The 140,907-nt window shown below is 47.5% G+C and overlaps 5 protein-coding genes, 2 long non-coding RNA genes and 1 other non-coding gene across 12 annotated transcripts in view; 3 read left to right on the plus strand and 5 right to left on the minus strand.

Annotated features, from left to right (window-relative positions):
- The first annotated feature begins 577 nt into the window (after positions 1-577).
- On the plus strand, positions 578-33,523 carry OTUD3 (OTU deubiquitinase 3). The gene is made up of 8 exons (XM_043909024.1): positions 578-932; positions 8,437-8,585; positions 13,594-13,706; positions 19,475-19,597; positions 25,016-25,147; positions 25,828-25,924; positions 27,471-27,655; positions 28,519-33,523. Exons 1-8 carry the CDS (start codon positions 712-714, stop codon positions 28,693-28,695), a joined length of 1,197 nt encoding a protein of 398 aa, XP_043764959.1. The 5' UTR covers positions 578-711; the 3' UTR covers positions 28,696-33,523.
- Positions 33,524-37,521: 3,998 nt separating this feature from the next.
- Positions 37,522-43,564, minus strand: PLA2G2E (phospholipase A2 group IIE). 2 transcript variants are annotated; one of them, XM_043909026.1, is made up of 4 exons: positions 43,039-43,564; positions 41,559-41,697; positions 41,276-41,382; positions 37,522-39,448 (listed from the first exon to the last, which is right to left on the minus strand). In XM_043909026.1, exons 2-4 carry the CDS (start codon positions 41,657-41,659, stop codon positions 39,306-39,308), a joined length of 351 nt encoding a protein of 116 aa, XP_043764961.1. In that variant the 5' UTR covers positions 41,660-41,697; positions 43,039-43,564; the 3' UTR covers positions 37,522-39,305. The 2 variants fall into 2 exon arrangements, with proteins under 2 accessions (XP_043764961.1, XP_043764960.1); XM_043909025.1 differs by lacking the exon at positions 43,039-43,564 and adding an exon at positions 42,616-42,849.
- A 4-nt stretch (positions 43,565-43,568) lies between these two features.
- LOC122698273 lies at positions 43,569-68,443 on the plus strand. Of its 3 annotated transcripts, none has more exons than XR_006342303.1 (5): positions 43,712-44,134; positions 51,509-51,718; positions 58,483-58,533; positions 66,424-66,540; positions 67,637-68,443. It is a non-coding gene; the product is annotated as an uncharacterized LOC122698273 (long non-coding RNA). The 3 variants fall into 3 exon arrangements; XR_006342305.1 differs by lacking the exon at positions 43,712-44,134 and adding an exon at positions 47,393-48,251; XR_006342304.1 differs by lacking the exon at positions 58,483-58,533 and having other exon boundaries at positions 43,569-44,134.
- Positions 68,444-72,172: 3,729 nt separating this feature from the next.
- Positions 72,173-78,618, plus strand: LOC122698274. Its single transcript, XR_006342306.1, has 3 exons — positions 72,173-72,366; positions 75,403-75,481; positions 76,581-78,618. It is a non-coding gene; the product is annotated as an uncharacterized LOC122698274 (long non-coding RNA).
- A 9,161-nt stretch (positions 78,619-87,779) lies between these two features.
- On the minus strand, positions 87,780-94,669 carry LOC122698275 (phospholipase A2, membrane associated-like). Of its 2 annotated transcripts, none has more exons than XM_043909028.1 (5): positions 94,559-94,669; positions 92,293-92,342; positions 91,964-92,108; positions 90,550-90,656; positions 87,780-88,256 (listed from the first exon to the last, which is right to left on the minus strand). In XM_043909028.1, the coding sequence occupies exons 2-5, from the start codon at positions 92,330-92,332 to the stop codon at positions 88,114-88,116; spliced, it is 435 nt and encodes a 144-aa protein (XP_043764963.1). In that variant the 5' UTR covers positions 92,333-92,342; positions 94,559-94,669; the 3' UTR covers positions 87,780-88,113. The 2 variants fall into 2 exon arrangements, with proteins under 2 accessions (XP_043764963.1, XP_043764964.1); XM_043909029.1 differs by lacking the exon at positions 94,559-94,669 and adding an exon at positions 92,729-92,747.
- Positions 94,670-115,923: 21,254 nt separating this feature from the next.
- LOC122699043 lies at positions 115,924-116,030 on the minus strand. The gene has a single exon (XR_006342530.1). It is a non-coding gene; the product is annotated as a U6 spliceosomal RNA (small nuclear RNA).
- Positions 116,031-117,430: 1,400 nt separating this feature from the next.
- LOC122698276 (phospholipase A2, membrane associated-like) lies at positions 117,431-123,027 on the minus strand. The gene is made up of 5 exons (XM_043909030.1): positions 122,930-123,027; positions 120,734-120,783; positions 120,405-120,549; positions 120,041-120,147; positions 117,431-117,905 (listed from the first exon to the last, which is right to left on the minus strand). The coding sequence occupies exons 2-5, from the start codon at positions 120,771-120,773 to the stop codon at positions 117,763-117,765; spliced, it is 435 nt and encodes a 144-aa protein (XP_043764965.1). The 5' UTR covers positions 120,774-120,783; positions 122,930-123,027; the 3' UTR covers positions 117,431-117,762.
- Positions 123,028-139,720: 16,693 nt separating this feature from the next.
- LOC122698277 (phospholipase A2, membrane associated-like) overlaps positions 139,721-140,907 on the minus strand; it is a 4,978-nt gene continuing 3,791 nt past the window's right edge. Inside the window, exon 5 of the mRNA XM_043909031.1 lies at positions 139,721-140,198. Coding sequence (XP_043764966.1) covers positions 140,056-140,198 — 143 coding nt within the window. The 3' untranslated portion in view covers positions 139,721-140,055. The remainder of the gene's footprint in view (positions 140,199-140,907) is intronic.

The raw sequence follows: 140,907 nt of genomic DNA on the forward strand, positions 1-140,907 counted from the left end.
CAGGACTGATCTCCTTTAGGATGGACTGGTTGGATCTCCTTGCAGTCCAAGGGACTCTCAAGAGTCTTCTCCAACACCACAGTTCAAAAGCATCAATTATTCGGCGCTCAGCTTTAAGATAGTAAAGAATCTGCCTGCTATGTGGGAGACCCAGGTTCCCTCCCTGGGTTGGGAAGATCCCCCTGGAGAAGGGAATGGCAACCCACTCCAGTACTCTTGCCTGGAGAATCTCATGGACGGAGGAGCCGGGTAGACTACAGTCCGTGGAGTCGCAGAGTCGGACACGACTGAGCGACTTAATTATTTATTGTTCCTTATGGGCTTTGGAACCAAGGCTCGCTCTGACCTTCCCCCATTCTGTTCTCTCCGGTTCCAGCGGCGCCGCACTTGGAGGACCGCTCACCGCTAGGCGGCGGAGCGGCGCCAACAGACATGGGTGCCCCTCTAGCTCTCCCCAGCGAGCTCTCTATGGCGCTTGTCAGCCCGGTCAGGCCGGGGGGGGGGGGGGGGGCGGGGTCCCGTCACGTGACCGAGGTGCCTCTCCCTCCCCGCCCCGCCCCCCTCCCTCAAGCCCGCGCAGGCGCGGTGGTCGCGTCGCCGTCGCCGGGCTCCGTAGCCCGCGCCGCTTCGCCTGCTTTGGCCCCTGAGGCGGCCGCCCCAGCGGTCCTGCGGCTCTTTCTCCTGCGGCTGCGGGCCGCGGGGGCCGAGGCCATGTCCCGGAAGCAGGCCGCCAAGGGCCGGCCGGGCAGCGGCAGCCGCAAAGCCGAGGCCGAGCGCAAGCGGGACGAGCGGGCGGCGCGCCGGGCCCTGGCCAAGGAGCGGCGGAACCGGCCGGAGTCCGGCGGCGGCGGGGGCTGCGAGGAGGAGTTCGTCAGCTTCGCCAACCAGCTGCAGGCCCTGGGGCTGAAGCTGCGGGAGGTGCCGGGGGACGGGTGAGGCGGGCCCGGGAGCGCGGGGTCGGGGGGCGGCGCCGCGGGTCGCGCCGGGGCTTGGCGACCGTCTCCGTGCGTCGGCGGAGCGCGGGATGAGCGCGAGCCCACCAGGCGCCTTCTCTCGAGAAGCTCGAGGCGTCCCCAGTGGTCCTCGTTGTGGCGAACTGTATGGGGTCCTGACAGAGAATAGTGGAGCAGGTCTTCCTTAGATCGGTGCCCGGGAAGCCCTCCCCGCCCCGCCAAAAAAAGGTGACTCTTAAGCCGAGACCTGAGGGAATGAGATGGAGCCAGTCATCCCCCACCCCCAAAAGGTGACTTTTAAGCCAAGACCTGGAGGAATGAGATGGGAGCCAGTCACCCCCCCCCCCCCCGCCAAAAAAAAAGGTGACTTTTAGGCCGAGACCTGAGGGAATGAGATGGAGCCCGCCAGTCAGAGAGCAGGGCCGTGCGAAGAGCTGTCACAATGACGGTCAGACAGACGCAAGGAGGTGTAAGCCCCACTTGACAGGACGCTGGGAATCCTTTGAGCCGTTACTGTTGGGTATTGCCCTCCTGCCACACTCGGCAAATTAGGTCTGCGAGGGCCTGTTGTTTGCTAAGTTGAAGGCAGCTTTTCTTAATTCTTCCTTGCATGGACTTCAGTTTCTCCTCTGTAAGCAGTGGCGCTTACCCAGGGTTGCTTGAGGGGTTTAGACAGGAATCTAAGTCCAACTTTGTAGGTCCAGCTTTTTTAAAAGAACTTGGGGTAAACGGGGTAGTAGGAGGGAGAGAATGGATGATGGGAAGGAAAAATGACCCCAGTAAGAGGGATATGTGTGTGTGGAGGAAAGAAGAAAAAGGGTAGGGAGAGGGGAGGAGATCAGTTAGCATCCGCATTGTGGGGGTAGGTAAAAGGGAGTCTGGTTGCTGGAGTGTGGCACTGTGTAAGAGGCAGTATTAATAACAGCCTGGCTATTGTTTCTTCCTTCATTTGGGGGCTCAGCTAGGCCAAGAGGCAAGAATAAGATGAAGCTAAAGACCATACAGAATTGCCTTAGCCTTAAGCGTGGAAGAGGGGCAGGAAAATGTTTTTTGGATTACATTATGTCTCACCTTATTAATCAAGACTGTTTATGACCTGGCCTTAAGTTACCTTTCCCAGTTTTCCTACATATGTGCAGTGTTTTAGGCAGATTGGATTTAGAGCTTGATTGCAATTTATTCGCCACCCCCTAACACAGTGCCTGGTACATTAAAGGCATTCAGTGCGTTTTTGTTGAATAAATGATGATAAGAGTATCATAGAGGAAGGCCACCTAGGCCCTTAGCAGGTCCCCTCAAAGAGGTGTTTTATTACTGGAGTCGCTACAGTTAAAAGGTTGCTTTGCTGGGTCTTGCTTTTAGCCTAATACCTTGATTTTTGTCAAATATAGTTTATTAGATAAACTATTAAAGAAATTAAATGAGTGGACATTAGCCACTCATAAGCACAAGACATTGGTATATAAACTGAAGTACCAGTTGAATTTGGTGGGACTGAGCTGGAGTCTGACTCTTCCTTATGAATGGTTGGATTGCTTGTGTCCGCTATGCTGGGGATGGTATTCCCACTGTCAGTGTGTCCAGGACACCGACATCCTCAGCAGAAGCTTGCTTATGAGCAGGAGTTGTAAAATCTTGAGGGAGTTTTCATAGTGCTATGGGAAACTTGGGGAGTACTACTTCTGCTCCCCTGCCCCTGAAGAGAGCATATTTCTTTAGTTAATTCGGCAAACATTGGTTGAAGAAGATGCTGGGAGTACATTGCCTAGTAAGAGAGAAACAGGACAGCAGGTCTCAAACATTCTGGTCTTAAGATCCCTTTATACTCTTAAAAATGAATGAGGACTCCAAAGAGCTTTGGCTCAATATTTACTATATGAGAAAGTAAAGTAAAAACATGCTACAAAAACACAGTATATTAGCTTTCAGAGTGATAACATCAGATATCATATATCAAGTAGCCTCTAGAAAACTCCACTGTACACTTGTGAGAGAATTAAGAGTGAAAAGGATAACTAACATATTAGTTTTGGAGTCTGAACTCTGAAAAGGTCTCAGAGACATCCTCCCTTCCCCAACTGGGCCATACTTTAAGAATGAATGGTATAAATAATTAAAATACAAGTTAATATATTCTTTACAGTGACTGATTATAGCGTACTATTGAGAAGGAAGTGGCCTACACTCCCTGAAGTGGCCAGGGAAACTGCGTTCATTCAACACATGTTCATCGAAACCTACTCTGTGTTAGATGCCTCAGAGAAGGTCATTCTCAGACTGGGTCATGAAGGGCCAATAAAAATATGCCAAGAGAGCATCCCAGACTGAGGAGTAACATGTGTAAAGGCACAGGAGCACTTTATTTTTGAGAGATCTGCAAATTGTTGAGTATGACAAGGCTGGGGGCCAGCTTGACTGCAGTGCTCATGTCTGTCCCTTCTGACGTCCCTGTTCTTTGGGCAGTGTTAGGTAAAATGATAATGGTAATTCCTCCTCTGTGGGCTCCATGAAGTGAACCCCTTTTCACTCACAAGTTCTTCCCATGGATGCCATGCAGTGGGCTGTTTAGTCCTCTTTAGTATTTTATCACTTTTGGATATGGTGAAGACAGGCTTATCACTGTGCAGTGGATGGTGCTTCCTGTGTATGTTACGGGTTAGCAGATATCAATGGATTATTTTGTGTGTTGATATTTCTTGAGTACTCTTGGTGAAATATGAAGTTAGGTAATGAAAAAATAATCAAGTCTCCACTCTTCTGACTTTCCATCCTGGTCTGATAAGAATATTGAATAGCCTGAGATAGTATCTCGCTATATAAGTGTATTCATTGTTGGCAGTGTGGCATTTGTAGCATACTGGAACCTTTGAGTGCTTGGGCATAAACCAGCTGGTATTCCGCAATGTAGCCTTCATGTGAGCTGGATCAGTGTAGCATGGGTTAATCAGGGAGCTGCTTATGGGGTGGTGTAATGCTTCATGGGCCACCTTCATATTTATTGTGTTGTCCGGAGGGTGGACCCACATAAATTGGATTCAGTTTCAAAACAGGAAATATTTTAACCTTGATGTGGTCCTTAAAAACATGATTGAATGTAGCATAAATAGAATCTCTAATTGGACTAGGCAGTACAATACTAACATTTCTCTGAACTATATCTGGTTGTATCTTCCTAAATGTAGCCTCAAATTACAGGACTAACTAGTAATGTTTAATATTAAAGCATTAAAGAATCATTAATTTTAGCTACTTATTTCTGTCTTGGACAAGTTGTTTTATTTTTAAAGTTTTACCTGGTTTTTTAAATTGTAGGATTTTAGGGACAGAAGGGTATCCACAATATCCGTTAGTTCCTGCATCACCTGTACAACAGCCTCATCTTTTGGGTCTTGCTCAGTGGTTTCCACCTTGGTGGCACAACAGAATCACTTGGGGAACTTTGGAAAAAATACAGTGAATGGACTCTGCCCCAGATCAGCCACGCCAGAATTTCAGGCAGTGGGGTCTGGTTGTGGATAATTGGGGGGAAAAAAGTCCACATGTGATTGTAAAGTGCAGTTTAATTGTGAACTGCTGATTTAGAGTCTAGATCCTAGTGTTGCTCAAACTTTAGCATAAAACAGAATCACCTGGAGGGCTAATTAAATCCTTGGAGAGACTAGATTGCTGGGTCCCAACCCCAGAGAGTTTGACTCAGCAGGCCTGGGGTGGAGGGCTCGGAATTTTCATTTGAACAAGTTCTCAGGCGGTGCTCAAGTTGCTAGTCAGAGATCACACTTTGAGAATCAGTGATTGAGCCCATCGCTGCCTGATTGAAATCAGAACCACATGTATAATTTGAAAATTTTTCAGTAGCCATATTAAAAAAGTAAAATGAAATGGATGAAATTAATTTTAGTACATATGGCAAGTTACTCTACCTAAAAGATCATTTCAACATATAGTAAGTGTAACAAATTTTAATGAGATACTTTACATTTTAAAAATACTGTTCAAAATCCAGTATTCTACACTTACAGCACACACGCATTTGGATTAACCACATTTCAAGTGCTTAGTAACCACCTGTGGATAGTGGCAACCATATTGTATAGCACGTAAGTGGACAGTTCCTGAGGCTTGACAATCGAAATGTACAGAATCCTTAGTCTGTGCAGTCTGTCTGTATAAAACTAACACAAAGTTGCCTTCTGTTTGTCTTTGTCTCTGTAGCTTCCTTGTTTTGGTTTTAGTTTTATTGTACAAGGATAACATCCCTTTCACCATGATGGACTGTTGGAGGCCGCTGTCATGTCCCCTGGAGCCTTCTTCAGGCTGAAGGTCACTAGGTTTAAAGCCACATCACCTCACTTGAACATACCTTAAAATGTACTGATCAGAATTATATCTAGTACTCTAGCAGTGGTCTGACCTCAAAAGTGAAAGTCACTCAGTTGTGTCGAACTTTTTGCGACCCCCATGGACTATACAGTCCATGAAATTCTTCAGGTCAGAATACTGAAGTGGGTAGCCATTCCGTTTTCCAAGGCACCTTCCCAACCCAGGGATCGAACCCAGGTCTCCCACGTTGGAACCCAGGTCTCCCGCATTGCAGGCAGATTCTTTACCAGCTGAGCCACCACGGAAGCCCAAGAATACTGGGGTGGGTAGACTATCCCTTCTCCAGCGGATCTTCCTGACCCAGGAGTCGGACCAGGGTTTCTGGCATTGGAGGTGGATTCTTTACCAGCTGAGCTACAAGGGAACAAAACCTGACCCGCCGCCCATTTTTCTGTATATTGTACTAGTACTGCACCCTTTTTGTGTGTTAAGTCGCTTCAGTCATGTCTAACTCTTCGAACCTATAGACTGTAGCCCACCAGGCTCTCCTGTCCATGGGATTCTCCAGGCAAGAATACTGGAGTGGGTTGCCATTTCCTCCTCCAGGGGCTCTTCACAACTCAGGAATGGAACCCATGTCTCTTATGTCTCCTGTGTTGGCAGACGGGTTCTTCACCACTAGTGCCACTTGGGAAGCCCAACTGCACCCTAAGAGCCCATTAATTATTTTCATGTCTATGTTGTAATATTGTCTCATGCTAAATTATTGAGCATCCAAAGCCCTTGGATGCTACTTCTATAATTGATGACTTTTGTATGTGTATCTGTAGGGATAGCGACGTGGTTCTGAAGTGGGGAGGACAACGGCCGGAAATATTTTTGGCTGTCACAACTGGCGTGGAGAGCCGTGGTAGTGGTGCACTGGCATCTAGTCGTTAGAGGTCAGAGGTGCTGCTGAGCATCTTCCAGAGTGTGGGGCAAAGGCTTGTCCAGAAAATCAGCAGTGTGAGGGCGGAGCAGCACTGCTCTAGTGTAGTAGGTGAGGGCGTGGGCCCAGAAAACAGCTGGGGTCTCCTGAAGGCCCTTCGGCCAGTGGCCGCCCTGTTCTCATGAGGATGGTGAGTGCTCTTCCTGGGTTCCCTAAGAGAACCCAGGTCATTTGTAGTGTTTGTTCACATTTCCTGTGTCATTGCCTTGAAACTGTTAGAAAAGGAAGTGATTCATCTATCTTGATTTTTCATTTTGACTATTTTTAGTGAGCTCAAGGAAATTTTTTTAAATATAGAAAAGTATATTTAATATTTTAAGTAAGTTTGACACTTACTCCTAACTCCACTACCCAGGGATAACGTCACTAACATTTTGGTGCCTGGCATTGAATCCTGGATGCACCACCTACTGATTTTGTGACCTTCGGCACCTTACCGTAGGGGAATAGTCACTGTGCCTGTCTCATAGAGCTAACTGTAAGGACTAAATGCTTTTGACACACGTAAAGTGTTTGGAACAGCCCCGGCACGTTGTCAGAGCTGCTTAAGTGATGGTTTCAGTGCTTTTCCCTGCATACATTTGTATGTGTTTCTGCATCTGTGTACATAGTATGCAGATGAACATGGTTGAGCTTATGCAGTGTACACAGCTTTATACCTACTTTTTTGACTTGTGTGTGGAATATTTGCCCCTGTTACTGAAAGTTCTTAGAAAACATGTTACTTTCTGTAGAACACCATGAATTTTGAGATATCACATGTAAAATAACTTCGTATGTAATTTTTTGCCAAATCGTACCTCTTAAATGGAATTTAGGAGTAAACTAGTGGTAGCAGTTGGTAAAGGTTTAAGAAAAGTTTGAGAGAGAAGCTTTAAAATTGAGAACATCTTATCCACTGGCTTCCTTTTTTCCCCCTGTGGTTGAAAAAGACCACCATTGTTAGATTTTAGCAACACACCTCTCATTCTAGTGTGTAGAAAGAACTGTTAGGTTCCAGTCCCTTCTAGAATGTTGCCCCAGATAGATGCAGTTTCTTGGATTCTTTTGTTTATAGAATCTGTTGCCTTTTAAATCTCCCTTCTTCCCTGCCCTCCCGCCCCCCCCCCCCCCAAATCCTTATACGTTTGAAGAGATTCCTGCCTCTCCAACTTTCTGTTGAAAACTCACTTTTCTAAGTTGAAAATAAAAAAAACTCCGTCACCAAGCACTTAGGTCTAAAGTCCTTTGAGAAGTGATGAGTTTATATTTTGGAATTAGAATGTCATAGATTTTCATTTGGAAGAGTAAACAGCTTGATGTGAAAGTGGGCAGCTGTTTGGCTTCAGAACATCCTTGCCTTAGTTTTGAGGATACCAGATTGTGTTTCAGTCTCTGTGGATCAGGGCTCTGTGTTTGTGATGTAGTTTGGAATTTTAGAAGCCGTTAAGGGGTGTGAAAGTAAACTCTTAAAATTTATTACCAGCACTTTAGGAAGAAAACAAAAGGAAAACTAGGAGAATTTTCATTTGGCAGAAGTGGAAGCAGCACTGTGGCTCCTTGAGTGTGAGGAGAGGTGCTGAGGAGGGAGAGTGTCCCTGTGGGCTGTCCCAGCGCTTTCCTTCCCACGCCTTTCTCAACCGCGTCCTCAGGACTCGAAACAGGATGTGAAGTTTGGTCGCTTCTATTGGGAGCTTGGCACATTGCTATGTTTTTGATACTTGTTAGGTGAATGGTTAGTTAGCTGGGAAGCCATAGTGGAAGGGCTTTCAGAAAAGAGGTCGTAGATACGATTTAGCATTTTGGAAGGAGGTCTGGGTGTCATAGATTGCCCTTGGGTGTGGAGTGGCCCATTGTGTCTGGACCCTGTCTTCACGTGGTTAGTAAATCACCAACTCCACTTGTTGAAGCAGTGGAGGCTCAGAGAAGTTCAGTATCTTTCCTGAGTCAGCCAGCTCATAAATGCGGAATAGGATTCTTGTCTGTTGCCTCTCAAAAAGGTAATGTGGTTGAATATCTTCCCTAGTGCTCTCCTGCCCCCGGTATCTGGGAAGAATCCTGGACAGTCAAGAGAGTTGAAGCTTTATCTCTTTTCTGTGTGAAAGGTTTCCTTGGATGGCCTGCCATGAAGCATCACTGTTTTGGATGAACTAAGTTCATTTCTAAAAGGTCTTGACCAGCATTTTGTTTTGACAGCAATTGCCTGTTCAGAGCCCTTGGGGACCAGTTGGAAGGACACTCGCGGAACCATCTCCGGCACCGACAGGAGACGGTGGAGTACATGGTGAAGCAGCGGGAGGACTTTGAGCCCTTTGTGGAGGACGACGTTCCCTTTGAGAAGCACGGTAGGCTCCCGTGGGTGCCGGAGCCTCCAGGAGTGATGCAGCGGGCAGTTAGGTCTGGCAGCATCCCTGACCCCCCCAGCTAGGGCTGAATTACATAAAGTATGGCATGTTTTATTCAAAAAATACTTGTTTGTCTGCTCTGTAACAGGCAGCATGCCTAGGCAGTTAGGAATCAGTAGGTTTAGATGTGGGTGCCATTAATAAAAATGATGATGTTAATTAACTCGAAAAGTGACTTTTTATTTGGGGTGGAGGGGATGGGAGAAGGGGGGAAGCAGGTTATAAAACACTGTGTTTAAGATTGATCCTATTTTTTAAAAAAATTTTATTTATTTTTGGCTGTGCCTTATCTTCACTGCTGCACACGGGCTTTCTTTGGTTTCAGTGAGGGGGCCACTCTTCCCTGCAGTGCGTGGCTTTCTCATTGCAGGGGCTTCTCTTGTCGAGGAGCATGGGCTCTGGACGCACAGGCCTCAGTGGTCGCAGGCTCGGTGGTTGCGACTCGAGGGCTCTGGATTGCAGGCTTGGTAGTTGTGGTGCATGGGCTTCATTGCCCTGCTGTGTGTGGAATCTTCCCAGAGTGGGAGTTGAACCTCTGTCCCCTGCATTGGCAGGTGGATTCCCATCTGCTGCGCCACCCGTGCAGTCCAAGATTGACCCTGTTTTTAAAAGGTGTATGTATACAAAACAAATTAGGAAAAGTCTGTTGTTGTTGGTCAGTCGCTAAGTCATGTCCGACTCTTTGCGACATCGTGGAGTGCAGTACGCCAGGCTTCCCTGTCTTTTCCCCGAGTTTACTCAGACTCATGTCCATTGAGTTGGTGATGCCATCCAGCCATCTGTCATCCCCTTCTCCTTCTGCTTTCAGTCTGTCTCAGCATCAGGGTCTTTTCCAGTGAGTTGGCTCTTCGTATCAGGTGGCCAAAGTATTGGAGCGTCAGTATCAGTCCTTCCAATGTATACTTGGGGTTGATTTCCTTTAGGTTTGACTGATTTGATTTTGTAGTCCAAGGGACTCTGAAGAGTCTTCTCAAATACCACAGTTTGAAAGCCTCAATTCTTTGGTGCTCAGCCTTCTTCATGGTCCAACTCTCACATCCATACATGACTACTGGAAAAACCATAGCTTTGACTTTATGGACCTTTGTTGGCAAAGGGATGTCTCTGCTTTTTAATATGCTATCCACATTTGTCATAGCTTTTCTTCTAGGAAGCAGGTGTCTTTGAATTTCATGGCTGCAGTCACCATCTGCAGTGATTTTGAAGTCTAGGAGTCCCCTTTCCCCACTTCTGTTTGCCTCAAAATGATGGGACCGGTTGCCATGATCTTAGGTTTTTGAATGTTGAGTTTTAAGCTTCGTTTTTCACTCTCCTCTTTCACCCTCATCAAGAGGCTCTTTAGTTCCTGTTTGCTTTCTGCCATTAGAGTGATATCATCTGCAAGTCTGGAAAGATTCTAACAGTTTATGGTTGTTAGTTATGGTTTATAACTCTTGGCTCCAGTTATTTTTCAGAAACCACTCACTGTCTTTTGATAGCTTCTATTAAGAGGAGATAATAGTACCTAATTTATAGGGGGTTTTGGTAAAGAGTAAATTAGATTATACAATTAAAATAAGTTTTTAGTAAGTGCCAGCCATCTTGGGATCCTGGGACTATGAGTATTCAAATTACCTTCTGTAGATTTTCTGATTTTTAAGTGATCATGAATTACTTTTATAATCAGAAAAACCAGTACGGTCGTTTTAATTTCTCCCCCAAACCCAAACACAATCTGATTTCTTTGAGGCAGTCAGGGATTTATATTAGTACCTTAATAGGCTCACATCTAGTAAGAAAATATTTATGAGTTTTAAGCTTTGATTCTGACAATTATTTACTGAGTCTGCTGTGCTAGGTGCTAATATATTTATGTTTTACGAATAGCATTTTCATCACAGGGCTCACAGTCTTACCTGTCTCAGGAAAGAGAATCATTCTGTGTTTTGGAGCACTGACTCTGGGAACCAGTCCAGAGTGGGTGGGGGGAGAGACTGAGAAGAGGCCGAGGTGGAGGGCTCTGCACGTTGGTAGATGAAGGGATGAGCACCTTTCCACCAGGGCTGTCCTGGGGATGATGAGTGGGTCCAGACCAGCCCCCAGCTTGGTAGTGTAATTGATAGGCCTCATTGGAGGGGGCGGGGGCGGGGCTGGTGGTGGTAGAGACAAAGGTGATTTTGAAGTTCTGCTTGGGGAATGGCTAGGGTAGCTGTGCTTTAATAAATTAAAAGGCAGCAGGAGGAACACATTTGAGCCAGAAGCTTTTCTCATTCATCACTGGGAAAGCACTCATTTATTAGGCACAAGCAGCAAGAGAGACCCAGCAGCGAAACTCCATTGAGTGGTTTATTCTAGTCATTGAGTTCTCACGGTCCTCTTCCTGGATCATTTTTTGTCTGGCAGGCACCAATTAATTAGATGTCACCGGTTTATAGATTAAATATGGATATATGGAGCAAGTTTTGTTGTTTAATGATATATAAAATGAGTTGGGTCATTGATTCAATAAACATTGTATGTGAAGAGAATCTTTAGTTTGTGACTTGAAATTCCGCTTTGAGCCTCTTCAGTGAAGACCTTGTGGTAGATGTGGGGTGTGGCAGGGCCTTAGATGTACAGGTGCTGTGCCATGGTTTGAGTATCATGTGGACAGTGGCTCTGGTTGCCACAGCAGAAAGAAAAAGAAACCTGGAAGTCTGTACATTCTCCTTGTGTGTCAGTGGAAGCCTAGCCTTGTTATATTTCCTGCTCTTATAGCTGTGTGTTTTTAATGTCTACCTTGTTACACTGTGAGATTCTTGAGGGCCGGGACTGTGTCTGTTCCCCACTGTGGCAGTGGCTGGCACATAGTCGACACTCATATTTGTTGATGGAATAATTGAATGGCTCACTTAACTCTTTAGGACCTGGTTATCCTTGTGTCTGGTCATGTCTTTCCTTTGGTCTGTGGCTTTGGAGAATCAGCATCATCTTTTCCCTAACTAAACAGATACCCACCAGAAGCCTGAATGTTCTTCATGCTTTCTCATACTACTCACTTGTGAAGTCTTGTCACTTTTCCTTCAATGTATTTTTCCTCACTTCTACCTCAGAGAGTCAGGCCTCTTTGACCATTTGCCTGGATTTCTCCAGTACTCTTTGAATTGGTCTCATTGCCTCCTGACCCCTTCACTTTGCTTTCCATGTGGAAGCCAGAGAGGTGATCCAAACATATATCAAATAGGTCTTCCCCTGTCTAACACTGGTAGGCAGCTCCCCATTGACCTCAAGAATGTTCCGACTCTTTAGCCTTTATGATCTGTGATTTTCTTGTTTCCCTGCCCTCTTGCCATTTCCCAGTATATTTTTGTGCTCCCCAACCCTGCCATCTCAGCATTCTAAGTTCCTGCCAGTACTGTGCAGTCTGTAAACTCATCGTGTTCTCTTTCTCGCTTCTGCTTGGAACATCATCCATTCCTCTTCTGTTTGTCTTTTACCTGCCCTTTGGGAAGCAGTGTAGTTGTCTCAGCTGAGAAGCTTATCTGGTATACCTCCCCTCCCCTCCCCACTGTTCAGACTGCCTTATGTTCCCCACCTGGAGTTAGCCAAGCTGCAAGGTTTGAGGACACAGTCTTACTTAAGACTCCCCTGACTTCTGACACCAGCTGAAAATTTGTGGTTTCTCAGAACCATTCTCAGGTTTGATAATTTGCTAGAAGGACTCACAGAGCTCACTGAAGTCTGTTATACTCACAGTTATATAGGAAAGGATCCAGGTCAAATTAACCAAAGGGTAGAATCATTGGAGAAGACTCTTGAGAGTCCCTTGGACTGCAAGGAGATCCAACCAGTTCACCCTAGAGGAGATCAGTTCTGGGTGTTCATTAGAAGGACTGATGTTGAAGCTGAGACTCCAATACTTTGGCCACCTGATGCGAAGAGCTGACTCATTGGAAAAGACCCTGATGCTGGGAGGGATTGAGGGCAGGAGGAGAAGGGGACGACAGAGGATGTGATGGTTGGATGGCATCACCGACTCGATGGACATGAGTTTGGGTGAACTCCAGGAGTTGGTGATGGACAGGGAGGCCTGCGTGCTGCGGTTCATGGGAGAGAGTTGGACACGACTGAGTGACTGAACTGAGAATCTTAAAAGGTTACACAGTACACAGTATTGTCAACCAGGGAACCGCACCCAAACATCAGTGTCCAGACTTTTTATTAGGCTTTCTTCATGTAGATTTTGTTGATTGATTGCCTAAGTGGTTGAAGTCATTCTCTAGTCCCTGAGGTCTTTCTAGTGTGACTTGACCAGAGAGGTCCACCAAAAGTCACCTCGTGCATAGACTTAGCATAAACAGTCAGATGTGGTCAGTCAGAGGGGCCACTGTGAACAACAGAGACACCCCTATCACTTGGGAAATGCCAGGGTTTTAGAGGTTCTTTCCCAGGAGCAAAGGTCAGACTTCTCTTTGTGTAAGGCCAGATGCTTTACTACGCGCGTGCGTTTCTTTCCTGAAGCACCTGCATATCAGCAGTGTCTGTTTTCTTGTTGTTTGTCCCCCGCTGGTTGTAAACTCCTTGAGGGCAAATTGTGGCAGGCTGTATAATGGAGTGGCCAGGAGCCAAGATCTTGGAGTCAGGATGCCTGGGATAAAACTCAGCTCTGTTGTGTACTGACTTGTGACCTTGGACACAGTTACAGACTGCCCTGTGCTTTAGTTTCCTCGTCTGCAAGATGGTGTGCATGATAGTACCTCTTTCACTTCTTTCAGAGGGCTATTTTGAGGGTTAAAAGTGATCTATGAGATAGAGAACGAACTATGGACATGTACAGACTGCTAGACTCTGACAAAGCTATTGGACTTTTCCAGGCATATACCCTGATTTCTCATTTTTGGAACTAAATAAATACCAAAGCATGTTTGCATTTGGGTTTTTCCATTATAAAGACTTTGTTTTTCTTTCTCTGCTATTTCCTTCCACACAGTGGCCAGTTTGGCAAAGCCTGGAACATTTGCTGGCAATGATGCAATTGTAGCCTTTGCAAGAAATCATCAGTTGAATGTGGTGATTCATCAACTTAATGCCCCTTTGTGGCAGGTAGGTCATCTGTTGAGGAATTTATGTTAAGCCTTTATTTAAAAATTAGCTTTGGGGATATCCTAAGATAATGGAGCTTGACTGATGATATTGAACTATGCAGGGTAACTTGGACTGTGAACCTCAGCAAGCTTGTCGTGGCTTGGAATTAAACCCTGCATTACAAATGGAGTCTGAAGTAGGATTCAGAGACTTAAAATGTCAACAGTTAGTTACTTGGGTGATTTGGGGCAGAGAGCCTAATGTGGAAATAGCAAAGATAATTTTGTAAAAATCTCTAAATGAGAATTCACAGGATTTGCATACAGATTCTAGTTTGAATATACCTGTTCCATGTGTATGTTTTTGTTTTTTAGATGGAGAGAAACAAAGACCAAATTGACTATAATAAACTGTTGCTAAAAAAGAACTTTTGAACAACAAAATTTCATGGCCTAGGGCGTCAAGCTCTATGTCTGTGCTCTCCCCAGCTATCCCTAGCATTCTGATGATGTTTCTGCAGCAAGTAAGATTTCACAACAGGTGTTCAGTTTATGCTGTGGGATGGCAGAGCACGATGTTGAGCTGCTTAGTCCTCCCTTCCCCTCCTCATACCCCTTTGCCCTTACCTTTGTTATTCTAAGTTACCTTTGGTGTTCTAAATTAACCTGATCTCCCAAACAGTCCATCAAACCAAACATTCTGTAGCATGGAAGGTCAAAGGTTGGGATGCAAATGTCCACAGACCACCCCTTGCTTGCCCTCCTTGCACTTTTCATCTTGTGGCTCAGCTCCCAGACACTGGACGTGTGGTTCCTATCAGACCTCCTCACTTCCCTTCTCTACTACTTCCCCATTTCTAGCTTTTTTTAAATTATAAAGTAAAACATAATGATTACAGAATAATTTGAAAATTCAGAAAAGCCCAGAAAGGCAAATAAAAATCACCTAGTCACACTCCCTAGAGATAATTGCTGTTAAAATTTTAGCATGTATCCGTGTTATTCACACACACTCTTAAATATAAAAACATTTGTATGTAACTGGGAAGAGACATATCCCAGTGTCACATTTTAAGAACTGGTTCAGTGGTAAAGAATATGCCTGCAACGAGGGAGCTGCAGGAGACTCTGGTTCTATCCCTCGTTCGGGAAGATCCGCTGGAGGAGGAAATGGCAGCACACTCCAGTACTCTTGCCTGGGAGATCCCATGGACAGAGGAGCCTGATGGCTGCAGTCCATGGAGTTGGAAAGAGTCAGACACGACTGAGCGACTGAGCATGCAAACACACATAGATGCATCCGTATGTGCATGCCTACGCACACTATATCCCCATATATCGTATCATTACAGAGGTAACATGACCTTTTTTTCCTCATTGTTTTCCTGTGAAAAGTGAAAGTTTTAATTGCTCAGTCATGGCTGACTCTTTGGGACCCCATGGATTGTAGCCCATCAGGCTCCTCTGTCCAAGGGATTCTCCAGGCAAGAATAGTGGAGTGGGTTGCCGTTTCCTTCTCCAAGGGCACTTCCCAACCCAGGGATCAAACTGGTGTCTCCTGCATTGCAGGCAAATTGTTTTTTGTCTGAGCCACCAGGGAACCCCATTTTCCTGTACCATCTGCATATATATTCCTTTGTAAATTGCTCAATCCTTTGCTTAGCTTTTGCTTTTTAAAGTAAAGTCAGTTACAGAGATATAATTTACATATATCAAAATTCACCCTTCTTTGGTGTATAGTTTGTGTTTGGACGTAGTCATGTAAATGCTGCCGCTACCTCAGTGCAGTGCAGTTCAGGTCAGTCACTCAGTCGTGTCCGACTCTTTGCGACCCCATGAACCACAGCACGCCAGGCCTCCCTGTCAATCACCAACTCCCGGAGTTCACCCGAACTCATGTCCATTGAGTCGGTGATGCCATCCAACCATCTCCTCCTGTGTCGTCCCCTTCTCCTTCTGCCCTCAATCTTTCCCAGCATCAGGGTCTTTTCAGATGGGTCAGATCTTTGCATCAGGTGGCCAAAATATTGGAGTTTGAGCTTCAACATCAGTCCTTCCAATGAACACCCAGAACTGATCTCCTCTAGGGTGGACTGGTTGGATCTCCTTGCAGTCCAAGGGACTCTCAAGAGTCTTCTCCAACACCACAGTTCAAAAGCATCAATTCTTCTGCTCTCAGATTTCTTTATGGTTCAACTCTCACATCCATACATGACTACTGGAAAAACCATAGCTTTGACTAGTCATACCTTTGTTGACAAAGTAACATCTCTGCTTTTTAGTATGCTGTCTAGGTTGGTCATAATTTTCCTTCCAAGGAGTAAGCGTCTTTTAATTTCATGGCTGCAATCACCATTTGCAGTGATTTTGAAGCCCCCCAAAATAAAGTCTGACACTGTTTCCCCATCTATTTGCCATGGAGTGATGGGACCAGATGCCGTGATCTTAGTTTTCTGAACACTGAGCTTTAAGCCAATTTTTTCACTCTTCTCTTTCACTTTCATCAAGAGGCTCTTTAGTTCTTCGTCACTTTCTGCCTTAAGGGTGGTGTCATCTGCATATCTGAGGTCATTAATATTTCTCCCGGCAATCTTGATTCCAGCTTATACTTCTTCCAGCCCAGTGTTTCTCATGATGTACTCTGCATATAAGTTAATAAGCAGGGTGACAATATACAGCCTTGACTTACTCCTTTTCCTGTTTGGAACCAGTCTGTTATTCCATGTCCAGTTCTAACTGTTGCTTCCTGACCTGCATACAGGTTTCTCAAGAGGCAGGTCAGGTGGTCTGGTATTCCCATCTCTTGAAGAATTTTCCACAGTTTATTGTGATCCACACAGTCAAAGGCTTTGGCATAGTCAATAAAGCAGAGATAGATGTGTTTCTGGAAGTCTCTTGCTTTTTCGATGATCCAGTGGATGTTGGCAATTTTGTCTTTGGTTCCTCTGCCTTTTCTAAAATCAGCCTGAACATACGGGAAGTTCACGGTTCACATATTACTGAAGCCTGACTTGGAGAATTTTGAGCATTACTTTACTAGCATGTGAGATGAGTGCAATTGTGTGGTAGTTCGGGCATTCTTTGGCATTGCCTTTCTTTGGTATTGGAATGAAAACTGACCTTTTCCAGTCCTGTGGCCACTGCTGAGTGGCCAAATTTGCTGACATAGTGAGTGCAGCACTTCTATAGCATCATCTTTTAGGATTTGAAATAGCTCAACTGGAATTCCATCACCTCCACTAGCTCTGTTTGTAGTGATGCTTCCTAAGGCCCACTTGACTTCACATTCCAGGATGTCTGGCTACCTACATGTAGACTATTTCCACTACCCCAGAAAGTTACCTCGTGCCTCTTTGTAGTCACTAGTCCCATCTCCTCTTCCCCAGATTCTTGTAACCACTAATCTCATTTGTCTCTTGTAGTTTTGCCTTTGGGTTTTCCCTGGTAGCTCAGCTGGTAAGGAATCCGCCTGTAATTCAGGAGACCCTGGTTTGATTCCTGGGTCTGGAAGATCCCCTGGAGAAGGGATAGGCTACCCACTCCAGTTTTCTTGGGCTTCCCCGGTGGCTTGGACAGTAAAGAATCCACCTGCAATGCAGGCGTCCTGGGCTTGGTCCCTGGGTTGGGAAGATCCGCTGGAGGAGGGCATGGCAGCCCACTCCAGTATTCTTGCCTGGAGAATCCCCAGGAGAGAGGAACCTGGTGGGCTGTAGTCCGTGGTGTTGCACAGCACAGTTTTGCCTTTTCAGAATGTCACATAAACGGAAATATGTCACCTTTTGTGTCTGGCGTAACGTCCTTCTAACAGCTGCACTACAGCAGGGTAGATTAGCTATTCCCTAGACAGGTGAGGACTCTTTACAGGGACACGGTGAGCCGGAGGAAACAATATCTGCGTGTGCTGTTTGTTCTCTGGGGTAGTGTCATCACGTGTCCTCCGAGGAGAGCTATCATATGTTTACTGAGGCGCTCTCTTCCTCAGGATGTCTTTGAGGCAGGAAGACTGGTTACCTCCTTCATTGTCCCAGTTTTTTGTCCTTAAATCTTTACTGCTTAGCAGAAGTCATCAAAATCATTTGAATATACAGCATAATGATCCTGTTCTTGAAGCAGTATACTCTGTGCCAACTTAGTAACTATAGCTTGCCTATTCCTCCATTAATAACTTTTTTAAAGTTTCTTAATTTTCTAGGTAGTTGTGGAAGATATTCTTCATAGTTAGACTTTTTTTTTTCTCAAATCCAGTTATTTCTCTAGTGTCCCCTTTTATGAATTGCTTAATATTCAAAGTATGTGTTTTCAAACTAAATACATTTTCTGTATACTGGAACTATCCACTAGGTTTCCCCCATCACCCCTTACCCCAGTGAAGCATCTTATAAAATTTGAGAGTTAAAACTGAATTGATTGCTACTGTCAAGAGTAGGAGCTCTTAATAATGAGGTGGTTTATACTGAGAGCCTACTATTTTTTTTTTTTTTGGCTGCAGATGGAGTATATACTTATGTAAACCATATAGACATGTGTAAGGTAGAAAGTGAAAGTCCTCTGTGATCTCGTCGCCTTGAGCAGCACAGTTAACAATTTGGCGACTGGTGCTCAAGTTATTTTTTCCTTTGGATAAGCATACATAGTGTGTTGCTATTATTTAAATATGTAAGTGCTGTAGGAATGATGTCACTCACAGATTCTGATTGGCTAATTTCCTCTCCAGTAGTCTTCCTGGGAGATGAGCAGTGCTCTATTTTGTATGTGTCAAAACCAGACTCTCTGCACTTTGAGACCTAGATACTCTACCTGGGAAAACTTCTGTGATTCTGACTTCTAGACCTGTGTGGTTCCTGTTTGTTCCAAGGTTTTGCTATGTTTTTAGACCACAGATGCTATTTAATAATAATTTCTTAACTGCCTATGACTTTGCTCAAAAATAAGGAGGTACTGATATTTGGGGGATTTAACAGACAGTCTCTGCTTTCTAAAGGACAGCGTGGGGACTACCGCAGAGTTTCTGTGGAGGTGGTGGTTTGGGGGCGTTGCCCAGGCTCCATTTCAGGGCGTGTGTGTTGCATGACTCCCAGGAGCACTCTTCTGGTCGGGTTGTGCTCCAGGGGCACATTCACACGGACCACCTCATGAGCAGCACTTCTGGGTGTGCAGTGCAGTGGTGCTGCTCGGCTGTACATAGTTTTGTTTTGAAATTGATACAGATGGGACATTTGTGTGTTTCTCAATATGTGTTTGATGAAAAATGCTGTTTTTGTTTTAAGGACAGGGTGGATTTTCTGTGAAGCCTAAGTATCAGTTCCTTCAATTTTATGGCCCCCTTCCAAGGTCTTGGGAGGGGTGATAGCAATTTTATATTTTTAATTTTATATTTTTTTTTCCTCAAAGAGAGCCCCTAGTTGTCTGAGATGCAAGGCTCTCAAATCTGCATCTGCCTCTGGGCCTGCCTTCTGAAAGGAACCTGAGCATTTGAGGGGCTGAGGTGTCCTGATGCTCCTGAAACTTACACTTACTTAACTTCATGGTAAATTTGCCCCTGGTTTTTGGACATGCCTTTTCAAATGGCTTTATTTCCATTTAGTTGCATATTAAGTACATGGAATCATACACACATGAGTGGGAGAAAGATAATTAAAAAATTGCTTAGGAGTATCACAGTGATACTCCCAGTTGCTTTTATAGAGAGCCTGTTGACCGGGCGTCCTGGGGAGGCAGGTGGCCTTTCTCTTCCGACGTGGACACTGTGCAGATCCTCGCTGGCATCTCCTCTCCCTCTGCCTGCAGATCCGCGGTACGGATAAAAGCAACGGGCGGGAGCTGCACATCGCCTACCGGTACGGCGAGCACTACGACAGCGTGCGCAGGATCAACGACAACTCGGAGGCGCCGGCACGCCTGCAGACGGAGGTGAGCCAGGCCGCCGGCCTCTGTGCTCTCGGCCCTGCAGGGGCCGGTCGGGAGCTCCATGCCCTGGAGCCCAGCACCAGTCGCATTTTAAGAGAAAGTTGCCTTTAAGAATCTGTGGGCTTGTTTTTTTTTTTAAACTGTTCATTTGGGTGAGGGCAGTGGATGAAATTGTCATTCTTCTGCTTTCCCTCACAGTGATGGCTGTGATTGCATGAATATAATTTATATAAACAGTTAAAATTACTTCCATGTTTTAAAATTAATTCATGCTTCATATCTAAAATTTGGAAACTATAGAAAAAGTAAAGAAGAAAATAAAACATACACAGAATCAACAGTTTTGTTACTTTTTTCGTATTTGTATAGCTTTTCCCCGTTATTTCATATGTCTCTCCTCACATGATTAGACACTTTCTTTGTAATTAAAAAAATAAAGTGAAAGTCACTCTGTCACCCCTGTGTGCCCCTCTGGTAAGCAGTGGTGCAGCCAGTGTCAGCGTGCCATAAAATGACCTGGAGATGCGCAGGTGCCGGTCAGTCATGGGGTGGGTGTGGGTGGGTGTGGGTGGCGCGTCCTGCGTGCCATGACATTCCCTAGAGACGCACATTACCAGTCAGTCATGTGGTGTGTGGGTGTGTGTGGGTGTGGGTGGGTGTGGGTGTGTGTGGGTGTGGGTGTGTGGGGGTGTGGGTGGGTGTAGGTGGGTGTAGGTGGGTGTGGGGGTGTGGGTGTGTGTGGGTGTGTGTGGGTGTGGGTGTGTGTGGGTGTGGGTGTGTGTGTGTGTGTGGGTGTGGGGGTGTGTGGGTGTGGGGGTGTGTGTGTGGGGGGGTGGGTGTGGGTGTGTGTGTGTGGGTGTGTGTGGGTGGGTGTGGGTGTGTGTGGGTGTGTGTGGGTGTGTGTGGGTGTGTGTGGGTGTGTGTGTGTGGGTGTGTGTGGGTGTGTATGGGTGTGGGTGTGTGTGGGTGTGTGTGGGGGGGTGTGGGTGTGTGTGGGTGGGTGTGGGGGTGTGGGTGTGTGTGGGTGTGTGTGTGTGTGTGTGGGTGTGTGTGTGGGTGGGTGTGTGTGGGTGGGTGTGTGTGGGTGTGGGTGTGTATGGGTGTGGGTGTGTGTGGGTGTGTGTGGGTGTGGGTGTGTGTGGGTGTGTGTGGGTGTGTGTGGGTGTGTGTGGGTGGGTGTGTGGGTGTGTGTGGGTGGGTGTGGGTGTGTATGGGTGTGGGTGTGTGTGGGTGGGTGTGGGTGTGTGTGGGTGGGTGTGGGTGTGTGTGGCGCATCCTGCCTTTGCCGGACACGTTCTCCTCACCCACAGTTGTAGCGTCCTCTGCGTACTGTTCTGGACTCTGCACGTTTCAAATGGAACGTGTCTCAGAGTAATTCACAGCAGGACATAAGAAACCTACGGCTCCATAGCTGTGTAGTGTGTGCATGCATTATAAGGTGCTTAAATAGGCCCTTCGATGGACTTTTAGATGGCTTTCAAACTTGGTTTTTACAAACAACATACAGTGCCTTATATGCATGTCTTATCACACATGCGCGGGTGTATTTGTGGAATAAATTCCTAGAAGATTCTTACTACATCAGAGGATGTGTGCATTTATAACTTGGTCGGTATTGCCAAGTTGTTCTCTGTAGAAGTCTTACCAGTTTACACTCCCACTTGCAATGTGTCTCTTCTGTACCTTTGCCAGTGCAGTGTGTTATCAAGTTTTTAAATCTGTGTCACTTAGGGGAAAAGAAATCTTAACATAGTTTTAATTTCTATTTTTTTATTAATGAGCTTATACATCTTTTCTTGTGTTTAAAACCTGTTTGTCCTTCGTTGTGTGTGAACTGTATGCATGTTTTTTATTTTTTTTTCTGATCAGTCTTCTTAGTGATTTTTGGGAAATCCTCTATATACTAGGAAAATTAGCCTCTATTTGTGGTGTGAGTTGCAGAATTTTTTTCAGTCTGTTATCTGTCTTTTTATTCTCTCATATTGTCTTTGCTATGAAGGAATTTTAGATTTTTATGTGGTTAAATTTATCTCATTTTCAAGACATCGGGTAAATGTCTTCTGGGTTTTGGGTCATAATTAGGAAGTTCTTTCCCATTCTGAGTTTAAAAAGAATTCTCGCATAGTTTATTTTAGTACTTCTGAATGTTCATTTTTTGAAAGAAAATTAGGTCATGTCTCTAGTTGGTACTTATATTGATATACAGATGTGAATGTATGGATTCAACTATATTTTTCTTTGTGGTTACTTACTTGAACGCAAACTGTTTATTTTTATAATTATACATCTTTTTCTCCATTGATTTAGCTTGCTGCTTTTTTCATATACTAAATTCCCATATGTAGTTGGGTCTATTTCTAGACATCGATTCTGTTCCACTGTTTTTTTCTGTTCATATGTTCATGTGTTCATAATTAAGAAAGTATATTTTAAAATCTAGTAGAATTTTCCACCCATCATTACTTTCTTTTTTTATGGTTGCCTGTATATTTTTGCTTTTTTGTTTTACATATGAATGTTAGAATAAGTTTGTCTAGCTAAAAAGTCCTGGTAATATTTCCTTTTATTGTAATCTCATTAAATTAATAAACAAGCAGAAATTGACATATGTATGATGTTGAATCTTCTTAGCTGGGAACCTGATAAGCTTTTTATTTGTTTCATTGACTTTTTTTGGTTATCTGCAGGAGCGTTTTTTTTTTTATATGGCTCTTTCCCATTTTTTGCTGACTTTATTGTTAGATGTTTTATGTTTACTGTTCCTCTTGTAAGGAAAGGGCCTTTTGTTCCCTTTACATTTGTATTTATGAAATTTGGTAACAGAATTTTAGTTATGTATATACCCAGCTATCCTACAGAGTTTTCTTTCTTTTTAATTGAGGTAAAGTTCACATAATGTAAAATTCACCATTTTCAAGTGTACAATTCAGTGGCACTGAATACACCCACAAAGCTGAGTAAACACTTCCTCTATCCAGTTCCAGATAATTTTCAGCACCCCAAAAGAAAGCCTGGAGCCCATTAAGCAGTTACTGCCCGTTCCTTTTCAGCCCCAGCCAGTACCAGTCTACTTTCTGTCTCTGTGGATTTACTTTTTCAGGACATTTTTTATAAATGGAATCACACACTGTGTGGCTTTTTATGTCTGGCTTTCCTTAGCGTGATGTTTTTTAGGTTCATCCATGTCATAGCACATATTACTTAGTTCCTTTTCAGGGTTGAATAGTACTCTATTTTATTGATATACCACATTTTGTTTATCCTTTTATCTGTTGAGGGTCATTGGGTGTTTCTGTTCTTTGGCTGTTGTGAATAGTGCTGCTCTGATTATTTGGGTATAGTATTTGTTTGAGTACTTGTTCTCAACGTTTTGGGTGTACAGTTGACCTGTGAACAAGGGGTTGGGGTACCAGTGATGCACAGCTGAAAATCTGAGTGTAATTTATAGTTCACTTGCAAATCTGAGCTTCTGTATCTATAGTTCTGCATCCTTAGGTTTGACCAATCGTGAATTATGTAGTACTACAGTATTTACTACTGGAAACATCTGTATAAGTGGGCCTGTGAAGTTCAGATCTGTCAACTGTATATAGGAGTGAAATTGCTGGGTTATGTGGTAATTCTGTCTGTAACTTTTTGAGAAACTACCACACTGTTTTCCGCAGCGTGTAGCTGTACCATTTTACTTTCCCACCAGCGGTGTATTGAGGGCTTCACTTTCTCTCCATCCTCACGAGCACTTGTTATTTTTCCTTCTTTCTTTTTAAAATTACGGCCAACCTACAAGATGTGAAGTGGCATCTTGTAGTTTTGATTTTCATCCTGTAATGATCAATGATGTTTGGCATCTTTTCATGTGCTTGTTTGCCATTTGTTTATCTTTGAAGAGATGTCTATTCAGGTCCTTTGCACCGGTTTTAATTGAACTTTTTGTGATTTGGTTGTTGAGTTCTAAGAAGCTCTTTATATATTCTGGGCACTAGATTCTTGTATGACTTTCCAGGATTCTTTTTGTTTGAAGTAGTATTTCTTTGTTCTCTCTCTCTTTTTAAGGTGTAGAATTATCTGCAAATAATGATAACTTTTCTTCTTCCTTTTCAGTTTTATACTTGTAGTTTTTCTTTATTGGGGGGCTAATTGCACTGTTGTTCTCCAAGACACTGTTAAATAATCATGGTGGTAGTGAAAATCCTTGTTGTGTTCCTTACTTGAGTGGGAATGAAACTCCGTTTGTGGGTAATTTAACTACACCCACACTAAGAAACCTGTAGTTGTTTCCAGTTATTCACCACCCTTCGTGGCAGTGGGATGAGCACTTTTACATAAATCCTTTCTATCCGTGACATTATTTCCTTTGGATAAATTTCAAAGAATCCTGATACACATAGCCAAACTATTAGGGTAAAATTTTAGAATAGGTTTTACTTTTTATTACACATTCTAGGGAATATACTGCACATTGCTGGCTTCTACTTGCCCTTTTATAGGCAGAAAGCAAAAGTGTCCTTGCTTATGTTCCACTTGCTGCATTAATAGCAAGCAGAGGGAGAAAGTGATTGGAAGCCATGGACGGATGACTTTAGCTTTTCTGAAGTGGGCTTAGGTCATAATAAAGTCCAGTGGACACCAAGTGAGCGGCTCTTGGTGGCTTTGAAATTGGGACCACAGGTTCCCGTGAGTGTGGTGGTAGCACGGGAAGTTGGCGGAGTCATGCTCACCGGTGATGGTCTGGTGTGGACAGGGGCTCCAGCACACCACAGCTTGCTGGTGAGATGATAGGGCCTAGGGAGCCAGGTGGGAGTCATCTGTGTGTCTCTTCACGGTGAGCTGTTCTGCTGAAAAAGCTCATTGAGTGCTCATGTAGAAGATTGATTCTGTTACTAGGTTCACAGCTCTAGAATCCAGCTGAGACAGGTGTGTGCTGTCCAAGTCAACAGTCATTGCCAAAATGTTGGTCTCTAATGCCATTTTTACTGAACAGTTTATCCCATATCTTGGGCCTTCTTTTAAAAAAAAAAATTTATTTGCGCCAGGTCTTCGTTGTGGCATGTGGGATGTTTGATTTTCACTGCGCCTTGCAGGATCTTCAGTTGTGGCTGTGAACTCTTGAGCTGTGGCATGTGGGATCTAGTTCCCTGACCAGGGGTCAGACCTGGGCCTGCTGCATTTAGATTACGGGGTCTTAGCCCCAGGACCAATAGGGAAATTCCTGGGCCTTTCTTCTTAGTATTTCAAGTTGTGGCCTGGAATCTCAGTGTGTGAATGAAATTTAGCTTAGTGCTTGCTGTTCCTTTAGGATTGTTTCTGAATGTTTTTTCATATATTTGAATGTTTTGAGATGATAGAGTGTTTTCCTGTGTTCAGGATTCTGAACATAGTTTGCTAGAGTTCCATGATTATCACTCTTTCTGTGTCTTTTAGTTTCAGATGCTTCATCAAGACGAATCAAATAAAAGAGAGAAAAGCAAGGCACAGGGCGTGGACTTTGAAGATGGCCTTCGAGATGCAGTGGAAGATGCTGTCCAGAAAGTTTGCGGCGCAACCGGCTGCTCCGTGAGTGCTCGTCGCGCGGCGGCCGCGGCTCAGCGGCGGCCCCCAGCCTTTATGACACCAGGAAGTGGTTTCATGGAAGACAGTTTTTCCACAGATCGCGGGGGCCTGGGGGGTGGTGGTTTGGGGATGATTCAAGTTCATTACATTTATTGTGCACTTTATTTCTAATCTAAGGCCACCGCCGATCTGATAAGAGGGACCAGTCTGTGGCCTGGAGGTTGGGGACCCTAGGTTTATAGACAGGCATTGTTGAAAACCCATCTGTACAGGTTTAACTTTTTGAGAAACTGCCACACTGTTTTGTGGCCCACTCTAGCATGCCAACACCGATGAACCAAAGTAGGCCCATGATATATGTAGTTTGATTTAGTTATGTCGTGTAACTTACTGAGAGCTGTTTATTCATTTCTGTCTTGTTTTCTCCACTTTACCCAGTATTGTTCAAAATCCGAAGAAAGTATGTCTATTTATTATTTTCTGACTAGTGCAGTTTTGTACGAATTCACTTTATTAAACTGTTATTTCAGGTGTTCACCTTGCTGAGAATATTAAGACATTTTCTAGATGGAAAGTCTTGAAACCTTGCCTCAATTACATCGTTTTGCGTGTCAAATTGTTGATGTAGAGATGGACAAGAAAGTACACCCAGATTCTGATGTGTTCCTTTGTTTCCTTCATAGGATTTTAATTTGATTGTTCAGAACCTGGAAGCTGAAAATTACAATATTGAATCTGCGATAATTGCCATGCTGCAGATGAACCAGGGGAGAAGAAATAGTAAGTCTGTGATTGATATTCTTAAGCTTTCAAGATGATTATGTTGGTGATTTTTCAAATATTTAATTTTAATAATTTTATTAATAATTGGAGAATAATTGCCTTACAATGTTGGACTTGTTTCTGCTGCAGAACAGCGTGCATAAACTATTAAGTACCCATACATCCTTCCCTTGTGGGGCCTCCCCCCAGTCCCAGCCCTCTAGGTCATAGGTCACCCTAGACCGCTGCCGGGCTCGCTGCGCCCCACGGCAGCTCCGCGCTGGCCGTCCCCTCCACGCAGGGCGGCGTCTGTGCGTCCCTGTTATCTCCATGTGTCCCGCCCGCTCCTTTCCACAAGTCCTTCTCTAGGTCTGTGTCTCTGTTCCTACCCTGTAAATAGCTTCATCAGTGCCATTTTTCTAGATTCCACGTATGTGCATTAATAGATGGTATCAAATTTTCATTTTTAATCAAGTGGCAGGCAGTTAACTCTTGTCATTTATTCATATCGCAGTTGTTTATTGAGCACCATGTGTATGCGGGTGGTTTTCACTGGTGCTAGCTCTGCCTCAGGGAGTGTGTGGTCTGGTGGGGAGGGCACGGTGAGTAAACTGGCATAATCGTGAGTGATGACGTTGGGGTACAGGGGGCTAGGGGTGCACGGGAAGGCCACCTAGCCAGTTTTGGAGGAGTGGACAGTGTCAAGGAAGACTTATCCTTTTAGAAAGAAGATTCCAGTATAATACCAAAGTGATAACTGAAATGGAATGGAGAGAAAAATTACCTTTCTAATGGAAATACTTACATTACTAGTGTCAATGAACTGGTGATAATTCAGAATTTTTCTTTGCTTAAACTGAGTTTAATTCTGTGATTCAGAGGAAGGAAAAGAAATGTTAACATCTGTTTTTCCAAGTTATTTATTTTGAATGGCTTCAGTACTCATTGCCGGACATTTTACGCCAGATGCTGTTCCTGGCGTTACATTAGTAGCTTTCTGATTGGGCATTTTATTATCCTCCTTATATGTTTGTTGTACCTTCTTAGAAAGCTGATCCGTGTGATTTTAAAGCAGCGCTATGTAGAGTCTGTGCTATTGCCTATGGTATATACTTGACAGGTGGCTAAGTGAGACTGAGGAACTAAATCTAAAATTTTATTTAACTTTATTTTTAATTTAAACAACCACATGTGGCTAGTAGCCACTGTATTGGAGAGCACAGCTTTAGAGCTTATTTCCTTTCTGTTTTAGGGGTACAAATGAAAGATTTCCCCCTAAAAATTCATGTTGAAAAGTGGTTTAATCTGATAAAGCACTCAGCTGGTAGGAACCTGATGAGAAGACTGGTCAACGGGTTATTTTAAAATTTATCTTCCAGATTTTACCAATAATTTTTTCCTTATGTTCCCCACTGTATTGACTTGATACTGGAATTTTGCCTCAAGGAAACTTGCTCTCTGAATGACAGTGATGTAGGGAGCCAGGTACTTTGAGTCTTTAACACTTGTCACGCTGTGTAGCTGTCTTAGGCTTTCAGTTTAACAAACGGTGTTTCTTTGGAAGATGCAGAGGAGGACCCTGAGTCCAGTGGCGGCGTGCTGACGCAGCGTGCTCCCTCATGGGCAGAGGGAGGCAGTGGCGGCAGACCCTTCGGGACTCAGGGTGTGGGTGAAGGCGGGACTGAGGACAGGAGGGTGCAGGCCGGCCCTGCTGAGGAAAACAACGCGAACAAAAACCAGCTCCCGAAGGTAGGCCTGACGGGGCGGCCAGGGTGAGTGGTGAGGGAGGGAGGGAGCGGGTGAGTCAGGTCGCTCAGCCGGGCCTCTAACTTGGCAGCAGTGGCAGGAGCTTGGAGCTCGTGTTCCTATGTGATTTTATTTTGATTTTATAAAGTGGTTATTGTAGGAGATACGGGGAGTGCATGGGGGTATATCATGACGCGAAATGAAGACCCCACTTGTCCTGTTTGGACTTTCCAGTGACGCATGGAAGGAGGTATGCTCTGAGTTCCTGCTCTGTACACAGATCGGCTCCTTCTCCTGCCTGTCACAGCGTGTGGGTGGCTTTCTTGGCTGATCATGTGCTTGCATCCCATTTGTTGTAAATGCCACCACCTTCAGTGAATACCTTGTGTGTAAATCTTTGTATTTGCATGATTTGCTTGGCTAGAGTCCCAGAAGAAGAATTAACAGGTTAAAGGGCATAGATAAGTGCATCTTTTTAAGATCTTCTGGTAAGTTGTCAGATGCTTCTAAGAAAGGTTGTACTTCTCCCTTCCCAGCCCAGCACTGGTATATGACACCGTGACATTTACTGAATTTGGGACTTCTTGTTAAGATTTTTACCAGGAAATTCTGAGCTCAGAATGTAAGGTAATGTAAAAAGTCACAGGCAGAGGCTAAGATGCAGTAAGCTTGGAAGGATTCTCTTAGGATTCCCTGGGGCATTACGCACAGAAAGGCCTCCTGTGGCATTTTTGAGCATTGTCTCCATCTGGCCTAGGGTTAATGTTTCTTTAGGTCGTTTTGAATTACTTCAGGAGGAGAATGGAATTGACTTTATTTGCGAGCCTAGCACGGGGGTATACTCACGTGGCAGTCTCCTCTTTCAGGTCACGAACAAACAGAGGCGGGAGCAGCAGCGACTGGAGAGGAAGAAGCGACAGGAGGAGAGGCAGCGCCACAGGGCCCTGGAGGGCAGGGGCAGCCGCAGGGACAGCGGCAGGAGCGAGGCGGACGCCGGCGCCCAGGTCACCTTGGTGAAGACCTTCGCGGCTCTCAGCATCTGACTGGCCTCCTGGGAGTTGTCAGGAGCGAATGGAAAGTGGAGGGCTGTGTGCCAGGCTTTCCAGTGAGGCCGTCCTTTTACAGAACAAAACTCAACCCACAGAATCACTCACCGAGTTAGTCTCCTTCAAGCTGCCTTTTTTTTGTTCAGAGTTTTGTCCAGTGATGTGTTTTATTTAATGAAAGTACAGTGAAGCCATTCATGTTCTGTGATTAAAATATCGAGTTTTAGGGGTGGATAGTTAGGTTAAAAAAAAAAACAAAACAGAAAAACTTTTAAGTGTGGTTTTATTTGCCCTGAAGATTTAGAGTTTGGTGACCCTGGGATCTTTCCTTAACACTTGGGGTGAGTTTGCTGTAATTGTTCATGAAGTAGTTTAGATTAATTGCTAGAAATTCAGAGGACAAGTTTCCTTTGTTTCTGTTTCATTTTCAAACAGACATTAATTTGCAGGATAGTTTATAAATGATCTCCAACTCAGGTACATGTTTAGAATTAACTTTCTTCTACTCCAGGTTAATCAGAGAATAATTCAGGAAGTGTTTTTCCAAAGTAATGTGATAGGGAGGTTGTGGCCTGTATGCAGGTTGGCAATTAAACAACCACATTTCTCTTCCTGATCATGATGTTCAGATGGGTTTGCAGGTACTGCTGGTTCATTTGTACTCAAGCCATATGATAAATAGGCCTGACTGTTAATTAGGCCTGGGCCTTGCTGGAAAATTGGTAGTGTGGCTGAGTGTTTGATACTTGTTTCTTGACGGTAAGAAGATGCTGTATGACTGCTTACGATACAGGTCTGGGATTCTGAAAGCATGCAGTCCAGAATCTGTAGTTGTGAAGGGAAAGATCGCCAGAGTCTGAGGTTTTGCACAGGAGCAGTCTGAAGAGTTCTTTTTGTTTTGTACGGAGAGAGTGTCTGGAAGACCTGCTAAGGTTTTTCATGTTCACATTTTAAGTGAGTTGACTGTCTTTTCTTCCTTGCTATCCTAGATTTAGAGAGATTCCTTCAGAGGAAAAGTAACTTGAGCTGTTTTTTAGTTTCTTAGTATTGTGAAACTAAGTCCCATAAAATGCTGCACTTTCTTCTTCTAGTTAAGCCCCGTTTGGGATTTTGCTCTTGGAAAAACTCTCCAGCACCCTCTGGAAGTCATCAGGGACTTAGCGTAGACCAGCTGGGCTGAGAAAGCACTTGGGCTGAGGCCCTGCAGTGGCTCCACGGTGCTGAAATAGTCAGGTTTGGGCAGTGGGAGGCATCATCCCTCAAACAGTTAGATGGATGTGAACTTTAACCCTTGAAGTGGCCAATCTTGGACCGTTTTTGCCTTTTGAAGACCTAATATTTGGAGAAATAATATTTGCTGAACTGAAACGTAAGCTACTGGTTTTCTCCTCCATCTGAGATTTCAAAATGACAAGAGTTCCAAGGCAAAGGGAAGCTGATAAGAAAGTTTGACATGTGTAGACATAGCATTGTGTGGGCGGCCCTTGGCTTTAGCAGGTTGTCTTTATCAGCAAGTAATTTGCTTTCTTTGGTTTTGATAATGTATTTTAATTTTTTGTTTGTTGGACTTTGGTAACTTTTTGTGGTTGGAGCCTCAGTAGTCTCTTGGAGGTGCTCCCAGGACATCCTGGTACAGTACTTCATAACATGTAGCAGGCTTAGAAACGGCATAGCATTTTTTCTTTGCACACTGCAGAGTCCTGAGTTAGAGCTTCTGGCGCTCAGTACAAGGAAGTCAGCCATCTCTGTTGCCTCGCCGACTCCAAGGGAGTGCGGTCCAGTGCTTTAGGCTCTGTTCTCCTGGGTTTCCACTGTGGCTGAGCATTTCTGAGTGAGTGAGCACTGTTTCTTGAATGTTTGTATTGTGAGGATTCAGGAGACCAGATCCTCTCACACAGTGAAGATTGTGTTACCAGGAATCCAGCAGAATTAGGAGTCAGAAATAGCGGAGGGAGACCTATCGTCAGAAGTAGTAGGATTGCTTTATTTACATGGTTAAAGAAGCTGGCCTTGGGCTCTATTGGGTTTTAGAAGTTGCTAAAGAGTTACTATAGAATATTGGGCGCATTTATTTATGAATTACCGAATTCTGAGGATAGGCTTCACCTTTTCTTGGGTAAATGGTTTTAAAAACTAATCTAGTGGCTTCAGTAGTTTACTTACATTACTATTTCACAGTTTTCCAGTTATAATTGGCCTGTGTTGAGTATGTTAATTATTTGGGATGGGGTACATGTATCCAACTTTGGTGATATCTTCTAGCTAAGGGTTTAAATTTAAACTTCCCTGCCTCTGTCCCACCAAAGTATGAGGTAGATGGAATCCATGTGATAGTTGGCTGCCTCGATAGGCTCTGGAGAACCACATTATTGGCAGCCAAGTAGGGGCTTGGCGTGTTTATTAGTCCTAGGATGACTGGTCAGTGGTGGTTACCTGGTGCGGTTACTCAGGTGCACTGCATTGTGAGAAGTGAAGTTTTCTTAACCTCTGTGGCTGTTAGATGTTTGTTCTGTGGGGTTATCTTGGTAGCTTTGGTCAGGAGAAAGGGGATGGGGTGGTGGTCCATAGCTGCTTACTTGTCTTATAAGCTGTACATAAAAGTTTTATGAATTTTTTTAAAAAAAGATTTTTTTAAAGGTCAAAATAAAATTTTAGTGGCAACAGCTTTGTACTAGAGGTAGATGTATTAAAACAGCATAGAACCATAACTTCTAAATTAATATAGTTGCCACCAGGAGATGTTAGAAGTTGTGTATGTATATTTAATTTTTCAGTAATAGCATATGCTTTTAGGAGTGAAGTCTGGTCGAAGAGTTGTGGCAGAAAGAAGAGTCTGAAGGGTCGAGCTTGTCTGTAGTTCCCCCTATAAGCTCTGGACGCACTTCCACACCCCGTGTGATTCCGAGGGCTCTGGGAGCTCCGCTGTGGGGCACCTGGGGCCGGGCTTCGCGGGGGTGGTTTCTGACGCGCCGCCTCCTCACCCGGGGAGCTCTGCCGGTGGGAGATGCCGAGAGGCGGGGGTCAGGTGGGCTTGGCACAGGGCTGCGCTTGCCTCGCAGGGAGTCCCTGTCGCGAGTGTGCAGTTTCTCTCATTCTGAGAAACTCTCTAGACTGCCTGGGTTTTACTGGGTCCACATGGAACGCTGTCGGTTTACCTCTGTGAGACGTTCAGCTCAGAGCGTGCAGTCGGCTGAAGGAAAGTCGGATTCCTGGTCGGGGCTGACTCACGCTCTCCCTGGCCAGGAGGCTCGGTGTGGGCGGGGTGACAGCGGCGCTTGTTGGTTTTGGGGCCGTGGCCCTCTCTGACCCCCACCTGGGGTAGGCACGTAGCTCTTCACCTTTTTACCTCAAGGCTCTGTCTATCTATGGCAAACCTTTACACTCAGAGTCTGATGCAGTTTTTTTGTTTTTGTTTGTTTGTTTGTTTTGACATTTTCATCATTCACTGTTTGGTTCATCTCAGCTTTCAGAACAAGCGTTGCTCAAACTCGGGGCCTTCCGACGGTGGTTCTGAGGTGATTTGATGATGGCACTTTCTACAAGGCGTGTCTTTCTGACTCTAAAACAAATTGTATGTTTCCACTGATGTTGTTAAGTTGAAGATCTCGATTGTAAATGATAGCAGATCTTCTGCCATCTCCTACGAGAGAGGGGATGGGCAGTTGGTCTGCAGCAGAGACGCTGAGCAGCGGTCATGGAGTGCGTGCACAGTACTGAACTCAGAAGGCGCCCCCAGAACCCAGGCCCGGGCAGGAGCTGGGCCTGGTCACTGCCTGTCCCCATGTGTCCAGGGTAACATGCCCTGTGAAAACCTCAGGCTCTTACCCATTTCCTCTGAGGGATCACCTTCTAGAGTCCTGCTCTCGTAGTTCAGACTACTTTGTAACTCGATTAAAATGTTTAGCATCCTTGCAAAGGTACTTGAGAAGGAGCTGATTCCAGTGAGGAATGACTTCTGTGAAAGCATGAACGTCTGTGGTGACCTCGGTGTAAGCAGGGCGTCCCCCGGTCCAGAGCAGCTTGTGCTCACTGAGCCGCAGCGCTGGGCGGTCGTGACCGCTGGTGAAAGCTCAGCAGCCCGCCCTCCCCTTCCCATCTCGGCATCCACTGGGACACCGTTGCCAGCCGTCCGTGATGGGGGTGTGAGTGCGGCCCCAGACCTCGGCCTGCGCTCCGATCCCCGACAGGTCCCTCGGCCACAGCGGAGGAGTGCGGCTGCGGGTTCCTCCCATGGTTCATCTTCGTGGGGGAAACGGCCCTTGGCCTCCCCGGAGCCACCCTTCCAGCCTCCAGCCATGCTGAGCTCAGTCAGGAGAAGGGTAGAGCCAGGAGACTGACTGCAAACCTCTGTGCTCCTCGTGCTGACGGGGAAGCGCTGCTGGGCGTGAGTCCCCTTTATGAGGGAGGGCAGGCGGGTCTGTGAACACTGGAGCCCCTGTGGCTCAGCCACCTTCTCTTTTTCTCCTGATTGCACTACACTTGCTCTCGCTGCAGGCCGGAGATACCCAAGACCTCTGTGGGGTCATGACCCAGAGACTGAGCAAGTCTCGCCTTATCCGTGGAGCTCGACAGGGAAACGTGACCATTGTCTGATGTCCGTAGTTCATTTCTTCCTTCTTTCCTCGCGTTGTGTTACTCTGAACCGTTTTGGTTTTTATTTACCAAAGTACTGTACTTGGCTATTCGCAGTGTCTCCAGAACCAAATGTTTTCTTTTTTGTCTGTTTTTAATCTTCAATACTTGGTGCAATAGAAGCTGCGGAGATGTGCCACTTTATCTATGAGATGGGGTTTTGTATACCAATAAATTCTGGTTTAAAGACAGAGCTTCCAGTTGTCTTTGTCACTGTCTGACCGCCGTTTGCACGAGGCGGAGGGCCTGCCGGTCCTTCTTGGAGACTTTACAGGAAGCTGGGCCTGTTCCACACGCGGACAGTTGTTCAGGATCTCACTGATCTCAAGCAGCTGATTGCAGCTTCCGCCCGGGTGAGTGTGGCCGCACACACTGGCCGGGCCCTCCTCCGCTTACTGCTGGGTGTCTGAGAACGTCTCTCGTAGTTAGCCGTTGTCTAAATACAGAGCAGCTGTGTTTTGGCTGCCCCGAGGGTTTCTGCAGGACTCTGGGGCTGGGTTTGACCCCGTTCCAGGAGGGATCGCCTTCCCCCAGACACACGTGGGTGGCATGACCGCACAGGCTTACCTGGAAGGGGTGCTCGGGAAGGGGAGGGGGCTGCGGCCGCAGAGCGCCGGAGGGCCGGGCCCCTAGGCGAGACTGTCGGGGCCAGTCCTGAGGTCGAGGTTGCCGCCGTCTCGCCAGCCGCACTGCGGCCTCGTGGTTTTGGCCTCTAGGTTCCCGCCTGATCTTGTTCTGTGTGCTCGTCAAGCAGCCTGTGAATGGGCCCCACGGTACCTTGATGCCGAAAGGGGTCCGGTCCCACCCTGGGTGGATGGGGACTTCTCCAGCCGCTGGCGAGGCCATCCCTTCCCTCCCTCCCGGTCACTGTCCTCCCCGTGTGATGTTTGCCTCATTCCGTGACCTGGAGACCTTGGGGTGCACAGATGCTATCCAGTTCCTGAGCCTGTGAGGCCCAGACTCCGGACCCTGTTCACTCAGCTGAGAATCTCTGAAAGATCCACCAGGACCGGAATGCTGCCCTGGTGCAGGGTCTGTCCCCTCTCCCAGGTGGAGAACGTCTATGGCCTCCTTGGTACTGTTCCTCAGTGGTTCTGCTGGGGCCGTGGGCCGCCTGCTGGGCTGCATGGTGGTCCTGGGGCTGCCTGCCTGGGTCTTGGTGACCTGTGAGGTCGGGTGAGTCTGCAAGGGCGGAAGTGTCCTCAGGCCTCAGAGGGGACAATTAAAGGAATATGGTATGTTGTTTAGGTTTTCCTCCAGGCTACAACCTTGCTTACTCTGGGTGAGTGATAATTTATGGTCCCAGACTGAGATGCCATAAGGGGAAAGTGGCTGTTCCCGTATCCCCTCTTGGTAACTGGTCATGGTTGTCTAGGAGAAAGCAGGGTTGAAAAACCCAGGATTAAAGTTACCTTTCCCCAGATGGGCAGAAAGTGCGTGTCCCCCTTGAGGTAGAACCAAAATTTGTCGTAAATGCTCTGCTTCAGTATGGGTTTAGCTGGACTGCTGGACAGAGTGCGCCCTCAGACCGCAGTGACGCAGTGATTTAGAACTTTCTGTGTTAAATAGGATCTAGGCCAGTCCTGCTGATTGGTGGATTCTGGTTTGGCAGCAGAAAAACTTTTCCATCTTGGAGAAACTTGTCTGAAATTCCCTAGGTAGAGGGACCTAGCTATATCAAGATACTCAGCTTTCATTCAATTTATTCACCAATCAAAGCATCCAGGAATTTATCACTTACTGAACCTGTGCTGTATTGGAATCTTTACTTCTGGGCATTGAATCAGACATGGACCTTGTCCTCGAAAACCTTTCAGCCCAGCAGTGAAATTGGACACATAACTATGACCCAAGAGAAGACAGGCCTTAACAGGAAGTACTGATAGGAAGAGGCTGTGAGTTCAGAAGGGAAACCAAGGAAGGCTCCGTGGAGGAAGTGTCATTTAGATGAGGCATGAAAAGGGAAATAGGTGTAAATGGGGAGTGAGGTTTTTGGGACCGAAGGGCCAGCATAATCAAACCCCTCGAGTGAGAGAGTGGGATTTCCCATGTGTTAGGGACAGAGTTTACTAAGGATGGACGATTCATTTGGAGACAGACTGGGGACTCCTTTCTTCAAATGCTTGTCACATGTCGTTTGCCACCAGAAGACTATTGCTGCACTTGCTGAATGAATTCCAAACATCAGGCATTCCTGATCCCTCCTGACCACATCTACAGTGTTCCAAGTCTGCTTCCGTGTACACTTATGACCTTGGCGCACATCACAGGTAGCAGCCCTCCAGGGAAACGCTGCACGCCATCTCTAGCCAATTGCCAGTTGCCTCATTGCCTCTATAGGACATACGTTCAGGGCACAAAAGGTTAACGATTTCCAAACACATGTCCATTGAAGATAAACGAGTCTCCGAGTAGTGAGCCATGGGGCTCTTCAAGTAAATCAGTACAGTATTTATCATGTGTATGATGCCACGTCTGTAAAATCACCATGATCATGTATCTGTGGATTCAGTGGAACAGATGGATTCAGTAGGGGGGACAAAAATGCAAAGTGACCTAGCGCAGATGGAGCTCTCTGAGGCTCCAGGCACTTTGAGTAAGTTGTCTCATTTAAACCCTAAAACCACCCAGTGAGGCTGATGGTCCCATCCCCATCTTACACAGGAGGGGATAAATGATGGGTCCAAGATCACAGATTTGAATTCAGGGCAGTCTGCACCATGTAGGAACCCAAAATGAGAGCCCAAGTAACTGGGGTAAGTATCCCTAGGAAAGGTAAGAACACATTGCTTGGTCCTTCAGAGGAGGGCGAGATCTCCTCCAAGTGGAAAAACATCATGGAAGAGGTAGCATCTGAGATGTGCCTCTCAGCACGTGGATGTGAACGTGCCGATGAGTCTGTGAAGAGGGAGGCTTCTAGGTTGAAGGAAGCTATTGCAGAACTGCAAAGGGAGGTGGGCCTGGCCTGGCAGTGGTGAGGAGCATAGAGAAATACATGTGGCGGGATAAAGGCCTGGAAAAGCTCATGAAACCAAGCTTGAATGCCAGGGGTCGGTGGACAATGGGGAGCCATAGATGGTTCAGGGCAGGAGAGTGATGGGATGGAAATCAAACTCTGGGAAACGAAGCTGGTGTTGGTGGACGATGGAGAATGAAGGGCTGAGGAACATTTGGTTCTGAGAGCCCGCTTTTGGCTCCATTACAACACTCAACTAGGGTAGCATGGCTGGTGGTATCTGTCTGGCGGTTGGCCACACCAGACTTGTCTGTCTCCAGCATTCAGCGAGGGGCCAGGAGCATCGTTTGTATGAAAGTGTATTGAGGGAAAGGATGAAATTTAATACAGTATTCAGTTCTCCAGCAGTCTCTCCAAAGACTACAAAGAACCCTAAGGAAGCAGACAAATGTCCATGAAATCATAATTGGACTTTTAACTTGGAAATTCCAATGTGATTTGACTTCTAACCACTTATTCAGCAAGTTATTTAATTGAACACTTGGTTCATAGCTTATGCTAGGGGCTAGGTAGGAACAAAAGCAAAACTCACCCAAGTCCTATCATCAAAATTGGAGAGGCAAGCTATGAAACATTGAGGTAACAGAGCTTTCAGCCTTGATTTAGTCCCATGCCTCATTCATTCATTCACTCATTCAATGAACTGAGAAACAGCATTTTTTTTTTTTTTTATAACAGTGCCTGGTGAATGCCAAGTGCTTGATAAATGTTTGGAATTGTTACTATGACTGTCATTCACTTACGGGATTCTTTATAAGGTGCTAGGCATTATTTTGTGTACATTCATACATGGTGATTTATTAAAACCTTGCTATAACCAGCCTGCCTGGGACGTGTCACTGTTCCATTTGACAAGTGTGGAAGCCGGGGAAGTGGCCGTCTATCAGTGCTTTTTGATTTCAGGGTGCATATGCACCACCTGGGGGTCTTGTGAACCAGCAGGTCTGGGACCAGGTCCACGATTCTGCATTTCTCACACGCTTCCTGCGCAGTGAGGTCTTGAGTGACACGCTGCTGCTCCCTGGCAGGGCAGAAGGCTCTACCTGGAACCTGCAACAACATCAAATTCAGGGTTCTGCTTTCCTCTGTTCAGTCCTCTCCACCAAGTCTACAGCTGGAAATCGAGTGTGTGGACTATAGAGACGCACAAACAGGAGTTAGACGGAATCACTGACTCATTCACCAAACATTTATTGATTCCTGGGAAGACAGGCTGCACCGAGGCTTGCTCTCAAGCTTTAATTTTCACCCTGTCCGATGGTTAAACAACTGTCGCGTCCCCAGGTCCTTGCAGCCATGCCTCACGCCCAGAACACCACCTTGTCTTCATCTCTCCCGAGTCAGATCCTTCTTCCTGTGTTTCTCGTGTGTGCAACGGCACCATCATTCTGAGATGTCTTTAAGGACTTGTTATTTCTCAGCTTGTTTATTATTGAAGATATGAGAGGACTGATTTCACTAGCCCTGAAACACCCTTTGCCCTCCTGACAAAGGGAAATCCAGGTTTAAACCAAATTTGTTTCCTCCCGGCAGCCTGAACGAAATGGGCACCAGAGGGCGCCTCCGGACCACGCTTCCTAACAAACGCGGTCCTCTCTTCCCCACCTGTCCCCGTGGCACTTGAAGACCTCATCTCCTGGTGATTTTTCACCCAGGATTTGAGTCAGTCACAGCAGCAAATCACGCATCTGCCCCTCTCTTGTTTGTGTGGCCGGCAGAGAACTTCTTCACCTTTTAAAATTTATGATGATCATCCTTTCGATGGCATCAGGCTCTTTCCTGCCCTCAGAGCCCTGGACGTTGTACACAGGCCAAGAAATGGAGAGAGGGAGTGTGCGTTGATTCCCTGAGCACCGTGAGCTGCGCCTCTGCGGTGCGTCTCCACGTGCTTTATCTCGCTGAATAGGCTCATCCCAACCCTGGGAGATTTTCTCAGCATATTACAGACAGTGGAGTGTCATGTCTGTATTTAGGAGTAGAATCTGCTGAAGCCTATTTCTTGCCAGGTAGGCTGCATTCCAGTTTGATGGGAATCCTTTGGTGCATTAAATTCGCTCCAAAGTCAGCCTCAGGATGCTGGATGTAGGATGTAGACATCTTGCCTCTTCCCCTCCCCGTATCAGGAGCCGGGCCTGGCGTGGGTATCCGCACAGCTGACCTTCCCTGGGCACTCTGGGTTGTCCGTGATGACAGTCAGAGGGGCAGTGACTGGTATCGACTCATGAAGAAGAAGGCCCACTGGCTTGGGGGTGAGGACACCCCTCTTCCCTCTCTGACCTCCTGGTGCCCCTCTGCCGAGGGAGGGCTTTGGATAAGATTATTTGAGAGCCCCTTTTCACTCTAAGCCAGAATTCTAATGGGAGGGATTTGAAGCCTGATGACATGGTGGGGACAATATTTTTAGGTTGGTATTTTGCGTGCTTTTCACATTATGCCATATGGCCAGAAATATTCCTGCTAGAGACTGCCATTATTATCTTGGATAAGACGATAAGACGTTAGAAAAAAAGAGAATCACAAAAACTCACTGTAACGGAAAATTGCAAGGACAGGGTGTTGGAACTGCATGCAGGGGCCGCCCGAGCCAGACCCGCGCCGCGTCCCGTGCTTAGCACGCTGCTGGTTGCTCAAGACACAGAGGAGTGAGTGGAACCGGAGACTGATGAAGCCCTAGGACAAATCCGAGGGCCGGTGTCAGAATCCTGGGCAAACGTTATTCACATATTCAGAAGAGGGCCTGATAGCCCAGGGGATGGGTTGTAGAATCTTCTGGGTGTCCCAGGCCCCGCCCCCGGTGTGGCTCTTCTTGAGGGCGCTGTGGCCAGGGAGGCCAGGGACGGTCCAGGGCTGAGTCTGGGGCCTCTCAGGGAAGGATGGGCTTCTGGGAAAGGAGTTTTCCGGCGGGAGAGCCTTTGGTGCTAACCCTCCGGAGGCCTTGGGCGGGAGGCAGAGCGCGCCTTTAGCAGGGCGGGGTGGGCCCGGTACACAGCCTGTTGGGGTAATGGGCGTATTTGCGGTCGTAGGTGCCCAGGTTGCGGCGAAAGCAGAGCGCGGCCTTCTTGTCACACTCGCAGGTCCGTCGCTGGCAGCTGGTTCTGCCGGCTGGATGGGACGAGGGCAGTCAGGGCCCGGGAACCTTGGGCCCGCCACTCCCAGCCATGTGCAGGGGAGCGCGCTGGGGTCCACGTTCTCCACCCGGAAGCCCATGCTCACCGGGGGCATGCTCCAGGGTTGGGTGAGAGATCGGGCAGGGTGCCGAGGCCCCGCTGGGGCCAGGGACGCTGGAAGCCTGGAGATTTGTCCTTGCTGTTCCTCCCTCTCCCAAACCCACTGCACTGCCCCAAGCCCCTTCCCCACGGGGAGGCCACCTGGTTCGCTGTTCCTTGCCCCAGCCCAGGGCGGGCTGTGTTTCTGGGCGACCCCTTCTCCCACGCAATGGACGGTGCCGCCAGCCATCAGCCAGAGAGAAAACTAGTGAAAGGCAACAGCTCGTCCCGGGTGGCCTGGGCGTGCCCCAGAGGGCCTGGAGCTGGGGCCTGCACCTGCCTCCCTCAGCAGGGATGGAGCCCCTTTTTCCAGCATTTATCTCAGGGCCCACACCCAGCCTGGGGAGTGGGGCTGACACCAGCTCGGTGGGCTCCAGGGGCCTCAAAGCCTCCTCTTGCCTCCACCGCCTCTGTCTGCCCTTAGGCACTCCGGCTGCTTTTTGTCCCCGCGAAGATGTCCCCCCGCTCAGACATATCCGGCTTCCTCAGGGTCCCTCGCAAAGGTCAGCCTCATTTCCCCCCCAGGTTCTGCTCTCAGCTGCTCGTTCAGCAGAACTCAGATTTGTCGAGGGCTTAAGAGCTATGTCAGCTCCCCTGGGGCTTCTTACCAGGAGCTGGGCTAGGCTGGGCCAGGGGGAGGTAGGTCTCCCTTTTACAGATGAAGAAGCAGAAGCTTTTGAGGGTTTCTGTCCCTTGCCCAGAGTCGCACGGTGGGGAGGGGACTCCCAGAACCTGTGTCCCTGTTCATCTGACCCCTCCCTTCACTCACCCTCCAATGCTGTCCCTGACAGGCGGCTTCCCAGCCTCGTATGAACTCCCAGTGACGGGGAGCTCATTACCTGACAAAGCCGCTTTGCTGAGTGGGTGGCGGTGGGAACAGGAAACTCGGAGCCCAGCCTGCCTCCGTGGCTCTGGTTTCGTCCCTCCCCACCCCCAGACAGGCCCCAGAGATCTGAGTCTTCTTTGACCCTCCCACCCCCGCTGAGCTGTGCCCCACCGCCCTGGGCCTGCCCCCCGCCTTCCAGGCTGCTCCTGGCTTTGCAGCAGGAAGAAGGTTTGGCTCTCCGGTGTGAGTTCCCTCCATGGGGCTGGGCTGCGTGGAGCCCTTCGCTACACTCTGATTCGGGTCCGGCTCTTTCTCCAGGCCGGGAGCGGAGGAGAACGCTAACTGGTCCAAGTGGGCGTGGGGCCTGGCAAAGAAGCACCTCGGTGCAGTGGGTCAGCCTTTGGGAGTGGGGTCTGCGGTCCCACGTCCGAGTTCCAGCCTCTGCGTCTGGGGCTCTGCCCTCGAGGCCCTGTCCTGGGGACCTGCCCCTAGCGGCCTCCCAGACCCGGGGGAGGGCTGTCTGGGTGCAGCTCCTCTGGGGCGGGCTCAGCGCTGTCCCTCTGCTCCTCCCCTCAGAGGCTGGAGCTGGGGGGTCACCTCTGAATGGGGGGATGTTCCTGGGGTTCCAGGGCAGCAGCTGATGGGTCCCGGGCTCTCCAGCCTGGGTGCCACGGGAGCGTCTGGGCGCAGGGACACGCCTCTCCCTAACGCTGTGACGACGGAAGACCTGCTTCTCCTGCCCAGGTCAGGCTCAAGGGTCTACATCAGGAGAGGGGTTCCTGGCGGAGTCCCTCTCCTCCCCCGCGGCCTGGGGGACCCCCAGGTCTGCTGACTCACCGCAGAAGATGCTGAGCCTGGTGGCGGAGAAGAGGTACCTCTCCATTTTGGGTTCGCAGCCCAGCTTCTCCAGGCGTCCGTAGCAGCAGTCATGGGCGTAGCAGCACCTGGGAAGGTCGTGCTCGGCCTGAAGGGGCCTGTGAGCCCAGCTGGGCTGGGCCGGGGGCCGCCTGGGGGGCTCAGGGCCCAGTGGGGCTCAGAAGGGCGGGGGGTCAAGTCTCAGCTCCCTAGGCGCCCCCAGCTCCACCCAGGATGCTCCCCACCGGCTGGGCCGCTTGCTCACCAGTCTGTCTTGTCCACCGGCCAGCCGGAGCCGCCGACGCCGCAGTAGCAGCCGTAGTCATTGTACTGCAGTGCGGGCCTCCCGGTCACCCTCTCGATCATCACCCCGAACTGGACCAGGTTCCCGCCAGCCAGGGCCGCTGCGGGGACGGAGCGGGGAGGGCATCAGCTCCCTCGGGGCCCCACCCTCTGCGGCCAGCTGCAGTCCCCACACATCTGAGTGCAGGCATCTCTCTGATCGTCTCAGGAACCGCCACCTCCCCAAGCACCTCACTCCCGATGAGGACAGTGCTCATCAGTAATATGACAGGGACGACAGAGGATGAGGTGGTTGGATGGCATCACAGACTCAATGGACAAACTCAACTGAGCAAACTCCAGGAGTTGGTGATGAGCAGGGAGGCCTGGTGTGCCGCAGTCCACAGGATCGCAAAGAGTCGGACACGACGAGCGACTGAGCGACAGCGCTAATCAGTAGCGATGTCCCTGTGACGTCTTTGCACCTTGATCTCCTGGTCCTCACCCACATCGTGTCCCCACCTGACCTCCCACCCCCGCTTTCCTTCCACCGTCTCCCAGCAACCCCCCCACTCACCCTCTAGGCTCCCATCCCGGTTTCCTGATCCTCTCCCCAGGTGTCAGCCCCCGCCCCCACCCCCGCCCCTCAGGAGCACTCTGTCCCCATCAAGTCCCATCAGATGTCGCTGGATAAGCTTCCTGACCACCCAGACTTCCCCGAGTTCCTCTGGGTCCCGCTGCTGCAGCCGTGGGGGCCCGCCCACCCAGGCAGTTTAAAGGCAAAAAGGGAAACTCGGGTGAGGGGTGGAGCGCGGCAGCAGGAGCTGTCTGGGGCCCCTGCCAGCCCTTCTCCCCTGCTCCCCCCCAGGCCATCCAGGCTGCAGCCGTGCCCCCTGGCCCCCTCTCCACTGGCCAGTTCTTCCTGGGCCAGCACCGGCCTCAGGGTGACTGATGACACCCTCCCTGGGGCCTGGCTCCGGAGCCCCCAGGAGTGTTCCCAGCCGGGGCAGAGCGGGAGTGCTGGCAGGAAGGTCACTTACCCAGGAGGCACAGGAAGGTCAGAAGAGGGGGCCACTTCATCCTGGGGGTGGGGAGGGGAGCAGGGGGCAGAGAAGCTGGACTTCGGGAGAGATGGAAGCCAACAGGGGCCCTCTGATCTCCAGGCACCTCCCCGATTAGTTAAATACCCGGGTCCTGTCCACTCCCCATCATTAACCCCTGAGCACCCAGTGATGCAACGAAGCTTCCAGCTCTGACACTCTGGCCAAGTCCCCGGGGAGGGGCCAGGCTGGGGCCCGCGGCTCTGCTTCCAGAGCCAGGCGGTGGGGCCAGCCTCTGGGCCTTCTCCTCCCCGCCCTTCCCATCACCACCCTCTTCCCCAGAATCCCTGAGCTCGCCCCCGCCACGGAGCTGGGAGCCTGGGCCGTGCCAGGGGCTTTTCCTTCATGGGGTGTTTTTCTCACCCTCATTTTACCGACGCCGCTCCCGAGGCTCGGAGAGGCTGAGCTCAGATGTCCTGGGAGCCCCAAGGGCGAGCCTGTCCCGTGTTCACACCGCTGGCTACTTCAGCTTGGCTCTGACTCCCCGCCCTGCCCCTCAACCAGCCCCCATGGGACCCAGACCGTGAGGGCAGCTTGGCTAAATGACAAGGCTCTGGGCATCTGGGGGCCCTGAGTCCAAGAACCTAGAGTCCGAAGGCTGGGAGCTGAGCCAGCTGGGCTCGGGGGTTTATCCTTGTTGTTCTTTCTTAGGCGTGCTCCTGCTTGTTTGACGGGCAGCAAAAATCCTCCCAGTTGTGAACTCTGTCTCCCCAAAACCCTTGAGCGGTGGTGTAGCGTGGCTCCCGTAGAAACAGGCTCGGTCTGAGTCAGCTGGAAAACCCACATTCCAGCAGGGACTGGAAGCTTCCATCCTTTTGATGTCATCTTAGGGCCCGCATGGGGGAGACAGCAGCTTCCTACTCTGGCTGGGCTCCGAGAGAGGCTGCTGTCGCTGGAGTCAGGACAGCCCATGGAGGCTGGGCTTCAGGGCGTGGCTGGAGGTCAGCAGGACAGAGGAGGGGACCCGGCTCTGCTGTGATCAGAAATGTCAGGGTCCCACCGACCCCCAACTCACCATGGCCTCGTTTGCTGGCTGGAGTCCACTCAGGCGGAACTGGATGCAAGATGCTGGGACCTGGCCTGCGACTTCCCCCTGCCTTCCGTGTTCCTGGTCTGCTGGGATAACCAGCTCAGCTACTTCCGTCAATGTCCAGGGCCTGGGAGCTGCTTGGTCTGTGCCCCTGGAGTCCTGATTCTACCATTTGTTACATTTCCTTGTGTGGAATCTCGGTTTTCCTGTCCCTATTATGGGGAAAGAAGCCATCTCCTTCATGGGAAAGAAGGAACGCTCACAGCCAGCTCAGCAGTCCCCGCACCCGTGTCTTTACTCTGCGGCAGGACCACGCCAAGCTCTTCTCCAGCGGGATCTCCAGGAACCTTCAAACAGCCTCATAACTCGGTCACGGTGATCATTCCCATTTTACAGAGGAGCAAACTGAGACACACGCCTAAGGAGCTGGTGAGCCAGAACGGGGGCCCAGACAGTTCAAAGGGCTTACAGGAGGCAATACCAACAGTAGGCAGGCTGCCGGGCACCCGTGATATCTTTGAAAAAAGTGAAAGTGTTAATTGCTCAGTCCTGTCCAACTCCTTCGTGGCCCCATGGACTGCAGCCCGCCAGCCCCCTCTGTCTACGGGATTCTCCAGGCAAGAATAATAGAACGCATTGCCATTTCCTTCTCCAGGGGCTCTTCCCCACCTAGGGACTGAAGCCGGCTCTCCTGCATTGCAGGCAGATTCTTTACCATCTGAACCACCAGGGAAAGAGGCCCTCAAAATCTTCTCCATCCTTTAAAGTCAGAGTGACTATAATCTAGCTTGGGTTATATTTAGCTTCATACCGTTGTAGTCACAGCATTTGCTTTCCAATTTTTTTTTTTTAATGAGGAGAGGGTCCATGACAGGGAGAGTGGCCAAGGGTCCACAGTAAAAATCATCCTGTAGCCTCGAGCTGAGCCACCGGCTGTAGGGCCTCCCCTTCGGGAGCTGACTGGGGGTCTGGCTTCAGCATCCTTTCCAGGGGAGGAGGCTGGGCCTAGCCTGCAAATGGGGAGGACTTCCAACTCAAATTTCCTGGCCCAACTCAATATTCCCTATCCCGTCAGGGATAGAGTCCCTGGGGAGGTGTCACCTTGGGGCGGGGTGGGGCGGGCTGGTGGCAGGGATCTCAGGCAGTGATTTGGGATTAAAGGTTTTCTGACCCTGGACAGTAAAGCTGGGTAAACTCTGACATACATTCTGCTTGGCCCTGCTTCCGGCCCCTCCCGTTTCCTGCTCAGGACTCCTGGAACCCTTTCCACGCCGGGCTGTGCTCACCCACTGGGAGAAGACTTGGGGGGAAGGAGCCAGAGGGGCGGGTCCCCCTGGCCAGGGTCACCCAGCCATGCTGAGTCACCGTCTCCGGGGGAGGGGGCGTCCCCTTCTCACTTTTGCCTTCTGATTTTAACGAGGGCACTCCTGGCAGCCCCGGGCTCCCGGCCTGGGTCATTATATCCCAAACAGTGACTCACAGGGGAGCTACCTCCTAAATAACTGAAAATTAGCTTTGATTCCTGGGGAAGGGTTGACCCACAGCCCTTCCTCCAGCAGCGTCAAGGGTGTTTCCCAGGAAGGAAGGGCCGGGTTTCTGAGACAGTCCCTTTATTGAGCCATTTTGAGTCCTGGCCCGGCCAGGATGGGGCCCCTGTGAGCTCTGCCAGGGTGCACCTGTGGCAGAGACCTGAGGACTGTGGGGCCAGAGCCAGGCAGGGAAATCCAGGCAGGCTTCCAGGAGGAGGTGTCCCCAGCCGACGTTTGAAGTAGGGACGTTTGGGAGGAGAATTCTAGGGATTCAGGAAATGTGGTTGGTTTTATGGTTTTCTCACCTGTAGCACAATGTGGTTGAAAGCTCTGGATCTCTGCCTCATCAAGACAGGGGCTTGAGTGTCCACCTAAGCTCCACCACTTACAGACTGTGTGACCTTGGCCGGTTCCATCACCAGCTAAGCTCAGTTTCCTCATCTGTGTTGTTCAGTCACCAAGTCGTGTCCAACTCTTTCGTGACCCCACGGACTGCAGCACGCCAGGCTCCTCTGTTTTTCACTATCTTCCGGGGTTTGCTCAGAGTTTTCATGTCCACTGAGTCAGTGATACTATCTAACCATCCCGTCTTCTGCTGCATCATCTCTAATGGGGGATAATTAGGCCTACTTTTCAGAGTTTGGGACCAGATGAAAAGGAAATGAAATGTGGAAAGCTCTTTGCAGGGTGCCATGCCCATGGGAGGAATTCACAAACACTGGGTCCCTCCTTAACCTGCTCACAGAGGAGGCAGCTGCTGGCCCAGGAGCTCAAAGCCCTCCTCCCCGCTGGAGGCCAGCGCGCAGCTGGGTCGGGTCTGTCTGCATTTCAGTGCGGTTATTGCCCCCACTTGCCAGATTCTAACTTACATGATGGAGAAACAGGAAACAGAGCCCCGTCTCTTGGCAATGGCGTCTTCCTCTTGGCGTAAAGCTGTCCCTGTAGTGAGAAGTCACCATCCTCCTCCTTCTCAACATCATCATCGTCACCCTCATCACGACAAAAAAAGGCAAAACAACCACCGTTTATTAAGTTCCTACAGAGTTGCAAGCACTTTGCGGAGAGCTCGTCATCTGTTCAATCTCATGACTTCCAGGCTTACCCAGGAGCCTGAATCATCCTACAGCCTCTCCCAGCGAAGTGCGATCCCCTTCATCTGAAAGAATTCATTGGTCTTCGGTCAATAAACTAGACTGAGGATCTTCTAGGTGCTGGGGCTCCACGGGAGAGCAAAGCCAGACCCAGTCTCTGCCCCCATGGAGCTGGCAGTCCAGCAGGGAGACTGACAATAGTCATTGTGTACTGAATGGAAACTTTCAAATAGGAATAAGTAGTCTGATCGAATGTTCCTTGGGTTTATGAGAGCATTTAGTGGGGATGTCTGATCTGGGCAGGGCTTCCCTGTGGAAGAAATGATTTAGCAGGAATCTCAAGATGTTAATAAGGAAGTGGGGAGAGTTTAAATGGAAGGATAGTCTGTGCAAAAGTCCTGTGGTCTGAAGGACTTGGTGCCTGGGAGGGGCTGAAAGAAGCCTGGGGAGTTGGGCTGGTGGTGCGTGGGTCTTGAAGGGCATGATTCACTGGGGAGCTGATCCCGGGACCGTGACCTCCCGTTCACCTCACAGCCAGCCTTTGACTTGAGTCTGCTGGAAAAGTGGCCTAGAGCTTGCCTGATGCAGGAGACGGCCTGCGGTCCCCCATGAGAATAAGGCCCCTCTCTGCAAGACCTCAGCCTGGAAAACCCCATGGACGGAGGAGCCTGCTGGGCTACAATCCATGAGGTCGCAAAGAGTGGGACACGACTGAGCAACTTCACTTTCTTTCTGAAAGACCCGGTGATATTTTCATCCCAACGAGGAGCCGCCCTCCAGTGGGAACAGGCTTTGTACAACTGCCATCACAGAGTTGGGTCCTCCCATTTATGATGGAGGGTAAAGAACAAGAATCCTTGGCCTGGGCCTGTTGTCTATAAGGTCGCCAGGATCCTTGTAAAGCGGCTCTGCTGAGCCTTGCTGAGCTCTGTCCAGGGAACGGTGGAGTGCCAGGTTTGAAGGGTTTGAAACAAATGACTTGCTCCTATGTTTGGACAAGATGACTCTGGCTGCTGAGAGGTGAATGAATGGGAGAGACAGCAGCAAGGAAGAGAAGCAGGCAGGAGAGCGGGGTACCGTGGACTCCAGGGCGGGCCCCGCTTCAGGGGATGGGGTGGGGGCAGGACACCTGGGACAGCGCAGGTGGGTGGCAGAGCGGAGGAGGGAGGGTGATGAATGCGCCGGGCACCACCCGTTGCTGGACAGGTGCAGGGTCACGGGAGGGAGAGGAAGCCGAGAGTCTCCACCCCAGACAGCTTCAGTGCCCCCGCTGGTCCAAGGGAGAGGGGGAGCAGGGACACCCCCACAGGTACGGGCCGGGGCGCTGCATAAGCTCCTGGGTGATGCTGGCACCGGTCGGGGGGCATGTCTGTAAGTGCCTGTGCTTGGTGGTGGGGGGCGGGTGGGGACATGCAAGCCTGCCCACTGGGAGGGGCCCCTTTGCTGCAGGTACCATAGCGTCCGGGTCAGATGATGCTGCGGGCTTCGTGGTCAGGCCGCCTGGTGTTACTAACTGGGTATTCTCGGGCAAATGACCTCACTTCCCACATTCTGTTTCCTCATCTGCACAGTAGGGACATCAGTAGCATCCGTCTCATAGCATTGTTAGGAGAGTTAATGAAATAGTACCTGCAGGGGCTTCCCTGGTGGCCCAGTGGTTAAGAATCCGCCCAGCAATGCAAGGGTCACAGGTTCGATCTGTGGTCCGGGAAGATCCCACTAAGCCCGGGAGTCCCAACTCCTGAGCCCACGTGCTGCAAATGCTGAAGCCGCATGCGCAAAGCCATCGAAACGAGAAGCCCTCACCCCGCGTGGAGAGTAGCCCCGCTCGCTGCAACCGGAGAAAGCCTGCGCAGTGACTGAGACCCAGCGCAGCCAAGAAAAACAAACACAAGCCTGCCAAGTGCTTGGAAGAGGAGCCTGCAGGTACAGCACGAATACTGTTGCTGTTAGCAGCAGGAATACTCGTGAACACAGATTTGGGGGCCTCCCTGGCAAAGCCCCTTCCTGCCTGGACTCCCCTTCTTTCCTTGAGGCCTCAAAACCCTGTCCTGGTTGGTAGTGGTCAGTCTTACTCCTAAAACTTTAACATTTTTCGGGGCTGATGAGTCCTCATACTGTGTGTCTAAATATTTAAAAGTTATCCATCAAGCCAACAGACTGGGAAATAAAGCACGTTCTACCTTTCCATCTAGATATACTTTCCCAGCAATAAATTGAAGAAAATATGGAAGGCCACAGTTTTTATAAAACTGAAAATCAGAAATATGTTCAAATCAATTGAGTTTGGTTATTCTCATGTGCTCTGTTGATGGGCTGGTGATGTTTGAATGACTTATAAAGACAGACACACTTCACAAATTATTACATATTTATTCCATAAAATATGTTTCTCTTGCTTTCATTTCAGCAAAATCAACTATGCTATACTCAAAATGTTCTCTAATTTGTGTTCCTCTGACAGTAATGATCTAAAAAAATTTTTAAAGATGTAATTATATTCAAAGTGTATGAAATCTAACTACATTTCCTAAAAAAGTAAATCTAAAGACAAAAAAAATATCAGATATGCAGGTGATATCACCCTTATGGCAGAAAGTGAAGAGGAACTAAAGAGCCTCTTAATGAAGGTGAAAGAGGAGAGTGAAAGCCTGGCTTAAAACTCAACATTCAGAAAACTAAGATCTTGGCATCTGGTCCCATCTGCTGCTGCTGCTAAGTCTCTTCAGTCGTGTCCGACTCTGTGCGACCCCATAGACAGCAGCCCACCAGGCTCCCCCGTCCCTGGGATTCTCCAGGCAAGAACACTGGAGTGGGTTGCCATTTCCTTCTCCAATGCATGAAAGTGAAAAGTGAAAGTGAAGTCACTCAGTCGTGTCCAACTCTTAGCGACCCCATGGACCGCAGCCCACCAGGATCCTCTGTCCATGGGATTCTCCAGGCAAGAGACCTGGAGTGGGTCTGGTCCCAGCACTTCATGGCAAATAGATGGGGAAACAATGGAAATAGTGACAGATTTTATTTTCTTGGGCTCCAAAATCACTGCAGATGGTGACTACAGCCATGGAACTAAAAAAGACACTTGCTCCTTGGAAGAAAAGCTATGACAAACTCAGACAGCATATTAAAATGCAGAGACATTGCTGCCAAAGATCTGTATAGTCGAAGCTATGGTTTTTCCAGTGGTCATGTATGGATGTGAGAGTTGGACCATAAAGAAGGCTGAGCACCGAAGAACTGATGCTTTTGAACTGTGGTGTTGGAGAAGACTCTTGAGAGTCCCTTGGACTGCAAGGAGATCCAACCAGTCCATCCTGAAGGAGATCAGTCCTGGGTGTTCATTGGAAGGACTGATAATGAAGCTGAAGTCCAATACTTTGGCCACCTGATGGGAAGAGACGACTCATTGGAAAAGACCCTGATTCTGGGAAAGATTGAGGGCAGAAGGAGAAGCGAGCAGCAGAGGATGAGATGGTGGGACAGCATCACCGACTCAATGGATATGAATTTGAGTAAACTCTGGGAGATGGTGAAGGACAGAGGAGCCTGGCATGCTGCAGTCCTTGGGGTCACAAAGAGTCAGACATGACTTAGCAACTGAACAACAACAACTTTTTAAAAAGGCTTTTCCTCCAAAGTACTCTAAATTCTCTATGAAATTTAAAATGCAAAATATCAATGATAGCACATGATCTACAAAATTTTAAATGAAATTATTTGAATAAGTTGACTTTGTGAAAGTTTTTGGTGAAAATTTAGTCACACATGCCAAATATTTTAATAAGAATAATACCATCCCCAATTCTAATGTTCAATGTCATTCAGCTGCTGATATAAGAAGTGGCTCTCATGACACAGTGATACGTCCTGTTGTTCAGCTGTGTCCGACTCTTTGCGACCCCATGGACTGCAGTAAGCCAGGCTTCCCTGTCCACTTCACTGTCTCTTGGAGTTTGCTCAGACTCATGTCCATTGAGTCAGTGATGTTACCCAACAATCACCTCCATTTTTATAAATGTACAAGTAATGTGTATTGTTTGATCTCATCAAATGGTCCTTGGAGGATAGTTTACTAGTTCACGAGCACCTCCAGACCTGTGGTTTGAAAATGAACAGACACAGGCAAAGGGTATTTGGAACTCATGGGAGGTGGTACTTTGTTAGGCAAGAACTTCCCTGGTGGTCCAGTGGTTAAGATTCTGTGCTTCCAACACAGGGGGTGTGGATTCGATCCCTTGTCTGGGAGGATCCCACATGCTGCGGGGCAACTAAGCCTGCATGCCTAGAGCCCATGCTCTGCAATGAAGAGCAGCCCCTGGTCGCTACAACTAGAGAAAGCCCATGGGCAGCAACGAAGACCCAGTGCAGCCAAAAATTGACAAAAAAAAAAAAAAATGAAGAACTAGTGCTTCCATCCCCTCTGAGAGGAGAGTCTGATGAGGTCGTGGCCTCCCTGGGAAGAAGCGTCCACTGATGACCTGGCTACCGCACTGCCCACAGGCAGAGGATGCTCGCTGGGGCCTGAACGACGCTGGATGTGAGGAGGATGCTGAGGGCTGGGAATGTCCTGCCCCAGGGCTGGGTGCTTGCCAGGGTGCAGAGACACTCCTGGGCCTTCCACACATTTAGTGTGTGTGTCTGTGTGTTCCTCTGCCAGTGGGCATGCACGCATGTATGCACGTGTCCGTGTGCGTCTACGTGTCTCTCTGTGTGTCTGTTTGTGTACATGAGTTTATGTGCATGTGATTATGTGTGTGTGTGTGTGACATGTGGAGTCCTCTAGAGCGTGGGGCCCTGGGCAGGGCCTCCTTGGCCTGCCTGTCCGGGTAGCCAGGGCCGATTGTGAAGCCATCTCAGGTCAGCACCTCCTATGTCGTTCCAGGGGCTTTACCTCTGACCTTCGCCACAGCCCTGTGGCGTGGGTCTCAGTCTTTCTGTTTCACAGACAGGGAACTTACACTCAGTATCCTGGCAAGGTAGTCATCAGCCAAGGCTACCCCATTCACAGGCAGCTCTGACACTGTTGCTCCATGCTGCCTCCCCATGGTGAGTTCAGGGACAGGGCTGACGTCCCTTGCTCACTCAGTTGCCCCCAGGCTCAGGGTCTCGTGAGTCGGTGGGAGTGGATGCACTGAAGCTGACCTCAGCCGCCTCCTCTGACCCTTTGTGCTTTGATCTTCCAGAGTCTGCTGCTCGGCCCCCCTGGGAGGTACCCAGGTACCCAAAATCCAACACTGGGGGCTTCTTGGTTTGTGATCTGGAGTGCCTGGAACTCTGCAAACTTCCTCACTCCTGGAATCCGTCACTGGATGTCACCACTGCGCTGGCGCTCAGGAATGCTACTCCTTCGGACCTTAAGAAGCTGAATCACAGGCTGGAGGGAAGAATCCCAGGTAGGGAGGTGAGAAACGAGACTTTGGGTTCTGCCACCAACCCACCGCTCTTCCTGAGATTCCATGTATTCTAATTTTTTATCTATTTTTGGTTTCTTTCTGGCCACACCTCAGTGCTCACAGGATCTTAGTTCCCTGGCCAGTGGTTGAACCCAGGCCCACGGTGTGAAAGCACTGAGTCCTAACCATTGGACCTCCAGGGAATCCCTAGTTTGTTCCATTTTCTTGCAGTTCTAAACCACACCTGTGCCCTGCCATGGTCCTGGACCTGGTGGGACTCTTAGCAAGGAAAATCCCGGATGTGAAAGATATCAGTTTCCAGTTGTCTATTGCTGGTGACTAGCCATCCCAAAACACCGTGGTGTAAAGCAACAGCGATTTCCTCTTTCTTATATTTCTGGGGATTGATTCTGTGGTTCCTCTGCTGGTTTCTCCTGGACCTGCTCATGGGGCTGTTATCAGCTGGAGGGTCCTCTGGGTGGGGAGGTCTAAGATGGCCTCACCCCAGATCTGGTAGTTGGTACCCGCCATCAGCTGGGACACCTCGACTCTCTTTCTGCATCGGGATGAGAGATGCGGCAACTCATCCTTCACTTGGCTTGACCGGCTTCCTTCTGCGGGAGTCTTGGTGTTCCCAGGGGGCAAAGGCAGAAGCTGGTCTCCCTCTTGAGGATCCTGTCCTGAAACCCACCCATGGCAGCCCTTCTGCCACATTCTACTGGTCGATGCAAGTCCCAGAGCCAGTCTAGATGCAAGGAGTGGAGACACAGATTCCACCTCTGAGTGGGAGGACCAGCAGTCACATTACCAAGGAGCCTATGCCCCAGGACAGGGGGAAGACAGGGAAAGTGTGAAAATGTGAGTCGCTCCGTTGTGTCTGACCCTTTATGTCCCCATGGACCGTAACCCACCAGGCTCTTTGGTTCATGGGATTCTCCAGGCAAGAACTTCAGATTGGGTTGCCATTCCCTTCTCCAGAGGATCTTCCCAACCCAGGGATTGAACCCAGGTCTCCTGCACTGCAAGCAGTTTCTATATGGGGTGACCTGATCATTTGTAGCTATTTTGTAACAATTGATTGAGCTTCCCAGATGGCTAAGCAAGTAAAGAATCTGCCTGCAGTGCAGGGGACACAGGAGATGCAGGTTCAATTCCTGGGTTGGGAAGATCCCCTGAAGGATGAAATGGCAGCCCACTCCAGCATTCTTGCCTGGAGAATCCTATGGACAGAGGAGCCTGGCGGCTACAGTCCATGGGGTCTCAAGAGTCCGACATGACTTAGCGACTAAACGACCGCTGCCAAGAAGTTAAATGGATGCTGCAGAAACACACAGCCGGCTGCTTTCAGTACTATGTTTCCATGGGTATTTCTAGAACCACATAGAGTAAATTCAGAAATCCTATTTAATTGGAAGTGGGTAGAGAGAAGGGTGCATTATCGTGTGGTTGGGGGAAAATACTAAATCCAAACTGATTCAATAAAATTGTGGAGCTGAAACTACTCCCAGAGAAAAATCCAGAAGAACCCCAACTGGATTTGGGTAATTCTGGAGATTTCTGCCCTAAGCCCTAGAGTCTTAATGTAAAGATATAAATTTTGCTGTTCTAATTTGTTGGGAAGATGCACAAGTTATATCCAGGAAGTCAGCATCCTAAGGATCGGCCAGGTGCCTCCCTGTTAGCCAGAAGACAGGGCAATTCGACGCCCTTAGACAAAGAGAAATGACAACCTTAGGAAGAAGAACTGGAAAGGTAAGACGCAGGAACAAAGAGCACATCTCAGAGACAAAGCAGAGCGGCTCCGATGTGCTCAGCAGGTCTTAAAACCCAGATGAAGATGCTGCCAGAAGTCAGAGAGAAGCTGCCAGGGCAGCAGAACACTCCCCGTGTTGCCTGGAGATACTCAACATAGGTGCAAATGAATGGTTCCCACGTCCTTACAAAGAGAGAGAAGGAATCCAACACATTCAGTTTAGCAAACGTTTAGGTTCTAACACTGTTGATTGCCATGATGAAAAGAGTCCTGCTGATCCCAGGGGACAGATAAGCAAATGTGTGAGCGGCTGTAACAGACTGTGGATGGAGCAGAGAGAGTCACAGAAGACGGAACAATTCATTCTGCCAGCCTGGCCTTTAAGGAGAGCTGCAGAGAGGGGCTGGCCACTGAGCTGGGGCCTCAAAGAGTGAGCAGGGCTCTGCTGGGAGAGCCCCGAGGAGGGAAATACGGTAGGAGCTGTGGGTACAGAGGCCCAGAGGCTGGGGAGTCCTGTGGACATCTTCGCTTTTCTCTGCTCAGAATCCCCTCTCCTCTCCTTTTTCTTTCTCTCATTCAACACGCGCCTGGTGGAACTGTCAATCACAATGAGGCTCCACCCCCAAAGGCAAGTGCGTGACACAAGCCAGCCAATCAGACCCTCTCCTGAGACGCTGTATCTTCCGCGGAAGAGTGCACTGGCTTACAGCTGATGGAGCAGAGCCATGCCGTCCTTAGTGTCCTATAGAGATCATTCATGAGGTCTTGCTACCTTACCAGGCGTCTTGTGTGTGTGTGTTTACATGACTGGGTGTGTGTATTTATAATACTTTGGCCACCTGATGCGAAGAACCGACTCATAGGAAAAGACTCTGATGCTGGAAAAGATTGACGGCAGGAGGAGAAGGGGACGACATGGTTGGAAGGCATCACTGACTCAACAGACATGAGTCTGAGTAGACTCCGGGAGTTGGTGATGGACAGGGAGGCCTGGCGTGCTGCGGTTCATGGGATCACAAAGAGTCGGACACGACTGAGCGACTGAATTAAGCTGGGTGTAGTGGGGGAGGGTTTGTGTTAACATCTCTCCACTTTGCAATAAACACTTTTTGCTTTGAAAAGCCGTCTCCCCTCCATTCCAAATGACCCTGTATAATTGTTTGTCATGGTGTTCTGCATTTTATACCACTAGAGTGGACTTATGACCCAAGATGTCCAAACACAGGGATATTTCCAGGAATAGGCACCCAAACTGGACCAATCAGAATCTTTCCTTAGATTTGATTTATGGGTTTCCCCTTTCTCTGGGACCTTGAGCTATAAAGACCAGGCAGTGACCATGTTCCTTGACTACATGGGAGAAGGTATGTGTAGAATTAAGCCAGTATGCTTGATGGTGGCTGGTGGAGGAAGTGGGGAGAGACAGACAGAGAGAGAGCGATTGAGAGAGACAGAGAGAGACAGAGAGAGTTGTGCTGAGATTCTTGCATCCAACAGTCTTTGATTTCCACTCTGAACCTTCAAAATATGTGAGTCAACCAATTCTCTTTAAGACTTACGCTACTTTGACTTCAGTTTCTGTCATTTGAAACTGAGAAGCATCTAGATTAACCCAGAAAGTTTCCATGGGTAGCAGAAATCTGGTCCTACCTGTACTCAGGAGACACTAGGATGAGTATCTGGGTGGAACATGGAGGTGAGGTTGAACACCAGGTGCAGAGGTTAGAAACCTCAAGAAAGGTCTGTGGGCTCAACCATGGCTTGGAGAGAGAAAAGCCTCAGCTCTTCATATGGGCCAAGTGGCCGCTAGGAAGCACAGCCATGGTGTACCAAGATTCTTTCCCAGATGCCCTGGCCTGAATAAATCCTGAGGACTATGGGACAAATCCAAGGGAGGGGGAAGAGATTCCTCCAAAACGTGACTTAAATTGCCCACCAGCCTGGGTCAGGTGAGCCACATGGGTCTGATTTGGAAAGTTAAAGCAATATGGACTTGAGCGCCGTAAGAAAGATCATATTAATGACCCGCCCCCTTCCTCCTTATCTTTATCATCGTCATCATCCATCTTTACCATCCCTATCATCACACCTCCCAAGTGTATGCTGCTTCGTGTTAAATGACTCCATGTGTGAAACACCAACAGCCAAGCTCAGGCACATCCGTTTCTCATTTTTCCTCACTAAGGGTTAAAACATCTTCAAGTCTTTTCCTACCCACGGTCACCTTGTTACACTTTGATGTTAGACACAAAACATCGTCAGATTGAGATCTGAAATAATTTGTCCATAAACTCCTTAACTGCTGAGATAACAGAACAAAGGTGATCTAGGAACAGATGAAAGCAAATAAGATAAGAGTACTCAAATAGTAACAAAAGGCCAGAACTCGACAAGGAAAAATCTGTCAGTGAATTAGACCACATGACATAAGATCTGCCAGACATAGTTTCAGAGTTCTGTATGTGGGATAGGGTCTGATCAGGGTAGGGTACCCCATAGAAGCAGGCTCTATGTCACGACCAGAAGGAGCTGAATAATTACTTAACTCATAAAAAACAGACTAAGGGGGCACAACAGTCATGATCATTCATTAGAGAAATGTTTATTGCGCATCTCTTACATGCAAGGTTATAGCCAGATGAAGAACAAATCAGATCTGTAGTCTATGCTGCATGTCTGTCGTCCCAAAGAGGAGATAATTAGGTGCAGAAATATCTTTGACCCAGTAGAAAGTAATACGTGGCATAGGAACCGTAAATTTAGAGATAAAATTCTACAGTATTTGTGTTAAAATGTTTCAAAATGTTAAAAAAAAATGAGTCAGGTGAAATAAGATGTTCGTCTGGATCTGGGTTAATAAGAGATAGAATTTAAAGTGCACTACAAACACCACCCACAAGGGAAGGGAAAAATACTGTTTAATGACCTTCCTCCGAAACCCATATCTGATCTTCATTAGGAACATAAATAAATAAAGAATAGAACTAGGAAGCAAAATACAGACGGCATTTGAGGCAAGCTCCTGCTCCCTTTCAGGCGGAGCTTCAGGTGACACTCTTAGCAGATGTGGGCAAGTATATGAGGAGGGACTTAGCAAAAGCGTGGACCACATAACTTACCTTGACCTTGAACTTGGAGCCAGCCTTAGCACAGGCACTTGGGATAGCAGAGGTCTTTAGCAGGTGCTGGAGAGCTGTGGGATCTTCAGGCTGTATTCACAACTGAAACAAGGATTCATGATGATTCACAGTGGGGGAATGAGTCTTCCGTAGGCACGTCCTACAGACCCTAGGGGTAGGACTCGCTGCATTTCCTGTGTTTCTTCAGCCAGCCCTGCAGACCAGCACTTAAGCTTCAGCTAAATTTGAGTGTGTTTTTACAGGTAGTCCTTCTCAAACATGACATGCATATGAATCCTCTGGGGATTTTCTTAAAAGGCAGATTCCAATTCACTGAGTTGGGCTGGACTTCAAGTACGCAGGTAGGTTCCACTCCAGAATCAGGATCTGCATTTAAAAAAATTAGTTTTGAAATTGAAATATAGTTGATTTATAAACTATGTGAGTTTCAGGTGTACACATAATGATTCAATATTTTTTATAGATCATATTCCATTTAAACTTAAAAAAATTAGTTATATTCCCCGTGCTGTACAATATGTGCTTGTAGCTTATTTATTTTATGCATAGTGGTTTGTAGCTCTTAATCTCCCACTCCGTCTTTCCCTCTTTCCTCTGCTGACTAGTAACCTTGAGTTTGTTCTATATCTGTTTCTGTTTCTTTTTTGTTACAGTCACTGGTTTGTTTTATTTTCTAGATTCCACATGTAAGGGAAATCATACAGTATTTGTTATTGTCTGATGTGTTTCATAAGCCTAACACCCTCCAAGTCCATCCGCGTTGTTGCAAACGGCAAGCTTTTCATTCTTTTTCATGGTTAGCGGTATACCACTGTGTGTGTCTGGCTCCATTGTGTGTGTATATGTCTCAGATCTTTGTCATTCCTCTGTTGTTATACACGTAGACTGTTTCCGTATCTTGGCTATTATAAACAGTGTTGCTACGAACACTGGGGTGTAGGCATCTTTTTGAATTATTCTTGTTTTCTGCAGATTTATACTCAGTTTGGGGATTGCTGGATCATATGGTAGTTCCATTTTTACTTTTTTGAGGAGCCTCCATACTATTTTCCATAGTGGCCCTAAATGTGAGACCGGAAACCAGAATCTGCATTTTAACCAGATTCCCTGGGAGGTTTTCACACACGGTACGTCGTGAGCAGTGCCTCTCTACAGCACGAAGGCTTTGTCTTTTAGCGCTAAAGGCTGAAGTGGTCAGTGTAGATGGGTCATCAAAATCCCGTTCCCTTTGTGTTGTTTTGAATGGCCTCAGAGCCAAGGCACCAAACTGTAGAGGACTGTTCTCAGCGTCCTCCAGGGGACACCTGGAGGTGTATTTGGGGTCTGCAGGGGTATTTGGTTGGCAACTGGCAGGATGCTACTGGAATCCAGTGGGTGCGGGTCAGGGACACTGCTAAGCATCCTACACCACCCAGGACAGCCCCCGCAACCGAGAAGCATCCAGTCCCAAATGTCAGTAGTGTTGGGGTTGAAAACCCTGCTGTGAAGGGATCAGCCCTGAATTTGGAGGTCTTGTCTAGTGTGGTCAATCCTGCATAAAGTCTCAAGTTAGCTCTGGGTTTATCAGTGCCAGAAGTCAGGCCACGGTCCGATTCTAGATTCACCATGAAAAGGTGGTAGATTTTATAACGGAGAAAAAATAAAAAGGAATGGACAATTTTACTAAACATAACATGCCATCTGCCTGTAGTAAGGCATGGAAACGATGCAATTAAATTATTTTCAACTTGAGGGCTAAGGCAATTAAGGTGGCCTGCATTTTTGTGACCCTCTGTCTCTAGGGGTCCAGTTGCTTGGGAAATTAAAACAGGAGCCAGAATGATTTGCGGAGTATGCCTCAGGGTTTTTGTTGGCTTGTTTTTTGTTTTCAGTGTGAACAAGAGCAGTGGATGAAGGGAAACAGAAACAAGGAAGTCAGGCAGGTGAGTCTGGGGGAGAGATTTCCTGAGAATAGGGATTCTCAAACTGTGGTCTCTCTTGTGGACACAGTGGGGGAGGGTGGGACGAATGGAGAGAGTCGCACGGGAACGTGTACACCGTCCTACGTGAAAGAGGGGGCCGTGGGGATTTGCCTGATGACTCAGGGGGCTCAGACTGGGGCTCTGTGGCCACCCAGAGGCGCGGGACGGAGGGAGGGGACGTGTGGATATCCGTGGCTGAATCATGTTGATGCATGGCAGAAGCAAACACAGCATTGTAAAGCAATTATCCTTCAATTAAAATAAGTAACTTAAAAAAAAATGTGGTCTCTTGGACATCGCTGGTGGTCCAGTGGTTAAGAACCCGCCTGCCAATGCCTGGTCTGGGAAGATGGCACGTGTCTCGGAGCAAAGCCCATGCACCTCAGCTCCCGAGCCGGCGCTCTAGAGCCCACGCTCCGCCCAACAAGAAGCCGGGGCAGCGAGAGGCCCACGTACCGCAATGAAGAGTAGCCCCAACTCGCCGCAACTACAGAGAAAGCCCAGGCACAGCAGCAAAGGCCCAGCACAGCCTCTAAATAAGCAGACAGATAAATCTGAAAAAAGCAAAAAGCAAAAACGAGATACCAGCAGCATCGGCAACATCCGGGAAGTTGTTAGAAAGGCAAATTCCCAGACCCCACTGCAGGCCTTCTAAACCAGAAACCCTAGGGTCCGGCCTCTGGAACTTGTTTTTACAAGCTCTGCAGGTAATTGTGATGCTCACTGTGGTTGCAGAACCACTGCTTTGAGAGAAAGACTGAGATCTTGGGAGATGGCCTAGAAACATAAAAGGAAAAATGAGATCTGGAATCCTCTAGCTGAGACTGAGCCAGTGAAAAATAATAGCCATAATCCCCTTAGCTTTTAGCTTGCAAGGTAAAAGAGTCTTCTGTTTAATCTAATATGCTTTGATGCTGGTTCTTCTTATCTGAGTGGTCAATGGGAAGTTTTACACAACTAGGTCAAGGATCCTACGTGTCAGACGATTGTAAAATGATACTGATTTTAAGATGTATCTTGTTATTGTTGTTCAGTCCATGGGGTCGCGAAGAGTCGGACACAACTGACCGACTGAACTGACTGAAAAAATATCTAGAAGATTTTTTAAAAAATAAATTATATAGTATGTTAGGACGCGACAAACGCTATGAAAATAGAAAAAGCATACTGTGGGTTAAGAGGAATGGGATGGGGGGAGGCACTGTAATTGTAAATAGGTTTGGAGGGGGGCTCACTGAGAAAGCGACATTTGAGACAAGGTGAAGGACGTGAGGGCATCAACCACACGGACATCTGGGGCCGGAGCCCAGCAGACAGAGGGAACAGCCAGGGCCAGTGCCCCAGGGCCGGGGGGTGCCTGGCACGTTGGAAGACCAGCCAGGAGAGCAGGGTGTCCGGAGCAGACTGAGCAAGAGAGCATAGCACTGGGACCGTGTGGGACCCCGTCGCCCACAGTGAGACTTTGTCTTTTATTCCAAGGCAAAGAGAGATGATGTGACTCGCACATGAAGTGGTCGCTCCAACCAAAGTGCTGAGAAGAGATTGTAGGAAGCAAAGACAGACGCAGTCATGCAGGTGAGGGCGCCACACAGGTGAGGGATGGCGGTGGTTCGGACAAGCAGGAACCACGGAGGCAGTGAGCAGTGGGCAGTTTCTGAACATAATTTGAAAGGAGAAACAATCAGATGAAGGATATGAGGAGCCAAGGATGACTCCAGGGCTTTTAGCCTGAACCCGTAGAAGTGGAAATTGCTGTTGACTGAGATAGAAAGGAGATCAGTCCTGGGTGTTCATGTGCAGGACTGATGTTGAAGCTGAAACTCCAATCCGTTGGCCACCTGATGTGAAGAACTGACTCATTAGAAAAGACCCTGAAGCTGGGAATGATTGAGGGCAGGAGGAGAAGGGGACGTCAGAGGATGAGATGGTTGGGTGGCATCACCAACTCAATGGACATGAGTTTTGGTGAACTTCAGGAGTTGGTGATGGACAGGGAGGCCTGGCGTGCTGCAGTTCATGGGGTCGCAAAGAGCGACTGAACTGAACTGAACTGCGATAGGAAGACGGAGTGAAGCAGTTCTCTGGGGGCAGGTCAGAAGTTCACTCTTGGCTGTGTTGACTTTGAAATGCCTACTAGACATCCACGTGCTGAGTAGGCAGCTGAATAAAGGCATCTCCATTTATAGAAATGCAAGTATGAACTTGAGAGTCATTAGGCAACAGATGATACTGAAAAACTGTGGGAGTTGATGGCATCACCGGAGTGAGTATGGAGGTGGGAAGAGATCAAAGACACCCTGGGGCAGCTGCAGAAGAGGCTGGGAGGAAGATGACAAGGAGTTGCTGGGAGGGAAACCAGGAGAGTGGTAGAAGCCAAGTAAAGAAAGCAGGCCGAGGAGGCTAAGGGGTAGCATGTGAAATGCTGTGACAGACCCCCTAAAACGAGCCTTGGGGATTCACCATCGGACCAGCAACATGGTCATCGCTGGTGACCTTAGGAAGAGCCGTGTTGTGAAGTCCATGGGAGTGAGGCTGGCTGATTGGAATGTATATCAAAGTCCTAGTGGAAAAGAGGTGGCCCCATCAAATTGTGACTCAAGGAGACTTTAATAAAGGGACTTCTGGCAGAGATGTGGGCAGGTGTAGGGAAATACCAAGAAAGTTGTTATGGTGGGGTAGTTGTTACCAAGGCTGCATCTGAAAAGTCAAAGTCAGAGTTACTGGGCCAACAGGAGGGTGAGGGGAGGAGCCGGGGGTGTGGGCTTCAGTGGAGGGACACGTCCAGCCCACAGAGAGGGCCCCAGGGGAGTAAACACCTTGACCTCACTCTCTCCCTCCTCCGATTCTCCTGCTGGTCCTCCCCGGGGCCAAATCCAACAGGAAGCAAGGGGATCTATTGATTCAGCCGTAGAGGTCAGCCTCCCAGGATGCAGGCAAGACAGGGGACAGGGCTGGAAGGGCAAACAGAAAATTTCCAGGACGGAGCAGTTTTGAGGGAATAAGGTCTGCTGTGTTTGTGTTTTCCCAGCATTTTAAATTCCCTTGTGCCTGATATTTTCAATAGCTGTGAAGAGAAAGAATACACTATGATTTAAATGAAAGGGAAGAGCTTTTCTAGGACAGCGACCAAGTTTGTGGAGTTGCCCCAAGAACCACATCTGCCGTATCCCCTCTTCCACTTTCTGTTGCAAACAATAAAGGCTATTGGTACCATAAAAAATAAATAAATGAAAGGAAAGAGACTTTTTAAAATTAAAAGTGATGAAGTCATGAGAAATGTTACATGTTTCTGTAGAGTGAATCTTTCAACAGAATGTTTTTTGAGAACAGAAAGCAAATCAGGCAACAAGAGGACACGGTAGCCCTAAACAGAATCAGATTCTTATCCTCTTTCTTGAAACTCTTTCCTCTCTTTTGAACCGCAGTGTCCTGGTTTTTCCTCATCTCACTGGCCACTCTTCCATATCCATTACAGGCCTCCCCCTTGACTTGATGAGTTCCCCCAGGCTTGGTCTAAGGTTCTGTACATGGAACTTAGACACAATGGCTGGCACTCAAGCAACCATATTTAACCATGAGATACTACAGTTAGAATACCAGAGCAGCGAGACATAGGATGCTCATGCTCCGTGACTGTGGCCTCACGTTTACACTGAGGACTCTGCCTGCTTCTGAGCTTCTTTTCTGTGAGAGAGAAATAAACTTCCATCTTGTTTAAGACACCATTATTCCACAGCTGAACCTAATTCTGATACGTTACCCCAAACCAAAGCCGAAAATCCATTTCACATTCTGCTTCCCATTTCATGTTCAGCCTCATTCTCTAGCATAGAATATGGGAGGTTCTGAAGTGAGCTCAAATGACATCAGAAAGATACTCCAATAACAAATTCCAACCATGAGATGCTCCTCATTTGAATATAAATCCTCTCCCATGATCAAATTACCAAGAAGAAAGTAAAATCTGAAAACTACCTAATTCTTAATTTATTCTAAAATGCACATTTCCCCCTTCATTTAAATGCACCTGGATTTAAGGCAATTCAGATACACCTTAAGCACAAGCTGGAATCACGATTGCCAGGAGAAATATCAGTAACCTCAGATATGCAGGTGACACCATCCTTTTGGGAGAAAGAAAAGAACTAAACAGCCTCTTGATGAAGGTGAAAGAGAAGAGTGAAAAAGCTGGCTTAAAACTCAACATTTAAAAATGAAGATCATGGCATTCAGTTCCATCACTTCCTGCAAATAGATGGGGAAACAGTGGAAACAGTGACAGATTTTGTTTACTTGGGCTTCAAAATCAAATGACTACTGGAAAAACCATAGTTTTGACTGTATGGACCTTTGTTGGTAAAGTAATGTCTCTGCTTTTTAACATGCTATCTAAGTTGGTCATAGCTTTTCTTCCAAGGAGAAGCATCTTTTAATTTCATGGTTGTAGTCACCATCTGCAGTGATTTTGGAGCCCAAGAAAATAAAGTCTGTCACTGTTTCCATTGTTTTCACATCTATTTGCCATGGAGTGATGGGACCGGATGCCATGATCTTAGTTTTTTGAATGTTGAATTTTAAGCCAGCTTTTTCACTCTCCTCTTTCACTTTCATCAAGAGGCTCTTTAGTTCCTCTTCACTTTCTGCCATAAGGATGGTGTCATCTGCATATTAGTGCTTAAAATTTTCAAGTTGCATAGCTTTTATTTATCATCAGCATCTTTTCCATCTTCTCTTCCTTCTATATAATTTACTTTTAATTATATTTATTCATTCACTGTCTCCTCCCTCCTACCCATCCCCTCATCCCAGAGCAGGAAGCTTGGCCAGACATCTGTTTTATCTGGTGTGAGCTGAGCACGTGAACAGTGCTGGAACATAGCAAATGCTTAAGAAATGTTCCCTGAATGACTGTATCAAGAATCTCATAGATCTAATTTTATGCCCAATAAACAGAGTTTATTCCTCCTGGTCCAGGATGTGTGGGACGCAAACAAAAACTGATCATATGTTAGGTGCCAAAGAAAGCATCAATTAGGGACTTCCCTGGTGGTGCAGTGGATAAGAATCCACCTGCAAATGCAGGGGACATGGGTTTGATGTCTGGTCTGAGAAGATTCCAAATGCTGTGGAGCAACTAAGCCTGTGTGCCCCAACTCCTGAGCCCACCTGCGCTGTAAGTTCTGAAGCCCGTGGGACTAGAGCCCGTGCTCCACAACAAGAGACGTCACTACAGTGAGAAGCCCATGCACCGCAGCAAGTAGTCCCTGCTTGCCAACTAGAGATAGCCCTTGCAAAGCAATGGAGACCCAGCCCAGCCATAAATAAATGAACAAACAAAATTTAAAAAATCAATCATTTTTTTATATCTACCTAAAGAAACAAAAGACCTATACATAGAAAACTATAAAACACTGATGAAAGAAATCAAAGAGGACACAAACAGATGGAGAAACATACCGTGTACATGGATTGGAAGAATCAATATTGTCAAAATGGCTATTCTACCCAAAGCAATCTATAGATTCAATGCAATCCCTATCAAGCTACCAACGGTATTTTTCACAGAACTAGAACAAATAATTTCACAATTTGTATGGAAATACAAAAAACCTCTAATAGCCAAAGTAATCTTGAGAAAGAAGAATGGAACTGGAGGAATCAACCTGCCTGACTTCAGACTCTACTACAAAGCCACAGTCATCAAGACAGTATGGTACTGGCACAAAGACAGAAATATAGATCAATGGAACAGAATAGAAAGCCCAGAGATAAATCCACGAACTTATGGACACCTTATCTTTGACAAAGGAGGCAAGGATACACAATGGAAAAAAGACAACCTCTTTAACAAGTGGTGCTGGGAAAGCTGGTCAACCACTTGTAAAAGAATGAAACTAGAACACTTTCTAACACCATACACAAAAATAAACTCAAAATGGATTAAAGATCTAAATGTAAGACCAGAAACTATAAAACTCCTAGAGGAGAACATAGGCAAAACACTCTCCGACATAAATCACAGCAAGATCCTCTATGACCCACCTCCTAGAATATTGGAAATAAAAGCAAAACTAAACAAATGGGACCTAAAGAAACTTAAAAGCTTTTGCACTACAAAGGAAACTATAAGTAAGGTGAAAAGACAGCCCTCAGATTGGGAGAAAATAATAGCAAATGAAGAAACAGACAAAGGATTAATCTCAAAAATATACAAGCAACTCCTGAAGCTCAATTCCAGAAAAATAAATGACCCAATCAAAAAATGGCCCAAAGAACTAAACAGACATTTCTCCAAAGAAGACATACAGATGGCTAACAAACACATGAAAAGATGCTCAACATCACTCATTATCAGAGAAATGCAAATCAAAACCACAATGAGGTACCATTACACGCCAGTCAGGATGGCTGCTATCCAAAAGTCTACAAGCAATAAATGGTGGAGAGGGTGTGGAGAAAAGGGAACCCTCTTACACTGTTGGTGGGAATGCAAACTAGTACAGCCGCTATGGAGAACAGTGTGGAGATTTCTTGAAAAACTGGAAATAGAACTGCCATATGACCCAGCAATCCCACTCCTGGGCATACACACTGAGGAAACCAGATCTGAAAGAGACACGTGCACCCCAATGTTCATCGCAGCACTGTTTATAATAGCCAGGACATGGAAGCAACCTAGATGCTCATCAGCAGATGAATGGATAAAGAAGCTGTGGTACATATACACCATGGAATATTACTCAGCCATTAAAAAGAATTCATTTGAATCAGTTCTAATGAGATGGATGAAACTGGAGCCCATTATACAGAGTGAAGTAAGCCAGAAAGATAAAGAACATTACAGCATACTAACACATATATATGGAATTTAGAAAGATGGTAATGACAACCCTATATGCAAAACAGAAAAAGAGACACAGAAGTACAGAACAGACTTTTGAACTCTGTGGGAGAAGGTGAGGGTGGGATGTTTTGAAAGAACAGCTTGTATATTATCTATGGTGAAACAGGTCACCAGCCCAGGTGGGATGCATGAGACAAGTGCTCGAACCTGGTGCACTGGGAAGACCCAGAGGAATCGGGTGGAGAGGGAGGGGGGAGGGGGGATCGGGATGGGGAATACGTGTAAATCTATTGCTGATTCATGTCAATGTATGACAAAACCCACTGAAAAAATATATAAATAAATTAAAAAAAAAAAGAAAAGAAATAAAAAAAAAATCAATCTTTTTTTAAAAAAGTAGAAATAGTCTAGACTTGGTCTACAACACAATAGGAAGCAGTAATAACTAACAAAAGAAGAAAGAAAAGCTTCCATTCACTGGAAAAGGGAATTCTTCTAAATAGCTCTCATATATATGAAGATATTCTTAATATTGCAGAATACTGGAAATAATAATGAAAACAACATTTCACAACTACAAGTTACAGATTAAACTGTACAGAGAAAATTGATAGCCTTAAATGCATTTATAAGTGAGGAAGAATGAAATGAATAAGCATTCTGGGCAAGAAGTTAGAAAAAGACAAAATAGAAAGAAATGTAGGAAGGACACAATAGAGATAGCAGACTGTAATAAGTAAAAAAGAAAAATAGTACAACTGATAAGTCAAAGAGCTGATTTAAGAGGGGAAAATATCTAACAATAAAATCTGTGCATTTAATAAAGACAAAGGGTGTGCGGGCTTAGTCCCTTAGTCCTGTCTGACTCTTTGCAACTCTATGGACTGTAGCCCACCAGGCTCCTCTGTCCATGGGATTCTCCAAGCAAGAACTGGAGTGGGTTTCCATTCCCTTTTCCAGGGGATCTTCCTGACCCAGGGACTGAATCGAGGTCTCCTGCATTGCAGGCGGATACTTTACCACTGAGCCACCAGGGAAGCCAGAGGGGAAGACAAAGCGGGACAGAACAAATGTACAAAATCAGAAGTGTGAAGAAGAAATAACCACGGATAGAGCAGCGACAGGTACACCTTTCCTTCCCTGTTCCTAGGGCTGGGGGGTGGGTACAATTTGCCCACAGACCAGCCACCGCTGAACCACGGCTGAGCCGCTGAGATGAGGCTGTCCAGCGTCTCAGGGCTCAGCTGCAACGCTGGGAGGATTTCCCATTGTGAGAAGCTGTGCGTGGCTTCTCCACATTGAACAGCAAACCTGTGCCCCGCTTTGCCGTTCCTTCCATGGTCGGCATCAGTCTCATTCTGGTCTTAAACAAGGGCTCAGGTTTGAAGTCTTCTCCTTACGGTCTGAGAGAGGGCAGGGCAACTTCCCGATTCCCAGGGCAACTGAGCAGATGCCCCTGGGCTTCTACTGTGGGCGTTGCCTCTCCCTCGCCACCAGATGGGATCCATCCGCCCACCCCTGCCTCCTCGTCCTTGAGTCAGGGGGCAGGTAGGGGTCCTCTCGAGCCTGGCTGGGAGTTTGCCTGCTGCCCAGCCCTGGTTGTTTCTGTCTTGGGACTGGGTAGGCTCTCCTTAGTTCTTTGGCCGAGCCATGGAGATGAATGAGCTGGTCTGTGTGGTGGGGAGGAGGTGTAACACCTAGGGTGCAGAACCCAGTGAAATTCACCACCGCCAACCTTGGGGAATGGTTGGGGAATCTGCTTAGCAGTCCTGGGAGTCAAGAAGTCCTTCCTCAGCCCTTAAGGCAGAGGATCCAGAGTTTGAGCCCATGTCCAAGACCAGATCGAAGCCAACGGTGTCAGAGGAAGAGGAAGCAGAGCAGGGGTGGGGTCAGCATCCGGGTGAACTTTGAACAGTGGCAAGAGGATTGGTCAGTCGACCACCAGCCATGGTGATGCTGTTTCCCCAGTTCTCTGCAAGGCCCAGTCTCTGGACTGCCCATCCAGGAAGCTGCCCAGGTGCCAGCCACCTCCCCTCATGCCTGCTATTCTGGGTGGCACTCAGCAGGCTCTGAACCACTGGGAATTGGCCTTCTGTTCAACTGTCCAAGGCCTGCCGTAACTCCAGCTGCCAGTCAAGCACAGGGACCTCCCATCTCCTCTCCTCCCCAGGAGCTCTCTGTTATCCACCTCTGTTTATCAGTCTCTGTGTTTGCTTTCAGTTTCCTATGCCTGCTTGAAGATTACCACAAACTTGGTGGCTTGAAGACACCACTTTTTGTGGCATAAGATGGTGGATGAGAAGGACGTGCGCTCGTTTCTCCTGCGAGAACTCTAAAACCACAACTTGCTGCTGAACAACCGTCCACTGGAGAATGTTGGATCCCACCAAAAAAGACACCCCACGTCCCAGGGCAGAGGAGAAGCCCCAGCAAGACGGTAGGAGGGGCGAGATAGCATTTAAAACCAAACCCCTTACCCGCCAGAGATGCTCAGAGGGATCAAACAAACTTGTGTACACCAGGAACCAGAGACCCCACAGAGACTGAGCCAGAACCGTGTTTGGGCATCTCCTGAGGAGGTGTGGGTGAGCAGTGGCCTGCTGCAGGGGCAGGGGCTCGGGCTGCAGCAGACCTGGGTATGGCAAAGGCCCTCTTAGAGGAGGTCGCCATTAATCCTGCCATAGAGCTGCCAGAACTTACACAGGACTGGGAAGCAGACTCTTGGAGGGCACAGCAGAAACTTGTGTGCACTAGGACCCAGGAGCAAGGAACGGCAACCCCACAGGAGACTGACCCAGACTTGGGGCAGAGGCGTGGGTTGACGGTGGCCTGCTGCCGGGTCGGGGCACGGAGTGCATGGGACCTTCTGAAGGAGGTCGCCATTATCTTCATCACCTCCACCATAGTCTGGCTTCAAATCAAACAACCGGGAGGGAACACAGCCCCACCCTTCAATAGAAAATTGGATTAAAGATTTACTGAGCATGGCCCCACCCATCAGAATAAGACCCAGTTTCCCCCTCTGTCAGTCTTTCCCATCAGGAAGCTTCCATGAGCCTCTTATCCTTCTCCATCAAGGGAAGACAGACTGAAAACCACAGTCACAGGAAACTAACCAATCTGATCACATGGACCACAGCCTTGTCTAACTCAATGAAACTATGAACCATGCCGTGAAGGGCCACCAAAAATGGACAGGTCATGGTGAAGAGTTCTGACAAAACATGGTCCCCTGGAGAAGGAAATAGCAAACCACTTCAGTATTCTTCCCTTGAGAACCCCAAGAACATCATGAAAAGGCAAAAAGATAGGACACTAAAAGATAAACTCCCCAGGTCAGTAGGTGCCCAATATGCTATTGGAGATCAGTGGAGAAATGACTCCAGGAAGAATAAAGAGATGGAGCCAAAGCAAAAACAACACCCAGTTGTGGATGGGACTGGTGATAGAAGCAAGGTCCAATGCTGTAAAGAGCAATGTTGCATAAGAACCTGGGATGTTAGGTCCATGAATCAAGGAAAATTGGAAGTGGTCAAACAGGAGATGGCAAGAGTGAACATCAACACTTTAGGAATCAGTAAACTAAAATGGACTGGAATAGGTGAATTTAACTGAGATGACCATTATATCTGCTACTGTGGGCAAGAAATGGAGTAGCCATCATAGTCAACAAGAGTCCGAAATGTAGTACCTGGACGAATTTCAAAAATAACAGAATGATCTCTGTTCATTTCCAAGGTAAACCATTCAACATAACAGTAGTCCAAATCTGTGCCCCAACCAGTAATCCTGAAGAAGCTGAAATTGAATGGTTCTGTGAAGACCTACAGGACCTTCTAGAACTAACACCCGAAAAAATTGTCCTTTTCATTATAGGGGACTGGAATGCAAAAGTAGGAAGTCAAGAGATACCTGGAGTAACAGGCAAATTTGGCCTTGAAGTACAAAACGAAGCAGGTCAAAGGCTAACAGAGCTTTGCCAAGAGAACACACTGGTCACAGCAAACACCCTCTTCCAACAACACAAGAGACTCTACACATGGACATCACCAGATGGTCAACACTGAAATCAGATCAATTATATTCTTTGCAGCCAAAGACGGAGAAGTTCTATACAGCCAGTAAAAGCAAGATGGGGAGCTGACTGTGGCTCAGATCATGAACTCCTTATTGCCAAATTCAGACTTAAATTGAAGAAAGTAGGGAAAACCACTAGACTATTCAGGTGTGACCTAAATCAAATCCCTTATGATTATACAGTGGAAGTGAGAAATAGATTCAAGGGATTAGATCTGATAGACACAGTGCCTGAAGAACTATGGATGGAGGTTCGTGACACTGTACAGGAGGCAGGAATCAAGACCATCCCCAAGAAAAAGAAATGCAAAAAGGCAAAATGGCTGTCTGAGGAGGCCTTACAAATAGCTGTGAAAAGAAAAGATACAAACGGCAAAGGAGAAAAGGAAAGATGTACCCATTTGAATGCAGAGTTTCAAAGAATAGCAAGGAGAGATACGAAAGCCTTCCTCAGTGATCAATGCGAAGAAATAGAAGAAAACAATAGAATGGGAAAGACTAGCGATCTCTTGAAGAAAATAGAGATACCAAGGGAACATTTCATGCAAAGATGGGCACAATAAAGGACAGAAATGGTATGGACCTAACAGAAGCAGAAGATATTAAGAAGAGGTGGCAAGAATACACAGAACTATACAAAAAAAATCTTCATGACCCAGATAAACACAATGGTGTGATCACTCACCTAGAGCCAGACATCCTGGAGTGCAAAGTCAAGTGGGCCTTAGGAAGCATCACTATGAACAAAGCTAGTGGAGGTGATGGAATTCCAGTTGAGCTATTTCAAATTCTAAAAGATGATGCTATGAAAGTGCTGCACTCAATATGCCAGCAAATATGGAAAACTCACCAGTGGGCACAGGACTGGAAAAGTTCTGTTTTCATTCCAATCCCAAAGAAAGGCAATCCCAAAGAATGCTCAGACTACTGCCTAATTGCTTTCCTCTCACATGATAGCAAAGTAATGCTCAAAATTCTCCAAGCCAGGCTTCAACAGTACATGAACCGTGAATGTCCAGATGTTCAAGCTAGATTGAGAAAAGGCAGAGGAACCAGAGATCAAATTGGCAGCGTCAGTTGGATCATCAAAAAGCAAGAGAGTTCCAGAAAAACATCTACTTCTGCTTTATTGACTATGCCAAAGCCTTTGACTGTGTGGGTCACAACAAACTGTGGAAAATTCTTCAAGAGGTGGGAATACCAGACCATCTGACCTGCCTCCTGAGAAATGTGTATGCAGGTCAAGAAGCAACAGTTAGAACTGGACAGGGAACAATAGACTGGTTCCAAATTAGGAAAGAAGTATGTCAAGGCTGTATATTGTCACCATGCTTATTTAACTTATATGCAGAGTACATCGTGTGAAATGCCAGGCTGGATGAAGCACAAGCTGGAATCAAGATTGCTGGGAGAAATATCAATAACCTCAGATATGCAGAGGACACCACCCTTAGGGCAGAAAGTGAAGAAGAACTAAAGAGCCTCTTGATGAAAGTGAAAGAGGAGAATGAAAAAAGCTTAAAGCTCAGCATTCAGAAAACCAAGATCATGGTATCTGGTCCCATCACTTCATGGCAAATAGATGGGGAAAAAATGGAAACAGTGAGAGACTTTGTTTTTGGGCTCCAAAATTATTGCAGATGGTGACTGCAGGCTTGAAATTAAAAGGGGTTTGCTTCTTGGAAGAAAAGGTATGACCAACTTAGATAGCATATTACAAAGCAGAGATGTTACTTTGCCAACAAAGGTCCATCTAGTCAAAGCTATGATTTTTCCAGTAGCCATGTATGGATGTGAAAGTTGGACCATAAAGAAAGCTGAGCACTGAAGAATCAATGGTGGTGTTGGAGAAGACTCTTGAGAGTCCCTTGGACAGCAAGGAGATCCAACCAGTCCATCCTAAAGGAGATCAGTCCTGAATATTCATTGGAAGGACTGATGATGAAGCTGAAACTCCAATAGTTTGGCTACTGGATGTGAAGAACTGACTCATTGAAAAAGACCCTGATGCTGCAAAGACTGAAGGTGGGAAGAGAACGGAATGACAGAGGATGAGATGGTTGGATGGCATCACCGACTCGACGGACATGAGTTTGAGTAAGCTCCGGGAGTTGATGATGGACAGGGAGGCCTGTTGTGCTGCAGTCCATGGGGTCACAAAGAGTCGGACATGACTGAGGGACTGAACTGAACTGGTGGCTTAAAATAGTATACATTTGAATGAAATAATGCCATTTGCAGCAACGTAGATACACCTGGCTATTATCATATAAAATGAAGTAAGTTAGACCAAGACAAATATCATATGGTATCTTAGTCACATTTGCTGTGGTTCAGTCACTCAGTCCCCTGAGAAGGCATTCCGAGTCTCTGAGAGTCATGCAGGGTCCTCCCCTGCTCAGTTTATTTATCTCCATTTCTTTTTTTTTTTTTTTCATTTATTTTTATTAGTTGGAGGCTAATTACTTCACAACATTGCAGTGGCTTTTGTCATACATTGACATGAATCAGCCATGGATTTACATGTATTCCCCACCCCGATCCCCCCTCCCACCTCCCTCTCCACCCGATCCCTCTGAGTCTTCCCAGTGCACCAGGCCCGAGCACTTGTCTCATGCATCCCACCTGGGCTGGTGATCTGTTTCACTATAGATATTTATCTCCATTTCATTAGGGCTTTTTTTTTCTTCTAGGTTTCTTATTTTGTTCTTTCATTTGAACATATTCCTCTGTCATCTTATTTTGTGTGATTGCTCTGTCGTCTCTGTGGATTTAGGAGGGCCGGTTTACTGTCTGGGTCTTGAAGGAGCGTCCTTGTGTGGGAGTCTCTCTCTGCAGTCTTTGTGTGCCCGCTGGCTTTGGTGGGGTCTCAGGTGAGCATGGGCAGTGTCTTCTCTTGGGGGGCACTGGTGGCCAGCACCATGGTGCGAGGTGGGGCTGGTGCTGGAGAGACTAAAGGTGGAACTTTAGAGATGCGGGAGATTCTCTCAGGCTCAGAGACAGTCTCTGCCCTGTTTGACTGGTCCCTGAGGGTCTAGAGGAGGAGCCCCAGGGAGATGAACTTCTCCCTGGAAAGACGGAGATTTCTGCTTTGCCTGGAGGTGGGGTGGGGGCGGGGCCCTAGGGCCTAGAGCAGCAGTTCTGAGCTGCACCGCCTTCTCCCTGGGCACAGGATGGCAGTCCTTGCCTTGGCTGAGAGGGCGGGTGTAGGACCAGCTTGGGGGGCTGGAGCTGTGCTTCTGAGCTGGCTCTCCGTCTCTCTGGTGTGTGTGATGATGGTTATTGCCTGGATGGGGCACAGGGCGGGCATAGGTCAGGCTGGAGTAGGAGGCTGGTGTGGGCTGGGGAGTGCACTGGCCTGGTCCTGGAAGGCTGGCCGGAGCACCGACAGTTTCCAGTCTGCTGCCTCTGTGCCGGGCCTGGGAACAAGCAGATCTGCGTGCTCAGTCTTCAAGAGCAGGGTCTCAGCTTCTTGTAACCCTCGGGTAAGTCCCACCGATTTTCAGACCAGCCTAAAGAGGGTTCATCTTCCCAGGGCCAGACCCCAGGACTAGGGTGTCTAATACAGGGCTCAAGGCCTGCAGTCCTTAGGGAGGGTCCCCAAGCCCCTGACACCTCCCTCCTGTTCTGGGGTGCTCACTAGGCGTGTAGGTCCTGACTAGATTATCTTCTCCCCTCCTACAAGACTCTGCGTGGTTCTGTATTTATAACTTTGGTTGTGGAAGAGCCATTCTGCTAGTCTTCAGATTGTTCTCAGAAAGAGTTTCTTTATAAGCAGATGTAGTTTTGATGTGTTCCTGGCAGGAGGTGAACTCAGGGTTTTCCTACTCAGCCGACTTGATCCTTCCTGTGTTATTGTTATTCAGTCACTAAGTTGTGTCTGACTCTTTGTGACCCCATGAACTGCAGCACACCAGGCTTCCCTGTCCTTCACTGTCTCCTGGAGTTTGTTCAAAGTCATGTCCATTGAGTCAGTGATGTCAACCAACCATCTCATCCTCTGTCACCCCCTCTCCTCTTGCCCTTAGTCTTCCTCATCACAATTCAAAAGTATGAATTCTTCGGCTCTCAGCCTTCTTTATGGTCCAACTCTCACATGACTACTGGAAAAACCATAGCTTTGACTATACACCTTTATTGGCATCTCTGCTTTTTAATACGCTGTCTAGGCTTGTCATAGCTGTTCTTCCAAGGAGCAAGCATTTTTTGATTTCATAGCTGCAGTCACCATCTGCTTTGATTTTAGAGCCCAGGGAAAGAAAATATGTCACTGTTTTCACTTTTTCCCCTTCTGCTTGCCATGATAGCCTGATTGGTTTGTGTTACATCCTTAGTGCCTGGTTTTATGCCTGGAACATGGAACACTCAATAAATGTCTTATTGAATAAATGGATGGAGAGTGGAAATAACAATATTATCTACCTCGTAAGGTTGCTAAGAGGACCAAATGAGAAAATGCAGTTAAAACGCTTGGCCGAGGATGTGACTTAAAGTAAACGTCAGGAAGTGGGAGTTGTTGAGACGCATTGTTTTTGCTGCGGTTGTCATTGCGTCGTCAGCATCCTGATTTCTGAGCACCCTTCTTCTCATCACGCCCTCATTCGAATGGAAACTACTTCCCTGCCGTGACCCAGCTGCAAAGTGGGCAAGTCCCTCTGTCAGTCAGCAGGCTCTTTCCTCTCCTCAAGGCCTCCCAATGCGGTGGATGTGATTTCTTTCCCTTAGGGAATGGGATTCATCACGGAGTGAAGCTTTGCCCTCGAAAAGTTTCCTGGGCTAGGCTTGAACTAAATGTGGGAAGCTCAGATAGTCTAGACTTGATTTTCCAGGTCTTCAGAGACCAGTAGAGTCACCACTTCATTGGCCAAAAACAAACAAACAAAAAAAAAACCATGGAAATAAAGTCAAGTCGTGCTTTGGGGAAGGTGACTAGGAAAGGGGCTGATTTTTTCCCTAAATGTTCATCCTCTCCTGCAAGAGCCTCTTCTTTGAGGCAAATCCTTTTCTCTGAGTCCATTCTCAGAGTTTCATGAGCCAAGACAGGTAGCAGTCCCATTATCAGACCTGGGTAGACCAAGCGCCCCTCTTTGGGATGAGGACTGGGCAGGCCAAGCCAAGTGCCTGCGCAGAGCCTATGGTCGTCCTTCTAGACGATGATCTGGATGCCCGTGACTTTGGAATTTCCTTGCCCAGATGGCCCTGAGTCACCTCTAGGATCAGTGGATTGCTTGCTCAGGGTTATCCTTTTGAGTAAAGGTGGCATTTGCCACATGAGCAAAAATAAGCCAAAGAGAATGAGGAAAATGTGAAATGGGTGTGGGAGGAAGGGCATGATGGGTATCAGCTAAGACCTGAGAAGTAGCTGCAGCAGTGGCTATTTCACTGGCCTTTTGGCACATGTTACTGCGTCTCTGGCTTCTGTGGGCCTCCGTCGTTGCGCCCGGGCGGCCGGCAGCGGCAGTGATGTCGCGCTCCTCTCTGGCTGCGGCGCGCTGGCTGCTCACTGTGGCGGCGTCTCCTGTTTCAGGTCGCAGGGTCTGGGGCACTCGGGCTTCTGTAGCTGGGGCACACAAGTTTAGTTGCCCTGCAGCATGTGGCGTTTGCTCAGAGCGGTGAGTGATGGAACCCAGGTGCCCTGCATCGGCAAGCGGATTCTTAACCACGGGACCACCAGGGACGCCCTTTGCTAACCTTATTAATGAGAATGTTTTAGGAGACCTGCATTTGAAGGACTCGGACCCACTGGCCTTGTACCTCCCTTTCAGTGTAGAAGTGCGGGCATCTTCTTATCACAAGATAGCAGAGGCCCCATGCTGTTGTGGGAAAGCTGGGTATAGAGGAAGGACTTAAGTGGGTCTGAGGGGCCCACGGCGGTGACTGTGGTCGGCACCTTTTATGTGTCTCCCCAGATTCTTGCAGCCCCACCTGTGTCCTGGACCCTCTGCGGTTGCTGCATCCAGGCCAGGCCCCTCGCTAACACTGAACCAGGTGAGGTTTCTATTACCATTCGCTCACTTATTCACCTAGTTACCTCATGTAGAGACTATTTTAAATCTCAGATGGTCACTTTTCAGCCACTCAGCATGACCCTGACTTTATTCTACTTACTATCCGGCAGGGTGTGCCCATTTAATTCCATCTTAAAACTGAAGACAGATGTCAAGAACAGAATTTTGGACTCTGTGGGAGAAGGTGAGGGTGGGATGATCTGAGAGAATAGCATTGAAACGTGTATATTATCATATGTGAAACAGATCTCCAGTCCAGGTTGGATGCATGAGTCAGGGTGCTCAGGGCTGGTGCACTGGGATGACCCTGAGGGATGGGATGGGAGGGAGGTGGGAGGGGGGTTCAGGATGGGGAACACATGTACACCCATGGCTGATCCATGTCAATGTATGGCAAAAACCACTACAATATTGTAAAGTAATTAGCCTCTAATTAAAATAAATAAATTAAAAAAAAAACCCCAAAACTGAAGACACAATCAAAAGAAGAATGAGTTTTGAATTAGGTACAATCTCTGTTGATACAGCCAAGAGATAGCACTACTTGAGAAACGGGTATTTATTCTGGCCAGATGATATAAACTAGGACGCAGGGGACAAGCTGACCTGTGTGTCGGCGGTCACTCACACCAACACCCCAGGAGAGATTTCTATTATCACGGACAGTGGACAGAACAGACTTTGGGTCAAGATAGCTCTGGGTTTGAATTCTCACCCTGTCACTTACATGCTGCTCAGGCAATACTCTCTGTGTGTGTAGGTGTGTGTGTGTGTTTATAGGGGAGATTTCCAGAAGTGGTTTTGCTGATCAAAGGATTAATGCATTTATAATTGACCAGTTGGACCATGGTTCTTCCTCATAGCGCACTGATACCATTGGTTTGTGTAAAACACCAGTTCTGTTTTATTTGATTCCTTTTCCCCATTTCTTCTTCCATCTCCACCACCAAGTATCCTTCATACATTTTCTTTTTTTTTAGATCTGTGGTTCCTTGAAAAGTATTTAGTGTCTCTGTGTGTATGCTTTTAAATTATACATAAGACAGTGCACTGTATATTTCCCCTTTTCTTCTGCCAAGATTGAAAAATGGCACAGGCTGCTGGCTTCCTTTGCCAGCACCAGTCTGGCAAAACTACAGATCTGAGGGAGAAACGTGGATTTGAAGAGCTGACGCAGGGTCCTGCAAGGAGGCATGAAGCTGATCTGGACTATTCGGCGTGGGTGTGTGGAACAGGCCAGCTCTGCCCTGGAGCAGGGGACGACTAGTTCTGGAACGGGCTGGGTAGGTTCCTAAGTTCTCCTCTTCCTCTCCTTTGCCCCTTCACCCCAGAAGCCGGAGATGAGGTGCTCAGGTTCCGGAGGTAATAGTGCGTGCGTGCTCAGTTGCTCAGTCCAACTGTGTGACCCCACGGACTGTAGCCCGCCAGGCTCCTCTGGCCATGGGATTTCCCAAGGAACAGTCCTGGAGTAGGTTGCATTTCCTTCTCCAGGGGATCTTCCCGACCCAGGGAGGTAAGAGTAGGGCTGTCCGAAAACCCTGCTGGGGTGAGAAACTGTTGAAAACAATACAGGCTGCTCAGCGACCAGACCAGAGATCATTCCTTCTTTCATCTCATCTTTCACCACGTCCTCCTCCACCGCATCCCCCAATCCCAGGAATGGTTGATTTCAACCTCAGGACGTGACTTCCTGCCACGGCTGCTCTTTCCCGGGTGTTTAATGAGGAAACCCTGGGCAGAGCACCTGCCTGGGTGGTGGCAAATGGCAATCACCAAAACCAGGACTCATCCGCTCCTCTTGGCCTAGATTCTCCTCGATGCACACAAGCCACGCCCACTAAGGAGGAGACGTTCTTGACAATGCAGACCATCTCAGCAGAATTATCAGGATGGATGAGCAGAAAAGTAAAATGAGCATGTTAGACATGTATGTATCTACGTATGTAGATAAGGGAAGATATTAGCCCTGTAAGTCAAGAACAAGAAATCATTCAAACAAAATCTAAGTGTAAATGTTAGTATTGAAGAATAGAGTGGTTGAAATGGGAGAATCAGATGAAAAATGACACGGGTTTTATTTATTGACTTTTAAAGTGTTTATTAAATTTGTTACAATATTGTTTCTGTTTTATGTTTTGTTTTGTTTTTAGCCACAAGGCATGTGGGATCTTAGCTCACCAACCAGGAATTGAATCTGCACTCCTTGCATTGAACAGTGAAGTCTTAACCACTGGACCGCCAGGGACATCCCTGACACAGGGATTATAGATTGAGAAATCCTCCTAGGAAGAAATGTAAAGAGAAAATATTGAAAATAGAAAATAAAATCTAAGACATGTGGAAGATAGATTTGTCAATATCCAGATAATAGAAGTCTCAGAAGAAAAGAGGAAAAATGGAGGAAAGGAAATATTCAAAGAAGCAATATAAAATTCTTGTACTTAAAGGTGAAAGGACCTAAGAATGCATATAGGAAAGATAAGGGAGAACTGATAAATAGACATATTGCAATGAGCATTAAGACCATCAAAGACAAAGAGGAAAATTCTTCTTTTTCTTAATTGAAGTACCCTGTTAGCTTTAGGGGCACAGCCTGCTGACTTGATATTACTGTACATTACTAGATCATCACTATGTTACATGTACTCACCATCTGTCACTACAAAGTTATTGCAATATTACTGACTGTATTCTCCATGCTGTGTATTTCATCCTCATGACATTTATTTTGTAACTGGACTTTAGTTTGCCCCTCTTAGTCCCTGTTCTATTTCCCTCATCTCCTATTTAAACACACTCCTGCCCTCTGGCAATCTTTGTGTATAAGTCTGTTTCTGCTTTTATTATGTTTGTTCACTTGTTTTGTTTTTAGATTCCACTTTCAAGTGAAATCACATGGTATTTGTTTTTCTCTGTCAAAATTATTTCACTTAGCATAATACCCTCTAGGTTCATTGATGTTGTCAGAAATAGGAAGATTCTTTTTTAAGGCCAAATAATATTCCATTGTACAAGTAAACTGTATCCTTTTTATCCACTCAACTCTTGATGGGTACTTTGGTTGCTTCGGTCTCTTGGCTATTGTAAGCAATGCTGCAATAAACATAGGGATGCAAATGTCTTTTCCAATTAGTCATTTTGTTTTCTTCAGAAAAATACCCAGAAGTGAAATTGCTGGATTGTATGGTAGTCCTATTTTTAATAATTTGAAGAACCTCCGTACTATTTTCCACAGTGGTTGCACCAACGTACATGCCCATCAACAGTGTACAACTGCTCCCTTCTCACGACATTCTCACCAACACCTGCTATTTGTTGTCTGTTTGATAACAGTCATTTTGCAGATGTAAAGTGATACCTCATTGTGGTTTTGCTTTGCATTTCTGTGATGAGTAGTGATGTTGGCTGTCTGTATGTTTTCTTTGGAAAAATGTCTATTCATGTTATCTGCCCATGTTTTAATCAGGTTGTTTTTATGATGTTGAGTTTTATGGGTTCTTTGTATATTTTGGATATTAACTCCCTATCAGATATGTCATTTGCAAATATCTTCTTCCATTCAGTAGGCTGCCTTTTCATCTTGTTGATAGTTTCCTTTGCTGCACAGAAGCTTTTCCATTTGATATTTATTTATTTTTGCTTTTGTTTTCCTTGCCCGAGGAGACAGACCCAAAAAAGTTGCTAAGACTGATGTCAAAGAGCATACTGCCTATGTTTCTCTCTAGGAATTTTATGGTTTCAGGGCTTACATTTAAGTCTTTCATTCATTTTGAGTTTATTTTTCTGTATGGTATCAGAAAGCAGTCCAGTTTGATTATTCTGCCCACAACTGTCCAGTTTTCCCAGCACCATTTACTGAAGAGTCTTTTTCCCTGTTATATAATCTTGTCATCTCCACTGTAGATTGATTGCCCATCTAAGTATAAGTTTACTCCTAGGCTCTCTGTTTTGTTCCACTGATTATGAATCTGTGTTTGTGCCAGTATCAGACATTTTGGAAACATACAGTGTTTACCCTCTGTAGCTTTGTAGTATAGCTTGAAATCAGTGAGCCTGATTTCTTTAGCTTTGTTCTTTCTAAAGATTGTTTTGACCATTCAGAGTCTTTTTGTTTTTCATAAATTTTAAAATTATTTGTTCTAGTTTTGTGAAAAAATTCTATTGGTGTTCTGATAGGAATTGAATTGATTCTCTGTGTTGCCTTGAGTAGTATGGTCATTTTAGTAATATTAATTCTTCCAATCCAGTGGGCACCATATATTTTCCCCTTTTTTGTGTCATCTTCAATTTCTTTCATCAATATCTTATAGTTTTATGACTACAGGTCTTTTACCTCATTGGTTAGATTTATTCCTAAGTATTTTATTCTTTTGATGCAATTGTAAATGGGATTGGTTTTCATAATTTCTCTTTCTGATAGTTCATTGTTAGTGTATAGAAATGCAGCATATTTCTGCACATTAATTTGTATCTCATAACATCACTGAATTCATTTCTTAGTTTGATGTGGTTTTTTTTGTGGGATCTTAAGCGTTTTCTATATATAGTATCATGCCATGTGCAAACAGTAACAATTTTACTTTTTCCCTTCCAATTTGGATTCTTTTTATTTCTTTTTCTTGTTTGATTGTTGTGGTTAGAACTTCCAATACTGTTTTGAACAAAAGTAGTGAGAGTAAGCATCCTTGTCTTATTCTTGATGTAAGAGGAAATACTTTCAGCTTTCCACTGTTGAGTCTGATGTTAGCTATAGGTTTGCCATTGTTCTTGTTTAGTTGCTAAGCCCTGCCTGACTTGTTTGCGACCCCATGAACCCTAGCCCGCCAGGCTCCTCCGTCCACGGGATTTCCCAGACAAGAATACTGGAGTGAGCTGCCATTTCCTTCTCCAGGGGAATCTTCCCCACCCAGGGTTTGAACTTGCATCTCCTGCACTAACGGGCAGATTCTTTGCCTCTGAGCCACCAGGGAAGCCCTGTAGGTTTGGCCGTTATTACGCTGAGGTTCAGTTAAGTTCAGTCACTCAGCATGTGCGACTCTTTGTGACCCCATGGACTGCAGCACACCAGGCTTTCCCGTCCATCACCAACTCCCGGAGCTTGCTCAAGCTCATGTCCATCGGGTCGGTGTTGCCATCCAACCATCTCATTGAGAAGGTAACAGGCAGGAAGGCTAGGGGCCCCCAAAGGGAGAAAATAGGCTGCAAGTGTCAGATTTTTTTTCCATGCTCTATACAAAATTAAAAGGAAGTTTCTTTTAAAATTCTGTGTTGCCATGACGACACTTGGGTCCACCTGAGCTGAACTTTTCTCAAACCTTGAGCTAACCCATACGTTTTTCTTATGAAAATGTTTTTTCTTAAGCTATGTTAGTGAACTATGCATTTACCTTAGATTCTGTCTTTCTTCAAGTTGGTTCTGCCTAAGACTCAGAACTGACTTGACAAATCAATATGTTTTACTCAACAAACCAGTATGTTTTACTCTTGCAAATATTCTCTTAAGCTATGTTAATGAGACTATGTATTTGCTTAGAAACCTGCCTTTCTTCAAGATTCATGTCAATCGTTTTATGGCCTGGGATGACTCACCTTCTGCCAATGTTATCTCAAAATGCATGTTGTAGGTGAGGGGCCTGGTGCCACTCTCTGAGATTTGAGACATTTCCTTTCTCTAATTAGCAGCCTGCTAGTAGGTATATAACTTCCTGCTAAAGACTAGCAGGGGGCACTCTTTCTGCCCCCTTCTGGTTTATATGTCAGGAGCTTTGTCTATCTCTTTTATACTTTAAAAAAAGCTCTGAGTGATCAAGCCTTTTCACTGGCCCCAGATTGAATTCCTCTCCTCCGGAGGCCAAGAATCCCAGTGTCTTTCACGGCTCAGCAACAATCTTTCATCATCCTCTGTCATCCCCTTCTCCTCCTGCCTTCAATCTTTCCTAGCATCAGGGTCTTTTCTAGTGAGTTACTTCTTTGCATCAGGTGGCCAAAGAATAGGAGCTTCAGTTTCAGCATCAGTCCTTCCAATGAATATTCAGGACTGATTTCCTTCAGGATGGACTGGTTAGATCTCCTTGCAGTCCAATGGACTCTCAAGAGTCTTCTCCAACACTACAGTTCAAAAGCATTAATTGTTCACAGTCAAAAGCATCAATATGGTGAGGTATGTTCCCTCTATGCCCACTTTGTGGAAAGTTTTTTTTTTTTTAATCATACATCAATGTTGAATTTTGTCAATAGGTTTTAATGCATCTATTGAGATGATCATATGATTTTTATTCTTCAATTTGTTAATATGGCATATCATCTCAATTGAATTTCAAATATTGAACTATCTTTGCATCCCTGTGATAAATTCCACTTGATCACTGTGTATAATCTTTTAAATGTTTTATTGAATTCAGCTTGCCAATATTTTGTTCAGGATTTTTGCATCTATGTTCATCAGTGATATTTGCCTGTAATTTTCTCTTTTTGTGATATCGTTGTTGGGTTTTGACATCAGGGTGATGCTGATGGTCTCTAGAATGCATTCAGAAGTATTCCTTCCTCTTCAATTTTTTCAAATAGTTTAAGAAGGATAAGTACTAACTCTTTTATAAATGTTTGGTAGAATTCACCTGTGAAACTATCTGGTCTTGGCAATTTGACAGAGGAATTTTATATTCATTGAGTCAAATAGTAGAACATTTGGGTTTATATTTTGTAAGTGTTTTATTTTGTGAAAGTAGTGATCTGAGCAGATCAAAGACCAGAAGGTCTGGTCTTTCACCAAAGATAGTTTGGGAAGCACCAGATTTGACGAAGGATTGGCATGCTTCTCCTGCAGAAGGCCACACATTCTCTGTTGCAGCCCTTCAACTATGCTGTTGTAACATCTAAGCAGCCACATGAAATGGATTTTGGACAAAATGAAACCAAATGAGACTATTTATTGTCACTAAAATTTAAATTTTATGTCATTTTAATGTATCACAAATATTATTCTTCTTTTGATGTTTTTTCAACCAAAAGCCATTCTTTGCTTGCAAGCTGTACAAAAACAGGCAGTGGATAGATTTGGCCAGGCTGTTTTCCAATCCCTGGATTAGACTATAGTGTCTCTAATAATTGGTGTTTGTCTTAGGGAGAGAAATGTTTGTAAGTGTTTGATGATGCTAATTTTTAAATGGGAAGTACATTCATACTGCTAAAAAACAAAACAATATGAAAAATTATATATTGAGAGATCTCTCCCCTCTGTGCCCACCACATTTCCCTCCCTGACGGCACTGCTCTTTATAGGCAAGCATTGAAATTAACTTCTGGTCTTTTCTTTAAATGTTTATGTCAGTATTAGCAAACACATATTCATATTCCCACCCTTTCCTACATAAATGTAGCACACCATTTATATTCCTCCACTCTGCTCTTTTTGCTTGCCACCATATCCTGGAGATTTTCTGTATTGTAACAGAGGAAATGTCCCTCATTAAGCAGGTATATCATATTCCATTTGAAGTTGTACCCTTGCTTATCTAACTCTTCCTATCTGCATGGACACTTGGGTGTATTTCCAACCCAATTAAGAGCAATGTAGCAATGATGAAAGTTGCTCACAAAGTACTGTGCAAGTGCTTATGTACTTTCATAGGGTGTATTTCCTGAACCAGAGAATAACTGCGTATCTAATTTTGATAGATATTGGCAATTTAGTCTCTGTGGGCATTGCGCTCTCCCACCAGCCGTCCATGAGAGGTCTGATTCCCCACACAGCCTTGCCAATAGAGCATTGTCATACTTTTGGATTTTTATCTGTTCTAATAAATAAAAGTAGACCTGGGTATGGCATAAGCCCTCTTGGAGGAGGTTGCCATTAACCCCACCAAAGAGCTGCCAGAACTTACATAGGCCTGGGGAACAGACTCTAGGAGGGCACAGACAAAAGCTTCTGCACACCAGGACCCAGAAGAAAGGAGCAGTGACCCCATAAGAGACTGACCCAGACTTGCCCGGGAGTGCCCCGGAGTCTCCGGTGGAGGCGTGGGTTGGCGGTGGCCTGCTGCAGGGTTGGGAACATTGAGTGCAGCAGTGCGTGCTGGGACTTTTTGAAGGAGGTCACCATTATCTTTATTACTTCCATCGTAGTTTAGCCTCAGGTCAAACAACAGGGAGAGAATACAGCCCTGCCCATCAACAGAAGATTGGATTAAAGATTTACTGAGCATGGCCCCACCCATCAGAACAAGACCCTATTTCCCCCTCAGTCTCTCCCATCAGGAAGCTTCCATGAGCCTCTTATCTTTCTCCGTCAGAGGGCAGGCAGACTGAAAACCACAGTCACAGAAAACTAACCAAACCGATCACACGGACCACAGCCTTGTCTGACTCAATGAAAATGTGAGCCATGCCATGTATGGCCACCAAAGATAGATGGGTCATGGTGGAGAGTTCTGACAGAATGTGGTCCACTGGAGAAGGGAATGGCAAGCCACTTCCGTATTCTTGCCTTGAGAATCCCATGAACAGTTGAAAAGGCAAAAAGATAGGACACTGAAAAATGGACTACCCAGGTTAGTAGGTGCCCAATATGTTACGGGAGCTCAGTGGAGAAATAACTCCAGATAGAATAAAGAGACAGAGTCAAAGCAAAAACAACACCCAGTTGTGGATGTGACTGGTGATAGAAGTAAAATCCGATGCTGTAAAGAGCAATATTGCATAGAAACCTGGAATGTTAGGTCTATGAATCAAGGAAAATTAGAAGCGGTCAAATAGGAGATGGCAAGAGCGAACATCGACACTTTAGGAATCAATGAACTAAAATGGACTGGAATGGGTGAATTTAACTCAGATGACCATTATATCTACTACTGTGGGCAAGAATGCCTTAGAAGAAATGGAATAGCCATCATAGTCAACAAAAGTCTGAAATGCAGTACTTGAATGCAATCTCATAGACGACAGAATGATCTCTGTTCATTTCCAAGGTAAACCATTCAATATCACAGAAATCCAAGCCTGTGCTCTGACCAGGAATGCTGAAGATGCTGAAGTTGAACGGTTCTATAAAGACCTACAAGACCTTCTAGAACTAACACCAAAAAAAGATGTCCTTTTCCTTACAGGGGACTGGAATGCAAAAGTAGGAAGTCAAGAGATATCTGGAGTAACAGGCCAATTATGCCTTGGAGTACAGAATGAAGCAGGGCAAAGGTTAATAGAGTTTTGCCAAGAGAAAGCACTGGTCATAGCAAACACCCTCTTCCAATTATACAAGAGAAGACTCTACACATGGACATCACCAGATAGTCAATACTGAAATCAAATTGATTATATCCTTTGCAGTCAAAGATGGAGAAGCTCTATACAGTCAGCAAAAACAAGAATGGGAGCAGACTGTCGCTCAGATCATGAACTCCTTATTGCCAAATTCAGACTGAAATTGAAGAAAGTGGGGGAAACCACTAAATCATTTAGGTGTGACGTAAATCAAGTCCCTTACAATTATACAGTGGAAGTGAGAAATAGATTCAAGGGATTAGATCTCATAGAGTGCCCGATGAATATGGATGGAGGTTCATGGCATTGTAAAGGAGGCAGGGATTAAGACCATCCCCAAGAAAAAGAAATGCAAAAAGGCAAAATGGTTGTCTGAGGAGGGCTTACAAATGGCTGAGAAAAGAAGAGAAACTAAAGGCAAAGGATAAAAGGAAAGATCCATATGAATGCAGAGTTCCAAAGAATAGCAAGGAGAGATAAGAAAGTTTTCCTCAATGATCAATGTAAAGAAATAGAGGAAAACAATAGAATGGGAAAGACTAGAGATCTTTTCAAGAAAATTAGAGATACCAAGGGAACATTTCATGCAAAGATGGGCACAATAAAGGACAGAAATGATATGGACCTAACAGAAGCAGAAGATATTAAGAGGTGGCAAGAACACACAGAAGAACTATATAAAAAAGATCTTCATGACCCAGATAACCACGATGGTGTGATCACTCACCTAGAGCCAGACATCCTGGAGTACAAACTCAAGTGGGCCTTAAGAAGCATCACTATGAACAAAGCTAGTGGAGGTGATGGAATTCCAGTTGAGCTATTTCAAATCCTGAAAGATGATGCTGTGAAAGTGCTGCCCTCAATATGCCAGCAAATTTGGAAAACTCACCAGTGGGCACAGGACTGGAAAAGTTCTGTTTTCATTCCAATCCCAAAGAAAGGCAATCCCAAAGAATGCTCAAACTACTGCGTAATTGCACTCATCTTGCATGCTAGCAAAGTGATGCTCAAAATTCTCCAAGCCATACTTCAACAGTACTTGAACCTTGAACTTGAAATTCCAGATGTTCAAGTTGCATTTAGAAAAGGCAGAGGAACCAGAGATCAAATTGCAAATATCCGCTGGATCATTGAAAAATTAAGAGAGTTCCAGAAAAACATCTGCTTCTGCTTTATTGACTATGCCAAAGCCTTTGACTGTGTGGGTCACAACAAACTGTGGAAAATTCTTCAAGAGACGGAAATACCAGACCATCTGACCTGCCTCTTGAGAAACCTATATGCAGGTCAGGAAGCAACAGTTAGAACTGGACATGGAACAACAGACTGGTTCCAAATTAGGAAAGGAGTATGTCAAGGCTGTATATTGTCACCATGCTTATTTAACTTCTATGCAGAGTACATCATGGGAAATGCCAGGCTGGATGAAACACAAGCTGGAATCAAATTGCTGGGAGAAATATCAGTAACCTCATATATGCAGGTGACACCACTCTTAGGTCAGAAAGCAAGGAACTAAAGAGCCTGTTGATGAAAGTGAAAGAGGAGAGTGAAAACGTTGGCTTAAAACTCAATGTTCAGAAATCTAAGATCATGGCATCTGGTCCCATCACTTCATGACAAGTAGATGGGGAAACAGTGGAAACAGGGAGAGACTTTATTTCTGGGGGGGCTCCAAAATCACTACACTTGGTGACTGCAGCCATGAAATTAAAAGACGCCTCCTCCTTAGAAGAAGAACTATGGCCAACCTAGACAGCATATTAAAAAGTGGAGACATTACTTTGCCAGACTTCCCTGGTGGCTTAGACTGTAAAGCATCTGCCTACAATGTGGGAGACAGTTCGATCCCTGGGTCGGGAAGATCCCCTGGAGAAGGAAATGCCAACCCACTCCAGTACTCTTGTCTGGAAATTCCCATGGATGGAGGAACCTGGTGGGCTACAGTCCATGGGATTGCAAAGAGTCGAACACAAGTGAATGACTTCACTTTCACTTTACTTGGACTATAGACCCCCCAAACACCAGGAACACCACTTCTGTTCTTTCCCAAGAGGCCAGCAGAGCTGCTCTTATCAAGGGTGGGAGAGGTGGAAGGCTGGGTTTTACTTGTAATAATAAGGACAGATGGAGACAAGCTTGACCTGGTACTTTACATCCATTATCCCTTTTGCTTTTCCCTCAAGCCCATGAACTTGGGACCAAAGTGATCTCCATTTAGATGAGAGAGTGGAAACAGTGTCAGACTTTATTTTTTTGGGCTCCAAAATCACTGCAGATGGTGACTGCAGCCATGAAATTAAAAGACGCTTACTCCTTGGAAGGAAAGTTATGACCAACCTAGATAGCATATTAAAAAGCAGAGACATTACTTTGCCAACAAAGGTCTGTCTGGTCAAGGCTATGGTTTTTCCAGTGGTCATGTATGGATATGAGAGTTGGACTGTGAAGAAAGCTGAGCACAGAAGAATTGATGCTTTTGAACTGTGGTGCTGGAGAAGACTCTTGAGAGTCCCTTGGACTGCAAGGAGATCCAACCAGTCCATCCTGAAGGAGATCAGTCCTGGGTGTTCATTGGAAGGACTGATGCTGAAGCTGGAACTCCAATACTTTGGTCACCTGATGCGAAGTGTTGACTCGTTGGAAAAGACCCTGATGCTGGGAGGGATTGGGGGCAGAAGGAGAAGGGGGCGACAGAGGATGAGATGGCTGGATGGCATCACCAATTCGATGGGCATGAGTTTGAGTAAACTCCAGGAGTTGGTGATGGACAGGGAGGCCTGGCGTGCTGCGATTCATGGGGTCGCAGAGAGTCGGGCATGACTGAGCGACTGAACTGAACTGAACTGAACTGTTAAGGCTTAGGGAAGTGGTGGTGGTGGGGATTCGACTCAACCTGTCTGGTACTAAAGTCTGTATTTCTAACCCCGTATAGTCTACTTCCTTGTCCTAGTTTGTCCTTACACTAGAAGTGCCTGTGAGCACCCCGACCACCCCCCCCCCCCCCCCACACACAGTTTGCTGAATGAATTGCTTTATTCAGAAGAGCCAACCAGGAATGTAGCTGTTACAGTTAAACAGGACGCTGGACTTGATTCAAGAGTAGGAGTTGGGAAAAAGTATCTGGCTGCCCAAGGAAGCAGGGGGAAGGAGCCGGGATACATGCCAGAACTTTGAGCTTCTCATTCTGGATAGAAAGCTTCAGTCTGGGGAGCAGAAGGGCTCCTGGCTGGTCTCTAGGGTCGGCAAGAGGTTTTCCATCATTTGCTGGAGAATGTGGCTAGGGTGGGAAGTGGGGTGCTGAGAAGGAAACTTGGCGTTGGTTGGCAGGGCTTCCAGGGTGAGGGCCTTTCAGCACTTGGGGGCACTCCCAAAGCACAGAAGGTTGTTGTAGTATTGGAGATTTTTATTGTAGGTCCTCCGGTTTCTATCTAAACAATCGGCAGCTGTTTTATCACATTGACAGAGTTGACGCCTACAGTAGTCCTGATCACCTGGAATCACAATGGAATAAACGTAGGATGGGGATTTGTTAAAATTCTATGGATTCTTGTGTGAATTCTGGGGGAAAAGACACAGTCCCTGTTTTCCCAGTTTCTAGTCTGAGACAAGCACTGATGTCCAGGTATTGCTGACTGATGGGGAGACAGAGCTCCTGCCCTCAGGAAGCCCACACCTCATCTCATGGGGACACCAGCAGTCATGCACTGGGATTCTGTGAAAAGCCTTGCTGTGAGACACTGTCTCTTTCTTCTCCCCAGCAGACATGTTCAGGTCCATAGCCCCTGGCCCCTGGGGTCTGGGAAGGGGTCTTGATAGGTGTAAGCCAGTCATGGTCACCCCTGTTTCCTTTGTAGTGATTAGTGTTTGGGGAGCATGTGCTCTTGCCCTGACCAATGAGCCACAAGGGAAAGTCTGCTGGGGGCTTCCAGGAAGGATGAATTTCCTCTCTCAGAAAGAGAGAGGCACAAAAGGAAAATCTCTTCCGTAGGGTGAAGCCACAACTCTTGGAGCCCTAGACTGTGCCTTGGAATCACATCACCAATGTGGCAGAGTGGACGGTTGGGAAAAGACTGGATCCTTGGCACACAGCTGAGGAGCTGCCCCTGCCCTGGCACTGCCCTCTCCCAGACTGTCACAGGAGAGTCAGACTTCTCCCTCTCTGAGCCTCTGTTAGCTGGGCATCTTGCTGCTTGTCACCCAGAGCCTGCTAAAGCCACAGAGCCTTGTGGAAGGTCATGATGGGAAGACATGCTTTCTAATCTTGGAGACCTCAGGCTGTTGAGGAATAGTCCATGGTTTCTCAAAATCTCACTCATGGGTCAGTAGGTCTGGGGCACTAGGCAATCCCTTCCAGCCACCACCCATCCCTCTCCTCCCCTCCACGGCCAAACTTGCTCCAGAACATTGTCTACACTCGCAATCTCTCTTCATCCCCCACCCCCCACCTCCCAACCAACTCTAATCTGGCTTTGCCTTCACAGATCCATGGGAACAGCTCCCACTGAGGTCCTCAGTGGTCTTTCTGCCTCTAAACCCAAGGAGCCTGGTCAGCCCTTATCCTGGAGGACCCGTCTATTAAACCGGCTGCTGTTAATCCTCTCCTCCTGGCCAACTTCTCAACCTTCTTGTCTCTTCCCTTCCTTCTCTGACTGTCCCTCCTCTGCCTCCTTCCTGGGCCTTTAAACAGCAAATGGGTGGGTACCTTCAACTCTCCTCTCTCTGCAGCTGCCTCCTGAGTCTGTGTCCAGACTCTCCCTTGAGCTGCTGGTTCCTTCATCCAGCTGCCTGCTGTCCATCTCCCTGGGTGTTCTGGAAGCTTCCAAACTCAACACGCTCCAAATGGAACGTCTCCTGCTCTCTCCTACCAGGCCCTCCTCAGTAGAACCATCCACACAATGGTACAGCCAGCCCAGCAGCTCCCAGGCACCATAAGAGCTTGGTCCACCACCAAGCTCTACCAATCTGACCTCAAATGCATCTCAGCGGCACTCTCCACCCCTTGCATCCTGACCCACCACTGCCAAAGCTCAAGGGTTTCCTGTCTCTCGTCTGCATCATGACAACTCTCCCCAGTTTCATCTGTCAGCATCTACCCTTAGACAGAGCAAGTGTGAAAAGCAAATATGATTGTACCACTCCTCCTGTTAAGCAAGTAAGTAAGTGAAGTCACTCAGTCGCGTCCGACTCTTTGCGACCCCATGGACTGTAACCTACCAGGCTCCTCTGTCCATGGGATTCTCCAGGCAAGGGTACTGGAGTGGGTTGCCATTTCCTTCTCCTTTTGTTAAGAGCTCCCTAATTCTTTAGGACATAATCTAAATACAATATGGCCTGGAGACTTGACCTAGCCCCTTCCTGTCTCTCCAGCATCATCACTCACCACCCTGTCTCATCCTCACCTTTTCCTTCTGCAGCACAGAATTGTTGCAGTTCCCTCTGGACCCTTGTCCCTGATGTATCCTCTTGTGGGGATGCTCCCAATGCTCCTTCCCCCGACCCCTCTCAGCCTTGAGGACTCAGCTTGGAGATCACCACTTTTAGGAAGCTTTCAGGCTTCCATGACCCTCAGGCTGTGTTCAGAGCCCTGACCTTTTTCTTACTTCCCCTCTGAGACTATCATGTTAGATTTTGATTTTCTTTCCTTCTCAGTCCACTATGAACTCCTTGAGGTAGGGACAGGGTCCCTTTATTCTAGCTCGGATGCCCAGCGCAGTGCCTGGCCCAGAGGACACTCAGTAAAATGAACAGGGGAGGCTGGGTGGTGTTGTGGGTCTCTTTTCTTACCACAAACGATTCGGCCCCATTGGAAAATAAAGTTGTAGCTCTGGGAGATGGTGCGGCATCCGCGTTTTCGTAAGTTTTCGTAGCAGCAGTCATGGGCCCTGCAACACCTGTGACAAGACTGAGCTATCACGGCTGCCTCCCCAGGCTCCAGGGAGCCCACGTGCCGGGAGCTGTTATGGGAGGTCCCGCCCGTGACGAGGTAATGAAGAAAATACCGGGCAGGCAAGGCCGTCCGGGACCCCATCCATGACGAGGTCACGAGGAAAAAACCTGACAGGCAAGGCCGTCTAGGATAAGGGACCCTCCAGGTTGGCCTCGGCCTTTACCCCACACTGTATCCTCCCCCTTTTCTGCTGTTGTTCTTGTTTACCCTGCTGCAGATTCTTGTGTTGCCTGCCGAGAGCTCTCCTGCTCCTCTTTCACTGAATGAGGACCAACTTAAAACCCTAATTAATAAATCTTCTGGACGCTGGTACCCTATGAAGGGGCCAGAGATGAAGGAAATGCTTCCATTCAAACATTTCTCTGGCATTCTGGCTTGTTTGATAAATGTGTGATCTCATTGCAAAAAATGCTCTTGATTGTTCTAAACATCCTAAGCACAGTACGCTAACAAAAGAAACTATTAAGCATAGGCCCCTTCGTGGGGTGAGAAAAGCTCCACAAATATGATAGCCACAAATGTGCCTAATAGAAAATACTTTAGATAGAGATTAGCTGGCGACTTCTTGCAGGTAGTTAACTTTTAGACTAAGAGCCTGTTTTGTGCCATATCTGCTGTTTCTGCAGTCCTTCGCATTTCTGTTCTGTAAAAATGTAATCCTATCTAGTTCCCATAGAGAAGACGCTTATTAAAAAGAAAATAGATTAATTATAAGAAAAACAGGGTCGGCTGCTGAAGTTGCTTAAGTCACACCAGGTGCAAGCCATAAAATGTTAGCAGGCCTGAAGGCCAAATTATAAGAAAGACTCTTGTGAACGGAAAGTATGTGGGTGACATCCAGTTTCTGTTGAAGATCAAGTTGCTGTGATGTTTTGAGATGCCCTGTGTGTAAGCAACATGCACTTCCCCCAAAGGTGTTGTTAAGGGTATAAAGGGGCCGTGCAAAAATAAACTCCAGACTCAGCCCCGAGCTTTGTCTCACTCTCTCTCTCATTCGCCGACGCCGTTCATCCTGAGGGTTCCTCTGGATCCTGCTGGGGCTGGACCCTGGCACCCAGGGCCCTGTGCTCTCAGCCCCTGGGCCCCGGGACATTGGAATAGTTTACAGCAGAGTTTCCAACAAGCTGGCTGCTTTTTAGGCCGGGACTTCCTGGGTTCCATGCTGATGGGACTAAAGCAGGAGGCTTCAGCTCCCACCTGCATTGGGGCCGCAAGTGGGCAGAGGGCAGGGAGGGCTGGGGCTGGCCTCACCAATCAGTTGCATCCTTGGGGGTTCCTCTGCTACCCGCACCACAGTGGCAGCCGTAGAAGCCATAAGCGGTCAGAGGTTCCTTTCCTGTCGTGAACTTGATCATTTTCCGGAAATCTGCCATAGTTCCATGGACCTGCAGCAGGCCTGGAAGGACAGCAGCTGGTGATGGGGCCTGGGACCCTACCACCTCCCTCTGCCTCTCCCTGCCACCCCCTTGCCCCCAGTTCTGAGAGAGGGCCAGATGCGCTGGGAAGGGAAGCTGGGGGATGAGGGTGCCTCCCTCCCTGGGCTGTGCCCCTTGTGGCCAGAGGTCAGGTTCAACCCTTACCGATGGCCATGATCACTGCCAGCAGCAGGAGGGTCTTCATGCTGCGGGTTCTGTGGGGGAGAGATACAGACAGCCCAACCTAGATCCTCTAACAGGTGGTCCAGCTTCTGCCTCGGCCCCTGCTGTCCTGTTCACATTCAACGATCTTGATGAAGAGAGTCTTTAAAGGAGATCACAGACACGCTCTTCCATCCCAGGGGGGATCCAGTGTGGCTGCCTCCATCGGGCACACAGGACATGTGGAAGGGGCGTGTCCCAGCTTTGTCACACGATTCACTGGTCAAAACCACCTCTTCCCCCACGATACACTGCTGAGACCTCCATGCTCCTCACCCTCCTGAGAGTTCCTGGGAGGCTGTGACCAGGTCATCCCACCAAACTGGGAGACCCAAGAGGTCATAGGCTGTGTGTCCCCCAGTAGATGCAGCTTACTCACCCCCACACTGGAGTTAAGGCTTGGGAATTCTGCTCATGGGGTTGGATCCACAGTGTTTTTCTCCAGAACTAAAGCAGCACCATCTTGTTCACCCTTACAGTTGCATATGTACAAACACAGTGTCACACACACTTCATAGACACACACAAACACACACACACACACACACTCTCTGTGCTCATCTACTAGTGCAGACATCATTTTACACAATATATTCACGTTCCCACACAGCACACCTGTGCACATATACCCTCTTGTCACACCAAATCAGGCACGTGCAGGCTTGGGCTCATGGGTGCCTGCATGTGCACACACACACCTGTACACACACACACACACACACACACACACACACTATAGCCAATCTTGAAGTCAGCCAGTGATCAGGGACTGGGTATTCATTTCTGTCTATTTACTTCTCAGAGGATCCCAAGTTAAAATCTCCAAGTGACCGCTTTGTTTATTCGGAACTCCAGTTAAATAGCCGATCCCTCTGGAAGCTTGGGGGTTGGTGGGGTGGGAAATAGGGTGGGTGTATGGCCCGTTATTGGTCTCGGAGTTTGGCATGTCCCTCCCCCTAGGCGACCCTCTCTTTTTCCTCTCAGCTGGCCTTATAGAGCTGAGGTTTTTCCATCCTTATGTGCCATTAGCTGATGCCAAAATTGTAGATTACTTTGTCATCTTTCCTGTGGGTCTCCGTCCTAAGTGAATAAATTCCCATACTGGGTCCGGGTGTGACCCTCCTGAACCCACTTCCAGGAGAGGGCAAGGGTTATCTGCTGCTGACCAGGGATTTTTCCTTTCTGCTGCTAAGTACGCCACCTGGGGATAAGTAACAAGGTATGTACTGGTATTCATCCGTTCCATAAACCAATCGTTCACAGGAAGTATGTACGAAGGCTCTTCAGAGTGGCAGGAGTCATGTAAGCCTCTCAGGAGGTGATGAGAACTTGTCCTATGAACTGGGACCCGGGGGACCCCAGCAGGAAAGGACTTCAGGGGAGCAGGTGGTCCCTTCCTCCGACTGGGACCAGCGCCTCCACCCTTTCTTCTTGCTCCTCTATCGTCTCCTCTCCTCCCCAATCCCCCACCCTGCCGCATCTGGAAAAAGCCAGAGACTGTCCTGGAATTTCCCCTCCACGTACAGCTGCCAGCTTGTCTCCTGTCCTCACCTGTTTGGAGATGGAGCTGATTGAGTCTCCTGGGATCTATTGCTTTCCCTTTTTCAGTCTCAGGGAGACAGTGACCCTAGTTTTCATTTCTAAAACTCTTTTCCAGCCCTTTAATAGTGCTCAAATTCAGCTCCCAAGGCCTTCAGTTAACACTTTCCAACACACATCCCCCCAAAAGCCAGTGTGGCAGCGGCTATGTTGCCCATCACCATTCTGCCTGCTCCCCTCCACAATCCCCAGGCCCCCCTCCAGGTTAAGCCCAGGAGACTGAATCTGGCTAAGAAAATATGGGCATCAGTGCTGAGGACCACTGCCAGGATGCAATGAGGTAAATATGTGTGCCATGCCCCAGTCTTCTGTGCCTCGCAGGACGGCGGAAGCTGGAGGCAGCTTGGATCCCTGAGTCACAGCATGGAGGACACCCATTGGAGAGCGTCCCGCAGACCCTCAGCAGTCTTTGTCTGGGTGAGAAATACAAGTTTCTTGTGTTAAACCAATGATCATTGAAATCAGTGGCTAGGAAAACTGTCGCATGGTCATCTCAACCCCTCAATAGCCAGGGTTGTGGCCGGACAAGACCGTATGGTTGTTACTACTGCAAGATGCCCTTCAGCAATAATCATCAGAAAACTCTGAAAGAATAAAGGTCTTTACTTACAGGACCTGGAAGTTACACAGCGCACCTGGGACCCCCAGGGAGGTCAGAGGCAGAGAGAGAGCTGGAGATCACTGGTCTGTGGCTCTCCTTTTACTGGGGTCGAGGGGGAGCTTACAGTTTCGTGTGCTCACCCTTTATTGGTGGATCTCAACCATGTGAGTCCATGTGAAACATGGGAAGAGGAACAACAGGTGGCCCCAAATAGTCAGACTAACCGAAATCTCCAATACAAAGGCGCCTGAGTGAGGGGAGGCATATGGCCCTTTATGTAGTCATGTGGCTGGCAAAGTGTTTATTCTAGATAGTGGTCTTTGAAGTTGGGTGGCTGGCAATCAGAGGGTGTCAACCTCTAATCTAAGGTTATCAGGAATTTACTTTACCAAAAACTAAACAAACCCCCAAACAACCATCAGGATGTTATGGGACCGAGGTCCGGCTGCTCGGCACTTGAAAGGCGATAAAAAGGACAGGTTGGTGGAAAGGAAAGTTTGTTTTATGTTGGATGCCGGCAAATGGGTGGGACAGGGTTGTGGAGGACAGCTGCCTGTCCAAAGCCAGACTCCTGAGAATAATCAGATATAGGCTTTTATAGAGAGGAAAAGTGTTACATGCATAAATATGTATGTCAACTCTCAGAATCATCTTGAAATTGGTCATCAGTGGTTTAACCAGCATCATCTTGATTGTTTTAAGAACATTTTATCTTCACTGTTTTAAGAGCCCACAAGGGCTTCCATTGTGGCTCAGCTGGTAAACAATCTGCCTGCAATACGGGAGACCTGGGCTTGATCCCTGGGTTGGGAAGATGCCCCGGAGAAGGGAAAGGCTACCCTCCAGTTTTCTGGCCTGGAGAATTCTATGGACTTTATAGTCCATGGGGTTGCAGAATCGGATACAACTGGGTGACTTTAACTTTGGGCTTCCTTTGTGGTTCAGCTGGTAAAGAGTCTGCCTGCAATGCGGGAGACCTGGGTTTGATCCCTGGTTTGGGAAGATCCCCTGGAGAAGGAAAAGGCTACCCACTCCAGTATTCTGGCCTAGAGAATTCCATGGACTGTGTAGTCCATGGGGTTGCAAAAAGTTGGACATGACTGAGTGGCTTTCTTCTTTATTTTCTATAGTCAAAGCTATGGTTTTCCAGTAGTCATATACAGAGGTGAGAGCTGGACCATAAAGAAGGCTGAGAGATGAAGAATTGATACTTTCAAACTGTGGTGCTGAGGTCACCCTGCTTATTTAACTTATATGCTGAGTACATCATGAGAAATGCTGGGCTGGAGGAAACACAAGCCAGAATGAAGATTGCTGGGAGAAATATCAATAACCTCAGACATGCAGATGACACCACCCTTATGGAAGAAAGTGAAGAGGAACTAAAGAGCCTCTTGATGAAAGTGAAAGAGGAGAGTGAAACTTGTCTTAAAGCTCAACATTCAGAAAACTAAGATCATGGCATCCGGTTCCATCACTTCATGGCAAATAAATGGGGAAACAGTGGAAACAGTGAGAGATTTTATTTTTGGGGGCTCCAGAATCACTGCAGATGGTGACTGCAGCCATGAAATTAAAAGATGCTTACTCCTTGGAAGAAAAGTTATGACCAACCTAGACAGCATATTAAAAAGCAGAGATATTACTTTGCCAACAAAGGTCCATCTAGTCAAGGCTATGGGTTTTTCCAGTAGTCATGTATGAATGTGAGAGTTGGACTATAAAGAAAGCTGAGCACAGAAGAATTGATGCTTTTGAACTGAGGTGTTGGAGAAGACTCCTGAGAGTTCCTTGGACTGCAAGGAGATTCAACCAGTCCATCCTAAAGGAGATCAGTCCTGGGTGTTCATTGGAAGGACTGATGTCGAAGCTGAAACTCCAATACTTTGGCCACCTGATGTGAAGAGCTGACTCATTGGAAAAGACTCTAATGTTGGGTAAGATTGAGGGCAGGAGGAGAAGGGGACGACAGAGGATGAGATGGTTGGATAGCATCATCGACTCAATGGACATGAGTTTGGGTGGACTCTGGGAGTTTGTGATGGACAGGGAGGCCTGGCGTGCTGCAGCTCATGGGGTCGCAAAGAGTCGGACATGACTGAGCAACTGAACTGAACTGAACTGAACTGAGTCCCTTGGACTACAAGGAGATCAAATCAGTCAATTCTAAAGGAAATCAACCCTGAATATTTACTGAAAACACTGATGCTGAAGCTGAAGCTCCAATACTTTGGCCAACTGGTGTGAAGAGCTGTCTCATTGGAAAAGACTCTGATGCTGGGGAAGACTGAAGGCAGGAGGAGAAGGGGACGATGGAGGATGAGATGGTTGGATGGCATCACTGACTCAGTGGACATGAATTTGAGCAAACTCCAGAGACAGTGAAGGACAGGGAATCCTGGCGTGCTGCAGTCCACAGTATTAGAGCTGGACATGACTTAGTGACTGAACAACAGGTGTTCATCTTCCGTTCCATGGTTGGTTTGTTTCCCTTTCTGTGAAGCCAAATCTCAGAATTGTGGAAGCTTATGTGATAGGTACAGTCTGGTCATTGCGTAGTTAACTTCTTCCACCTGGTGGGAGTTTGAGTATCTATGAGAGCTCTCAGGAGACGACTCAGAATGTTTACTACAGCTCTTGAGGAGGAACTAAAGATCCTTGGCTTGCTTACTGATTACATTATTATTATTTGGTCTCCTCTGACTGCTTTCCTTTGTTCCTGCACGTTCTCACTTCTCTGATTAAACTTACTCTTTGGCTAAGATGTTTTCACAGACAAAAGGCAGGTAGAGGACATAGAGGGGGCAAGGACCATAGGGTCCTGCTTGGGTTCAAGGCTTTCCTCTACATAACCTATCTAAACGGACTCACAGTCACCTCAGGCAGTGTTCATCTTGAAGATACAGTTTCCCTGAAGAGCTAGACCTGTATTAAGCATTGACTTGTGTCCTCGCCAAATTCCTGTGTTGAAGGAATTTGTTTACTGGGTTTACTCTCCTCTTTCACTTTCATCAAGAGGCTCTTTAGTTCTTCTTCACTTTCTGCCAGAAGGGTGGTGTCATCTGCATATCTGAGGTTATTGATATTTCTCCCGGCAATCTTGATTCCAGCTTGTGCTTCATCCAGCCTGGCATTTCACATTATGTGCTCTGGATACAAATTAAATAAGTAGGGTGACAGTATACAGCTTTGGTGGACTCCTTTCTCAATTTGGAACCAGTCCGTTGGTTAGAATGTCTGATTCTAATTGTTGCTTCTTGACCTGCATACAGGTTTCTCAGGAGGCAGGTCAGGTGGTCTGGTATTCCCATCTCTTTAAGAATTTTCCACAATTTGTTGTAATCCACACAGTCAAAATCATCTGGGCGGTGGTCAAAACCATCCCCAGGAAAAACAAATGTAAAAGACTAAATGGTGGCCTGAGGCGGTCTTACAAATAGCTGAGAAAAGAAGAGAAGCTTTACAATGGCCAGGACATGGAAGCAACCTAGATGTCCATCAGCAGATGAATGGATAAGAAAATTGTGGTACATATACACAATGGATATTACTCAGCTATTAAAAAGAATGCATTTGAATCAGTTCTAATGAGGTGGATGAAACTGGAGCCTATTATACAGAGTGAAGTAAGTCAGAAAGAAAAACACCAGTACAGTATATTAACACATATATATGGAATTTAGAAAGATGGTAATGATGACCCTATATGCGAGATAGCAAAAGAGACACAGAGATAAAGAACAGATTTTTGGACTCTGTGGGAGAAGGCGAGGGTGGGATGGTTTGAGAGAATAGCATTGAAACATGTATATTATCATATGTGAAATAGATCACCAGTCCAAGTTTGAGGCATGAAACAGGGCACTCAGGGCTGGTGCACTGGGACGACCCTGAGGGATGGGATGGGGAGGGAGGTGGGAGGGGGTTCAGGATGGGGAACACATGTACATCCGTGGCAGATTCATGCCAATGCATGGCAAAACCCACCAGAATATTGTAAAGTAATTAGCCTCCAATTAAAATAAATAAATTAAAAAAAAAAAAAAAAGAGAAGCAAAAAGCAAAGGAGAAAAGGATAAGGTTTTATGGTGGGCCTAATGTGGTATGCCCTTCACAGATCACTGCCTTGTTGTGGAAAGCGGCTCACGTAATTCAATGAAACTATGAGCCATGTCATGCAGGGTCATCCAAGGTGGACGGGTCATAGTGGGAGTTCTGGCAAAACGTCATCCCCTGGAGGAAGGAATGGCAAACCACCCCAGTATACTTGCTGTGAGAACCTCGTGGACTGACAGAAAGATTTGACACCAAAAGATGAGTTCCCCAGGTTGGAAAGTGTCCAATATGCTACTGGGAAAGAGTGGAGGACAATTACTAATGGCCCCAGAAAGAATGCAGCAGCCAGGCCAAAACAGAAATGATGCTCAGTTGTGGATGAGGCTGGTGATGAAAGTAAAACCCGATGCTGCAAAGAACAGTATCTCATAGGAACCTGGAGTGTTAGGTCCATGAATCAAGGTAAATTGGACATGGTCAAGCAGGAGATGGTAAGAATAAACATTGTCATCTTAGGAATCAGTGAACTAAAATGGATGGGAATGGATGAACTTAATTCAGATGACCATTATATATAATACTGTGGGCAAGAGTCCCATAGAAGAAATGGAGTAGCCTTTATAATCCAAAAAAGAGTCCAAAATGCAGTACTTGGGTGCAACTTCAAAAATGACAGAATAATCTTGGTTCTTTTTCAAGGCAAGCTGTTCAACATCACAGTAATCCAAATCTATGCCCTTGCTACTAATGCCGAAGAAGCTGAAGTTGATCCATTCTATGAAGACCTGGAAGACCTCCCAGAACTAATACCAGAAAAAAGATATTTTATTCATCACTGGGGATTGGTATGCAAAAGTAGGAAATCAAGAGATGCCAGGAGTAATAGGCAAGTTTGGCCTTGGAGAACAAAATGAAGCAGAACAAAGGCTAACTGAATTCTGCCAAGAGAATGCCTTGTCAGAGAAAATACCCTTTTTCAACAACACAAGAGATGACTTTACACATGGACATCACCAAATGGCCAATACCGAAATCAAATTGACTACATTCTTTGTAGCTGAAGATGAAGAGGTTGTAAACAGTCAGCAAAAACAAGACCTGGAGCTGACTATGGCTCAGATCATCAACTTCTCATAGCAAAATTCAGACTTAAAGAAAGTGGGGAAAACTGGTAGGCCAGCCAAGTATGACTTAAATCAGACCCCCTATGAATATGCAGCAGAGGTAATGAATAGATGCAAGGGATTAGGTCTGGTAGAGAGAGTGCCTGAAGGACTATGGATGGAGGTCTGTAATATTGTACAAGAGGCAGCAAACAAAGCCATCCCAAAAAAGAAGGAAAGCAAGAAGGCAAACTGGTTATCTGAGACTCCTCTGTCCATGGGATTCTCCAGGCAAGAATACTGGAGTGGATTGCCATTCCCTTCTCCAGAGGACTGTCCTGACCCAGGGATTGAACCCAGGTCTTCTGCATTGCAGGCAGATTCTTAACCAACTGAGCTACAGGGAAGTCCTAGCTAAAGAAAGAAGAGAATTGAAAAGCAAGGGAAGAAGGGAAACATATATGCAACTAAACACAGATTTCCGAAGAACAGTACGGAGAGAAAAGAAGACCTTGAATGAACAGTGTATAAAACTAGAAAACAACAGAAGGGGAAAGACTAGAGATCTCTTGGGGAAAATTGGAGATATCAAAGGAATATTTTGCCCAAAGATAGGCACAATAAAGGACATAAACGGTAGAGACCTAGTAGACACTGAAGAGATCAAGAAGAGATGGAAAGATTACTTGGAAGAGCTGTATAAGAAAGATTGAAATGAACCAGACTGCTGCAATGGTGTGTTCAGCCACCCAGAGCCAGACATTCTGGAGAGCAAAGTCAACTGGGCCTTAGGAGGCACTGCTGTTAATAAAGTTAGAGGATGCTACGAAATTCCAGTAGAATTATTCAAAGCCCTAAAGGATGATGCCATCAAGTGTTGCATTCATATGTCAGCAAATATGGAAGACCCAGCAGTGGCCACAGAACTGGAAAAGGTCAATCCTCATCCCAGTCCCCAAGAAGGGTAGTACTCAAGAATGTGCTAACCATCGGACAATTGCACTCATCTCCCATGCTAATAAGGTCATGCTTAAAATCTTGCATGCTAGGCTTCAGCCTTATGCAAACCAAGAACTTCCAGATGTCCAAGCTGGCTTTAGAAAAGAAAGGGGAACCAGAGATCAAATTGCCAACATTCACTGGATCATAGAGAAAACTAGGGAATTCTAGAGAGACGTCTCCCTCTGTTTCTTGACTACACCAAAGCCTTTGCCTGTGTGGATCATAATAAACTGTGGAAAGCTCCTATAGAGGATGGCAATACCAGACTATCTTACCTGTCTCCTGATAATCTGTATGCAGGTCAAGAAGCAACAGTCAGAACCCTGTAGGAACAACTGATTGATTCAAGGTTGAGAAAGGAATACAGCAGTGCTGTCTGCTGTCACGCTGTTTGTTTAACCTATAAGCTGAGCATATCATGAGACATGCCAGGCTGGATGAGTTACCAGCTGGAATCAAGACAGGTGGGAGAAATATCAACAGTCTCAGATATGCAGATGATATCACCCTAATGGCAGAAAGCGATGAGCAACTAAAGAACATCTTGATTTAGGTGAAGAAGGAGAGTGAAATAGCAGGCTTAAAACTAAATATTAAAAAAACTAAGATCATGGCATCTGGTCCCATTACTTCATGGCAAATAGAGGGGGAAAAGGCAGAAGCAGTGTCAGATTTCCTCTTCTTGGGCTCCAAAATCACTGCAGATGGTGACTGCAGCCATGAAGTCAGAAGATGTTTGCTTCTTGGCAGGAAAGCTATGACAAACCTAGACAGTGTGTTGAGAAGCAGAGACATTTCTCTGCCAACAAAGGTCTGTACAGTCCTTGGTTGTGAGAGCTGGACTGTAAGGAAGGTGGAGCACTGAAGAATTGATGCCTTTGAACTGTGGTGTTGGAGAAGACTCCTGAGAGTCCCTTGGACAGCAAGGAGATCAAACCGGTCAATCTTAAGGGAAATCAACCCTGAACACACGTTGGAAAGACTGATGCTGAAACTCCAGTACCCTGGTTATCTGATGCTAACAACTGGCTCACTGGAAAAGTCCCTAATGCTGGGAAAGATTGAGGGCAGAAGGAGAAGAGGACATAAGAGGATGAGATGGCTGGGTGGCATCACCGATGCAATGGACGTGAACTTGGACAAGCTTTGGGAGATGGTGAGGGACAGGGAGGCCTGGCGGGCTGCAGTCCATGGGGTCACAAAGAGTCGGGCACGACTGGCTGACTGAACAACAGCAACAAGGCGGGATGACTGGTGTCTCTAGAAAGAGGAGAGATTCGGACCCACACACGCCTTCACTGGGAGAATTCCAGGTGAAGGTGAAGGCAGAGATCGAGGTGGGGAGGTTTTATAAACCAAGCAATCCTAAAGATGGCCAGGACACCACCAGAGCCTGGGGAGAGGAGGGAACAGACCCTCCCCCACAGACCTCAGAAGGAGCAAACCTCATTGGCACCTTGTTCTGAGACTCCTGGCCTCCAGAACTGAGATACCAGAAATTTCTATTGTAGCTTTCTATTAAGCTACTCAGGTTGTGGTACCTGGTACAAATTCCTACCAAATAAAAAAAAACCTCAGGTCACCTCTGTGGGTCTTTGCAATCTAGGATGTGGCTGTGGCCATGAAACCATCAGCCACCCCTGACAGTTCACCCTGAGGGGATTCAGGATGGAGGAAAAAAGAGGATACTGGCTCTACTAAGTAAGGGGCTGACCACAGCAGTGATTGCATTAGGCCCAGACTCTTGCATCTTCCCATACATAGAAAAGTGACAAATTCATTAATTTGCGATATCTGGTTTTCCTTTAGTTGGCAGTAATCTTTTGATGTTTGACTCCCTGGGCATTTTTGTTTGCTTGCTTGTTTTGCAAAAACACCTACATATCTTGGCTCTTCCCTTACCCCTGAGGACAGTCCTCAGACCTACCCGAGAGGCTGTATCCAGGCTAAAGTCCTCAGTAATGCCCCAAATAAAACATAATTCTCAACATTTAGGTTCTGCATTTTTTTTCCATCAACAGATTTTTGCTTCTCATGCCCATTTGTTTTAGGCCTAAATGAAGTTCAGAGGTGATGGGCTAGAACTCGGCCTATTGATAAGCACCTCAGCTTCACAATACTGTTGTTTCTATACATCACCCCATACATCCTGGTGGCCCCTGGTATCACGTCCAGGTCCCCACACTCAAGGACTCTGATGATGTCACACTGCCTCTCCTTTTCCATCTTTTCAGGATTTTCCCTAAGAATTCAAAGTCCATGGTTTAGCTTCTTGTTCTACCACCTTTATCCAAGGACTAATTTAGCACTTGGAGTGCATTACTGTAAAAAGAAATACTCTCACAGGGCTTGCATTTTAGTGGAGAGAGACCGACAAGAAAACAAAAGATACAATAGGCGAATGACATACAATTGGTCCTTGAAGGGCTCGGGGGTTAGGGGCACTGACCCTCTGCACAGTTAGAAATCTGACTGGGCCCTCAGTATCCACGATTCCCCATATATATGGATTCAACCAACCCTGGGTTATGTATCAATGTAGTGCCTATGATTGAAAAATATTCTATGTGTAAATGGACCTGTACAATTCAAATCCTTGTTGTTCGAGAGTCAACTGTGCATTCGGGAACAAGCTTACGGTTGCTGGGGAAGGTTGGGGAGAAGGAATAGTTAGGGAATTTGGGATGAACATGTACACTCTGCTATATTTTAAATGGATAACCAATGAGGGCTTACTGTATAGCCCGTGGAACTCACCTAAATGTTATGTGGCTGGCTGGATGGGAGGGGAGTTTAGGGGAGAATGGATACATGTATATGCATGGCTGAGACCCCTCCTGTTCATCTGAAACTGTCACAGTATTGTTGGTTAGTTTGCTAAACCCTTATAGGAAATAGTTAAAAAAAATAAGAGTCAACTGTGGAATGTTTGGTGAAGCTGAGAGGAAGGGACACCTCTGCTGGGGCAGCGGGAGCGTCATGGGGAAAGGAGGCTGCTACTTCACATAGGATGGACGCACTCCAACAGGATAGTCGGCGCTCAGAAAAGTTTTCCTAAGTTTTAATAATTAGAAGAGTCAGCGTATTATCAGCGGTCACTTCCAGCAGCCGTATTACGGATGAGCTTTTTCTGTACTCCGTTTCCCAATCTTCCCTTTGTGAGGAAAAATTATTCATGACTCTTCCTTTTTTTTGAAAAAATCTTCTAATTTGAAAATATATTTACAAGAAAGTAAAGAAACTTTGGGCTTCCCTGGTGGCTCAGCTGGTAAAGAATCCGTCTGCAATGTGGGAAACCTAGGTTAGATCCCGGGGTTGGGAAGATCCCCTGGAGCAGGGAATGACAACCCACTCCAGTATTCTGGCCTGCAGAATCCATGAACTGTATAATCCATGGGGTCGCAAAGAGTCCGACACGACTGAGCGACTTTCACTATGTAAGAAGAGAACAACCAGAAGCCTCATTGAAATGCAGCCAGGGAGAAAAAAAAAAAAGAAATGCAGCCAGGGGACCAGAGCGGGAGCTCTCACATCCTGTAAGGACAAAAGAGCCCAGTGGAAAGAAGGAAAGACTCCCTTCTCGGAAAAGACTCAGCCAGTGAAAAGACACGGACTCTGTTTGCTAGAGCCCTTCCCCACTGTACACAGCCAGCGGCTCGGATGCCAGTTATTAAAGAATTCTGGTCCAGGTGGGAATATCTCAGGGGAACCCAGAATAACAAGAGGGGAATTAACATCCCATTGAGGGTAGGACCAGCTACGTAATTTGTGGGTCCCAGTGCAGGATGAAATGCAGGATTCCACGTCATTAACAACATTGAGATGGCTGGGACAGGGCAGTAAAGTAGGCGCAGTGCCCCCTGGGACTCTGCCTGGGTCACAAGCCCAGGAAGCCAGCCCGGGGTGAGGGGAGAAATGCCCTGAGAGTCCCCGTGGCGGTCTGAATTCCCAATACGTTGACCCACCTTCAGCAGGCTGGCAACGTGGGAGGACATGCCTTACAGAAGACGGGACTATGCCTCCCCCAGATCCAGAGCAGTCCTGCTGTTTGCCCCCAGCTGGCCAGCAGGAGCTGCTCTTGCTCAGGGAAGGAGGGTGGAAGGCTGGGTTTTACTCGCAGTGAGAAGCACAGATGCAGACACACCAGGCCCAGTGCTTCACACCCAGGATCCCTTTTCCATCTTTAACAGCCTGTGCGCTTGGTACCAAAGTGTGGTCTCCTTAGATAAGGGCACTAGGTTCATGGACATGGTGGTGGGATCTGACTCAGCCGTTCTGACTCTAAAGCTGCTATTTTTAACCTTGGATTTTCTTGTACTAATTTGTTCTTGCACTAGAAGAGCCAGGGAACACAACACACACAGACACAGTCACACAGACACACTCACACACGCGCACAATTTGCCAAATGAACCGCTTTATTCTGAAGAGTCAACCAGGAGTGTAGCTGCCACAGCAAAACCTGAGGTTGGACTTGAAGAGGACTGAAAGGGTGGGAAAATTGCCTGCCTCCCAAGGAAGCAGGGGAAGGGGCTGGGCATCCATGCCCAGACTTGAGATTCTCCTTCTGGACAGAGGCTTCTATTTGGGGAGAGAAGAGCTCCTGGTTTGTGTCTGGGATGGGAGAGGGGGTTTCCTTCATTTGCCAGGGAACGTGGCTAGGCTAGGGAGTGGGGTGCCAAGCGAAAACTCAGCTTTAGGAGGCAAGGTGTCCAGGCTCAGGGGCTTCTCAAGCACTTTGGACGTATTCCCTCTGCACCGACGGTTGCTGTAGTATTGGAGCTTTTTATTACAGGCCTTCTTGTTTCTGGCAGAACAAATGATTGCTATTTGATCACATTTGCACCATTGACATTTAAAGTAGGTCCGATCCTCTAAAATCACAAGAAAATAAGCATGAGATGAGTGTGTGCGTGCCAAATCACTTCAGTTGGGTCCAACTCTTTGTGACCCCATGGACTGTAGCCCACCAGGCTCCTCTGTCCAAGAGATTCTCTAGGAAAGATACTGTCCTCCAGGGGATCTTCCCGACCCCAGAGATGGAAGCTGAGTCTCTTACGTCTCCTCTATTGACAGGAAGATTATTTATCGCTCGTGCCACCCAGGAAGACCAAACACCAGATGGGGGTTCTTTAATATCCTAGGGTTTTTTGTGGGAAACCCGGGGGAATAGACACAGCCTGTGTTCTGCCAGGGTTTCTAGTCTGGGAAAAGCACCAATGTCCAGATATTTCTGATTGATGAGGAGACAGAATTGCTGCCTGCAAGAAGCCCACACCCCGTCTGATGGGGGCAGCAGCAGCTGAGCACTGGGATTCTGTGAAAAGCCTCCCTGTTAGCCCTTGTCTTTTCGTCTCCATAGCCGTGTTTTCAGATTCAAAGCCCCTGGCCCCTGGTGTCGGGAATGGTTCCTGATAGGTGTAAACCAGTCATGGTCATCCCTGTTTCCTTTGTAGTGATTAGTGTAGGGGAAGCACGTGACCTTGATCTGACCAGGGAGCCAAGAGGAAAAGTCTGCTGGGGCTTCCAGGGACGGTTAATTTCCTGTCTCAGAAAGAGAGACGTGCAAAGGGGAGGCCTCTCCCGTAGGGTGAATCCACAACTCTTGGAGCTCTGAGCGTGCCTTAGCGTCACACTGACAACGTGGCGGAGAACACTAGGAAAGGCTGGACTCTTGTCAACCCAGCTGGGAAAGCTGCCCCAGTCCTGACACTGCCTTCCATCTTCTGTTACAGGAAAGTCAGACTTCCTCATTGTTTGAGCCTCTGTTAGTTGGGAATTTTGATACTTGCTAGCTAGATCCTTCTAAGGACACATAACTTTATGGAAAGGTCATGACCGGGAGATAAAATTTCTGATTTTAGGGAACTCAGTCTGTTGGGGAATAGTCCACGGTGTCTGAAAACTGCACTCACGGGTCAACTGTCTGGGGCACTGGGAAATCCCTTGCAGCCACCATTCCACCCCCCTTCTCTCCTTCACAGGCAAACTTGCTCTGGATGGTGGTCCACACTTCTTAGCTCTGCTTCACTTCCCACCCACCTTCCAACCTGCTCTAATCTGGCTTTGCCCTCACAGTTTTGTGGAAACAGCCCCCACTGAGTCCTCAGCCGTCTTCTTGCCTCTAAATCCAAGGAGACTGCTCAGCCCTTATCCTGGATGATCCCTCTGTTAAACCAGCAGCTGTCAATCCTCTCCTCCTGGCCGACTCCTTGAGCTTCTTGGCTTGTCTCCTCTCTCTCTGACTGTCTTCTCTCTCTTCTTTCTGGGCCTTGAAGCATCAAATGAAGCATCAGATTGGGGGTGGGGGGATACATCCAGCTCTCTTCTTTCTGCGGCCGCCTCCTGAATCTGTTTCCAGACCGTCCCTTGAGCTGCCAGTTCCTTCATCCAGCTGCCTGCTGCCCATCTCCCTGGGTGTTCTGGGAGCTTCCAAACTCAACATGCTTCCTATGGAACTCCTCCTGCTCTCTCCTACCAGGCCCTCTTCAGTTTTATGACTGACACAGTTGTATAGCCAACCAACAATCCCGCTCAACCACCACGCTCTGTTGATTCTATCTCAAATATATCTTGATGGTACTTTCCACCTCTTGCATCCTGACCACCATTGCTATATGTCAAGCTCTCTCTGTCTCTTTCCTGTTTCACAACAATGCCACCCTCCGCTTCTGTCTCCATCCACCCTCAGCCAGAGCAAGTCCTCTGAAATGCAAGGCTGGTCGTGTCACTCCTTTCCCCAGGAGCGCGCTAATTCTTTAGGACAAAACGTGACCAGAACACGACACCTTTCCTCCTCTCCGGCGTTCTCCCTCACCGCTCCATCTCCTCCTCACGCTTCCCTTCCGCAGCACGGAACCGCTACAGCTCTCTCTGGCCCCCTGGGCCCTGCCGTGTCCTCTTGTTGGGACGCCCCAACCCCCCTTCCCCTTGACTCCTCTCCGCCTTGAGGATGCAGCTTGGAGGTCACCACTCTGAGGAGCCTCCCTCGGCCCCCAGGCTGTGTTCAGAGCCCCGCCTTTTCCTTACTGCGTACTGGAGTCTACCGTGTTGTTTTCCCTTTTCCTCACTTCCCGCTCACCTGTGAGCCCCTTGAGGCAGAGACCCGCCCCCTGTATCTGGCTCTGGTGCCCAGCGCAGCGGCCACAGGAGAAAGCGCAGAGGAGGCCGGCGCAGCTGTGGAGCTTGTTCTCACCGCAGATGATTCGGCCATAACTGTCTACTTCAGGAACTTGGTGCCATGCCCACGATTCCGCAGCTTTCTGTACCACCGGTCATGCACCCACAGCACCCGGGACGAGACTGAGCTCTCGGGGCTGCCTCCCCACGCTCCAGGGAGCTGGGTGCCCCGTGGTCTCTGCCCGCCTTGGGAGAGCCCCAGGGACACGGGAATAGTTTAGAGCGCAGTGGCCACCAGTTGCCTGCTTTTCCAGCCGGGACTCCCTGGAGTTCTTTGACAATGGCATGAGCCTTCAGCTCCCACCCCAGCTGGGGCCACAGGTGGGCAGAGGGATGGTCTCACCATCTGGGGGGTGGGCTCACCGATCCATTGCGTCCTTGGGGGATTCTCTGCCACCCACTCCGCAGTAGCAGAGCCTGTAACTGAACAGGTCTCCCTTCCCTGTTGTGTGTGTGATCATTTCCCCCCAATGCACCACATCTCCACGGACCTACAGGAGGGCTGCAAGGAGGGTGCCGGTGATGGGGCCTGGGACAGTGTGTGCTCCCGTGCCTCTCTGCCAGTCCCTGTCCCCTCCCCACAGAGAGGGGGCTGGATGCAGTGGGAAGAGAGCCTTGGGACTGAAAGTGCCTCCCTCCCTGGGCTGTTCCCCTTCTGGGGAGAAGTAGGGTCCACTCTTACCAAAGGCCATGATCATGGCCAGTAGCAGGAGGGTCTTCATGTTGAGGGTTCTGTGGGGGAGAAGTACAGATAGACTGGCCTAGACCCCTCTCTCAGGTGATACTAGCTTCTGCCCGGGCCCAGACTGTCCTGCTCACATTCAACAGTTCGGATGAAGAGAGTATTTAAAAGAACCTGCAGACATGCTTCTCAATCCAGGCAGGTCCTGCGTGACTGCCTTCATCAGACACACAGTACACGTGGCGAGGGTGCTTCCCAGCTTTGGTAAACATTTCACTGTTCATGACCGCTCCTTCCCCCATGAAACACTAATGAGACCTGCATGCTTGTCATTTGAATCAGTGTTCCTGGAAGGTTGTGACCGGGTCATCAGAAGAAACTTGGAGATCTCTGAGGTCTAAGCTGTGTGTCTCCCATTAGATATGTGTTACTCACCCTCCAGACTGGAGTCAAGGCTTGGGGATTCCATTCATGGAGTCAGATCCGTAGTGTTTTTCTCCAGAACTAAAGCATCACCCTCTCTTTGAACCCTTACACAGGTACATACACAAACACCTCCTCATGCACACACACACAGTCGAGCTCATCTACAAGTGTAGACATTCTTTTACATAATTTATTCATGTACCCGCACAACACACTTGTGCACACCATACCCTCTTGTCTAACCAAATCAAGTATGTGCAGTCTTGTACTCACATGGACACCATAGCCACTCTGGAAGGCGGCCGATGATCAGGGACTGGGTATTCATTTCTGGCTATTTACTTATCAGAGGATCCTGAGTTGATGGCTCCAAGTGACTGCCTTGTTTATTCCTAACTCCAGTTAAAGAGCTCATCCTTCTGGGAGCTTTGGGATGGGTGGGCTAGGGGATGGGTGGGGACCTAACTCCAGTTAAATAGCTGATCCTTCTGGGAGCTTAGGATGGGTGGGCTAGGGGATGGGTGGGGATACCACCAGTTGTTGGACTCAGAGTTTGGCATGCCACTGCCCCTAGGCAATCCTCCTTTTTCCCTTCTCATCAGCAGTACAGAACTGAGGTTTTTCCATCTTTATGTGCCATTAGCTGATGCCAAAACTGAAGATTATTTTGTCATCTTTCCTGTGGTCTCTCTCTGAGTGAATAAATTCCCATAACCAGGTCTGGGTGTGACCCTCCTGAACCCACTTCCAGGGAAGGGCAAGGGCCATCAACTGCTGACCAAGGACTTTTTCTTTCTGCTGCTAAATACGCCAGTTGGGAATAAGAAGAAGGGCAGTAAGTGTTATTCACTCATTTCATAAACCAGTCATTCAAGAGGTACATACTGAGCCTCCACAAAGTGCCAGGACCCCCGTGAACCTCTCAGAAGGTGATGAGAACTTGTCCTGTGACCAGGGACCCCGGAGACCCCAGCAGGGAAGGGACTGCAGTGGGGCAGGTGGTCCCTATCCTGTGACTTGGACCAGCACTTCCACCTTCTTGCTCCTCTTTCTTCTCCTTTCCTCCCCCCAACCCCCCGCAATCTGGAAAAAGTCAGAGAGTGTTTTGGAATTTCCCTTTCAAGTATTGCCGCCCCCTCATCCCCAGTCCTCACCCATTTGGAGATGGAGCTGATAGACACTCCTTGGATCTACTGCTCTTTCTTCTTCAGCCTCAGACAGACAGTGACTCTATTTCCAAAACAGATGCCTGTTTCAAGCCCTTCACCACTCTAAGAATTTAGCTGTGATGGCCTTCAGTTAACATTTCCCAACACCCATTCCTCAAAAGGCAGAGAGCAGAGCCTGTGATGCCCACCACCTTTCTGCTCGTTCCCCACGTTCTCCAGCCCCCACTCCAGGTTAGGCCCTGGAGACTGAATCTGGTCAGGAAAATGTGGGCATCAGTGCTGACGGCCATGCCAGGCTGCAACGAGGTAAATATGTGTGCAGTGCCCCAGGCTTTCTCTGCCCCCTCATGTTGGAACCAGAAGCTGGAGGCGGCTTGGATCCCTGAGTCACAGCATGGAGGACACTTGTCAGAGAAAGGCCCGCAGACCCTCAATGGTCTTTGTCTGGGTGAGAAATACAAGTTTGTTGTGTTAAACGACTGATCTTTGATATCAGTGACTAGGAAAAGTGTTGCATAGCACTCTTAACCCCTTAATAAGCAGTGTTGTGGCTGGACAAGACCGTATGGTTTCTACTACTGGAAGATGTCCTTCAGCCATGATCATCAGAAAACTTTGAGAGAATAAAGGTTTACTACTTACAGGATCTGGAAGTTACACAGCGCACCTGGGACCCCACGGGGAGGTCAGGGGTAGAGAGAAAGCTGGAGATCTCGGGTCTGGGGTTCTACTTTTGTTGGGGTTGAGAGTGGGGGCCTAGCGTTTTGTGTTCTCACTCTTTGTTGGTGAATTTAAACCATGTGAGCATCACTGTAAAGTGCTGGAAGAGGAAAAACAAGTACCCAAAAGAGTCAAATTAACCAAAATCTCCAATACAAAGGAGCCTTAGAGGGGAAGCAATATGGCCCTTTATGTAGTCATGTGGCTGGCGAGGTATTTATTCTAGATAGCTGTCTTTGAAGTGGATATCAGGCATGAATCAAAGGTTGTCAGGCCCCAATTAAAGGTCATCAGGCACTTAATTTACAAAAAACCAAACAAATCCTGCAACAACTGTCAGGATGTTACGGAACTCAGGTCCGGCTGCCTGCTGCTTAAAAGGCCATAAAGAGGAGAGGTTGGTGGAAAGTTTGCTTTCTGTTGGATGCTGACAACGGGGTGGGGGTAGGGTACAGAGGGCAGACGCCTATCCAACAGATAATCAGGTATATGCTTTTACAGAGAGAGGGAGAGGGCTACATGCAGAAACTGTACAGTCAGCTCTCAGAGTCATCTTGAAATTGGTCATTGGTGGTCTGACCAGCGTCACCTCGATTGCTTTATGTACAGTTTATCTTTTGTAGTCAAAGAGATAGTTTTTCCAGTAATCATGTGTGGATGTGAGAGTTGTACCATAGAGAAAGCTTGCATGCCGAAGAATTGATGCTTTTGAAGTGTGGTGCTGGAGAAGATTCTTGAGAGTCCCTTAGATTGCAGGGAGATCAAACCAGTCAATCCTAAAGGAAATCAACCCTGAAGGTTCATTGAAAGGACTGATGCAGAGTATTGAAGCTCCAATACTTGGGGCACCTGGTGCCTAAAGCTGTTCAGTTCAGTTCACTAGCTCAGTTATGTCTGACTCTTTGCGACCCCTTGGACTGCAACATGCCAGGCTTCCCTGTCTATCACCAACTCCTGTAGCTTACTCAAACTCATGTCCACTGAGTTGGTGATGCCATCCAACCATCTCATCCTCTGTAGTCCCCTTCTTCTCCCGACTTCAGGCTTTCCCAGCATCAGGGTCTTTTCAAATGAGTCAGTTCTTCGCATCAGATGGCCAAAGTACTGGAGTTTCAGCTTCAGCATTAGTCCTTCCAATGAACACCCAGGACTGATCTCCTTTAGGATGGACTGGTTGGATCTCTTTGCAGTCCAAGGGACTCTCAGGAGTCTTCTCCAACACCACAGTTCAAAAGCATCAATTCTTCGGCACTCAGCTTTCTTCACAGTCCAACTCTCATATCCATACATGACTATTGGAAAAATCATAGCCTTGACTAGATGGACATTTTTTGGTAAAGAAATGTCTCTGCTTTTTAATATGCTGTCTAGGTTGGTCATAACTTTTCTTCCAAGGAGCAAACCTCTTTTAATTTCATGGCTGTGGTCACCAAGTGCAGTGATTTTGGAGACCCACCAAAATAAAATCTGTCACTGTTTCCATTGTTTCCCCATCTATTTGCCACTAAGTTATGGGACCAGATGCCATGATCTTCGTTTTCTGAAGATCATGAAAGCTTTAAGCTTTAAGCCAATGTTTTCACTCTCCTCTTTCACTTTCATCAAGAGGCTCTTTAGTTCTTCTTCACCTTCTGCCATAAGGGTGGTGTCATCTGCATATCTGAGGTTATTGATATTTCTCCCGGCAAACTTGATTCCAGTTTGTGCTTCATCCAGCCCAGTGTTTCTCATGATGTACTCTGCATATAAGTTAAATAAGCAGGGTGACAATATACAGCCTTGACGTACTCCTTTCCCAGTTTGGAACCAGTCTGTTGTTCCACGTGCAATTCTAACTGTTGCTTCTTGACTTGCATACAGATTTCTCAGGAGGCAGGTCAGATGGTCTGGTATTCCCATCTCTTGAAGAATTTTCCAGAGTTTGTTGTGATCCACACAGTCAAAGGCTTTGGCATAGTCATATGCAGCAGAAATAGATGTTTTTCTGGAACTCCCTTGCTTTTTCAATGATCCAGCGGATGTTTTGCAGTTTGATCTCTGGTTCCTCTGCCTTTTCTAAATGCAGCTTGAACATCTGGATGTTTACGGTTCACATACTGTTGAAGCCTGGCTTAGAGAATTTTGAACATTACTTTGCTAGCATGTGAGATGAGTGCAATCGTGCGGTTGTTTGAACATTCTTTGGCATTGCCTTTCTTTGGGATTGGAATGAAAACTGACCTTTTCCAGTCCTGTGGCCACTGCTGAGTTTTCCAAATTTGCTGGCATATTGAGTGCAGCACTTTCACAGCATCATCTTTTAGGATATGAAATAGCTCAGCTGGAATTCCATCACCTCCACTGGCTTTGTTCGTACTGATCCTTCCTAAGGCCCACTTGACTTCGCATTCCAGGAGGTCTGGCTCTAGGTGAGTCATCATGCCATTGTGATTATCTGGGTCATGAAGATCTTTTTTGTACAGTTCTTCTGTGTATTCTTGCCACCTTCAGTGCTGAATATTCATTGGAAGTACTGATGTTGAAGCTGAAGCTCCAATACTTTGGCCACCTGATGCGAAGAACTGACTCACTGGAAAAGACCCTGATGCTGGGAAAGATGGAAGGCAGGAAGAGAAGGGGACAAGAGAGGATAAGATGGTTGGATGGCATCACCGACTCAATGGGCATGAGTTTGAGTAAACTCCAGGAGTTGGTGACAGATAGGGAGGCCTGGCCTCCTGCAGTCCATGGGGTGGCAAAGAGTCGGGCATGACTGAGCGACTGAACTGAACCTATCTGTACTGACTCAACCATTTCAGGCAACATTCGTCTTGAAGATACTAGACCTTGAAGAGCTAGACCAGTGTGAAGTGTTGATCACCAAATTTGTCCCCACCAAATCCCTACATTGAATCCTGATGTTCATTAAGATCTCAGGATGTCTTTGGGAACACAGTCTTTGTGGAGGTGATGAGTTAGGATAAGGTTATTAGTGTGGGCCTAATGCAGGATGACTGGTGTCTTTAGAAGCAGCAGAAGTTTCGACAAAGACACACATCTTCACTGGGAGAATTCCACGTGAAAGTGAAGGCAGAGATTGTGGTGGGGATGCTTCTATACACCAAGGAACCCTAAAGATGGCCAGGTCACCACCAGAGCCTGGGGAGAGGAAGGAACAGACCTTTCCCCACAGACCTTAGAAGGAATCAACCTCACTGACACCTTGATCTTAGAGTTCAGGTCTCCAAAATGAGAGCCCAGAAATTTCTATGCTTAAGCTACTCAGGTTGTGGTACCTGGTACAAATTCCTAGGAAATAAAAAACCCTTCAGGGATCTCTGTGGGTCCTTGCAATTTGGGGTTTGCAGATAAAGAATGCCTCCTGCCATCTCAGTAAGGAGAAGATGGTGTGGCCATTAAGCCAGCAGCCACCCCTGGCAGTGCACCTTGGGGGGATTTGGGTCAGAGGAAAACAGGACATAGGCCCTAGGTAGGTAAGGTGTATATCACAGGAATGATTGCATTAAGCCCAGATTCTTGCCTCTTTTAATACATAGAAAAGTACCAAATTCATTAACTTGAGATATCTGGTTTTCCTTTAGTTGGCAGATATCTTTTGATGTTAACTACCTGGGCTTTTTTGGGGGGTTGTTGTTTGTTTGCCATTTTTGCAAAAATTCGTATATATCCTGGCTCCTCCCTTACCCCTGAAGACAGTCTTCAGACCTACCTGAGAGACTGTATCCAGGCTGAAGTCCTCAGTAAAGCCCCAAATAAAGCATAATTCTGAACGTTTAGGTCCTGCATTTTTTCCATCAACATTTTTGCTCTCATGGCCATTTGTTTTAGGCCTAAATGAAGTTCAGAGGTGATGGGCTAGACCTTTGCCTTTTATTAAGCAACTCAATTTTGGAATACTGTTGTTTCTATGGTAGGCAAACTGCCCCACCCCCATGAATCCTGGTGGCCCCCGGTACCATGTCCAGGTCCCAGCACTCAAGGACTCTGGTGACGTCACAGACTGCCTCTCGTTTTCCATCTCTCAGGATTATCCTAAGAATTCAAGCTTCATTGCTTGGTTTCATGTTCAGCCTCCTTCATCCAAGGACTAATTTTAGCACTTGGAGTACATTAGTGAAAAACAAAAATACTCTCATGGGGCTTACATTTTAGTGGAGAGAGACAGGCAATAAAACAAAAGACACAATAAGTGAATGATACGCAGCTGATCCTTGAGAGACACCGTGGTTAGAGGCACCGACCCTCTACAGTCATAAATTTGCGCCTGACTTTAGTTTGCTCTAGGTGTCAACGATTCCCCATATATGTCAGTTCAACTAACCTTGAATTATGTATTACTGTAGTGCCTATTTATTGAAAAAAAAATCCTAGTATAAATGAAATCCAAATCCTTGTTGTTTAAGAGTCAACTGTGATTTTGAGAATGAGCTTATGGTTGCCAGGGGGTGGATGATGGACAGGTACACACTCCTATATTTAAAGTGGGTAATCAACAGGGACCTCCTCTATAGCACATGAAACTCAGCTCACTGTTATGCGGCAGGCTGTTTTGGGGGAGAACGGATACATGTATATGTAGGGCTGCTCACCTGAAACTCTCACAACATTATTTATTAACCAGCTATACACTGATAGAAATAAAAAGTTTAAAAAAAGAGTCAGCTGTGGAATATTAGGTGGTGATGAAGCAAGAGGGAATGAGGCAGCAGTGATGGGTGGGGGTGGCGGGAGTGTCACGGGGAAGATGGCTGCCGTTTTACACGGGATGGACTTGCTCACACGGGACAGTCAGCGCTCAGAAAAGTTTTCTGCAGCTGTTGATAATTACAAGTGTCAGCCTATTACCAGTGGTTGCTTCCAATATCAGGATCATGGTTGAACTTCTTCTATATTCTCTGTTTCCTAATTTTTTCTTTACTCTGCTTTTTTTTTTTTTATTTTATTTTATTTTTTATTTATTTTTTCATTTATTTTTATTAGTTGGAGGCTAATTACTTCACAACATTGCAGTGGGTTTTGTCATACATTGACATGAATAAAAATATGGAACGCTTCACGAATTTGCGTGTCATCCTTGCGCAAGGGCCATGCTAATCTTCTCTGTATCGTTCCAATTTTAGTATATGTGCTGCCGAAGCAAGCACTTACTCTGCTTTTTAAAGAAACTAATTTGAAAACACATTTACAAAAGGAAGTCTTAGTTGCTCAATCACGTCCAACTCTTTGCAACCCCATGAACTCTAGCCCGTCAGCCTCCTCTGTCCATGGAATTCTCTAGGTAAGAATACTGGAGTGGGTAGCCTTTCCCTTCTCCAGGGGGATCTTCCCAATCCAGGGATTGAACCCAGGTCTCTCACACTGAAGGCGGATTCTTTACTATCTGAGGCACCAGGGAAGACCCAAAGAGAAAGTATTAGGTGCTCAGTCACGTCTGACTCTTTGCGAACCCACAAACTGTAGCCCATGAGGCTCCTCTGTCCATGGGATTCTCCAGGCAAGAATACTGGAGTGGGTAGTCATTTCCTTCTCCAGGGGGTCTTCCCAACCCAGGGGTTGAACTCGGTTCTTCTGCATTGCAGAAAGATTCTTTACAGTCTGAGGCACCAGGGAAGCCTACGAAAAAAAAGTTATGTAATAAATGAATAAATAGAAACCTCAATCAAATAGTGTCAGGAGACCAGAAGGGGATTGTTATCACATCCTGTAAGGATAGAAGGGTCCAGTGGGAAGAAGGGAAGACTCCTCACACTCCACTCAGCTAATGAAAAGCCATGGACTCTTTGTTTCCTAGAGCCCTTCCCCACCGTACACAGCCAGCAGCTCTGGTGATGATTATTAAAGACTTCTGGTCCAGGTAAGACTATCCAAGAGGTACCCTAGATTAGAAAAGGAGAAGCAGCTGGTGAGGGCAGGACCTGCTACCGAATCTGTGGGTCCCATTGCAGAATAAAATGCAGGATTCCACGTCACTAACAATTTGAGATGGCTGGAGCAGAGCGGTAAGCTAGACGCAGTGACTGGGACTCTGCCTGGGTCACAAGCCCAGGAAGCCAGCCCGGGGTGAGGGGATAAACGCCAGTGTTACACTGGCCCACCTCTGGGCTGGCAACACAGGAGAAGAACGCATCTCACAGGAGGCTTGGACTATAGATCCCCGAAACATCAGGAAGAACACTTCCGTTTTTCCCCAATAGGCCAGCAGGAGTTGCCCTTACCCAGTGTAGGAGAGGTGGGAGGCTGGGTTTTGCTTGTAATAATAAGGACAGACATGTCAGACCCAGTGCTTTATCCGTTATCCCTTTTACTTCTCCAACAAGCCTGTGCACTTAATACCAGAGTGATCTCTACTTAGATGAGGGAAGTGGTGGTGGGGGGGATTTGACTCAGCCAGTCTGACACTGAAGTTTGTATTTTCAAGTCCTTACACTTGTACTATTGTACAAGTACTGGTTTGTTCTCACACTAGAAGGGCCTGGGGATAGTGTGTGAATGCCTACACCCAGGTGTGCATGAGTACATACACACACACACACACATATGCATATAGTTTGCCAAGTGAATTGCTTTATTCAGAAGAGCCAACCAGGGGTGTAGCTGCTGCAGTTAAATATGACTTTGGACTTGAAGAAGAGTGGAAAATGAGGAAAAATCTTGCTGTCCAAAAAAGCAGAGGAAAGGGGCCAGTATACACACCCAGATTTTGAGCTTCTCATTCTGGATGGAAGGTTTCTGTCTGGGGAGAGAAGGACTTCTGGCTGGGCTCTAGGGTGGGAGAGGGGTTTTCCTTCATTTGCCAAGGAACGTGGCTAGGGTAGGGAGTCGGGTGCTAGGGAAGGAAACAGCATTTGGTGGAAAGGCTTCCAGGATGAGGGGCCTTCAGCACTGGGGGGTCGTCCCTTGGCACCGAAACCTGTTGTAGAAGCGGAGCTTTTTATCATAGGTCTTCAGGTTTGCTGCGAAGCAACTGGCAGCTATTTTATCACATTGACACAGCTGACTCTTGCAATCATCCGTATCCTCTGAAATCACAATAAATAAACATAGAATGGATGTTCGTTAATATTCCATGAATTTTTATGGAAGTTCTTGGGGGAAAAGACAGCCCCTGTTCTCCCCGGGTTTCTAGTCTGGGACAAGCCCTGATGTCCAGGTATTTCTGACTGATGGGGAGACAGAGCTCCTGCCCTCAGGAAGCCCACACCTCATCTCATGGGGACACCAGCAGTCATGCACTGGGATTCTGTGAAAAGCCTTGCTGTGAGACACTGTCTCTTTCTTCTCCCCAGCAGACATGTTCAGGTCCATAGCCCCTGGCCCCTGGGGTCTGGGAAGGGGTCTTGATAGGTGTAAGCCAGTCATGGTCACCCCTGTTTCCTTTGTAGTGATTAGTGTCTGGGGAGCATGTGCTCTTGCCCTGACCAATGAGCCACAAGGGAAAGTCTGCTGGGGGCTTCCAGGAAGGATGAATTTCCTCTCTCAGAAAGAGAGAGGCACAAAAGGAAAATCTCTTCCGTAGGGTGAAGCCATAACTCTTGGAGCCCTAGACTGTGCCTTGGAATCACATCACCAATGTGGCAGAGTGGACGGTTGGGAAAAGACTGGATCCTTGGCACACAGCTGAGGAGCTGCCCCCGCCCTGGCACTGCCCTCTCCCAGACTGTCACAGGAGAGTCAGACTTCTCCCTCTCTGAGCCTCTGTTAGCTGGGCATCTTGCTGCTTGTCACCCAGAGCCTGCTAAAGCCACAGAGCCTTGTGGAAGGTCATGATGGGAAGACATGCTTTCTGATCTTGGAGACCTCAGGCTGTTGAGGAATAGTCCATGGTTTCTCAAAATCTCACTCATGGGTCAGTAGGTCTGGGGCACTAGGCAATCCCTTCCAGCCACCACCCATCCCTCTCCTCCCCTCCACGGCCAAACTTGCTCCAGAACATTGTCTACACTCGCAATCTCTCTTCACCTGCCCCCCACCTCCCAACCCACTCTAATCTGGTTTTGCCTTCACAGATCCATGGGAACAGCTCCCACTGAGGTCCTCAGTGGTCTTTCTGCCTCTAAACCCAAGGAGCCCGGTCAGCCCTTATCCTGGAGGACCCGTCTATTAAACCGGCTGCTGCTAATCCTCTCCTCCTGGCCAGCTCCTCAGCCTTCTTGGCTCTTCTCTTCCTTCTCTGACTGTCCCTCCTCAGTCTCCTTTCTCGACCTTTAAACATCAAATGGGTGGGTACCTCAACTCTCTCTGCAGCTGCCTCCTGAGTCTGTGTCCAGACAGTCCCTTGAGCTGCGAGTTTTTTCACAAGCAGCCTGCTGCCCATCTCCCTGGATGTTCTGGAAGCTTCCAAGCTCAACATACTCCCAGTGGAACCCCTCCTGCTCTCTCCTACCAGGCCCTCCTCAGTTATACCACCAAAGCAGTAGTACAGCCAAGCAGCAACTCCCAGTAACCTTACCCAGTCAACCACCAAGCTCCACTGATTCCATCTCAAGGATATTTTGACAGGACTTTCTACCTCTTCCATCCTGACCACAGTTGCTATAGATCAAACTCTCCTGTCTCCTTTCTGCAAGATGGCAATGTCCTTTTCCTGGCTCCCCCTTCTCCTTCTCTCTATCTCCATCCACACTTGGCCAGAGCCTCTGAAATGCAATTCTGGGTTTTAACTCCTTTTCTTAAGGACTGTTTACCGCTTCAGGACAAAAATCTAAATACAACATGGCCTTGGGAACTTGACCTAGCCCCTTCCTGTCTCTCCAGCATCATCCCTCATCACTCTGTCTCATCCTCACGTTTCCCTTCTGCAGCCCAGAATGGGTACAGTTCCTTCTGGCCCGTTGGACTCTGCTGTGTCCTCTTTGTGGGATGCTCCCAACTCTCCTTTCCCCTGACTCCTCTCAGCCTTGAAGACTCAGTTTAGAATTCACCACTTTCAGGGAGCTTCCTTGAGCCGCAGGCTGTATTCAGAGCCCCGCCAGCTTTCTTACTTCCTGTCGGAGTCTACCGTGTTGTACGTCGATTTTCTTTACTTCCCAGTCCACTGTGAGATTCTTGAGGCAAGGACACTGTCCCTTTGTATCCACCTTTGTTGCTCAGCGGAGTGCCCAGAGGGAGACAATGAACCAAGGAGGCTGAGAGGAGTTGTCAGACTCTTTCTTACCGCAAATGATTTCGCCCTCTTGGTAAGTAACGTTGTATTTCAGGAACTTGTTGCGACAGCCGCGACTCTTCAGGTTTCTGTAGCAACAGTCATGGGCTCTGCAGCACCTGCGATAAGACCATGCTCTTGGGGCTGCCTCCCCAGGCTCCAGGGAGCCCAGTGCCCTGTGCTCTCAGGCCTGTGCTCTGGGCAGAGACCCCTGGACATTGGTACAGTCTAGAGCAGAATGTCCAACAGTCTGGTTGCTTTTTCATCCAGGACTTCCTGGGGTTCTGTGCAAATGGGGTAACAGGAGCTTTCCAGCTCCCGGCAGCCCTGGGGCGACAGGTGGGCAGAGGGCAGGGAGGGCTGGGGGTGTCCTCACCAATCAGTTGCATCCTTGGGGGTTCCTCTGCCACCCACACCACAGTGGCAACCATAGAGGCTATAAGTGGTCAGAGCTGACTTTCCTGTCGTGAACTTGATCATTTTCCGGAAATCCAGCAAACTTCCATGGACCTGCAGCAGGCCTGGAAGGACAGCAGCTGGTGATGGGGCCTGGGACCCTACCACCTCCCTCTGCCTCTCCCTGCCACCCCCTTGCCCCCACTTCTGAGAGAGGGCCAGATGCGCTGGGAAGGGAAGCTGGGGGATGAGGATGCCTCCCTCCCTGGGCTGTGCCCCTTGTGGCCAGAGGTCAGGTTCAACACTTACCGATGGCCATGATCACTGCCAGCAGCAGGAGGGTCTTCATGCTGCGGGTTCTGTGGGGGAGAAATACAGACAGCCCAACCTAGATCCTCTAACAGGTGGTCCAGCTTCTGCCTCGGCCCCTGCTGTCCTGTTCACATTCAACGATCTTGATGAAGAGAGTCTTTAAAGGAGATCACAGACACGCTCTTCCACCCCAGGGAGGTCCAGTGTGGCTGCCTCCATCAGGCACACAGGACATGTGGAGGGGGCGTGTCCCAGCTTTGTTACACAATTCACTGGTCAAAACCACCTCTTCCCCCCACGATACACTGCTGAGACCTCCATGCTCCTCACCCTCCTGAGAGTTCCTGGGAGGCTGTGACCAGATCATCCCACTAAACTGGGAGACCCCAGAGGTCGTAGGCTGTGTGTCCCCCAGTAGATGCAGCTTACTCACCCCCACACTGGAGTCAAGGCTTGGGAATTCTGCTCATGGGGTTGGATCCACAGTGTTTTTCTCCAGAGCTAAGGCAGCACCATCTCATTCACACTTAAACACTTGTACACAGAACACACACCTACTCGTGCACATACGCTTGTGTATGCACACACACTCTATGCTCATCTTCTAGTGCAGACACCATTTTACACAATATGTTCACATTCCCACACAACGCATCTGTGCACAGATCCCTTCTTGTCATACCAAATCAGGCACGTGCAGGCTTGGGCTCCTAGGTGCCTGCATGTACATGCACACTCACGTACACACACACACAGGACACAGCCTCTCGTCAAGGCGGGCAATCATCAGGGACTGAGTATTCGTTTCTGGCTATCTACTTCTCAGAGGATCTCAAGTTGACTTCTCAAAGTGACTGCCTTGTCTATTCTGAACTCTAGTTAAACAGCTGAGCCCTCTGGGAGCTTGGGGTTTGGTGGGATAAGGGATGGGGTGGGGATATTGCCAGTTACTGGACTAAGAGTTTGGCATGGCTCGGTGCCTAGGCAACCCTTTTTCTTCTTATCAGCTGGCAGGACAGAGCTGAGGATAGAAAAAAACTTATGTGCCATTAGCCGATGCCAAAATTTTAGAATATTTTGGCATCTTTCCAACGGGTCTCACTTCTGAGTGAATAAATTCCCATAATAGAGTCTGGGTGTGACCTTCCTGAACCCACTTCCAGAAGAGGGCAATGGCCATCTGCTGTTGAACAAGGTTTTTTTTTTTTTTTTTTAAATAGGCTATTTGGGAATAAGAAACGGCATTTACTGGTATTCATTCATCCTATAAACCTGCCATTCACAGGAAGTACATTCTAAGCCTCAGCGAAGTCCCAAGAATCATGGAAGCCTCTCAGGAGGTTGTGAGAACTCACCCAGGGGGGTAAGGACTGCTGTGGGGCAAGTGGCCGCTGCCCCTGACTTAGGATAGCGTTTCCACCTTCTCTGCTTGCTCCTCTTTCTTCTCCTCTCCTCCCCGCCCCCATCTGGGGAAAGCCAGACTGTCCTGGCATTTCCCTCCCCCGAGACTGCTGCCTCCTCATTCCCAGTGCTCGCCTGTTTGGAGACGGGGCTGGCTGCTCTCTCTTCCTCAGCCTCAGAGAGACTAGCTTTCATTTCGAAAACTGATGCCCTTTACCTGCCCTCTAATACTGCTAAGAATTTAGCTCCCATGACCTTCAGTTCACACTCCCCTACACACATTCCCCCAAAGCCAGTGTGCCAAAGCTATGGGGCCCATCCCCATTCTGCCTGCTCCCCCCACATTCTCTGGGTCCCCCTCCAGGTTAGACCCAGGAGACTGAATCTGGCCAGAACACATGTGGGCATCTGATGCCCACTGCCAGGCTGCAATGAGGTGAAAACCATATGTGAAGCCTCAGTCTTTCCCCACCCCTTCTGGTGGAACCAGAAGATGGAGGCAGCTTGGATCCCTCAGTCCTTGGAGGACAGCTTGTTGGATAGCTTGGAGGACGCCTGTTGGAGAAAGCTCTGCAGACCCTCAGTGGTCTTTGCCTGGGTGAGAAATACAAGTTGGTTGTGTTAAACCACTGATTACCGAGATCAGTGACTAGCAAAACTGTTGCATGGTGATCTTAACCCCTCAGTAACCAGTGTGGTGGCTGGACCAGACAGTAGGGTTGTTACTCCTGCAAGATGCCCTTCAGCAGTAATCAGCAGAAAATTTTGAAAGAATAAAGGTCTATTACTTACAGGACCTGGAAGTGACACGTCGCACCTGGGACCCCACAGCAGGTCAGAAAGCTGGAGACCACTGCTCTGGGGTTCTGCTTTTATTGGGGTTGAAGGCGGGGCCTAGGGTTTTGTGTGGTCACCCTTTATTGGTGAATCTAAGCCATGTGAGCATCAGTGTAAAGCATGGAAACAGGAACAACAGGTGGCCCAAAAGAATCAAATTAACCAAAATCTCCAATACAAAGGAGCCTCAGTGAGGGGAGGCATATGGCCCTGGCAAGGTCGCTATAGGCATGCGGCTGGCAAGGTGTTTATTCTAGATAGCCGTCACTGAAGTGGATGCCTGGCAATCAGAGGACATCAGGCACTTATCAGAGCTTGTCAGGCACTAATTGAAGGTTATCAGGAATTTACTTTACAAAAACCCAAACAAACCCCCCCAAACAACTGTTAGGATGTTACGGAGCCTAGGTCCTGGCTGCTCACCGCTCAGAAGCCAACAAAGAGGCCAGTTGGTAGAAAGGAAAGCTTGCTTTATCTTGGACGCTGACAATCCGGTGGTGGGTGGTGCAGAGGGTGGATGTCTGTCCAAATGCCTGCTCTCCCCGCTAGACAGTCCGGTGGCAGGAGCTTTCATACACAGAGGAACCCAGTGGCAGTGGTTTAGTCACCAAGTCGTGTCTGACTCTTGTGACCCCCGCGACTGAACTTGCCCGGCTCCTCTGTCCAAAGGGATTCCCCAGGCAAGAATATTGAAGTGGGTTGCCTCTCCTTTCTCCAGAGGATCTTCCTGACCCAGAGATTGAAGCTGGGTCTGCCGCATTGCAGGCATGCTTCTTTACCGACTGAGCCACCAGTGAAGCCTAGGCAGAGGGAAGGGGCTACATAGAAACAGTACAGTCAGCTCTGATGGTCATCTTGAAATTGGCCATCAGTGGTCTAACCAGTATCATCTCGATTCTTTTAGGTACAAGAAATCTTTAGCTCCAGGCTTGGTTGGTTTCTATTTCCATGAGGACAATTCTTAGAATTGTGGCAGCTGATATCACAGCTAGAGCCTGGTCATCATGTAGGTGACTTCTTCCACCTGGCGGGGGGTTCAGTATCCGTACATGAGCGCATAGGAGATGGCTCAGAATATCATCTACAGCCTTGAGGAGGAACTGAAAGTCCTTGGCTATGTTTACTGACTACATTATTCTTATTTGGTCTCCTTTGACTGTTTTCTTTTGTTTCCTCATGTGCTCACTTTTCAGATTAAACTTATTCTCTGGCTAAGAGTTTCCCACAGACAAAAGGCAGGCAGAGGATGCAGTGGGACGAAGACCAAAGGGTCCTGCTTGGGTTCAAGGCTTTACACTACAGTAACCTAGCTATACAGACTCATGGCCATCCCAGGCAGCATTCATCTTGAAAATACAGTTTCCTTGAAGAGCTAGACCTGTATTAAGGGTTGACTTGTGTTCCCACCAAATTCCTGCATTGGAGTCCTGACCTCCAGTAAGACCTCAGGATGTGACTCTATTTGGAGAGAGGGTCTTTGTGGAGGTGATGAGTTAGGATAAGCTTGGGGCATGGCAACCCACTCCAGTATCCTTGTCTGGAGAATCCCATGGAAAGAGGAGCCTGGTGGGCTACAGTTCATGGGATCACAAACAGTCAGACACGAATGAGTGACTAACTCCATTAGGGTGGGCCTAACACAGATGACTTAGAAGGAGGGGAAGTTTGGACACAGACAGACACACATCTTTAGTGGGAGGATTCCACATGAAGGCGAAGGCAGAAGTCGAGGTGGGGATGCTTCTATACCCCAAGCAATCCTGAAGATGGCCAGGTCACCACCAGAGCCTGGGGAGAGGAAGGAACAGACCCTCCCCCACAGACCTCAGAAGGAACCAACCTCACGGACACCTTGGTCTTAGACTTCTTTTGGCTCCAGAACTGAGAGACCAGATATTCCTATTGTTAAAGCTGCTCAGTTGGCAGTGTGTGTGTGCTAAGTCACTTCAGTCGTGTCCAACTCTGTGGGACCCCATGGGACCTCACCAGGCTCCTCTGTCCTTGGGAGTCTCCAGGCAAGAACACTGGAGTGGGCTGCCATGCCCTCCTCCAGGGGACCTTCCTGAGCCAGGAGTTGAACCCACATCTCTTATGTCTCCTGCACTGGCAGGCGGGTTCTTTACCACTGGTGCCAGTTTGTGGTACCTGGTACGCTACCCTAGCAAATAATAAAACCTCTGGGGATCTCTGCAGGTCTGTGAAATCTGGTATGTTGAACAAAGAATGCCCCCTGCCATCTCAGTAAAATAGGATGTGTGCCCATCAAGGCATCAGCCACTACTGACAGTTCACGACGAGGGGATTCAGGATGGGAACAGGATACTGGCTCTAGGTAGTAAGGTGCATATCACAGAAGCGATATCTTCAAACCCAGACTCGTGCCTCTCCCCATGTATAGAAAAGCACTAAATTTGTTAACTTGAGATGCCTGGTATTTCTTTAGTTGGCAGAATCTTCTGAAGATTGACTACCAAGTTTTCTTTGCTGTTGTTTATTTATTTATTTCTGTAAAACCTCCTATATATCCTGGCTCCTCCCTCACCCCTGAGGACAGTCCTCAGAGCTAATGAGAGACTGTATCTGGGCTGAAGCCCTCAGTAAAGCTCCAGATAAAACATAATCCTCAACGTTTAGCTTCTACATTTTTTTTTCCATCAATAGGTTTTTGCTTTAACGGACATTCATTTTAGACCTAAATGAAGTTCAGAGGTGATGGGCTAGACCTTGGCCTTTAGATAAGCACCTCAGCTTCAGAATACTGTGCTTCTGTGGCAGGCAAACTGCCCCACCCCTTACATCCTGGTGGCCCTCAGTATCATGACCAGGTCCCGCCCTCAAGGACTCTGGTGACGTCACACATGCCTCTTCTTTTCCCCGTCTTTTCAGGGTTTTCTCCTGAGAATTCAAAGTCCACAGTTTGGCATCTTATTCAGCCACCTTCATCCAAGAGCTAATTTAAGCCCTTGGAGTACATTAGTGGAAAAACAAAAATACTCTCACGGGGCTTAATTTTTAGTGTAGAGAGGCAGGCAGTGAAACAAAAGCCGTAATAGGTGAGTGATAGACAGTTGATCCTTGAAAGACACAGGGTTAGGGTCGCTGAATTTCTGCAGTCAGAAACCTGTGCATAGCTTTACAGTGGGCTCTTGGTATCACAATTCCCCATGTAAATGAATTCAACAAGCCATGGATTATGCGTTACCGTAGAGCCTGTTCATTGAAAAAAGTCTAGTGTAAATAGACCTGCACAATTCAAATCCTTTTGTTCAAGAATCACCTGTGACTTCGAGAATGCGCTTATGGTTGCTGGGAGGAAGGGTGGGGGAAGAGATAGTTGGGGAGTTTGGGATGGACATATACACACTGCTATATTTAAAATGGATAACCAACGAGGACCTACTGTATACACATGGAACTCAGCTTAAAGTTATGAGGCTGGGTGGGAAGGGCATTGGGGGAGAATGGGTACGTGTGTATGTGTGGCTGAGACCTTTCGCTGCTCACCTGAAACTGTCACAATATTGTTTGTTAATCGGCTGTACCCCATAGGAAATAAAAGGTTAAAAAAAGTAGAGTCAACCGTGGAATGTTATGTGAAGCAAGAGGGAGAGGGGCAGCAGGGATGGGGAGCTGCGGCGAGACTGTCCCGGGGACAGTGGCTGCTGCTTTACGGAGGGCGGATGTGCTCACGTGTGACAGTCACCGTGCAGAAAAGGGCTCTTCAATTCTTAATAATTCGAAGAGTCAAGAGTCGGTGGTTGTTTCCAATATCAGGATTATGGCTGAACTCTTTCTGTACTGTTCCCTAATCTTCCCTTTGTGAGGAAAAAATATTCATTACTCTTCTTTAAAAAACAAAAACAAAATCAACAAACCTTCTTATTTGGGAATACATTTACAAGAAAGTTATGTCAGACACAAATGAACAGAAGCCTCATTGAAATGCAGTCAGGGAACCAGAAGGGGGAGCATTCACACCCGTAAGGACGGAAGAGCCCAGTGGAAAGAAGGAAAGACTCCTTTCTCAGAAAAGACTCAGCCAATGAAAAGACATGGACTCTGTTTGCTAGAGCCCTTCCCCACTGTACACAGCCAGCGGCTCTGATGCCAATTATTAAAGAATTCTGGTCCAGGCGGGAATATCTCAGAGGAACCTATAAGAAAAAAAAGGAGAAGTAGCATCCAGGTGAGGGTAGGACCAGCTACGTAATTTGTGGGTCCCAGTGCAGGATGAAATGCAGGATTCCACGTCATTAACAACATTGAGATGGCTGGGACAGGGCAGTAAAGTAGGCGCAGTGCCCACTGCTCTACGTAATTTGTGGGTCCCAGTGCAGGATGAAATGCAGGATTCCACGTCATTAACAACATTGAGATGGCTGGGACAGGGCAGTAAAGTAGGCGCAGTGCCCACTGGGACTCTGCCTGGGTCACAAGCCCAGGAAGCCAGCCCGGGGTGAGGGGAGAAATGCCCTGAAAGTCCCCATGGTGGTCTGAATTCCCAATACGTTGACCCACCTTCAGCAGGCTGGCAATGTGGGAGAACATGCCTTACAGAAGATGCGACTATGCCTCCCCCAGATTAAGAGCAGCCTGCTGTTTGCCCCCAGCTGGCCAGCAGGAGCTGCTCTTGCCCAGGGAAGGAGGGTGGAAGGCTGGGTTTTATTCACAGTGAGAAGCACAGATACAGACAGGCCAGGCCCAGTGCTTCACACCCAGGATCCCTTTTCCATCTTTAACAGGCCTGTGCGCTTGGTACCAAAGTGTGGTCTCCTTAGATAAGGGCACTAGGCTCATGGAAGTGGTGGTGGGGATCTGACTCAGCCATTCTGACTCTAAAGCTGGTATTTTCAACCCTTTGCACTGGATTTTCTTGTACTAATTTGTTCTTGCACTAGAAGAGCCAGGGAACACACTTACACAGACACACTCACAAGCACACACACACACACACAGACACACACACACAGACACACTCACACAGGCACACTCACACAGACACACTCACACACGCGCACAATTTGCCAAATGAATCGCTTTATTCTGGAGAGTCAGCCAGGAGTGTAGCTGCCACAGCAAAACCTGAGGTTGGACTTGAAGAGGACTGAAAGGGTGGGAAAACTGCCTGCCTCCCAAGGAAGCAGGGGAAGGGGCTGGGCATCCACGCCCAGACTTGAGCTTCTGCTTCTGGACAGAGGCTTCTGTTTGGGGAGAGAAGAGCTCCTGGTCTGTGTGTGGGATGGAAGAGGGGGTTTCCTTCATTTGCCAGGGAATGTGGCTAGGCTAGGGAGTGGGGTGCCAAGTGGAAACTCAGCTTTAAGAGGCAAGGTGTCCAGGCTCAGGGGCTTCTCAAGCACTTGGGCGTATTCCCTCCGCCTTGACGGTTGCTGTAGTGTTGGAGCTTTTTATTATGGGTCTTCTTGTTTCTTGTAAAACAAATGATAGCTATTTGATCACACTCACACACTTGACATTTGCAGTAGTCTTGATTCTCTGAAATCACAAGAAAATATACATGGGATGCATGTGTGTGCCAAGTTCAGTTTTGTCTCTTTGCGACTGTATGGACTATAGCCCACCAGGCTCCTCTGTCCATGGAATTCTCCAGGCAAGAGTACTGGAGTGGGTAGCCATTCCCTTCTCCAGGGGATCTCCCCACCCAGGGATGGAACCCAAGTCTCTTATTTCTCCTGCATGGGCAAGTGGGTTCTTTACCACTAGCACCATCCAGGAAAAACAAACACTGGATAGTTGGTTAATACTCTCGGGTTTCTCATGGGAAATCTGAGGGAATAGACACAGCCTGTGTTCTCCCAGAATTTCTAGTCTGGGACAAGCACCAATGTCCAGATAATTCTGATTGATGGGGAGACAGAATTCCTACCCTCAGAAGTCCATACCCAGTCTGATGGGGACACGAGCCATGAACTGGGACTCTGTGAAAAGCTTTGCTATTAGCCTTGTCTTTTTCTCTGCCCTAGCAGATGTGTTCAGGTGCAAAGCCCCTGTTTCCCGCAGTCGGGGAATGGTTCTTGATGGGTGTAAGCCAATCACGGTCATCCCTGTTTCCTTTGTAGTGATTAGTGTAGGGGAAGCACATGACCTTGCCCTGACCAGTGAGCCACATGGGAAAGTCTGTTGGGGCTTCCGGGAAGGATGAATTTCCTCTCCAAAAAGGGCCATGTGAGAAGGGAAAGCCTCTTCCATAAGGTCAAGCCATAACTCTTGGAGCTCTAAATGTGTCTTGAAATCACACTGCCAACGTGGCAGAGCAGAAGGCTGGGAAAGGACTGGATCCTTGGCAACACAGCTGAGAAGCTGCCCTGCCCTGGCACTGCCTTCTCCCAGATTCTGTTACAGGAGAGTCAGACTTCCTCACTGTCTGAGCCTCTGTTAGGTGGGCATCTTGTTGCTTGACACCCACAGCCTTCTGAAGCAGAAGATATTAAGAAGAGGTGGCAAGAATACACAGAAGAACTATACAAAAAAGATCTTCATGACCCAGATAATCATGATCGTATGATCACTCACCTAGAGCCAGACATCCTGAATGCAAAGTTAAGTGGGCCTTAGGAAGCATCACTATGAACAAAGCTAGCGGAGGTGATGGAATTCCAGTTGAGCTATTTCAAATCCTAAAAGATGATGCTGTGAAAGTGCTGCCCTCAATATGCCAGCAAATTTGGAAAACTCAGCAGTGGCCACAGGACTGGAAAAGGTCAGTTTTCATTCCAATCCCTGAGAAAGGCAATGCTAAAGAATGCTCAAACTACCGCACAATTGCATTCATCTCACATGCTAGTAAAGTAATCCTCGAAATTCTCCAAGCCAGGCTTCAACAGTATGTGAACCATGAAACTCCAGATGTTCAAGTTGGCTTTAGAAAAGGTAGGGAAACCAGAGATCAAATTGCCAACATCTGCTGGATCATCGCAACAGCAAGAGTATTCCAGAAAAACATTTATTTCTGCTTTATTGACTATGCCAAAGCCTTTGACTGTGTGGATCACAACAAACTGGAAAATTCTTCAAGAGGTGGGAATACCAGACCACCTGACCTGCCTCCTGAGAAATCTGTATGCAGGTCAAGAAGCAACAGTTAGAACTGCACATGGAACAACAGACTGGTTCCAAATAGGAAAAGGAGTACGTCAAGGCTGTATATTGTCACCCTGCTTATTTAACTTATATGCAGAGTACATCATGAGAAACAGAGGGCTGGAAGAAGCACAAACTGGAATCAAGATTGCTGGGAGAAATATCAATAACCTCAGATATGCAGATAACACCACCCGATGGCAGACAGTGAAGAATAACTAAAGAACCTCTTCGTGAAAGTGAAAGAGAGTGAAAAAGTTGGGTTAAAACTCAACATTCGGAAAACAAAGGTAATGGCATCTGGTCCCATTACTTCGTGGCAAATAGATGGGGAAACAGTGGAAACAGTGACAGACTTTATTTTTTGGGGCTCTAAAATCACTGCACTTGGTGACTGCAGCCATGAAATGAAAGGACGCTTGATCCTTAGAAGAAAAGTTATCACCAACTTAGACAGCATGTTAAAAAGCAGAGACATTACTTTGCCAACAAAGGTCCATCTAGTCAAAGCTTATTTTTCCAGTGGTCATTTATGGATGTGAGAGTTGGACTATACAGAAAGCTGAGTGCCAAAGTATTGATGTTTTTGATCTGTGGTGTTGGAGAAGACTCTTGAGAGTCCCTTGGACTGCAAGGAGATCCAACCAGTCCATCCTAAAGGAAATCAGTCCTGAATATTCATTGGAAGGATGCCGAATCCAATATTCATTGGATGCTGAATCTGAAACTCTGATACTTTGGCCACCTGATGTGAAGAACTGACTCCTTTGAAAAGACCCTGATACTTGGAAAGATTGAAGGTGGGAGGAGAAGGGGATGATAGAGGATGAGATGGTTGGATGACATCACTGACTCAATGGACATGTTTGAGTAAACTGGGGGAGTTGGTGATGGACAGGGAGGCCTGGTATGCTGTGGTCCATGGAGTCGGACTTGACTGAGTGACTGAACTGAACTGACCCAGAGCCTACTAGACACATCACCTTAAGGAAAGGTCATGATGGGAAGACATAATTTCTCATCTCGGAGACCTCAGGCTGTTAAGGAAAAGTCCCTGGTTTCTCAAAATCCCACTCTTGAGTCAGCTGTCTGGGGCATTAGGCAATCCCTTCCAGTCACTACCCACCTCTCCTCCCCTTCACGGCCAAACTTGCTCCAGAAGGTTGTCTACACTTTGCGACCTCTCTTCCTCCAACCCACCTTCCAACCCGCTCTAATCTGGCCTTGCCTTCACAGATTCATGGGAACAACTCCCACTGAGTCCTCAGTGGTCTTCTTGCCTCTAAATCCAAGGAGCCCGGTCAGCCCTTATCCTGGAGGATCCCTCTGTTAACCCCGGCTGCTGTTAATCATCTCCCCCTGGCCCAACTCCTTGACCTCTTTGCTTTTCTCCTTTCTGGGCCTTTAAACATCAAATCGGTGGGTCCATCCAACTCTTGGCTCTCTGTGGCCACCTGAATCTGTGTCCAGACCTTCCCTTCATCTGTGTGTTCCTTTATCCAGCCGCCTACCGCTCATCTCCCTGGGTGTGGGAAGCTTGCAAACACAACATGTTCCTGCTGTCTCCTACCAGGCCCTGAGAGGGCCTGGTACCATCCACACAGCGCTATAGCCATCCAACAGCTCCCAGTCAACTACCAAGCTCAGGTGACCCTGTTTCAGGGCCTGTTTGTGGCACTCTCCACCCCTTGCATCCTGACCCACCATTGCTACAGGTCAATAGCTTTCTGTCTCTTGTCTGCGTCTTGACGATGGCCCCCCTATCATCTGTCTCCATCCACACTCAACCAGAGTCAGTCCTCTGCAAGGGAAACCTGAATATGTCACTTCTTTTCTTGAGAACTCCCTAATTCTTTCAGACAAAATCTAAATACAATATAGCCTTGGAGACTTGACCTAGCCCCTTTCTTTCTCTCCAGCATCATCACTCACCACTCCGTCTCATCATCACATGTCCTTTCATCAGCGCAGAATGATTATAGTTCCCTCTGGCCCCTTGGACCCCGCCGTGTCCTCTTGTAAGGATGTCCCCAACCCTCCCTCCCCCGACCCCTCACAGCCTGGAAGACTCAGCTTGGAGGTCACCATTCTTGGTGCTCAGAGTCCTTTGCCTCACTTCCTATCAGAATCTACCACGTTGTATTTTCATTTTTGTTACTCCCCAGCCCTCCGTGAGCTCCTTGAGGCAGGGACACTGTCCCTTTGAATGAATATCTAGCTCTGGTGCCCAGCACAGAGGACACTCAGGGAAATGGACACTGGAGGTTGGGCGGAGGCGTAGAACTCTTTCTTACCACAAACGATTAGGCCCCAGCAGAGAGTAAAGTTCTATTTCAGGCACACGGTACCACACCTACGATTCTTCAGCTTTTTGCAGCAACAATTATGCGCTGCGCAGCACCTGCAAAGAGCTTGTGCTATTGGGGCCGCCCCCCCCGCCCTCCCCAATCTCCAGAGAGCCCAGGGCCCCAGGTTACATCCCACTGACCCTGGGCAGAGACCCAGGCACATTCGAATAGTCTAGAGCAGAGTTTCTATCAGGCTGGCTGCTTTCTGAGCGGGGACTTCCTGGGGTTCTTTGATCATGGACTACACCAACACGAGACTTCGACTCCTACCCCAGCCGGGGCCACAAGTGGGCAGAGACGGGAGGGCAGGGGGTGGCCTCACCGATCCGTTGTGTCCTTGGGGGATCCTCTGCCACCACCCACAGGAGCAGCCCTAGAAGCCATCAGTGGTCACAGGTTCTCCTCCTGTCATGTACTTGATCTTTTTCTGAAATCTGCCAAGTTTCCACGGACCTGCAGCAGGGCTGGAAGGGCGCTGCCTGGTGGTGGGGCCTGGGACTCTGTGTCCTCCCTGTCTCTCCCCCTCCCCACAAGACAACCTCTCTTCCTCCCACTGAGAGAGGGCCAGATGCAGTGGGAACGGAAGCTGGGGTTGGAGGTGCCTCCCTCCACGGGCTGTTCCCCTGCTGGTGAGAGGTCACTGTCAACTCTTACCAACAGCCATGATCAACGCCAGCAGCAGGAGGGTCTTCATGTTGGGAGAGTTACATACAGACCCTCCCAGGTGCTGCCAGCATCTGCCCCGGCCCCTGCTGTCCTGCTCACATTCAACGATCCTGATGAAGACTTCTTTAAGAGATCTCGCAGACACGCTCCTCAGCTCCAGGCGGGTCCAGCGTGACCGCCTTCCTCAGGCACACAGGACACGTGGAGGGGGCGCTTCCCAGCTTTGTTGAGTTTCACTGGTCAGGAGCCCCGTCCCCCATCGAACACTGCTGAGACCTCCACGCTCCTCACCCACCTGAGAGTTCCCGGAAGGTTGTGCCCAGGTCACCCCACCAAACTGGGAGATCCCGGAGGGCGTAGGCTGTGCGTGTGTCCCCCAGTAGGTGTATCTTACTCCCCCACACACACTGGAGTCAAGGCTTGCAAATTCCGCCCATGGAGATCAGGGTTTTTCTGCAGTGATCGGCAGTGTTTTTCTCCAGAACTAAAGCAGCACCCTCTCTTTCAACCCTTACATGCGTACTCAGCTGGTAAAGAATCTGCTTGTGGTGTGGGAGACCTGGGTTCGATCCCTGGGTTGGGAAGAGCCCCTGGAGAAAGGAAAGGCTACCCATGCCAGTATTCATGCCTGGAGAATTCCATGGACTGTATCCGTGGGGTCACCAAGAGTCGGACACAACCAAGCAACTCACTTTCATTTTCACTTCTAAATGCACAAATACACAACTACTCACACACACATATGTACACACACACACTCTACACTCATCTACTAATGTGGACATCCTTTTACACAATATATTCATGTATGCACACATACCCTTGTGCACACATACCCTCTTGTCATACCAAATTAGGCAAGTGCAAGTTTGTGCTCATGGATGTATGCAGGTACACACACACACATGTATACACACACACGTACACACAGACACACAGACACACAGACACACACACACACTATAGGCACCATTGAAGGCAGCCAGTGATCAGAGACTGGATATTCATTTCTGGCTATTTACTTTTCAGAGGACCCTAAGTTGGTGTCTCCAAGTGACCACTTGTTTATTCTGAACTCCGGTTAAATAGCTGATCCCTCTGGGAGCTTGGGGATTGGTGGGGTGGGAATGGGGTGGAGATACCCCCCTTAGTTGGGGGACTTGTAGTTTGGATCCCCCTAGGCAATCCTCTTTTTCTCCCTTCTCATCAGCAGTACAGAACTGAAGTTTTTCCATCCTATGTTTCATTAGCTGATGCCGAATTGTAGGTTATTTTGTCATCTTTCCTGTGGGTCTCTCTCTGAGTGAATAAATTCCCATAACCAGGTCTGGGTGTGACTCTCCTGAACCCATTTCCAGGAGAGGGCAAGGGCCATCAGCTGCTGACCAAGGATTTTTCCTTTCTGCTGCTAAAGACACCACTTGGGAATAAGAATCAGGGCAGTTGGGGTTATTCATTCATTCCATAAACCAGTCATTCAAGAAGTACATACTAAGCCTCCACAAAAATGCCAGGACCCCCATGAACCTCTCAGGAGTTGATGAGAACTTGTCCCGCCTCCAGGAACCCCAGGGACCCCGGACGGGAAAGGACTGCAGTGGGGCAGATGACACCTACTCGCCTGACTTGGAACAGCATCTCCACCTACTCTTCTGGCTCCTCTTTCCTCTCTTCCTCCTCCTCCCCTTCTAGAAAAAGCAAGAGACTGTCCAGGGGTCCCGGCACTTTCACCCCAGGCATGTACTGCCGCCCGCTCATCCCCAGTCCTCACCTGTTTGGAGATGGAGCTGACTGACGCTCCTGGGATCTGTTGCTCTTTCTTCTTCAGCCTCAGACAGACAGTGATGCTGTTTCCGAAATAGATGCCTTTTTCAAGCCCTTCACCACTGCTAAGAGTTTAGCTTGTGTGGCCTTCAGTTAATAGTCCCCAACACCCACCCTCCAAAATCCAGAGACCAGAGGCTACGGTGCCCATCCCCATTCTGCCTGCTCCCCACATTCTCCAGGCCCCGCTCCAGGTTAGGCTCAGGAGATTGAATCTTGCCAGCAAAACGTGTGCGTCAGTGCTGAGGGTCACTGCCAGGCTGAAGTGAGGTAAAGACCACGTCCCGTGCCCCAGTTTCCGTGCCCCGAATGGTGGAATCGGAAGATGGAGGCAGCTTGGGTCCCTGAGTCATCGCACGGAGAACCCTTGTCCGGGAGAATCCTCAGACATTTAGTGGTCTTTGCAGGAGTGAGAAGTACACTTTGGTTTCTTAAACTACTGATCATTGAGATCAGTGAGCAGCAAGCACGGTGGTCTCAGACTATCAATAACCAGTGCTGTGGCTGGATTAGACCTCGTGGTTGTTATGATTGCATGATACCCTTTCATGATAATTATCAGAAATCCTTGAATAAAGGTTTATTATTTACAGGACCTGGAAGTTACATAGCGCAGCTGGAGGCCCACAGCGAGTTCCAGGGTAGAGAGAGCCTGCGATCTTGGGTCTGGGGTTCTGCCTTTATTTGGGTTGAGGGTGGGGGCCTAGGCTTTTGTTGGCTCACTCTTAATTGGTGGATTTAAAATACATTAACAGTAATGTAAAGTGCAGGAAGAGAAAAAAAAAAAAAAAAACAGGTGGCCCAAATAGTCAAATTAACCAAAATCTATAAAATAAAGGTGTGGTTGGCAAGATGCTGATTCTAGATAGCTATTTTTGACATGGATGCCTGGCAACCAGAGGTTATCAGGCACCAATCGAAGGTTATCAGGAAAATACCTTACAAAAAACCAACACACTTGTCAGGCTTTACACTACAGTAACCTGTCTATTAACAGCCACCCCAGGCCACTTTCATCTTGAATATAGTTTCCTTGAAGAGCTAGACCTGCATTAAGGGCTGACTTGTGTCACCGTCAAATTCCTACGTTGAATCCTGACCTCCAGTAACACCTCAGGATGTGACTATTTGAAAAAGAGGGTCTTTGTGGAGATGATGAGTTAGGATAAGGTTATTAGGGTGGACCTACTGCAGGGTGACTGGTGTATTTAGAAAGAGGGGAAGTTTGGACAGAGAGACACACAGACGTCTTCACTGGGAGAATTCCACGTGAAGGTGAAGGCAGAGATCGAGGTGGGGATGCTTCTATACACCAAGGAACCCTAAAGATGGCCAGGTCACCACCAGAGCCTGGGGAGATGAGGGAACAGACCCTCCCCCACAGACCTCAGAAGGAACCAACCTCACTGGCACCCTGATCTTAGACTTCTGGGCTCCAGAACTGAGAGACCAGAAATTTCTATTGTTTAAGCTACTCAGGTCATGGTACCTGGTACAAAGTCCTAGCAAATAACACAGCCTCCGAAGATCCCTGTGGGTCTTGGAAATAAGGGATTTGTGGACAAAGAATGCCCCCTGCCATCTCAGTAAACAAAGATGTTGTGGCCATCAAGCCAACAGCCACCCGTGACAGTGCCCCCCGAGGGGACTCAGAACGGAGGAAAACAGGGTACCAGCCCCAAGTGGGTAAGGTGCATATCACAGGAATGACTGCATCAACTCCAGACTCTTGCATCTTTTAATACATAGAAAAGCGCCAAATTCATTAAGTTGAGATATCTGGTTTTCCTTTAGCTTGCAGGTATCTTTTGGTGTTTAACTACCTGGGCTTTTTTGTTTGTTTGCCTATTTTTGCAAAAACTCCTTACATATCCCAGCTCCTCCCTTACCCCTGAGGACAGTCCTCAGACCTACCCAACAGTATGTATCCAGGCTGAAGTCCTCCGTAAAGCCCCCAATAAAGCATAATTCTCAATGTTTAGGTTCTGTATTTTTTTCCATCAACAGATTTCTGCTCTCACATCCGTTTGCCTTAGGCCGAGAAGCAGGTACAGCGGTGATGCGCTAGACTTCGGCCTTCTGTTGAGCACCTCAGCTTTGGAATACTGTTGTTTCTATGGCAGGCAACGTGCCCCACCCCGTATATCCTGGTGGTCCCTGGTATCATGTCCAGGCTCCAGCACTCAAGGACTCTGGTGATGTCACACACTGCCTTGCCTTTTCCCATCTTCCCAGGATTTTTCCCAACAATTCAAAATCGGTGGTCTGGCTTCTTGACAGCCACCTTCATCCAAGAACTAATTTAAGCACTTGGAGTAAATTAATAAAAAAACAAAAGTACTCCCATGGGGCCTACATTTTAGTGGAGAGAGACAGGTTATAAAACAAGAGATACAACAGGTGAATGATACACAGGTGATCTTTGAACAGCATGGGGGTTAGGAGCACTGACCCTCTGCACAGTCAGATACCTGCCTGTGACTTCACAGTGGGCCTCAGTGTCTGTGATGCCCCATGTACATGGCTCCAGCCAGCCTCAGACTATGTGGTACTGTTGTTGTTCAGTCCCTCAGTCGTGTCTGACTCGTTGAGACCCCAGGACGGCAGCACACCAGGCTTCCCTGTCCTTCACCATCTCCTGGAGTTTGCTCAAACTCATGTCCATTGAGTTGGTGATGCCATCTAGCCATCTTGTTCTCTGTTATTCCCTTCTCATCCTGCCTTCAGTCTTTCCCAACATTAGGATCTTTTCTAATGAATCAGCTCTTCGCATCAGGTGGCCAAAATATTGGAGCTTCCGCTTCAGCATCAGTCCTTCCAATGAATATTCAGGACTGATCTCCTTTAGGATGGACTGGTTGGATCTCCTTGCAGTCCAAGGGACTCTCAAGAGTCTTCTCTAACACCTCAATTCAAGAGCATCAATTCTTTGGCACTCAGCCTTCTTTATGTCCCAACTTTCACATCCATACATGACTACTGGAAAAACCATAGCTTTGACTAGACGGACCTTTGTCAGGGAAGTATTGTCTCTGTTTTTTAATATGCTGTCTAGGTTTGTTATAGCTTTTCTTCCAAGGAACAAGCATCTTTTCATTTCATGGCTGCAGTCACGATCTGCAGTGATTTTGGAGCCCAGAAAATAAAGTCTGTCACTGTTTCCCCATCTATTTGCCATGAAGTGATGGGACTGACGCCATGGTCTTAGTTTTTTGAATGTTGAGTTTTAAGCCATCTTTTTGTAGTACTGTAGTGTATATGTCTGTTTATTGAAAAAAATCCATGTATAAATGGGTTTGAGCAATTCAAATCCTTGTTCAAGAGTCACCTGTGGGGTGTTAGACGGTGATGAAGCAAGAGGGAAGAGGCAACAGAGATGGATGAGGGGCAGTGGGAGCATCCTGGGGGAGGTCCTGTTACTTTCCATGGGATGGACGTGCTCAAACAGGATAGTCAACACTCAGAAATGTTTTCATTTATTAATAATTAGAAGAGCTAGCTTCATGTAAGTGATTGTTTCCAAAATCAGAATTGTGGCTGAACTTTTTCTGTACTCTTTCCTAATCTTCTTTTGTCAGGAAATATTATTTAATACTCTTTAAAAAAAAAAAAAACTTCTAATGTGGAAATACATTTATAAGAAAGTTACGTAAGAAACGAATAAACAGAAACCTCAGTGAAATACAATTAAGGGGCCAGAAGTGAGAGGTGTCGCGTCCTAGAATGTTAGCAGGGCCCAGTGGGAAGAAGGCAAGAGTCCTCTTCCTTCCTGGTAAGGACTCAGCCCATGAAAACCACAGACTCTGTTTCCTAGAGCCCTTCCCCACTGTACACAGCCAGCAGCTCTGGTGGAGACTATTGAAGAATTCTGGTCCAGGTGGGACCATCTCAGAGGAGCCTTGGATGACAAGAGGGGATGTAGCATCCAGGTAAGGGATGGACCAGCTACTTTGTGGGCCCCCGTGCAGAACAAAATGCAGGACTCCACGCCATTAACAATTTTGTGATGGCTGGGACAGAGCAGTAAGCTAGGTGCAGTGCCCACTGGGACTCTGCCTGGGTCACAAGCCCAGGAAGCCAGCCCTGGGTGAGGGGATAAATGCCCTGAGAGTCCCATCGGTGGCCAGCATTACACTGACCCTCCTCTGGGCCGACAACATAGAAGACTGTGTCTCACAGAAGACCTGGATTATAGATTCCCCCAAACATCAGGAACCACATTTCTGTTTTTCCTCAACAGGCCAGCAGGAGTTTCTCTTGCCCAGGGTAGGAGAGGTGAAAGGCTGGGTTTTTCTTGTAACCATAAGGACCAAGGCAGACAGGTCAGAGCCGGTGGTTTATGTGCATTATCCATTTAACTTCCCCAGTAAGCCAGGGCACTTGGGACAAACCGATCTCCATTGAGATGAGGGCTCTGAGGCTTAGGGAAGTGGTGGTGGGGATTTGACTCAGCCAGTCTGCCACTGAGGGAAGTGTCAGTCCCTCAGTCCTGCCCAATGTTTTGGGACCCCGTGGACCCCATGGAGCCTGCCAGGCTCCTCTGTCCATGGGATTTTCCAGGCAAGGATACGGGAGTGGTTTGCCATTTCCTTCTCCAGGGGATCTTCCCCAACCAGGCATCAAACTCAGGTCTTCTGCAAGGCAGGCAGATTCTTTACCGACTGAGCTACCAGAGAAGCCCATATTTTTAACCCCTTACATGCTGTTCCCTTGTACTAGTTTGTTCTCACAGTAGAAGTACCTGTGAGTTCCACACACACACACACACACACACACACACACACACACAGAGAAACACACTCACATACAGTTTGCCAAAAAATTGTTTTATTCAGAAGGGCCCACCTGGAGTGTAGCTGCCACAGCTAAACATGACTTTGGACTTGAAGAAGAGTGGAAATGGGAGGAACAAAACCTCTGGCTGTCCAAGGAAGCAGGGGCAGGGAGCTTGGCATACACACCCAGATCTGTGCTTGTCTTTCTAGATAGAAGGCATATGTTGGGGGAGAGAAGGGCTCCTGGCTGGTCTCTAGGATGGAAGAGGGGGTTTCCTTCATTTGCAAGGGAACATGGCTAGGGCAGGGAATAGGGTGCTAGAGTGGAGACTCAGCCCTGGGTGGTAAGGTGTCCAGGGTCGGGGGCCTCTCAGCACTGGGGGGCACGCCCCGTGCAGAATAAGTTGCTGTAATATTGGAGGTTTTTATTGTAGGTGTTCTGGTTTTTTGCAAAACAGCTGGCGGCTTTTTTATCACATTCACAGAGTATGCGTCTACACACACCTCGATCCTCTGAAACCACAAGAAAATAAAAACAGGGTGAGGATTTGTTAATATTCTATGGTTCCTTCCGGGAATTCCGAGGGACAAGACACAGCCCCTGTTCTCCCCGGGTTTCTAGTCTGGGACAAGCACTGACGTTCAGATATTACTGGCTGATGAGGAGACAGAATTCTGCCCTCAGGAAGCCCACACCCAGTGTCATGAGAACACCAGCGGCTGAACACTGGCATTCTGTGAAAAGCCTTTCTCTTAGCCCCTGTCTCTTTCTTAGATGTGTTCAGGTGCAAAGTCCCTGGCCCCCGGAGTCGGGGAATGGTTCTTGATAGGTCATGGTCATCCCTGTTTCCTTTGCAGGGATTAGCGTAGGGGAAGCACGTGACCTTGCCCTGACCAATGAGCCACACGGGAAGGTCTGCTGGGGGCTTCCGGGAAGGATGAATTTCCTCTCTCTGCAAAGAGGCTTGTAAAGGAAAACCTCCTTCGTAGGGTGAAGCCACAACTTGGAGCTCTAACTGTGCCTTGGAATCACATTGACAACGGGGCAGAGCAGAAGGCTGGGAAAGGACTGGATCCTCGGCAACACAGCGGAGAAGCTGCCCCAGCTGACCAGCATTGCTATAGGGCAAGGGCTTCCTGTCTCTTGTCTGCATCGTGACCACACAGCCCCTTCCATCGGTCTCCATCCACCCTCAGCCAGAGCAAGTCCTCTGAAATGCAA

The sequence above is a fragment of the Cervus elaphus genome, chromosome 8 (assembly GCF_910594005.1).
Source record: "Cervus elaphus chromosome 8, mCerEla1.1, whole genome shotgun sequence".
Classification (NCBI taxonomy): Eukaryota; Metazoa; Chordata; class Mammalia; order Artiodactyla; family Cervidae; genus Cervus; species Cervus elaphus.

Excerpts from the sequence above, each read along its gene's own strand:
- OTUD3 (XM_043909024.1), top strand. The coding sequence starts at position 712 with ATGTCCCGGAAGCAGGCCGCCAAGGGCCGGCCGGGCAGCGGCAGCCGC. Across the intron at positions 25,925-27,470 it reads GAACCAGGGGAGAAGAAATA|ATGCAGAGGAGGACCCTGAG; the intron begins GTAAGTCTGTGA and ends TTTCTTTGGAAG. Across the intron at positions 27,656-28,518 it reads ACAAAAACCAGCTCCCGAAG|GTCACGAACAAACAGAGGCG; the intron begins GTAGGCCTGACG and ends CTCCTCTTTCAG.
- LOC122698276 (XM_043909030.1), bottom strand. The coding sequence starts at position 120,773 with ATGAAGACCCTCCTGCTGCTGGCAGTGATCATGGCCATCG. Across the intron at positions 120,550-120,733 it reads GGCAGTGATCATGGCCATCG|GCCTGCTGCAGGTCCATGGA; the intron begins GTAAGTGTTGAA and ends CTGTCCTTCCAG. Across the intron at positions 117,906-120,040 it reads AGAGGGCGAAATCATTTGCG|AGGATACGGATGATTGCAAG; the intron begins GTAAGAAAGAGT and ends TTGTGATTTCAG.
- PLA2G2E (XM_043909025.1), bottom strand. The coding sequence starts at position 42,655 with ATGAAGTGGCCCCCTCTTCTGACCTTCCTGTGCCTCCTGG. Across the intron at positions 41,698-42,615 it reads GACCTTCCTGTGCCTCCTGG|CGGCCCTGGCTGGCGGGAAC; the intron begins GTAAGTGACCTT and ends CCGTCCCCGCAG. Across the intron at positions 39,449-41,275 it reads CAGGCTCAGCATCTTCTGCG|CCGGCAGAACCAGCTGCCAG; the intron begins GTGAGTCAGCAG and ends CGTCCCATCCAG.
- LOC122698275 (XM_043909028.1), bottom strand. The coding sequence starts at position 92,332 with ATGAAGACCCTCCTGCTGCTGGCAGTGATCATGGCCATCG. Across the intron at positions 90,657-91,963 it reads CCCAAGGATGCAACTGATTG|GTGTTGCAGGGCCCATGACT; the intron begins GTGAGGCCAGCC and ends GTCTTGTCACAG. Across the intron at positions 88,257-90,549 it reads ATGGGGCCGAATCGTTTGTG|GTGATCAGGACTACTGTAGG; the intron begins GTAAGAAAAGAG and ends TTGTGATTCCAG.